At 38.1% G+C, this 144179-nt stretch overlaps 3 protein-coding genes across 5 annotated transcripts in view; all 3 read left to right on the plus strand.

Moving 5' to 3' along the window:
- htr1d (5-hydroxytryptamine (serotonin) receptor 1D, G protein-coupled) overlaps positions 1–1792 on the plus strand; it is a 3541-nt gene extending 1749 nt beyond the window's left edge. The window contains exon 1 of the mRNA XM_038270788.1: positions 1–1792. This exon is cut by the window's left edge and continues 1749 nt beyond it. The gene's annotated coding sequence lies outside the window, so the exon portion shown is untranslated.
- A 66331-nt stretch (positions 1793–68123) lies between these two features.
- Positions 68124–74611, plus strand: LOC119773683 (serine/threonine-protein phosphatase 2A 56 kDa regulatory subunit delta isoform-like). The gene is made up of 4 exons (XM_038270792.1): positions 68124–68399; positions 68494–68559; positions 72749–72899; positions 74577–74611. Exons 1-4 carry the CDS (start codon positions 68373–68375, stop codon positions 74609–74611), a joined length of 279 nt encoding a protein of 92 aa, XP_038126720.1. The 5' UTR covers positions 68124–68372.
- Positions 74612–84013: 9402 nt separating this feature from the next.
- On the plus strand, positions 84014–120350 carry LOC119773682 (serine/threonine-protein phosphatase 2A 56 kDa regulatory subunit gamma isoform). 3 transcript variants are annotated; one of them, XM_038270789.1, is made up of 14 exons: positions 84014–84220; positions 105523–105722; positions 108398–108508; positions 108688–108780; positions 108867–108997; positions 109106–109165; positions 110941–111049; positions 111202–111255; positions 111371–111541; positions 112397–112524; positions 114003–114104; positions 114201–114273; positions 116959–117075; positions 119856–120350. In XM_038270789.1, the coding sequence occupies exons 1-14, from the start codon at positions 84127–84129 to the stop codon at positions 119988–119990; spliced, it is 1578 nt and encodes a 525-aa protein (XP_038126717.1). In that variant the 5' UTR covers positions 84014–84126; the 3' UTR covers positions 119991–120350. The 3 variants fall into 3 exon arrangements, with proteins under 3 accessions (XP_038126717.1, XP_038126719.1, XP_038126718.1); XM_038270791.1 differs by lacking the exons at positions 116959–117075; positions 119856–120350 and adding an exon at positions 114643–114860 and having other exon boundaries at positions 84015–84220; XM_038270790.1 differs by lacking the exon at positions 116959–117075 and having other exon boundaries at positions 84016–84220.
- The last annotated feature ends 23829 nt before the right edge of the window (positions 120351–144179 follow it).

A 144179-nucleotide genomic window follows, 5' to 3' on the forward strand; every position in this document is an offset into this window, starting at 1 on the left:
TATCTAAATAGACTTGAAACTGAATTTATTTCAGTGATTTAACTTACAAACTGAACTCATGTTTTAAATAGACGTATTGCATAAAGAGTTTCCAGCCATTATTTTTCTTTGTTTTGATGATTCTGGCTTAAAGCTCATGAAAAACCCAAATTCAATTTGTTACATTACATATTGAAATACATTATATATTAGGTTTCTACCAAAGATGTGAGCTTTCTTACAGTATGTCCATGCACCATGCAGTTTATGCACTCATATTTGGTTGGGGCTCCTTTTGCATTAAATACTGATGATCAGCCTGTGAATCTGTTTAAGTTTTCCAAAGGGTTTTCTTGCTTTATGGCCCTCTGCACCTCTGATATATCCCATTTTCCCATAAAAAGACTGTACTTTTGCTTGGACCAGTCAGCTGGATAATTAAGGACAAAGGTCATTAAAGCATCTTCTGGTATCTTAGACAACGTGAATAGTTTCCAAGTCCTCAGTAAACATTTTTATTAGTGTACCTATAAAGCTTACCAGCAGAGGGGAGAATAAGGAGGTCCTAAATATCCAGTTAGACATCGATACTGACTTTAATTCTTAATTTAAATTTTTAAACTCTCAAATATTACTTTTATTAGCCATAAAGATTCTTGATTCTTGAAAATGTAGATTCACCTTTTTGAAAAAAGATTTTGTATGGAGTTATTTTGTGTTTTTATGAAGTTCTATAAAAAAGCTATCTGAAATGGGAAATCATTTTGAAAGTAAAATAAATATATTGGAAAGAAAAACTTTTTTTATTATTTTTTTTAATTTGATAAAAAAAAAAAATTGACACCATAATTCAGGCCTCATAATCACCAAGTCCCAGCTTATTCTTTTTTTGAACCTAAGGTGTTGGTGATGTGTTGCTCGTCAGCAGTTGACAAGCAATACAAGGAAACAAAAATAATAAACATGGTTTCACCCTGTGACACATAAATCCTCTCCAGAGTGTCCCCGCAGTCAAGAACATGGCTGTTAGGTTAACTGGTATCTCTGTCCCAGTGACCGCCAGACATAGGTGGGATCGGCAGGTGAAGACGATAGATGACTATACAAATGAAAACCCCAGAGGATTCAAAACAATCAGAAACATTAAGGTCATTAGAAAGATGTTTTACTGTTAACAACATAGTAGATAAATCATTGATAATTTGATTTAACCCCTAAAGATACTATACATATACATTCACTCAGCACCTCCCATTGCTTTCACAGACTTGCCTGAACAATCAGAACAGGGATTAAAATTTCAATTGCTGCAGAGAAACTGAGAAGCCAATAATATGGCAAGAATATGTCATTTAAAGAATATTCCTTGCAACATTCTGTGGTCACAAAGAGCCATTAAGCTACAAGACAGATGCTTTTTGCACCATTTTTCCTCTTTCTCATACAAATTACTTTTACAGTTTTGTTTAATAGTTTACCTTATATTTTTGATACAATAAAACTTTACCTGGTCTGATTTATTTTAAGGACATTGAGTACAGGTAGGTCATGATGTTAGGAGCTGCTTTATATTTTGTTTGACAGGTGGCACAGCTCTGTGACAATGACTGCTGTTCTTCTTAAATATTAATTTTTTTTACTTTTAGTTTTTACATTTCAGAATTTGACCCACCCAAATTTGGAACATTATTTCAACCTTAAAAAACTCACAAAAGAAGGAAGGCAATTAATAGAGTTTTATTGAAACAGCTTGTGCTTCTCTTCCACTATGGTTGGGAATTCATAAGAATTTCACAATTCTGACTCCTTTATCGATTCTATGCAACAATTAGATTCCTTATAAATTCTCATATTGATCCTGTGAAACAATGAACATAGGTAAGTGCACGGTGACCTTTCTCTACCTTCGCCTGGGACATTATATTTCTGCCTGCCTCAGTGAAAACAGAAGGCAAGGCTACCCATCTCCTCACAGACATCTAAATCTAATGGAGAAGGCAACCGTTTAATGAAAAAGCATTACTGTACAATTTCAGGAAATAAACTAATCTCTCCCTGATTTAAATAAACGAGCGTCACCTTTCTCTCGCTCCCTGAACTATCCAAATTAGGTTTAATTTAATTAAATTAGAGGTAGGAAACTTGTTTTATTTTCATATGGCATCTGATTTACTAGGAACCACATTAAGCACAGCCAGTGATATATATACAGGTGCTGGTCATAAAATTAGAATATCATGAAAAAGTAGATTGATTTCAGTAATTCCATTTAAAAAGTGAAACTTGTATATTATATTCATACATTACATACAAACTCATATATTTCAGATGTTTATTTTGTTTAATTTTGATGATTACAAATGACAACAAATGAAAATCTCAAATTCATCATATCAGAAAATTTGAATATTGTGAAAAGGTTCAAAATTGATGGCCCCTGGTGCCACACTCTAATCAGCTAATTAACTCAAACCACCTGCAAAAGCCTTTAAATGGTCTTTCAGTCTAGTTCTATAGGCTACACAATCATGGGGAAGACTGCTGACTTGACAGTTGTCCAAAAGACGACCATCGACACCTTGCACAAGGAGGGCAAGACACAAAAGGTCATCGCTAAAGAGGCTGGCTGTTCACAGAGCTCAGTGTCCAAGCACATTAATAGAGAGGCGAAGGGAAGGAAAAGATGTGGTCGAAAAAAGTGTACAAGCAAGAGAGATAACCGCACCCTGGAGAGGATTGTGAAACAAAACCCATTCAAAAATGTGGGGGAGATTCACAAAGAGTGGACTGCAGCTGGAGTGAGTGCTTCAAGAACCACCACACACAGACGTATGAAAGACATGGGTTTCTGCTGTCGCATTCCTTGTGTCAAGCCACTCTTGAACCACAGACAGCGTCAGAAGCGTCTTGCCTGGGCTAAAGAGAAACAGGACTGGACTGCTGGTGAGTGGTCCAAAGTCATGTTCTCTGATGAAAGTAAATTTTGCATTTCCTTTGGAAATCAAGGTCCCAGAGTCTGGAGGAAAAGAAGAGAGGCACTTCATCCACGTTGCTTGAAGTCCAGTGTAAAGTTTCCACAGTCAGTGATGGTTTGGGGTGCCATGTCATCTGCTGGTGTTGGTCCATTGTGTTTTCTGAGGTCCAGGGTCAACGCAGCCACATACCAGGAAGTTTTAGAGCACTTCATGCTTCCTGCAGCTGACCAACTTTTTGGAGATGCAGATTTCATTTTCCAACAGGACTTGGCACCTGCACACAGTGCCAAAGCTACCAGTACCTGGTTGAAGGACCATGGTATCCCTGTTCTTAATTGGCCAGCAAACTCTCCTGACCTTAACCCCATAGAAAATCTATGGGGTATTGTGAAGAAGAAGATGCAATACACCAGACCCAACAATTCAGAAGAGCTAAAAGCCACTATTAGAGCAACCTGGGCTATCATAACACCTGAGCAGTGCCACAGACTGATCGACTCCATGCCACGCCGCATTGCTGCAGTAATACAGGCCAAAGGAGGCCCAACTAAATACTGAGTGCTGTACATGCTCATACTTTTCATGTTCATACTTTTCAGTTGGCCAACATTTCTATAAATCCTTTGTTTTTATTGGTCTTCAGTAATATTCTAATTTTCTGATATGATGAATTTGAGATTTTCATTTGTTGTCATTTGTAATCATCAAAATTAAACAAAATAAACATCTGAAATATATGAGTTTGTATGTAATGTATGAATATAATATACAAGTTTCACTTTTTAAATGGAATTACTGAAATCAATCTACTTTTTCATGATATTCTAATTTTATGACCAGCACCTGTATATATATATATATATATATATATATATATATATATATATATATATATATATATATATATATATACATATTTACATTTATTTTTCATGTAAGACATGATTTAATTATTAAATTTGCCCTTAAAATACAGAATGCAAAATCACTCTTTTAAAAAGTACATTACTTAGAAATGAATATGGTTAGTTCACTTTAAATGTATAAATAGATATAGAGTGAAGAAGTTATATGTGTTTTTAGGCGCTCTCCAGTCACTGAATTTGGGTTGTTTATTAGATTTAAGTCTTAATCATTAAAATTACAGTGAATATTTGCTTAAAATATATCACTCTGTATGTAATAATTCTGTTATGTAAATTTGAGTTTCTTTTTATTCAATTAGTTAAATAATTTTTGTTGATATATTGACTTACTGACATGTACCTGTGAACATTTTAAAATCTTCATCTTCCAAAGATCCTCTGATGATAATAAGCCTTTTTTTTAGCATCTATGTTTGGATACATGCAGTGAATCTATCCTGAAGACTGAAGCATGCATCTTTAAAACGGAAAGAGAAATCTGTTTGTCTTAATTCTTCCTACAGAACTATGAAAAAATTTTATGAAAAATGTGTTTTATCTGACAGTATGGTTTTTCTGGTTGTTCCTGGATAACAGGAACCATTGCAAACACAAGACTGTGTGTGACTGCGATTAAAAAAAAGAACCTGAAGCAACTGGACTGAATCCTGCAGAGATGTAAAGCCATGAAATGTTTGTTTTCTTCCTGTCTCTTCTGTTTTACAGGATGCTTTCGCTCCAATGTTTTCTGTGCCAGAAGAAAATAATAGGCAAGACCACAAACGCTTAATTTCATAAAAATAAATGTGTTTGACTGAGGTGTATGTTCGTGTTGTAGCAACAGATACTTCACTCTAAAACTCTTCTGCACCAAGCTGGTGAAGGAGCAGAAAGGGACAAATGGTACTTAATATTACATTAACAGCAACTATTGATTTTGATGTTCTTTTATGTGCTTGTTAATTCATGCATTCATGTGGGAAAATGTTATTGGCAGATGAAATGGAGTTTGCTGGAAATTTTCGATTTTGAATAACATTTCTGGAGGCCCTGAAAATAATGGGAGCTGTGATGGACCATTGATGCATGTCTATTTCAGCAAAATGGTCATTTGGGTCAAGTGGTAACCAGCTGTTTTTAAATTGAGTAAATGAAAAAAAAGATATCTGTTAAAAGAAGAAATAACAATGTAAATGAATAAAAGAGGAAATTAATTAAATGTTCTGACATATTCTTAAAACCTATAAGTAACTGAATGACTTCTAATCTTTCACAGTTTCACTGTCATTTATGTGGTTATGGAGGGAAATGTGTTCAATAATTTTTGCAAGCAAAGGACACATTTAAATGGTAATAAAAAAATGCAATTCAAAAATAAACTTTGAAAAAATAATCAAAAAAGACATAAAGAGTAGCTTTTCTCTGATTTTATTTTTTCACCTTTTTTTATGTTTCTGTTTTTCCAATTGAGTTTTCCGATTTGGATTTTTTTTTCCCGGTTGCATTTTACAGATCACCTTCCATTTACTTCAAGCCGAAAAACAAACGCTCGCTCCAGACCAGTTAAAAATGTTGTGGCTAACATCCATGCAGACCAATAGAAATGCATCTTTGCTCCCCTCTCCAGAGGAAAGCCCACCCCCAGAAGATATGTGACCTGTACAGTAAAATGCTACTTAAAAATAATGCAATTTATAAAACTCAATTTGAAAGAAATTATTATCAAGAGTGAAAAAAGTAAAATGTTAAAATGAAATCTGAGGAATCAGTAAATTTACTATCAAAACTTTTTTTAAAGTTTTGTATTTGCATTACATTTTTTATTTTATTTCTATTTACAAAAAAATTTCTCTGCTTGTGACAATAAATGAATGAAATTCACTTCATATGGTTATCAAAATGTAAGCTTAAAGGGACAGTGTGTAAGGTTCACCTCCACCAAGTGGTGCAGTGAATAACTCACAAACGGCAGACCGATGCCTCCATTCTTCTCTGTTAGCCTTTTAAAATCAGTTAAAATTAACGATGAAACACAGAATATTTATCTGAAATCAGGACTGAAAGAAGCCTGGTCGTTTACTTCTGGGAGAAATAACAGCAGCTGATAACTGTTGCATTGGAGCTCATCCACTTTAGGCTAACAAAATAACAAGAGTTTGGCTTCTCTGACAGAAAATAGTTACACAACATGGTGTCTTTATTGGTTGTACCATCTTCTATATGTTTATAGACGAATACTTTAAGCTATGAGCAGGATTTCATTCTTGATGTGATGTTATTTTCATGTTGTTTTTAAGAGATCTGACCCACATGCAGAAAACGACTTAGAGAAACCAGAGTAAACGTTTAACAGGCTGTATTGAGGAGTTCAAATGGGTTGGGTTCTGGGGAACTCAGAGAGCTGGTGAACTGGAACTGGAAGTGAGAAGGGAAGTTCACAGAGGTTAGTTCAGGGTCCGTGGGAACTTTGAACGGCTTCTTGCAAAAACAGAGACTAATGGGACTCACGATTACAGAGAAAGGTTTCTTCCCAGAATCCAGTTGGTGTGGGTTTTTCCAGAGATAGAGGGGCTCGTTGGAGGTTGGACAGGTTTTGGTTTGGTTGGTTCCTGAGGAGCAATGAAGAGCATTGCCACTTAGATTTCCTGGAGAATTTGAACAGGACATGTGGAAATGAATCCCCTGCTCAGTGTGAAGCTCAAACAATCCTTCCAGGGGGAGAAGGCCAAACATCCAGTATGCAGGATGACTTCCTGCTGAAAGGCAAAAGACAAAAATCACTTTAGACTCAGAGAAACAAAGACTCTTGCAAAAACAGAGACTAATGGGACTCACGATTACAGAGAAAGGTTTCTTCCCAGAATCCAGTCGGTGTGGGTTTTTCCAGAGATAGAGGGGCTCGTTGGAGGTTGGACAGGTTTTGGTTTGGTTGGTTCCTGAGGAGCAATGAAGAGCATTGCCACTTAGATTTCCTGGAGAATTTGAACAGGACATGTGGAAATGAATCCCCTGCTCAGTGTGAAGCTCAAACAATCCTTCCAGGGGGAGAAGGCCAAACATCCAGTATGCAGGATGACTTCCTGCTGAAAGGCAAAAGACAAAAATCACTTTAGACTCAGAGAAACAAAGACTCAGTTAGACTCAGCTAAACTCAGCTTGGCTAGAGGACCCAAAACTGGCAAACAGTCTGGCGCCAAAGTAGTGGCAGTCCACCGCTTAAGAAGTCGTCAGTAATGAGCCAACCAGCCGCAGGTGTGTGGGGGGACCAACGAGAACAGGGCGCCACCTGGTGGTGGAGGGGGAAAACACAAAAACACAACCCACACAGACTGGATTCCTAACAGTTATTACACTTTTGCAGAATATATATTTATTTCTTACATATTGTCCCTTTAATATATAACTATAACATCATGTCTTGGCGGGGCTAAAACTGTTAACAGTGAAATATAATGTGCAGTGCCTTAAAATAATATTGTGTGTTTTATATTATATAATCCTAAAGTTTAATGGATACGAATATCATTTTTACATAAGCGTAAGGTGGACTGAAATTTATGTGACTTTTGGGACTTATAACAATTTAACCATTTGAGTCAAGTCATTATGCTCAGATTAAACAGGGTAGGTTAATTTTGCTTTACTTTTGTCTGGTAGCAAAAGAGTCCTGGTTCAAATTTTGGCTTTAGTCTTTATAATTCCCACTGAAAGGTAGGGAATGTTCTTGCATTTGTTGTATTAGTTTTATTTAAATTCTACGGAGCCCCTCTGATGACATGGTCAAAAAAAATGTTTAATTGTGGCCACGAAGTAGTATTTCGTGCGCACGAAATACTATTTCGTGGCCACGCAATAAGTTTAACGTGCGCACGAAATACTTATTAATAACATCAATAAATCCGCCCCTGTTTTCAGGCTTATCTTGGCTTATCTTGACTTATCTTGGACAGGCTGCTATGTAAACGGGCCTTTAGTCCTTCGTTTAGCTATGCTGCGGTTGTTTACACAACGCCTTTTCCACCTAAAATATCGTCTTAGCAACAAATGTCACGTGACTGGCGGAGACCGACTGGGTAAGCAAATCGAGCGCGCCTTAGACCTTAGAGAAGGCGCGCTCGATTTGCTTACCCAGTTGTCCAGGAATGATATTATTATTAATAAGTATTTCGTGCGCGCGTTAAACTTATTGCGTGGCCACGAAATAGTATTTCGTGCGCACGATAAACTTATTGCATGGCCACGAAGTAGTATTTCGTGCGGACGTTATACTTATTGCGTGGCCACGAAATACTACTTCGTGCGCACGAAATACTACTTCGTGGCCACAATTACAAATTTTTTTTGACCATGTCATCAGAGGGGCTCCGTAAAATTCTATTCCAAAGTACCTTCTTGTTGTTTTTTTTTATTTGTTTGCCTGCTGATTCTTACGTTGTTTCTCAAATCACTAGAAATTCCTCATCAAGGGGTTATCAGCAGGTTGATACCAAATAAAACAAAAATAATAAAACTACATGGTTTCACCCTTTGACACATAAATCCTCTCCAGAGTGTCCCCGCAGTCAAAAACATGACTGTTAGGTTAACTGCTATCTCTTTCCCAGTGACCGCCAGACATAGGTGGGATCGGCAGGTAAAGACGACAGATGGTTACTATACACATAAAAACCCCAGAAGATTCAAAACTATCAGAAACGTTAAGGTCATTAGAAAGATGTTTTACCATTAACAACATAGTAGATAAATCATTGATAATTTGATTTAACCCCTAAAGATACTATACATACATTCACTCAGCACCTCCCATTGCTTTCACAGACTTGCCTGAACAATCAGAACAGGGATCAAAATTTCAATTGCTGCAGAGAAACTGAGAAGCCAAAAATATGGCAAGAATATGACATTTAAAGAATATTCCTTGCAACATTCTGTGGTCACAAAGAGCCATAAAGCTACGAGACAGTTGCTTTTTGCACCATTTTGTCCGCATTCTCATACAAATTACTTTTACAGTTTTGTTTAACAGATTACCTTATATTTTCTATACAATAAAACTTTACCTGGTTTGATTTATTTTAAGGACATTGAGTACAGGTAGGTCATGATGCTAGGAGCTGCTTTATATTTTGTTTGACAGGTGGCACAGCTCTGTGACAATGACTGCAGCTGTTCTAAGTAAAAGTACTTCTTAAATATTCATTTCTTTTACTTTTTGCTTTTACATTTCAGAATTTGACACACCCAAATTTGGAACATTATTTCAACCTTAAAAAACTCACAAAAGAAGGAAGGCAATTAATAGAGTTTTATTGAAACAGTATTGTAAGTATTTGGTGCTCAGGTGACAGCGGGGTGCATTACCTCTGAAATTCACTTTGATTATGTATATGAGCTGCTGAATGAGAATATGGACGAGACCCCAGATCTGAAACTGTGGGTGGAACAGAGATGGAATGAAGATGGTTTCCAGCTGGAACAAGGCGCAAGTTTGTGTGAACCTCCATGATGAGCAAGCATAGAGGAACAGTGGATGGAGAGAAAAAACTCCAGTTGTGAAGAAATGTCTGCCAAAACCAACATGGTGGCTTTCTCCTGAACCAACTGGGGATGCCTTGTGAAAGCAGTACGAGTTCAGGGAATTACTTTAATAGGGGCAACTAGCAGCATGGAGAAGGAGTCATTTGGAGTTTGTTAGGATGGTGGAAAAGGAGACGGAGGAGGGATGAAGAATCAAAGTCTGACATGCGATTAAACTTAGATGCGGATAGCGGCTAAGCTGTGGATATTTGGATGCTGACTGGATCATGAGGAGGTGCAGTTGAATCCAGTTTATTCAGTTGAACTACTTCCTAGGCTTCATTTTATTTTGTGAGACACTGGAACAGAAGTGAAAAATAAGGTCCTGCACAAATCCAAACACATACTATCCGTGATCCTGAGCAGATCCACTGTACAAACCCTGATGTCTGCTCTGAAATTTAGGATGAATTTAAAAAGATTTGTTAAGCTCCTATATCTGCCAGATCAAAGGAAGAAACATGGATAGGAAAAGCTAACAATAGCTATTTAAATATTAACAACTAACAGATGTTAGTCCAATAATTTTTTTTTCGTCAGTGTGAAAGCCCACTCACAAGCGTTTCCTCACAAACTCTGCTCTGCGCTTTGGTTCTGTCATTTTACAGGTATTAATGAATGCAGGGGATTTTAATGGGCCACTGTATAAGGTTCAAAATTATAAATTGGTGAAATAATATTTAAACCCCACCCCCACTATTCCCTGATTACCATGCTATTAAAGAAACCAGTGGCTCATAGTAAAATAAGAAAATAACTGGATAAAGACTGAAGATGAGAAATGAGTCATAACTTGTGACAATGAGCTCTGTTGATCACCGTAATAATTATGCATAAAGACCTGGAGTGTATGAACTAAAAGGGGCTTCTGTGGATAATATTATTCCTAACAAAATTATTATTAATCTTGAACAGAGCCAGCAATCAGCCAGAGTCAGAAGAAAAGTAAAACTTTGATAACTGAATTTCTCTGACCTTCATCACATAGCTTTTTCACGTTATTTCATATCCATTAGTTCTGTTGTTTGTTCAAAAGCATTTTAATTTCAATCCTAAAATACAACCATAGAAAACATGAACACCAAAACCAGTCCTGTCATCCTAGATCAGCTTAGATGGAAGAACTCCTCCAGGTAACATTAAGCTGTCTTGAGCAGAAAAACTGAAAGGTCATGATGCACTTAACTTCAGAAAATGTGACCTGTCACTTCCTGAAAATTGAAAACAGTGAGGCTCAAAGTAGAGCAACAGGAAATCTCCCTTAAACATATACATAAACACAGTGAGTGACATCTATGCAAACAGACACAGTTACAAAGTAAAAGTAGTGCAGAAAGGGAAACTTAAGGGTAACTTTACCTATTCCAACACAAAAAAACAAAAACAACCCAATAGTCTGTCACTGACTTGTGCTATAGTGAATTTATTTGGGAATTATTTTCTTTGTAAGGAAAAAGAAGTCAGATCACCATAATCAGAGACCAAGTGCCAAAATTAAACATTGTTTTTATAAACCTAAAAGGTTTATCATGATAAATATTAATTCCATTTAATCTTAACCAACTTCTTGGATTGTCACTTCTATTTTTTTCACTGCTGATTCCTTAGGAGTAACAATAAATAAACTCAAATATATTATTAAATTAAGGTGGTGTGTGCAGTTTAGGAATAAAAATCCATATTTTTTAAGCAACTGGATAGCTAAAGAACACTTTTTTTTTCAAAAATGGGTTGTTTTTTAAGTGCACTATTTGTACCCTAGGGCTGCCATAAACTCTTCGACAAAGTTGTAAATATTTGTTTTTGCTGAATTATCTTTTCTATCATTACTATAACAAAGCATCAAGGAATGTTAAGAGAATATTTTAAATCCGTGTTGCCTGCCCCTAATCTGCAAATGTGTAGAGATACACTCATTTGTCAAGTCCTACTGTTTTCTTTAACATATATTTTTATCTGGAGAGACTCACACAGAGAAACGCTGCAATTAAAAATGTTTCATTCATTTTAATTTATTTATACAGGAAACACAGTCAGATTGGTCAAAACTTTTCTATCTCAGAAATACCAGCTGATTGCATAGATCTGTTGACTCTCACACTGATCATGCATGTAGCAACAGTGGAGAGGAAAACTCCCCTTTTATCAGGAAGAGACCTCAAGCAGAACCAGGCTCAGTGTGAGAAACCATCTGCAAGCAGACTGGGGTTCAAGGAGACTGAAGCAGGTATGCAGATATTGCCATAAATTAAATAAATTATTTGGAGCTCAAGCCCCGGAAGACTTTGATGTTGTGAAACAACATCCGCTTAAATGAGTAACCTAGGGAAGGATTGTAGTCGTCTTTCTCAGGGAACAATGGTGGTGAAATAAGCCAGAGGAACTGAGAATAGTCTGAGAGTGAGGGAGGCGATGGAGTGGAGGTTGGTCAATGTTCGCTCACATGTAGGAGTGAGAAGCTTGGTCAGGAGCTAAATGAAGGGGATATTAAAGGATGATTGGCTTTGGAGGAGGTGTGGTCCCAAGATGATTGGCGGAAGCTTAACAAGGGACATTGCAGGTGGTTCAGGTGAAGCTGATGAAAGTTTTCCAGATTGAATTTTCGCTTAACCATTATGTATGGAGTGAGTTTTGTTCCATTATTGTTGGAAGCCAAAAACCTGCTTCTAAATTAAAGTTAAAAAAAAAATTGGAATCCAGAAATAAAACTTAAAAAAACTTATTGATCAAAAAAGGTTCTAAGCATAATTTTGCTATTTTCTGATTTTACTATTGATTTAATCATTAAAAATTGTGTTTTGTCAAATATATTTTTCAGATTTTATATTTGTTGATATTTTTATTTTTACATATCTCTTTTTCAAACTGAGTTTTAGAAACTGCAATGAAATAACATTTAAACAATCACATTCTATTCATTAGAAGCCCAATGTCACACCATCGCTCTTGACGCACACGTTGATCAATAACAATGTTGTTGCCAGCAGAAATTCGTCTTTGCTCCTCACTGCATAGTAAAGCCTGCCCACAAAGGAGAAGATAATCTGATTGTTAAAATGCAATTTGAAAAGAATGCAATTTTTTTTTTTTTTTTTTGCATTTCCAAAATGTGTTATGTGTAATAGTCAATTTTCAATCTCTTAATCTGTGTCCACGAGTGGTAAACTATCAAGGCCTGTAAAAGTTGTCACAGAATTTCCTAAATTAAAGATACAACTTAAAATGTTCACATTTCAAAGAGCTTTAAAAAGATTTTAAAGTAATCAGAAGCATACTTCTGTGTGGATAATGAATGGCATGAATCACAACTGCTTGTATTTCAGGTAAATAGTCCTCACCTTTTTTAAGTCACTGAGTGTTATTTAAAGCTTGTTCCTTCAGTTTTCTCTTTGTCTGGTCGTTGTTTCCTTATCAGTCTTCTGCTGACATTCTGTAATTCTGTTGTTCCTGGTTTTCATCGTTAAATTCTTTCTCACCATCACGTTCCTCCAAATGTTCTGTTATTGCTTTTGTCTTTTACTTGTGCAAATCATTACAGGCTGATTATGTTTCAAAATTCTCTACTTGTGTGCTTTTACAGTCATTTCATATTAGTAAATAAATAAATAAATAAAATATTTCTTGTGTTAGGTAAGCAGAGTTTTATCATCCTGGAAGTATTTGGCATTCTTGTCTGAATACCTTCAGCTATAAAACAAATATGAGCCAAATTTTTGGATTATTTATTGCTGAATTTGTAAGCAATGCAGGTTAGAAACTGGAAGGATTAATATGTTTTGTTCCTGTGGGTTTGCTGCTTTGGGAAAACCATTTTAGGACTCTTAGCTGTTTAACTGAGGCCCTGAAAACATTTAGGAGTTTCATCCAAGGACAGCAATAACAAGGATGTCTGGAACGAACAAATATACAAAAAGCATCAAGTGAGCTCAAGTCTTAAGGCAGACAGTTCCAGAGTCTGGGAGCCACGAGCAGGCTGCACTATCTCCTTTTGCTTTCATCATAGGTGAAGGGGAAACTTGGACAACCCATGTCACACTGGTGCAGGAGCGCTCTGGTTTAACCTGGTTGCATTGTAAAAGTTCGAGATTTGAAGTCTAACGACAGAATTTTTTAAAAGCTTTAAACTGTTATGGGAAGGATTTGACAAGAGGTGCGTTTTGTTTTGCCCAAATTACACTGCAATAAAGAAAGCCTAAATAATAATTTACAGTTCAGTATGTGAGCCAATGAAGCTCAATTTTCAATAACTTCAGAATCACAAAACTAAAGCAAGAGATCCTCATCCTATGTAACTTTACAAGAGAAAAAACAAATTGTATCTTCACTTAATTTAAGAATTTAGCCAATTACAGTTTAGCAAAGTCTAAGCACTTTAGCCTTTAATTTGTGTGAAACGAGGTGTACAGGTGAATATCACCTGCATAGTAGTGATAAAAATATGTTTTAAAAGGTTGACAGAGTGTGAGCAGGTGAGAGTTAATACAAGAAAAATCTGGGAAGCTCCAAAACAGAACTGTGCTCTGCATTAAAATGGGTTGGGTAAGGGGAAGATCTGTTGTTGGAATAAGATACAGGAAAAAATATCTGTTAGGTATGAAAAGAATCACTTCAATGTAGGTTTTAATATACCAGCACCTCACTCTATATCACAAAAGTAAGGTCCACCATTAACAGTGCATTACACTTTCCCCATACTCTGCATTCTTTTATCTCTACACCAGTGCCCCTAGAAAAAGTCCTGTTGTTATGGCAAATGCCAAACCCAGACTACATCATTGGGTTGCCAGACTGAGTCACTCCAGAGAAAATGTCTCTGCTGCTCATGATGGTATTTCCCATATGGAATCATTGCATAGGAGGCATCCTGTCATATAAGAATTAAATACTAAGCTACTGATGCTGACCTATTCTCATCCAGAGGTTTTTGTAAATGATTAGTATGACTAGGTACAGGATTTTCTTTTCTTTTGCAACCTTTTTCATGGCATGGAAGAAATTGGAAAATTTACATTTATAAGCATGAATTGGAATGGTTTTCTATTTCATTATCTTTTCAAACAACACTTAATGCTCATCAAACACATAACAGCATTAGGTCAGATGAGTACAATACAAGGTAGAATTGGAATAACCATAATTAAATACTGAAATCCATTCTAGTATATGATGGGCATCCCCCCCCCTCTCTTTTGGTATAAACAATTTACAATTCATTGTCTAAAAAGCCATGCAGCTTATTAATAACCAACATCTACATTTTTAGAATGCTTCTATGATCTTATTTGAAAACTTTAATTTGGCTAAATTATGAATTTTCTTTTTTAAACTTTGTTTCCTCGAGTACAAAATTATCAGAAACTGTTTCTGCCAAGTTGAAGAGTATCAAAGGGAAAAAAAGACTCTCCTTTTGAGCGGAGAAAATGGGTTTTATACTAAGAGAAAATGTGTTTATGTCTAAAAGCTGATCAAATTATGTTTGATAGGTCTTTTATATTTCAAATGGCACATGCTATAGAGATAGTTTAATAAAATCATTTTGCACAGAGTGTGAAGTTGAAAATATCAGAGAATTTGTTTTCTACTCCTTTAATCATTCTGCAATGATGAAACCTGTGAGAATAATTTACTGTGAACTTTTGAACAACTTCTTTGCTGACTCATCCAAAGCAAACTTCAAGAACTGAATTTTATTTTTAAGTATTTTTGTTTTAAATGTTTCTGCTCTTAATGTTTTTCTTAAGGATTCCCTTTTCTTTTACCTCAGTTCTGGATTCAAGAATACACTCTTATTATAAGCACCGAAGAAGGTTTTTCAGAGTTAAGAAAATGTGGCATAAACTGAAATAAAAGCCTCAAAGCATTGGAACAAGTTTATCTTTTACTTTTTTGCAAAATATAATTTTCCCCTTGTGCACTTTGATTTAAGTCTTGTTGAGGAAAAAACTTTAATTTGCAAAATTCTTTTATCTTTAAAGACAGGACAAGGTACAGGTTACATTCTTAAGACAACTGTCTGACTGCTTTACATCTATACTTCTTTTTATACCAAATCTATAGTCCTATTTGAATGTTTATGTATCAAAAGTAACACATATAAAGCATTAAAAATAATAATGGTGACTACTCAATAACACAGTTTTTGTTTTTTTAAAGAGGAATGTCTATAATTCTAAGACCCTTTCATTAGTGTGCTCAGGGATCTCTGGACGGCATAGAGCTCGCTCGGGGTCTCAGAGAGGCACAGAGCTCGCTCAGGGGTCTCGGGGCGGCACAGAGCTCGCTCAGGGAGAGGGGGTGGTGGCGTCAGGCTGACCCGCCGGAGGGGGAGTGGATCTCTTCCCCCTGCGGTGCCTGAGCCTGAGGGAAACAAATGTCAGGGGAGGACCGACAGTTGGAGATGGTGGAGGAACCGGATCGGAGGCGATTGACAGCAGAGTAGGAAGGAGATGAAGTGATGGTTTGGGAGGTGCAGGTCTGTTGAAGAGTTGGGTGCTGGCTGCTAGGTGGTTCCACTCCAACTCTTCAAACAGTTCGGATAAGACTGGGGGAGAAATTAGTATGGAATTAGTGATTAGAATTTGCTTTAGTTGGCCAGCTGCACCCACCCTCTCCCCAGGCGGGCTGAGACTGTCAATGGAGTCCAGAGTTTTTTTTTCAGCTTGAGGAAGAAATCCCTCAGAGTGTCCAGACTGGGCTCTGCTGGGTCCATCTTGGTTGGTTCCTATTGTCAGGGTTTTGATTGAGCCCCATATGCAGAGGCAGAGAGGCTGAGGTGATTTCTTGGAGTTTTAATGGAGAGGAATAGTAAACAAAGGCAGGAATCCAAAAATCCAACTAATAATGAAAAGCAAACCAGAACCAAGGAGACATCTGGGGAAACCAAACACGAGGGGCGAGGGAGAGACGAGGTAGGTAGACAGCTGCATGAGAAGACAGTAAAGACAAGGAACCAACAAAGAGTGACAGCAGAGGGAGAGTATATGTAGCTGACTGAGACAAAGGCAGGGCTAACGAGCTGACAAGGAGCAGGTGTGAGAGGAGACAATGAGGGAGCCAAGGGGAAAGGAACACACACAAGAGAGCAACAAAGGAAAGCAACAGAAAAACCTGAGAACATAAATCTAGAAACTACAACAAAATAGAAATTTAACCTATAAAACTAGAAAACAAGGAGCCAAGTAAAGCACAACAGAACCAAGACCATGACACACTGAGATTATATTCCAAATTTGCTTTAACACAAATCCAAAAACGACTTTATTCTGATAATATTACAACTTTATTCTGGTAATGCTACAAATGTATTGTCAAAATAAAAAATAAAAAATCTCTAGCCTGGGCCTAATACTCCGTCGTATGTTCGAAACATCCTCATTACATAAAAATGTTTAACAATCATTCACCATCTACATTTTTGCAGAATGTAGGGTCTAAATATGGAACTTAACTTTTATGTCTATAGTATCCAGAAATTTATGTTTTTGTTCCCAGCATTTTATTGTCATTACACTGTCACAAGTACAGAGCAACGAAATTAACTCTCTGCGTTTAACCCATTCCCTTGGTGCAGCGCCCGGGGAGCAGTGGGGGGGCTAAGGGTCTGGCTCAGGGACCCAGAGTGGCAGTCCATGGGAGTTGGGCTTGAAATCAGAACCTCATAATTCCCAGAGCAATGCCCTAACTACAAGATCGCCGCTCCCCAAAGCAGGCATTAGCATGAAGGGTCTTGCCTAAGGAACCACACTAGTGGGTCATTGCCCCCAGGTGGGATATAAACCCAGTCTTTCTGTTTGCAGGACGGGTGACTTACCACTTGAGCTAGCAAGCCACAAGAAATGTAAAATATCATTGATTAAAATTTATGGAGTTGCAAAAAAAAAAAAATTTAATATTTGCTGGTTCTGCAGAGGAGCAACTGTTGTCTATTGTCTATTGTCATAGAGGGAAAGTAATTGTCCAAAATAGAAAGACATCAACTTATAGTACAGATGGTGACAAAGTGACTGGAAGATAAAGCTGTGGGAATCTGAGATTTGCTGTGTGAGAATCCCAGCAAAATAAACTACAGATTATCTGTCCATGTGTTTTGAAACAGTTTAAATCTTAGTTTTTTGGAGACAAAAGTCAAAACTGAGGGTTTCTTGTGTAGAAAGTAAGCAGCCAGACTAGTACGGCGACCTTATTTGTTTTTATATTTGTTTTTTTTCCAAACCTTAGATGTTACAGCATCACACATTTTCCTATTCTGCTTTATTCCACAGCTTAAATATCAATGATTAGCAAAATAATCCCTACCTCATGTCATCTAACTGATACAAAAAGCTTTCCAACCTAACAGTTTTATTTTAGTTAAACTCTACAAAATATCTATTAAATATCTATTATCTATTACTTCTAAGGGGCTAAAGAAATTTTTATATCATTTATCATGGTGTTCTTTAAGTCTCATAAGTCTTTACTTTTATTGTTTGTGTTTATTTGCTGTAGTTAGGCTATACATGACGTAGCAACTCATTGAATTATGGAACCATTATTCTCATATACTTTTATATGCACTGACAAAGAATATGTATTTACTCAAATGTTTTGATTTTATTGAAAAGCATAATATTCAGGATGTGTTGTTAATCTACAAAGATCCTTTTACAAGTTTAAACAAAACCGATTATTTTAAAAACATATTTTCCTAAAACACTCTCTGTTTACCTTTTTCCTTTGCCTTTCCAAAACCTTTGCCCAGTTTAGCCTTGTGCTGTGTACTTTACAGAGTCCCAGTACTTTACTGAGTGATTGTAATAAGTGTTTGAAACAGGGTAAGAATAGAAAGATTCCTAAACTAAGAAAGGAAATTTGGCCAAGCAACAGGAAGTCTGAAGATGGGAAGAAAAACTGTTGTAGATAATTATAAACTAACTTATTTAAAAGATAAGAGGGTTGAAAACTGACAGATTTTCTTTTGTCACTGAATAATTTACACCTGTAAAATTCCATTAGACTTTAACTGTGTAATATAAAATTTTGTATGATCAGTATAGAGTCTGAAAGCAATGCAACGTGTTTTAATTTTAAGAGGGATAGGTCAGGATGCAAAAGTTGATGAAAGGTTCCAGCAGCATCCTGTTCTCTGAGGCTTCAGCAGTAAGCAACATGAGCAAAGGTAACAGCTTATGATCAGAATGCTAAACATACTATCAGTAACAGATAAATACCCTACACCTTATCTTGTAGTGCAACATTTCAATTCAATTCAATTCAGTTTATTTATATAGCGCCAAATTCACAACACATGTCATCTCAAGGCACTTTACAGTTCAACCAGATCATACAGTCAAATTGATACAAAGTTTTCTATCTAAGGAAAACCAGTTGATTGCATTGACTCATTGACTCAAATACAATCCCTCACACTAAGCATGCTTGTAGCGACAGTGGGGAGGAAAAACTCCCTTTTAACAGGAAGAAACCTCCAGCAGAACCAGGCTCAATGTGAGCGGCCATCTGCTGAGGCCGACTGGGGTTCAAGGAGACAGAAGCAGAGATACAAAAAGCAGCTGTAAAAGGCGGCCCCGTCCAGGAAACACACAGCCAGGCAGACGAGCTCCAAGGCAGCTCCCATGCCAGAGGACGAAGAGAGCACATCCACTCAGTCACGGTCAGAGAAACAGGACCACACTGGAAAACAGGCCGATCTCCAACATCTATTAACAAGGGTGTTGATAGAAGCAGCACAGCTGATGTTTTTTTTCCAGGATGACGTCACAGCCAAACAGGAACAGACGAGGCAAAGCTACTCTGAGGAAAAGCAGAGAGAGCAGAAGGTTAGAGATTGAACTAACAGATTCTGCAGAATAGGAGAACAGAGAGAGAATGAAGCAGAATGATGAAATGGGGGTCCCTATGTCCTCCAAAAGTCTAAGCCTATAGCAGCATAACTATAGAGATAGCTCAGGATAACCTGAGCCACCCTAACTATAAGCTTTATCAAAAATGAAAGTTTTAAGCCTAGCCTTAAAAGTAGACAGGGTGTCTGCCTCACGGACTAAAACTGGTAGTTGGTTCCACAGGAGAGGAGCCTGATAACTAAAAGATCTGCCTCCCATTCTACTTTTAGAAATTCTAGGAACCACTAGTAAACCTGCAGATTGAGAGCGAAGTGCTCTGTTAGGAACATAAGGAACAATCAGATCTCTGATATAAGATGGAGCTTGGCCATTTAAGGCTTTATATGTGAGAAGGAGGATTTTAAATTCTATTCTTGATTTAACAGGAAGCCAATGAAGAGAAGCCAGGATAGGAGAGATATGATCTCTCTTTTTTATTTTCATTAGAACTCTGGCTGCAGCATTTTGGATCAGCTGAAGGCTTTTAACTACAGTTTGTGGACTTCCTGATAGTAAAGAATTACAATAGTCCAGCCTTGAAGTAACAAATGCATGGACTAGTTTCTCAGCATCATCCCTGGACAGGATATTTCTAATTTTTGCAATGTTCCTCAGATGAAAGAAGGAAATTCTAGAAACCTCTTTGATATGGGATTTAAATGACAGGTCCTGATCAAAAATAACACCAAGATTTTTTACTTTATTATCTGAAATCAGTTTAATCCCATCCAAATGAAGTGACTGGCTAATCAGTTTCTTTTTCAGAGACTCTGGTCCAAAGACTATAACTTCTGTTTTGTCTGCATTCAGAAGCAGAAAGTTGAGAGTCATCCAGGATTTATGTCTTCAAGACATGTCTGTAATCTATGTAATGGGTTAGCTTCATCTGGATTTATAGACAGATATAGCTGGGTATCATCAGCATAACAGTGGAAATTAATCCCATGCTGTCTAATAATTCTACCAATTGGGAGCATGTATAAAGTAAAGAGAATTGGTCCTAGCACTGATCCCTGTGGTACTCCACAGGTAACCTTTGAGCGTGTTGAAGATCTATCATTAACATGAACAAACTGAATTCGATCAGATAGATAAGATTTAAACCAGTCTAGTGCTGTTCCTTTAATTCCAACAAAATATTCAAGTCTTTCTAAAAGAATATTATGGTCAACTGTATCAAATGCAGCACTAAGATCCAACAGGACGAGCACAGATACAAGTCCATTATCTGAGGCCATGAGAATATCATTAGTGACTTTCACCAGAGCTGTTTCAGTGCTATGATGAGCTCTAAAGCCAGACTGAAACTCTTCAAAAAGTTCATTATGGTGGAAGTGATCGCAAACTTGTTTGGCAACTACTTTCTCAAGAATTTTGGATAAGAAAGGAAGATTGGATATAGGTCTATAATTGACCAAGTCATCTGGGTCAAGAGACGGTTTCTTAAGCAGAGGTTTAATTACAGCAATCTTAAAAGCTTTAGGTACATATCCCTGTAACAGAGATAGATTAATCACATCTAAAATGGAGGAGGAGATCAAAGGGAATACCTCCTTAAATAACCTGGTTGGAACTGGATCTAACATACAAGTTGAAGGCTTAGATGAAGACAATAATTTTGCTAATTCAGAGAGTTCAACTGGATCAAAGCAGTCTAAACCCGGTTCAGATTCCATGACTACCTCAGGTACAATCGCGGATAGAGGAGTGCTTATGATCTTATTTTTAATAAGATCAATCTTATTTATAAAGAATCCCATAAAATCATTGCTGCTAAGAGCAGGTGGAATGGACGGTTCAACAGAGCTATGGCTCTGGGTGAGTTTGGCAACTGTATTAAAAAGAAATCTAGGATTATTCTTATTCTCCTCTATTAATGAGGAGAAGTATGCTGCTCTTGCTTTACAAAGGGTCCTCTTATACAGCAGTAAACCATTTTTCCAGACTAGGAAGGACTCTCGCAGGCCTGTGGAGCGATATATTCTCTCCAGTTTCCTAGCATTTTGCTTCAAAGTACGCAGCTCTGCATTAAACCAAGGAGCAAGCTTTCTATTTTTAACGGTTTTCATTTTCAAAGGAGCTGCGTTGTCTAAGGCAATACGCAGAGAACTAGCAACCCCATCAACAAAATCATCAACCTGTGAAGGGGAATAAGCTAAGCTTTTGCACTCTGCAGCACTGCTCAGTGACACAGAGCAGAGAGAAAGTGAAGCAGATTCTTTAAAATTTATAACTGCACTATCTGATAAAGATCTACTAAAATTGAACCTTCTTTTGGGGGAGGAGAACTCTGTTAAAGTAATCCTGAAGGTTATTAGAAAGTGGTCAGAGAGGACAGGGTTGTGAGGAAATACTGTTATTTCTTCACATTCTATGCCGTATGTCAGCACAAACATGACACTTTTACATTAAAGACATGCAGATTCTCCATATATTCAGAGGCAGAAACATAGAAAAACACAAAAATTGCTGCCATAACAACCTGGCAACATTGTTAATCATGGTCAGGAGCTTCTGGCAGAGAAATGTGAGTTTTGGTGGGAGAGAGAGCACACACATTCGCAGCGCTCCGCTCAGTGATCCATCTAGTTTAAAACAGATGAACCTTAGATGAACCTAATAGGAATGAGGCATGGTGAACATCTTTATCCACTGAAGTTATTGTTTAAACTGACTGAAGACAAATGTTCTCAAATTCGAGGGAAGTGGTTGATTGAGGATAGCTAGCATGGGGAAATATACTGTAGCTACCCACCCACACACTCACAATCATTAATGATTAAGCATCCAGTCATAGATTCATTCATCCATTCTCTTCCACTCACCTGGGATCCAGTTGAAGAAGAGGGAAGCCTGAACTGCTTTCAGTGGCAGAGCCAGTTTGTCTTTACAGAGGTGGTCAAGCAGGAATCTTTACTAAAAGATAACGGATAAGCTCCTAAACCAGTTGCTTGCTTATAAATACACACATATTTAACATCTAATAATTATCTGGATCATCTAATTATTGGTCTTCTCTTCTGGTGTTAAGAATAGAATTCAACTTTGTCATTACACTATCACAAGTACGGAGAAACGAGATGTAGTGAGAAATTAACTCTGCATTTCACCCATCCCTTTAAGTAGCAGTGGGTTGCCATTATGCCCTAGCTTCGGTTTCATTTGTAATTTTAGCTTTCAAATTTTTTAAAGGACAGTGAGTCGCAAATGATCAAATGGTCTATAGGTTTCTTATAAGGAAAAGAAGGCTTTAAAAGAAAGAAATTAGACCAGTGTCTATTATAAAAACCTTTTAATGTGATAGCACAAGAACAGGCAGGATGGTTTAACACAGGCGCAGTTATTCAAAAAAATTTCATGAATTTCTTTTTTATATATTTTTCCAGATTTAACATCTACTATACCTTTATCAGTTATGGTTCTGCATAATATTGATATATACATACATTAAATGGGCTAAGTTATTATCTCTAGTTACATAGGAAATTTAAAGATGAGTTTTAAAGTCAAAAATATAACTTAAAAAAATATTGATGTGATTAACTACTTGATTTTTGTTATTAGTTAAGGGATGCTATGCTACGGTTAAAAAATGTCATATTTCTTAAAACATTCTACCTGAACCTTTTTGTTGTTTTTTTGTTCTGTTTTCTTTCCCTCTCATTTCAAGCAGGTGAGAAACACCAGATACGGCACTGGGACCTGATCAACAGCCAATACCGCACCATCACAAACCGGTAGCTGCTGGTAGTAGTGTTCTTTGACAACCATGGATGCCTCCAGAAAAGCACATTCAAATGAAAATTAACACTTATTTACTGAACAGTATGTAATAATTTCATATTTAAACTACTTTCAGAAGTTTTAATTCTAAATATGACCATACTTTTCCTTTAAGCTCCACTATAAGGACCTATTGATTTGGTGCATACTTACATAAAAAAGTTCCGACGTAGAGACGACCATGGCAACCAGTGGGTCCCTAAGGCTAACCACCGCCAGGGCTAACCCTGGCCCATCTGCAAACTCCCTCTCGGCATAGCCTTGTGCAAAATGCAGCTAGCTCTGAAAGCTATTTTTTGTTTAATTTGGGAATGTGTTCATTTGATTTGTGTTTCTCCGACTGTGTTAATTATTCCCCCACTAAATGAAATAATTTATTTTTATTTTAGAGACCATTAATAACAGGTGAAATACAGCTCCAGATCAGCCGAGCATGTGGTGATGTTACGAGTACATTTCTGTTCCAATTGACAGAGATTGTCAATTTTAAGGTTGCCGTAATTAAACCTTTGATTAGGAAACTGTCTCTTGACCCAGATGACTACAAGCACACATTCTCCCAGAGACCATTCTTTCCTAAAGTACCTGGCAAGAATACAAGTCCATATTTGCGTTCTTGTGAATGAGAAACTTCGCTTTACAGTTTCTAGGGCCTCGATTGGCTATGTATTACCAGTAATCATATACCCTGATGGGATAATAAGTCAGCCAGAGGAGGAAATTGTAATAAGCTTGGACTCAATATTCAAAAACAGACAGATCTGGATAGTTCAAAACTAGCCTTTATTGAACACTCAGTATGGCTGCTCGTCAGCTGGGGCGGTTAAACCAGATCCTATGTGGGAACAGAAACTCAGGTCAGTGACTAATAAGGGCTGATAACAAGAGAAAATAGTCACTGACCTGCTTCTGAGCGAAGCTGAAGCCAGCCTAGGCTGAGGGGCAACAGAGTCCTGAAGGGAATGTCCAAAGCCGAAGTCGTAGCAGAACCAAGTTCACAGACCAGAAGATCAGAGAGCCGATGAGGTACAGAAGGGGAATCCAAGCCGATGTCAGAAAAAAAGTTTGGTGAGCCAGCTGAATCCAGGAATCAGTCCAGTACAGAGCAGATTAAAGAGTAGACAAGGGCAAAGCAAAACTCGGGATCCAAAGGACAGAAACAGGTCACAATCAGGTAAGCAGAAAAACAAACAGAAGGCTAGAGTTGCTCACACAAAACAGCTTGAATATTCTGGCACTGGTAGCTGGAAAACACACCGCATATATAGGAGCTTAAAACAGGTGGATCAGATAAGCAGTAATGAGAAACCGGGCACAGGTAAACAGGTGAGTGGAATGAGCAATCAGGCCAGCCACCAGTGCCAGGATCATGACATAAATCCAGGGCACTGATGTTAAAACACAAGCTATTCACCATGCATGGTGGATTCCACCCCAAATCCAGTATAGACAGATTATACACTACGCATAAGGACAGAGAAAGAGGGATTGTCCCTTTATACATGTGCGTTCACCGGTTTAGGCTATATAAGTCAAAGCTGGATTGTGGTTTGTGGTTCTGCTCATTTTGGTCACCATTGTTGAGGATAAGTTAAACTGGATAAGTTGCAAGTAATCCCAGTAAGTTGAGCTTGCTTTGTTGTACAGGCCTCTGGACTAGAGGAGATATGCAGTCACTGCACTAAGTTCTATCTCACATCTTTCTATCTCCTGGTGGGAAATGCCTGGAAACCTCAAAAGCGCAGGTACCAAGGAATCCTGCGGATCAGTTTGAATATATGATAGAGCTCCTCATCCTTTCTGTAATTTGGCTTTCACCTAAAGAACCTTTATATTTAGTGTTAAGAATGACATTCATCGGTAGCACTTACTGATGACTACTGTGATGACTACCATTTTTATGACTACAAAGAAGTACAAGCAAAAAGAGATCCTGCTCATCTTCCACACTCCATCATTCAGTCGGTCCTCTCTTGTGGTTTCAACTGACTGTGGTTTAAACAGTCAGGAAGGTCTGCAGAGAGAATCACTGGAGCTGACCTTCCCTCTATCAAGCCAAGGAAAAGGATGCTAAAACCTCTGCCAACCCAACACATCCTGGAACAAATTGTTATGACTTTTACCTTTAGGTTGAAGCGAAAAAACAAAAAAAAAAGCCACCAGAGAGACGGCTGTTTCCCCCAGGCTGCCACTCTGATAAACACCTTACAGCCTGAGGAGCAGCTATTCTTGTGTGGTGACAAAATAAGCATATTAGCATAACCACAAGTCCTCTTATTCTTTTTTTTTTTTTTTTTAGGTTAAAAATTGATGTACATTTAAATACATGTACATATATTCAATTTCATTCCATATTTAATATCCTTTGAAGTTTTTATGCATTTTAAATGTATGTACTGGAAACCAAAGTTAAACTCCCTGTTTATGCGCATGATCTTATTACAAAATGTTTTAATTCTTATTTTTGATAAGGTTTAATTTTAATCATTGTACTGGCTCCAAACATCTCTATAGTTTATGTATTTTTTTAAATTATTTTTAATTATTTGTCTCTAGTAGTAGCTGTATGTTGAAAATCTGGAATTTAAACCTTCATTAATCTTCTCTGTAATAATATCTGTTCAGATTATTGCCAACGGGGGTAACTGAGATGATTAAGACTATTATTCATTTTAGGTTCTGATTTCCAGGTGGCCCCCATTGTGATATCAATAAAAGTTATATGATTCATTAAATATTTTTATTAAACTTAACTTGACCAGTTTCTTTAGTGCTCAACATTTCTCACACCGCAGTGGCACCCTGAACTTACAAGCATCATAGATATTGAAATCACACTTAACTCCTACATCTTTTTTTGAGAAAAAAAATTATATTGAAACGTCTTTTCTCTGAGTCTCTGCACTCATTGCTTCATGTCAGGACTAAAAAGGTCTAAAATGTGGAGAAAAAAGCATTTTAGGGCATAAAGAAGCAGAAATATGGCCATCTGAAAGTCCATAGTTACCAACCTGTAGGTTATTCTACCAATAGCCTAAAACCACTCTTTCTCTGGCGCTGGCAGCTTCATCGTCTATCATTTCAGTAACTTATGGCTGTGTTATATGTGCCAGACATGCAAAGAGACATTGCTTTTAGCTCTGTAGCTCTGTACACACCATTGGGAGGATGGTGTAGAAACCTTTTACTGAAGTATGAAAGGGATTCAAGTGTTATCTAAGAGAAAAATAAAAGTCCTGGATTTTATTATTATGACTTCTCACCATCAGTTTTCACACCAACCTGACTGAAAGTAGAACATTTCTCTTTACATGGTTTAATCAGGGTTATTAGAAGTGAAACAAAAAACAGCTACATTTCAAGTTTGGTATGCACTGCAAATGTGTTTGTCCCCCTAAATATTTATAAACTTTAAAGGTTTGTTTGATAACCCAATAGTACCCCTTTCCCACTGACCGAAACCCGTTTAACCCGGGCTTTTTGTAACAACCGGCTTTTAGTTGCATTGGGAACAGCCCACTGACGCATGTCAAATGACTCGTTAGTCATTTGGCAAGAGACCCGTGTTAATATCACCTGGGCAATGATCGGCATGCTATGGGAATACAAGAGCCGGGTTGACCCGCTAAATTACGTGATACCATTGAGCGCAACATACCTACCTCAACTCATTGCACCAGTCGTTTCTGACATAACAAGCCGAAAACAACTCTGGTTACATTCAATAAACATGGAGCAGCTTTGGTGAGAGGGAATCAGACAGATAAAAGAGTGAAACAATAAAGCACACTAATTACGCCCTGGCTTCCTTTCCATATTGCTCTCCACTGTTTACTTTCTTGATTTCTGTCGCACTGGGGACATCATCAATGGTAACCTAGCAGGGCATGCGCGTGATGATTAAATTCAAAGCAGCAAAACATGCGGAAATTATCCAGGGTTTCCACGGATCACTGACAATAATTACAATTCATTAATATTTTTTAAAATCAAGGCCTCAATTGGCACTAAAATTAATTAAATATGTTTATCGTTGCATTTTTAATTCTTTGATAAAAAAATTTTTATAAAAACAATTCCGTCAGATATATATTAGGGTGACCATATTTTCATTTGGGAAAACCAGGACACCTTGGGGGGGGGGGATGGTGGTGGTGATATTGAAAGAACAAATGTCTCATCATCGGGATTTGCTACGTGATCACTACGTGATCAGAGGAAATGTTACTTGGCGCAGAACAGTTGTGAAAATTGGAAGTTCAGTTTAATATAATACAACTCTGTGAATAGTTCCGTCTGAAATTAATGAAAATAGTTCTTTTAATGGTTATAGAGTCAGATATGTGGCGGTAATGTTTGGTTTATTTAAAGGTTTTAATCTGTTACTGTGTAAATGAATTTGGCTATAATTTAAGGACAGATTCTAATATATCTGCAGGGTGGGAACTATAAATCTGATAGGATTTTAATTTTTTTATTGTTGTTTTGCACAATATGCTTAACTAAGTATTTTTTGTTGCTGAATATTAGAGATTTTTGTTGGATTAATTGTACAAGTTATTCTACTTTTAATCATATTACTTTAATCATATTATTATGCTTACACACTGAGATCATATTATTATGCTCACACATTTTGTTATCCTTATTTCACTTATATCATAAAGAGTGTTGAAGTATTTTACTTGTTTGTTCTGTACTAATGTTTTAAGTCTGTGCAGAAGCTGTGCAGAAGGAGTGCTGATTGTGAGAACTGGCTGCTCAAGGTCAGCAGCCAGTTCAAGGAGAAGAACACGGGGAACTGCACGTACTAACACTGGAGAAAGGAGTGAAAGCTCTTATCTCATGATACTGTATGATGTGATGCAGACTTCTGGTACCGACTGGGTTTCACTCCCTCCCTTCTGGTTCCGACTGGCTTTACTCTTCCCCCTCCCCTTAGCAGTCGGAACCACATTGTAGCCAGGGCGTTTCCTTAATAAAAGCTTGGTAGAGCGGAGACTTTTTCAGAGTGGTTTGGAGAATTGTAACTGAACAGTCTCTGATCACTCTCCTTGCAAGTGAATCATACTAAAATTCTCTGTGTCATTCTTTGTACAGGTTACTGCATAAAATGTTTGGTGTTTAAACCTAACATTAATTGGTCCTTCGAGCCGGATTGCAAGATACCCGACGACCCCCAGCAGGTATGTGAGACCCAGATAAAGCCTGCGGCCGCAGCAAAGAGACCCTTTACGGGACTGGTCTCTCCCTTACAAGCTGGGGTCCGACGGTTGAAGCATTTCGAGGACGCAGAGAATTGTGAGTAGTTTTTCTTTTAATAAGGAGTGAGTGAATTATTGGAAGAAAAATATATAAAAATATAAAAAATTTATAAAAATATAATAATATAAAAAAAAAAAAAAAGATAGAAGTGAAGGGCGTGGGGTCACGAGATTCCTCTTTTGAAGCCCTCTCAGCATGGGGTCACGAGATTCCCCTTTTGTACTAAAACCCTGACAATTCTAGACTCTATCAGGTAAAACAGAAATTTTAAAACAGTTAAAGTCCGCGGGAGGGCAGGCTCCCCTAGTTTGTAAGGGCAGGTTCCCCGAGTTGTAAACTAGTTAAATTCTGCATAGGATGGCGGCGTCCTCTGTGTTTAAAATAAAGTAAAAGTTAACTGCGCATTGTGTGTGTGTGTGTGAGTGTGTGTGTGTGAAAGGAAATATAGATATCACTAGATATCTGTATTTCATACCAAAAAGACAAGGGTTAAATGGTGAGCTTTTGTGGATGTTTGTAGACAAGAAAACTCCACCTGTAAAGGTTGAAGTGAGTTTTTACCAAAAAGTAGTTGATCACCATCTTGTCTGAAGCCCCAGTGTTTAGAACACGACAGGTGTTGAAAACCCACTGGGCCCAAATTTAGTTCAAAATGGGAAAAGGGCAAAGTAAAGAAAAACAGAAGTTATTAGAGAAACTCCAGTGCAAAGATTGGAAAGCAGTCGAAAATGATGACCCATTGGCGTTAGAGCCATTGTGTCACTGGATAAAAAACTACGGTTTTAATGGCAAATTGAGCACCACAAACATAAAAGATTTGCAACAAAAAATAAAAACAAAGAGCAAAAATAAAGACACTTTGATGGCAAAAGAAGGTTACATACAAACCATGGTCTGGATGAAATTGGCAGGACAGAGAGAAGAAGGAGAGCGCAGAGCTAAGACAGAGAGGGGGGAGAGACAAAGAAAAGAGAAAGAAGAGGAAGAAAGGGAAAGTGAAGAAAGAAAAAAGGAAAGATCAGTTATGTTTCATAGAAAGGAGGATGATGAGTATGCAGGGCCCTATTCTAACCTGATACATCAAATACATAATCTCCCACCAATGGGAGGTGCTGCCGCTGCAGCCGATCCCTCAGCTCTCTCACCCACGGGGGATCCTCCACGATATACTCCCCCACAACATGTAGAAGCACCATTGAAAATAGCCCCTCCACAAGCTGATACCTCCCAGGGATATATTACTAGGTCCAAAGGTTCTGTAGGGGATTGGTCAAAAACTTTAGCGACAACATTTAATGACATTCTGTCTCCACGGGCACCCCGAGTGATGCCTGTGAACCTGGAAGGTGAAGGAGCAGTCCTCACGCTTCCTTTAATACAATTACCAAACCCCTTAGCAGGCCAGGTTGAGGGGAATGCCCAACAACCAGCCACAGTAATGGTATACAGAACCTGGACACAGGAAGATGTTAGAAAAGCAGTAGAAGGAATTCCCTCTCCAAAGAAGGATGTGGAAGAATGTATAATTCACCACATAGAGATGAGTGGTGCAACACTCCAAAAGTATATAAATCACGCCCTGCATGCAGAGAAAGTCATAAAAAGTAAAAAGAATAAAAATAAAGAATCCACTGTGTTTTATCAGGAGGAAGAGGACACTGTGTTTTATCAGCAGTCCAGAGGTAGGGGCCGAGGCCGTGTAAGGGGAAGAGATTTTGGATCACGCTCAACTGATAATTCCAGAGCGTGTTGGTCATGTGGAAAAAAAGGCCACATAGCTAGACACTGTCAAAGTAAACCACAAAAGCAGGAAGCTCAGCATGACTAGATGAGCAACCATTTTCTATTAGAGAGATAGAGGGTGAAAATATGGATGTCTTAAACCTAGAAGATTTTTTTTTTTAAGAAATGTTATAGACCAGAAATAGTTCTGATGGTCCAGGGCACTCCTGTTAAATTTTGTGTGATACAGGAGCCTGCAGAACCACAATAAAAGAACCCATACCCTTGCACATACCCATCGTAAAGATGATTTACCTGTAGGTCCATATTCAGCATTATTACAGCAAGCACAAGCAGCTTTACAGCAAGACCCAAATGAACTTGGTGCTGCTGCTGCTTCTGCTTCAGCCCCAGTCTTGCCAGCTCCTAAAGTTGAGAATCTACCGGCTTATTCTCCTACGCCCAGCACCTCCACAAGGGTTACCCGTTCTGGGGGACCTGTGGGGGCTTGGTCAAAAGATATGGGGGGAGGCTTAATCTCCCCACAGCCAGCCCCTGAACCCAAACCTGAAATTGAGTGTTTCCTTTAATTGAGCTGCCAAATCCTTTGGCGGGTCAGGGGCCAGCTGAAAATCCATTTTTTCCTGTCATGATGGTCTATAGGCAGGGGCGGATTTAGGAAATTTGGGGCCCTGGGCATGGATGGGCAGGGCCCCCCCCCCCTGACAAGAAAACCTATAAAACAGTCCCATTCTACAGATAGAGAAATGTTAATAGAATAGACATCCATTATTTGTTCTAGGTTCTGTCCCTCTGTTCTTGTTCCTTTTTCCTCTCTATTTATCAGCCTTCTGATGGCATTTTAGCCAAAGCATTTTTATCAAAAACATAATTAATATGCACAAATAAGGATTAGTTGTATTAACTATACATGTGAATAGCACCCCAACAGTTTTCCTGTGTGACAGTGGTGCATGCAGAACAACTGTTAAACAACAAATTCCAGGTGCTGGCCAAGGACCTGAGACTGTCATAGTCCGATTAGCTCAAGGTCATTTAAAGGCTGTGCAGGAGATCCAGCTTGTGTGGTTGAGAGACCCTGAAGGACTCTCCTGCCGGCTGTCTGTACTGACTTTACCTGAATGTCCAGTTAACCTCTTAGGCAGGGATGCTCTATGCTTTGTTTAGATAGAGGCTGGGCATCCCACATTACCATTATACTCTGGACTTTCCCAACAAACCTCCTTTAAACATCGGAGAAGCGCTGCTTCAGGAGGGAAGACAGTCTGTTCAAATTGTACAGCAGTCCATGGACCCGAATGACCTACATATTACCATGTGGCACAAAGACTCTCCAGGTCCTGATAAAGACTATAAAAAACTTAATTGGATAAATAATAAATAAATAAATAAAAAAGGGGCGCTGCAATGAAGGATGGCACCCGAGGGCGTAGGTTTGATTTGAACTTTGGTAGGGACACTATTGGTCTGGTGTCATTGGTACTATGCATTATGCATGCCTTTCTTTTTTTATGCTTGATATGAGCATCAGTACTGATGAGAGGAATTCATTGTTTAAAGAGAAAAGGAGCATTTTGTTACATTAATAAACATTTTTAAGCACTACACTAACTAGATGCTGTTTATCAATGTTGGAGTATCACCGGCTCTGATGAATGTGGAATTAGGACTGTTTTCCACTTTGTAAATGATTTTATTTGAACAACTGAGACAGACGGTAAATACAGTACTTTCTTCTGAATATATAGAATCGTGCAGAGTTAAACCCCACTCTTATATTTTTACCTACTATGCTTCATTAAAAATAATAACTTCACTATGAAAGTTGAACATCTGGGCTGTAGTTACTCTGTGTTGCCCATCTCATGTATTTTATCTGTGGCTGAAAACATGAATCATATTCATTGTTTATTTGCATATTCGTAAAAAATTTAGTGATTCATCATTAAATGGAGTATAGAGACTCTAACACATAATATACATGTCAAATCTGGCTTTCCCCGACAGAGTAACCCACTTGGATCAGTAATCATACCAAAACTGTAAAATAAATTTATAAACATTTTGCAAATACGATTATAAAATGTTTTTGTCTGTCAATACTTTCCGTCCGGAGCTCTTCAGGAGGAGATGTTTTGGTTTCACCTGGTTTAATGTCATTAGTAATCTTCTTTACAGAACTTTTGGCTAACCAATTAATCGAAAGAATTAACGATAGACTGATCGATTTACGAAATAATTGTTAGTTGCTGTCCTAATTTCATCGTAACATTGTATTAAACATAACATTTCTTATTAAAAACATGTGAAGTGGGGATGACATTCAACGAAACAAACATGTTAATCAGCCAAACTATCTTAAAATCCATGATGGCACCTATATGTGACCAGAACATAAACCAATCCTTCCAAATAAAAAACAAAAAAAAAATTTCTTTGAATGAGCTGTTATATTGAGTCATGATTTTACTCATGTCTCAAACGGGGGGATTGTAGGATTGATTGAGCATTGAGCATCATTATACAGCATATGGATTTATATTTTATGCAAAAAACTTTTGTAAAGCATGTCTAATATGTGCTAAACATAATCTTCAAGGAAATTTAAGACCTAAAAAAGGTGCTTTCCCTAAACCTATTTATCCTTTCAATTCTGTTTGGTTATAATAGATTTGTTTTCTAAATGGATTGCAAGAAAGTGATAGTTAGATCAGATGAGTAATAAGTAAAATCACTTTCTTAATTATTCTCTGGAACCTGACCGTACTGCTTAGCACTCTAGTAATTCTACTGTGGTACCTGTTATAGAATACACATTTGGTCTCCTTCACCGACCTCCAGAGGAAGTCCATCGTACAAAGGGGGTTGTATTTTTTAGCATACAACCATCTCAAACTGGTGAAGGTTCAACAACTCTGCCGAGAGGTCATAGGAAGTAGACCATTGTGTAAAAAGATTATCCATAGAACACTTTTGAAGTTTGAACCTAGATGATTTTGCGATTATTCATATTAGTTTTGTTTTTAGCTCTCGCTCAGAGCAAGGATTCTTGTTGCCCTCAAGATCCAGCTATTTGTAAAAGGGACGTCTATCTCTGCTATAACTCTACTAGAGTAATCAGTTTGGTGACTATTCCTTTTTCAAACATTCTCGCAAAGATTTAAACATGACCCCGGAAATTGGCACGGTTATGATTTCTACCTATTTCCTCGCGTAGTTCAAAGAACTCATAATGGTTGGGGAGACGTATTTAGAACCACTGGACAGTGGAAAAAGGGATCATATGGATGGACACCTTTAGCTAAGAAATGGATGAGTAGAATATCAGGGTTCACTGTTAACCATGCTTCCAAAGTTTTCACTATGACAATAAACTCCACAGCAGAACCCCTTGAGAAGGAAGGCTGTTCTTCCTCATTTATATGTGCACGGTCTAGTGGAACCGATCCATGTTGGACTTTGTATTTGTGCCCCGTAATATTACACAAAAAGGAGATGAGATACAAGGGATTCTTACTTCTGCCCAAGGTGAACAGATAAAAATTCAAAATATTAATGGTCCGCTTAAAACAGATGAATTTTTTCAAGTCATCACTGGAATCTCTGGGCAAACGAACAACTGGCTTTTAATGGCAGAACAAGCAGCTAAAACAGTGTCTAATGATTGTCTTGTGTGTATGGGAGCCAGACCGCTGTTACGTGTGGTTCCTGCTACCATAACTCCTCAATGTCTTCTAAATATAATGAATTATACAGTCCCATCTGATAATTGCACCTATTGGGATAACATCTATCCCCTGACCACAGCTGAGAAAAAGAAACCAATCTTTTTGAAAAAAGTAGCTGTGGCAACTTTCACCTGTGTAAACAGGACCGGAGTGGGCCCGAAACTAGGCACACTAAATGAAACACAATGTGCAAGTATTTTACTGGTATCCACCTTTTTTAAACCTCAATCCCGCAGCGACATCTGGTGGTGGTGTGGAGATAACAAATTGTTTGACAAACTTCCATGTAACACCACTGGATTATGTGCTGCTATCACTTTGATTTTACCTGTTTCTGTTACATCACTCACAACGGATGAATTGTTGACAACTGCAAACAGCATTTTACCTCACACAGAGCATACTAGAAGGAGGAGGGCATCTGAAAATGCATGGAGTGGAGATGACCCTACTTATATTGATAGCATTGGTGTACCCAGAGGTGTTCCTGATGAGTATAAACTAGCCAATCAAGTTTCTGCAGGATTTGAATCTTTCTTATGCTGGTGGTGTACTCTAAATAAAAATGTAGACCGAATCAACTACATCCATTATAACGTCCAGAGGCTGGGAAATAAAACAGAACAAGGCTTCTCCGCCGTCCATGAACAATTGTCAGCTACCTCTCTGATGGCTTTCCAGAACCGTATTGCTGTTGACATGTTGTTAGCTGAAAAAGGTGGTGTGTGCTCTATTTTTGGAGATCAGTGTTGCACCTTTATTCCCAACAACACCGCTGCAGATGGCAGCCTCACAAAGGCCCTTGAAGGCCTTCGCTCTCTTAACAGCAAAATGAAAGACCATTCTGGAGTTGACACACAAATGTGGGATGGATTTGGAGACATTTTTGGTAAATACAAACAATTGGTGCTTTCCATTTTAATGTCTATAGCTGTATTTGCCGCCATCTTGACCTTATGTGGATGTTGTTGCATTCCATGTATTAGAGCGCTGTTAAATAGACTAATTACCACAGCAATACAACCCATGAAAGCAGAAATGTATGCCCTCATGCCCACTGAAAAATACCCATCTGATGATGAAGACAGCGCAGAGGATGAAATCTCTTTGCATTTTCCTGACTAATTCTAATGACATTAACAGTAACCCACCAGCTTAAAGTACCTCTGAGTGTACCCTTTACAGCTAAAACGTGATTTCATAGTTGAAAATCTGAAAAGAAGTGACTACTGAATGATAAAATAAATAGCTTAAAGTGAATAAACAGGGGGGAAATGTTGGATTAATTGTACAAGTTATTCTACTTTTAATCATATTACTTTAATCATATTATTATGCTTACACACTGAGATCATATTATTATGCTCACACTTTTTGTTATCCTTATTTCACTTATATCATAAAGAGTGTTGAAGTATTTTACTTGTTTGTTCTGTACTAATGTTTTAAGTCTGTGCAGAAGCTGTGCAGAAGGAGTGCTGATTGTGAGAACTGGCTGCTCAAGGTCAGCAGCCAGTTCAAGGAGAAGAACACGGGGAACTGCACGTACTAACACTGGAGAAAGGAGTGAAAGCTCTTATCTCATGATACTGTATGATGTGATGCAGACTTCTGGTACCGACTGGGTTTCACTCCCTCCCTTCTGGTTCCGACTGGCTTTACTCTTCCCCCTCCCCTTAGCAGTCGGAACCACATTGTAGCCAGGGCGTTTCCTTAATAAAAGCTTGGTAGAGCGGAGACTTTTTCAGAGTGGTTTGGAGAATTGTAACTGAACAGTCTCTGATCACTCTCCTTGCAAGTGAATCATACTAAAATTCTCTGTGTCATTCTTTGTACAGGTTACTGCATAAAATGTTTGGTGTTTAAACCTAACAATTTTGCAGATATATTTTATAGATACATTGTTTAGATTTACTTATATATTTCTACCCCTTTTATAGAATAGAATAGAAAATCCCTTTATTGTCCCACAATGGGCAAATTTACAGCAGCAGAAAGATTATTGAAAATGGTCACAAATGAGGACCTTAGAGAAATGTATAAGAATAACATAATAGGGAAGAGTTAAAATATAAAAAATAAAATTCTGTAAAGTGTTTTAACAATATAAAACTGGAGAATAAATAACCAATATGCAGCTATGGACATTTTTACAGTAATGGATGTTTGAAATAGCAGCAGCATCAGAGATGTGCAGAATGACAGCAGCAGGTTATTTAACTGACTAAGGTTTCTATCATTACATTTGATTTGATTTGTTCCTGCTCCCGGTGGTTGGAACCTTTATTCCACTCTGGATTCTTGTGAGTGTAGTCTTTGTTCACTTTAACTTTTTTTAAAATAAATAAATAAACACACAGTTTTGAAAACCTCGGTATTCATTCTTTTCCTGCTTTGTGTGTCAACTTTCACGGTTGCTAAGCAACAGAGCATACGGCGGTAAAACCCGCCAAAGGGTAGACCTGTTAGGATTTACAGACAGAACTCTTCCGGTCTCCTTATTTTCAAGGACTTCGAAGGATCCAGTCTAGGTAGACCGCGTCCTTGGAGGACGCATCCTAGGTTTTCGAACAGAGCCTCTGATTAAGAACAGGGCTGCCTGCACTGACGCGGCTCAGGGATTACGTCACACGGAGCGTCGTGCGCAGTGAAATCAGGACATTTCCTCACTTTCTAAAAAAACCCGGGACGCCCGGGACAGGACGTGAAATACGGATATGTCCCGGGAAATACGGACGTTTGGTCACCCTAATATATATTATACCGCAATGAATTTGCGTGGAAGTGATCATAAAGCCGTATGTTCGAACAGGAAGCTCGAGGTGGAGAAAAAGCTAGAGAATATATATATATATATATATATATATATATATATATATATATATATATATATATATATATATATATATATATATATATATATATATATATATATATATATATATATATATATATATATATACACAGTGTTGGGAAAGTTCTCTTTCTACGTGGACTAGTTCAAAGTTCAGTTCACACATTTTAAAATGAACTAGTTCAATTCATAGTTCACAATTCCAAAAAATGAACTAGTTCATAGTTCTTTTTTTTCATTTTTTTTTTCATATATTGCTCAATTACACCATAGCCTACTGTAGAACCACAGACAGCAATTATTTTATCAGTTGTAACACTGAAACTGTGCGTCAGATTTCATCTTCATATCCAGTTTTGAATCCTTATCCAACCAGGGTTTACATTAGCATTGAGGGGACAGCATTTCCCCATTGTTGCTTTAATGCTTTGTTGCTGTCCATTCACTTCACACTATTAGCAGCTGCAGCTTTCACCCCTACAGTATATTCTCAAAAACAAAAAATGTGCTGCTTGAATGGTCTTTTTTATGAGTAATTATTAAAAGAAACATAGGAAAGTAGTCTTTAAGGTGCAAATGTTTTTTTTTATTATTTTAATAATTTTTTCCATTTGAAATTCCATTTCAATACATACTAAAAAGGAATCCTGGAATCCTGGAAAATTATACCAAGCAGGTTTAACAAACAAGTTACATGGATAGTAAAACCCTCAAGAACAGGGGTCTTCTTTTCCAGACCAAGGACCCCCAAACTGATGGTGAGATGGAGCGGGGACCCCCTATTTATATATATTGTATGAAATTGTGTCCTATAGTCACTCTATTACAGATGGAGTAATGTAAAGAAATTAATTTCTCCCTGGGATTATTAAAGTTTTTCTGATTCTGATTCCTGGTTGATGGGACAGGTGTTGTGAAGGAAACGGTGCCCAGCTTGAAAGAGCTCCTGTGTGTCGCTGAATGTGAGCATTGATGACTGAAAGACATCTTCTGCCTCCATTTATCTGTTTACTACAGTGTGTTGATTTCATGTTAATGAGTATTTAAAGACATTTCAATTAGTGGGGGAAAAAAATGCAGGGGGGGAATATAAAAATATCAACTAACCATGCAGACTCTCATGCAGTACCTCCGTAGACCCCCTAGGGGTCGCGGATCCCCTGTTGAAGACCTCCGCTCAAGAAGATTTTACTAACACAAACTGAGGGACCAGGCTGAGGTAGGAATTTAAGGTTACTGAAGTGCGGATTTTTTTACTGAAAGCCGGCGGGCAAACTTGTTGCCATCATCCTCACCGACCACCTGGTCATAAACCTGTTTTAAGTCGCCTCCATGCTGCTGTGGCTTCCACGCTGCATTTTGTTTTGATGACGCACGCGGCTGTATGCTACGACGCTGGTAGCTGCTGTTGCCAGATTGGGTGTTTTTCCCGCTACATATTAAGGCCTGTTTACGGTGTGATTTAGCCGGGGTTTCGCCTGGAGGGCTTTATAGAAATCTGGCAACCTATTGAACGGAGTTGAACTGAGAGAGCGTGCCGTTCACAGACGCCAGAATGAACGAGTTCACAATAATGTCGTCAGGCAATAATGCAGTACGTTCAGTTCACGTTCGCCCAAAATATGAACGAGTTCATGAACTTTCGTTCAATGAACGCGTTCAGGCACAACACTGTATATATATATATGAGTGTGCATGTGCGTGTTTACATACATACAAGAGTCATGGAACTGTGCTAACAGCTCCTTCATATTTCATGTACAATAATAACTTGTGTACATGGTACTTGTTGATGGCATTAAAATAATTTCTAATAGCATTAAAATAGCATTAAATTACATTAAATTAGAGTTACTCATTCCTGTATAAACCCTGTAAACGCTTAACTTAATATGGCATATTAAAAAATCCCACCATCATCCAGCATATGTTCAGTTTTTGCCCAAATATATTTTTTTTGTTGTATATTTTTGTAACGGGGATAACTATGATAATTCAAAACTGTTTTTTTTTTGCATGAACTTTGTTTGTTCTCTACTCCAAAACCCAGCATCTCTTCATCCATTCCTGCAATAAGAAGTTTCTTTTGAATGGATTTGATTAAACTTTAAGTCCCTCGATATAAAATAAATATCTAAACAGTGTTTTTTTGGAATATATAAGAATTATGCTATAATTTCTAGTTACCGATCTGTTGTTACTATGTTTTAATTTGACGAACCGTAATTTCTCGATGTTCTTTTTCCTGGTTGGTGCGATTGCGATGCGGATCTTGACCTGGCCGGACTGGAGCGGAGCAAAAAATAGCTCGGCTCCGTATTTTGTCGGTAACGGATGGAGAAATCGTGGCTCCATGAGAGGTGGAGCTAGGTCTAGATCTGTTTCCAGTGTTGTTGCTGACTTGGGCTTTGGCAAAGTCTCTGGTTCTATTGGTGGTCCCTTCTCTGGTGTTGGTGCTGGATCTCATGGAGGCTCCTCAGCTGCACAAGATGAGACCATTTCTGCAATGATTGCTAACTTGCTCAGAATGGGTCCCTCCAATAATGGCTTCCAGCAATCCTTCATAACCTCTGCTTTCAATATTCCTGTGTCTGTGATTTCCCCCCCGCCCTGTGTACCCTTATTCCTACATCATCCAAACCAGCAATGGCTACAAGCGAGCACGAAACAACCAAGTCAACACAAAATATGTCCAGGATACGTTTGACACTGTTCAACCTGGAACACCACAGAACCCTGGGGCTAAAGGGGATCAGAAATTTTAATGGGGTAAGGACTGAATAGTCTGAACTGCTTACATCTTTACTGTGATACTGACACTTCTGTCCTCTGCAGGTGAAACTGACAGGAGGCTCTGCTCAAGTTTAATGTCAGAATTCATTTAAAGTTTGCACAGTCAAACCCTCTTTTGCTGTTCCTTGTCTCTGTTTAAGATGGTTGGATTAACCCGCTGAGTAGAGGGCAGTTATCCTGAATTTGATATTTAAGAATTGAGTTCTGTTCAATAAATTATTTGAAGTCTACCTCACTGTAAGCTTTTTTTTTCTCTCTCTCAGGTTTCTTAAAGGTGGCATAACAAAGAACATGAAGACAAATTTGGGGTTTAAGTGCAGGATTGGGTTGAGCAAAGGTGCTAAAAATGCGGCAAAACTACAATCGAAGGAGTTCATATCTCTATAAAAGTTAAAATCAGTGTGCGAAATGCCTGTCAATATTTGGGGTGGGGGTCCCCATCTCCCGGTTGTTGCTTAATACCAATCTAAATTTTCTCAATATGCAGTAGGCCTATAAAATTTCAAAGACAGCTTTAATGTCAATTCTTCAGATTTACCAGACATACAAGGACTCGAGAGGACGTTTGTTTCACATTTACAAACAGTGCACAGCACAACAGATAAGATCAGTTCCTAATACAAAAATTTAAACATTCAATTTCACAAAATATAAAATGTACAATATAAAATATGCAATACCTATGCTAGTGCAAAAAGGCAGATGGTAATGGCAGCAGAAAAATTACCAATTATAAGATATAGCATTTGTAACAGTGCAAACTAACAGTAAATTAAATATAGTATTAATAGTAGTGCAGGAGACAGTTTGTCCGGAGTGATTTTTTTTTTTGAGAGGTGCTCAGCTTCCTGACAGCTTGGTGGATGAAGCTTCTGTGAATCAGTTAGAGCGGGCAAGAGCCTGAATAGACAGTCTATGAAAACGCGTACAAAGACTGTCTCTGTCTCTTTCATGCATGCACATGTCCTGCTTTAATCCAGTTTCTGACAAATGGAACTGGGTCGAATTTGTCCAGAGGAGGTCCGTTGAGGTCCACAAACAGGAGTGAAGACCTGCCTTCACGCAATCTGTTCCGTGTTGCCCGTGTTAGTAACTGTGGCTAATTTGCATACGCGCACATTATTGGCTGGCTCCACTTCGCAAAAAACAACATATTTGTGAATAAAGGTTTTGAATTTTAATACTGGACATGTTGAGCTTTAAAAAATTTTAGTGACCATTAGCGACAAAACAATTTATGTCCTGCCCTCACTCTTAGCTTAGCAGGTGGATAACCATCATTTCCAATAACCACACCGTAAGCCTTTTCTTTGGATTTATTGGCTGGTATGGATGGATGAATGAATGGTAAAACTGCAACAAAGAAATATTATGCATAAGTCTTTGTGTAAACAGGCACAATTCCAAATAAACAGGCACAATTCTCCTAAATAATAAACTCAACACATTCCCTGAATATGTACAGAAACACAATGACACAAACAACATGTTAACATTAGCCGCTAGCTAGCGGCATCGTTAACGGCTAGTTAGCGCGTATGCTAACGGCTAGTTAGCACATATGCTAGCGGCTAGTTAGCTTGTATGCTCTTTTTAAACTTGTGTTCTCGGTGACCTTTCTTGCAATAAACCTCCAAACACAACATGAAACATAGTACTATCTGTACATAAATGAAATACACCCTTCACATCAAATTACATGCTGTACTGGCCAAAAACGCAGCAGAGAGAGAACAGATTTAGTTATGCAATGTTTACTCGTTAAACAGGAAGACACCAACTGCTAAACTTCCGGTGCTTTCAAAATAAGACTATATCAAATATTATACATAAGAAAGCTTATAGTATATAACTTAGAAAAAATACGCAAATATGAGCAATGGCTTCTTAAGGAGCCAGAACATTTTATTTAAAATTTTTTTTTTTGACACAATTTAAGACCCCCTTTAAATTTTGCTTTTGAGGCTTTCAGGGGGTCTCATGGGTTAATCGGGGGGGGCTCGACCCCCCCCGGACCCCCCCACCCCCCGTTTTTCGCACTCTGGTTAAAATGCCAGACTAGGGAAGTGTTGAACACAACCAGCCAGGGGCCCACTGTAACATTGAAGAGCTGCGGGAGTAGATAAGAAATTTATAATTGTTTAATTGTAGAACAAATTTTTCTGGTTCAAAATGTACCTTTTTTTTCTGTCAACTGAAAGTTAAACTTGGAAACTTTATTTTTTGCAACACTTGACTTGCTACTGGATCTTAAGCCTTTAAGAAGTCTGGAAGTGGCTGGAGAAATTTAATTCTGAATGATATGTTTTTCTGGCAGTAAATGCTTAAACTGATTTTATTTTTCTCTCTTAAAGAAATTCTAATTGACATTATGGCAGCCTCACCCATAATTTGAACAAAGGGAAGCCCATTTTAGAAGGGATCCGGGAGGAAGAGGTTTTTGGAGCAAAAATTATTTACATGATTTCTGACCGATTTTCTTACCGTTGGTTTTCTTTGAGGAATGTCATGGCAAGCAAGAGTGTCTCCCCTGACGCCACATCCTTGCAACAAGGTTTAAGAAGCTGACTCAAAACAATCTGTCCTGCAGCTTTGGGGCCTCTAAAGACATGCCAGTTTTCAGCTGAGACTACACTGTAGCCACCAAATCCCCTCTGGAGAAGTGTTTGCTGGCCGAATCAGCTTCCATCCTGCCTATGAACTTTTTTTTTTTCCTGCGATTTTTAAACCAAGTTGAATGCAGTTTTTTATGAACATGATGAGATTAACTCTCTTGTCTGATTGTCCCATGGAACAGCCTGGCTATTGGGCAAGGTGCTGCTAGAAGCCACCGACATGTGCCCCACCAGTCCTGCTGCTGAACTGTGAAACCTCCAGTCCATGACCTAATGGTTTGGCTGGTTAGCTAGGAGCTGTTGCCACCGTCTAAGCTGCTGTGACAAAGCTATCCGCCACCTTAAGACCATCCCCTTTTCCAAGGATAGTGTGAGTGATAAAAGGAAGCCCTGCAAAGTTTCATTCTGCTGTTTGCATCAAGAGAACTCGAATCTCTTCGAGAACTACCTGCTGGTTGAGCGGGTTGTGAGTCCACGGACTCGAATCAAATGACCTGAGTTGTACTCCAAAACGGAACCAAACTCCCGTCCCCTCCATTGTAAACATTTCCTCTCTTTCATCTGATGCTTGATACTGTACTTGAGAGAAAGACAGAACAGTTATTTTGTGTTATTTGTGTTTTATCTAAAACTACTTTCCTATTTCCAAAAAAAGAAAAACAATCCCATGGACTTTGTTTTCAAGTTTGAAGACATTTCACTTCTCACCCAAGAAGCTTTTTGAATTCAAAATGTCAGAATAGCGTTGATACAGTAGCCTAACAAAGCTTTGCTTTTGTTTTGAAAACATTTAATTTGAAATGGACGAATGGGTCCACCCCTTTGGAATGGGGGTAATTTGGCTTCTTTTGTAAGCCTTCAATTCCCCATACCCGTCTAAGTGTTTGAAAGGGGGGGTCGTTAAAGGGAATTGTTGGCCTGGCTGAATAGGCAAGGTCCTCTGCTCTCCTGTACAGAAGCTGGGGCTGTGATGATAGAAGGGATTAACTCAATTGCTGCATTGTAAGTTTTTGAAAGCTGAAATTTAAGTCCACCCCTTCTGTTTGAGGTTGGTTTTTCTTTCTTAACATAGATGGCTTCCTTCACACACCTCTCAAACCACCTCTTTTCTTTTCCCAAAATCTGAACATTCTGGTCCTCAAAAGAATGTCCTTTGCCCATATGTTGTAGGTGTACTGCAGAGTCTTGTCCCGAGGACATCAACTCCTCATGGTTTCTAAGAGCTCTGAACTGAATGCTAATGCTCACTGAGCCTGACTGAAAGATACATGTTGTGTCTTACTGACTGCTTATTTCCTCTTTTTCCTTTGAGGAGTTTGTATTGGACTGTTGGACTGGCTATCATCGTTAGCTCCAAGCTACCTCATTGCCTCCTATATGGCAACAGCCATGTTGCAAGTCCTCCAATCCTACCTTGTTCTAGTTGGCCTGCCTCTGAACTGGATATCCTGTTCAGCTGAACTAACCCATTCTTTCCAGTGTCATTATTTCAAAGTATTCCTGAGCTGAGTATTTGCCCATGTTTCACTATAAAACTGTCTGCAAAGTTCACTGTTTTGATTGCATTTGATACTGATGAGAGTGTATACTGATTACTAACGGTAATGTGTTAATGGTTAATAATGTATTTCCTGAGAAAGAAAATACATTAAAATCTTTTCTGTTTTATCAATCGGCTGAGCCCAATCTTTGCCCGAAATGGGATCCTGCTCTATTTCTTGGAGCTAACTTTTCAGCTTTGGATTTAAACATAAATCTAGTCTTTCTGAGTTTTTTTTTTTTCTTTCATGTTAATCCTGTGGTATATAGTGTTTAATTTAATGGGAAAAAAAAACAAATAAAATGCAGATAAACATGGTTTAATCATATTTTGCCGGACTACTCTGAGCATGTCTGATGACGTCAGACAAGCAGTTTAATAGAGAAATTCTAACCCTGGCGGACGGGAGCAGGGAGCTAGCCGGGGACGGAGCGAAGGAGCCCGACCCTGTGATGGTATGTTTCTACCCGCCTGCCTTACTGTGCAATCCCCCGCCTGCAAGGGTGTGACTTTTTGATGAAAGTTGGTGGGGACACTCGGATGGTGGCCTACAGTCACACTTTCTTTTGGCCAATTTTCCAAAAATGAGCTCAAATATATATTTATTGAATGCTTTCCTATTTTTGAGAATACAAGACCACAACACATTTATACACTCAGATGTTAGAGAGATGCCTTTTAGTGCATTACAAATATAGGGCCCAAAAACATTAATGCATGAAAAAAAATAATTAATAAGAGCCGATTCCAATGCCAAAATTGATATATCACGCATCCATCCAGAAAAAAATTGGAAATGCCACATTTTCAATATAGCATAGCATATTTTTTTCTTGTAAACTTTGTGGTAAACTTGGAGATATATTTTATTGCATGTTTCATATCCCAGTGAATCTGTTTCACCTTTAAATCTGCAGTTCTCCCTATTTCTCTGTGCTTTGTATAAAAAGATTTATGAACCTCTTTACTAATATGATGATGCCAGAAACAAAATTTCAAGATATGTAAAAGCTCTGCAGTCTGATTCTGTCTGTACAATAAGAAAACATGTTAACCCGTAACTGTGAGTCATCGTCCTCCGAGAAGCCAAGCTTTATTTAACAAGTAAATAAGAACAAAAAATGTTTTCTCAAGCTTCTTGCGTTATAACAGCTTGTTTAAAACTTACAATCTGTTGCTTTTTAGTTGATAAAGCTCAGTATGTCTAACAAACAGATTTTTCGGTGGCATCTCTAATTATTTTAACCAACACGTCTACTAAATTTTACTTAAACATCGAAGTAACTGCTGGTTAATATTCACTAAGTGCTGCTGTGTCTCTCCTCCAACGACGTAGCTACAAAGTGACAGATCCAATAATGTTAGACCGAGAGGTAGGACACGGGAGCAGCGGGAGAGAGAAGAAAAAAACACGGAGTCCATCCACCGAGGTTCCCAGACCAGCCCCGGAGCTGACAGCTTGGTTTGAGTGTCCGGTGTGTTTTGAATACGTGCTGCACTGTGGTTGACTAAATCCCCGGATGATTTTGAAATTCCCCCCGACATATTTTTAAGTATGAAAAGTAGGATAGGTCCGGTAAAAAGAGGACGTCTGGTCACCCTATAGTTGACCCAGATGTATTCTGCATGCTCCCATTCTCCATATTTTCCTGTGTTTTTGTCTAGAATGTACCTAGCGAGAACACAAGTCCATAGGCTACTCGCATTCTTGTGAATTGAGAAGAGGCCATGGTCTCTTGAAGAAAAATGCAGACCTGGAATTGACTTGATTACTTACACCTGGTCGACGTAGCCACACCTGTGGAGCCTTGCTGGCCATTGAACAGATGAAGATAGGATTTTCTCCTTATGTTTAGGCCACATTTACACATAGTTATTAGAGAAACAAATATTTCCCCCCCCTCTGTTTTCAATAATAACATCGTGCACACAACATTTTTTTCAAAAAACTTGTCATTTACATCAACCCACATAAATCCTGATCAGTAGCCAAAGAAACTGTGAACATCAGGCGCTCGCATGACGTTAAGGATTTTCTGGCGCATAATCTGATGTTTAAGAAGCTAAAACACTGTTTATCTCTGTTGACACTGCAGTACATCACCAGTGTTATAAGAAATCACCACTTTGGCAGGAGGTTTTAGAAATACTCTTTTTCTTTAATAAAATAGGATTTTGGTATAAACGAGAGGCCAAACCACAGGGAAATATCTGTGTTTTCCCTTCGTGTAGACGGGGTCTTAGTCAAGACTGGCTTTAATTCTGAATATATCTTATCTTTTAAAAGAAGATCTTATTGCTTTCTCAATATAGACAGTCCTATAGAGCGCATTAATATTAACGGCAGCCTTGATCATGGTGTTGCAGTGAAGACAAAACGCATTTTGAAAATGTCAGGTATGTCAAAATAGCTGACTATTTCACAGTCAAGTGATAGACGGCATGTAACGATTTGACTCTATTAACTTTGACTCAGTAGATATTTAATTAGCAACTACTTGTTTCAGTTGTTTTTTTTCTATGGTAAGGGATTCTTAATTCCAGTTTAAATGAAATTAATGGTTTCAAACCAGAAATATAAATTTAGTTATTCCAACTGAAAATTTGTAAGTATCTAAATAATATTGACATTTCAAGCAATAACTCCCAGAGAAAACCTTGCAGCGGCGGATTAAATCAATTACCAGAGAAATATCCAAATTTCAGTCAATATGTGCCACACCTTCATCTTCCAGCTGCTTTCGGTCATCTTCGTTGACTTCTTACAAGGTAGTAAGGCCTGGTTCTGCTGGAGGTTTCTTCCTGTTAAAAGGGAGTTTTTCCTCTCCACTGTCGCTACAAGCATGCTTAGTGTGAGGGATTGTATTTGAGTCAATGAGTCAATGCAATCAACTGGTTTTCCTTAGATAGAAAACTTTGTATCAATTTGACTGTATGATCTGGTTGAACTGTAAAGTGCCTTGAGATGACATGTGTTGTGAATTTGGCGCTATATAAATAAACTGAATTGAATTGAGTAAGGTCCAGTTGCAGATCACGTGACTCTTCTGAAAAAGTGTTTCCATTGCCGTTTTGCAAAATATTCTAATTTCAATGTGACCAAAATACACTCCATCAAAGTGTGAACCACCTAGCCACCTTGTAAAGAAAAATACACATTTTTTTGGGAAATTGCAGCAGTTCTATTAATTTTTTCTGTACTATGATTTAATGGTTAATGCTAGTGTGTGTTCTCTTGATCTTCTGCAGTTCCTCCAGATTTACTGTGGGCCTCTTGGCTGGGTCTTTGATAAATACTCCCCTTATCTGGTTTGACAGTTTCTATGGATACATCTTGTCCTGGTTAGGTTGCAGTTTCCGTCTTTAGTATTTAGCTTGATATATTATTTGTAACATAATCCTGCAATTCTCCCAAAATTTTGTTGTCATGTTACTGTTTTTTTAAGCCATAATCTTAATTAAGCTCTGAGGACTTATACTGAGCTTACATCCAAGTACAATTTAAAAAAATAATTGACTGAACAAAAAATAATTTTTGATAATCACAATGAAGGTGTCTCAATACTAATGCACATCAAATCATTCCAATTTTTTTGTTGTTATTGCCTGTATTTTCACAACTCTACAGTGTCAATCTATTACGAAAGGTCCCTTTAAAATTGAACCAAAATTTGTTGATTTTCAGTGACAAACAATTGGTTTATGTGGTGTAAATACTTTTCAAATACTGACACTTTACAGGACTAAAATGTAAACTGTTTGCAATTTGCAACTTTGGTTTCAATATTTTATATGCTCTAATGACAACAGCATAATAAGACCAATTAGTGCAGAGCAAGTAAAGCTTGTTTATTAATGGGTAATCATGCAGCTTAATACATGACAATAATAACCTTACAGGTCTAACTCTGCCAATAGAGTAAAAAAACAAAATATAAAAGGAATCTATGATTAAAGGTTTTTCATTTGAATTAAGAAAAGATTCATTAGCAATCCCCAACACATCCAGAAATTAACACAAATCAATTACTTATTCAAAAAGCTGTTTTATTTTGTTTCCAGTAGATGATTTAGAGATGCATGATATTTTCCCCTGCTAATACTTTGTATGGCTCATCCATAAAATGCCAAGTATGAAGCAATATCACTTCTATCACATCAGGGTCCTAATGTCAGATTTAAATTTCTATTCCTGCTGCAAGATTTAAACTCATATCTTGCAATGGAGCCTCTCCAGACATGAAGATACATTTCTTTCTCTCCGCTGGTCAACTACATTTATAGGTCAAGTTGGATGCTATCAGATCAGAAGCACAAGCAGACTTTTATCATTGAGGAAAACCTGGCCTTTATGTGAGCCACTGTGTCTGTCCGCCTGTATTTCCAGATTAGCTCATGCGGCAGGCCAGTTTTTTGACCTGAGTAGCTCCCCAGAAGAGTGGAACGAAGCATTGGCTGAAAATAAAATCCAGTGGATGGTCTGAGGAAGAGATAGGATGGAGAAATGGGAATGAACAAAGAGAAGGAGAGGCTTTTAGAAGGTCAGGAGTGTGAGAACGACCAATGAATGACTAAAAGGCAGAACCTGGATGCCATGCCGTTCAGTTAGACTTTATCTTAGGAAAAGAATAAACTTCAGAGAACTTTTTTTTTTTTTAAACCAAACTTCCTCCTGTATTTAAACTCTGCATTTGTGGATTTAAGGAAAGAATTTGCTCTGTTCAATTGCTCACTCTTGATTGATCTACGTTATGTTTAATTTCTTCAATCCTCTGCCTTTTGCTGTTCACTTACCTTTTAGGTAAGAGACCAGGAAACAATGTTAAATGAACCAAGACAAACTGGTAATGCTGCCAATGAATTCATATGGAAGCAATCAACGTACCACGTGCAACTTAAATTCTCATTCATACTCTTGCAAGAAAAAGGGGATATGAAAAGGAGGCTGAATAAGCTCTATTAAAAAATTATTATAAGTATATCTACAGACAATTTCGTATGTGTTGTATATGTAAATGTATACCTGGCTATGGATTTATAACTCCTTCAAAGGAGCATAGTGTTAGTTCCAGAGTCTTTTCAGCAGTTGTCCCTCTCTGGCACTGTTCACTCATTGTGCATGTGCATGGAAGAAGAGAAAAAGCATTGTGATCTGCCAATGCAACTGCACAGGTCTTTTGTTTAGAGGCATAATGTCTTTCGAGGTAAGGAAGCTATGGATATTAAAGTTATTTGAACAAAGAATCTTACATTTTTAGCAAGAAGAGAGGAAACTGCAGGTCCCTTTTATCCAAAAGACAGACCTGAGCTCCCTCCATTCAATAAAAGCTGCCCCAATATTACCTCTCATTATATTCTGTTGGTGATCAGAAATTTGGTACTTTTCGTCACACTAGACAAATGTTTTAGTGTGGATCCTGTGATTTGTATGGAATTGAACTTTTGGCTGGTCTTTTGTGATCCATCTTTAGAAAGAGTCGCCTGTGTTCTTTAACTGTGTCAACAAGAATGCACAGTGCTTCACACCATTGTGCACGCCCAAAGAATTCAGCCTAGATCACATTTTCACTCTCTGTGACTAATGGAGACTATAAAGGCAACTCTGAAAAATAAAGGAAAAACATATTTTGAATGAATATCTATGGCAAAGAACAAAAATAACATTTAAAAAAAAAAATTCAGAATATCTATTTATTTTAGACTTAGTCAAACTTTATTATTATTTTGTACACACAGTGTATACAAAATGAAATTTTGTTCATTACAACTCTCCAGACTTTTCAATTTCTTAAAGTGCAGCAGTGATAAAATGTAAACATGGTGCAGTCTAATGTCAGTGGGGAAGAAACTGTTCTCGAAATATGCTCACTGGAAAAAATCTAAATCTAGATAAGTCATTTTTTTCTTAAAATAACTGCATTTGCTCTTGCATTAAGGTAGTAAAAGAGACATCTTGCCAATGGAACAAGGCAATTTACACTTAGAATAAGAAAACAGAATAGCATTGTTTAATTTCAAGTGCATATTATCTAATTATCTTATTTATCAGAGTAAAAATACTCATTCCATTGGCAAACTATCTCATTTACCTACTCAAATTAAGGGGAAATACACTTAATTTAAGACATTTTAACTTATTTCTAGATCGTATTTCCAGTGCTGGACCTGCACTGGATGCTCTGAAGTCTCTTCCCAGAGGGCAGCAGGGAGAACAGTCCATGGTGGGGGTGTGAGGGGTCACTGATAATGTTATGGGCTCGGGACACGCAGCGCTTGGTTGAAATGTCTTTTATGGAGGGAAGAGGAGCCCCCATGATCTTCTCTGCAGTTCACACTACTCTCCTCGCCTTCTTCCAGTCTGCGGCGTTGCAGCCTCCATTTCTCTATTTTTTCATTCTTTTCAGTAAAAAATAGGAAGTAAATACACACTTTAGGTCATTAAGTTATTTGTTTAGTATATCTTTCTCATCATTAATTCAAATAGTAGATGCTAGTCAATATAGATGTTTGCATCAAAAAGGGATTACTACCTTATTGAGAAGTGGGTGTCATGGTTTTGTATTGCTCAATAACTTTTAAATAACCTCTGACCTAACCCTAACAGCACACCAACACTCCAAAGAACAAAGTAAGGAAGGCTACCAGTGTGACTGTCGGTGCCTGGCCTTGATACAGTCAAATGGATACTGCTCTCTGGGGTCAGTCCTAGATTAATCTGCCTCTGGATGGTGCAGTGGGCTTGATTGCCTTTGTCCTCCACCCCCTTCTCCCTGTAAAATAAGCCAGTGCTATGCAGACAGTCAGGGGAAATGCTTGGAGAGAGGTTAGTCTTCCTTCGACAGAGCAGAACAAAAGGGGAGTTCAGTGATATGTCATAAACTAAAACTAAAACAACTTGCAAATTAGTTAAATAAAGGTGCATATAGACAAAATTCTTAATGTATTCGAGAATAAATAGATTCCTCCACACCACTCTCTCTCAGCCAATATAATCAGACTATCCTCTCTTGTCTGTGTTCTCAGCATTAACTCTATGGATGTTTTTTTCTCAGCTGTCCCTCAGTAATCTCTTGCTTTGCCTCTGTTCTGTTTCTATCTTCTCATTTGAAGGACAAAATAAAATGTTATATAGCCTGCTTTGATTTACAGTTGATAAACTGACCAGTTTTACAGAATATTAAGTCTTTTGCTTTTTTTCATCCAGCTGTTCAGGAATGTATTGCTTTATTCTCTTTAAGTACTGCTGATGCACTCTAAGCACTTTATTTGCACTGACCTCATTTATTGAGGGGCTTCTTCACATTGAAGCGTGGAATGTTCCATCTAATTAATTATTTTATCAAAGTAATAACAGGATAAATAAAGATTTATGAGATATGTCTTCTTATAAATTCTGGTTTTCTAAATGATTAAAAAGAAATGATAAATCTACTTAATAGATTAGATGCTGACTGAAACAAATGGAGATTAGTGCATGTAAACTTGTCTTTGAATCTTATCATAACAGAACGAGAGAGAAAATATTTTATTTTCTACATATATGCCAAAGTAAATAAATTTCTTTCATGATTAACTAGCTTACATGTAACCGATTAGCCTTTACTTACTTCCTGATTTCTGATTTATGGGCAAGCATGTGCAACATGAAACTTCTGATATTTTTTATAAAAAAGAAAATGATGTATTAACCTACTTTAAGTGTTTGTTGCTCACACATGATTGGATGACTGAGTACATCAGAGGAAACTAAGCATATCTTTCTGTTTCGTTTTGCTTTCAGGTGCAGAAAACTGGACTCCAATATAGTTTTAGATGCTTGTAAACAATTTGGAAACACACAGCTGGAGAAATAGCAGCAAAATGGGAAGCTGGGGAATATGTATACAGTCACAGAAGCTCACAAGCAGCAGCCATCTTGATTTATCTTAATTTTCACATTATATTTTCTGAGGAAATGTAGCAAAGGTATAGGAGCACATAGGATAATCAATCATAAAAATGAATCAAAAACATGTTACCATTCCAACAAAATCTTCCACTAAAGGGATGCTGTGGACATCAGAAACAAATCAGCTGGTGCTGGAGCATCTGTAGGAGGCCAGCTCTGCACCTGTATGGTTTACAGCTTTTGACCAAGATCAACAACACTCATGTAGTTAAGTTTAGTGCCTGGAGAAAAAAAAAAAAAAAGTGTAACAAACATGTACCACACAGACTGGCCCGCACTTTTCCATCTCTTAGAGTAGGACAAAGCATGTAATGCTTTTTAGTCAAGGACATTAGAAAAGAGCAAGTAAATGAATAAATAAACTATATATTAGATTTGTTTGCTAGTCGGGGTTCTGCATCCTGGGATTCATGCATGTTGTTCAGTTTACTTCCTGCTGTCAGGTTGAACAGCTCAGTATAATTTTTTTATTTACTTTATTATTATGAACCTGTGTTCAAACTTTGTCACGTTGCACCAAGAGACAACTGAATTGCAGCAGTATTCCAAACAATGACACTGTTTATATTTTTATTCAGTATGATTTGTAATCTAGGGTGACCATATTTCATTTGGGAAAACCAGGACACCTTGGACCGGGGTGGGGGAGGGTTGGGGGTGGGGGGGGGGGGGTGTGGGGGGGTTGATTGATTGATAGAACAAATGTCTCATCATCAGGATTTGCTCCGTGATCAGAGGACATGTTACTTGGCGCAGAACAGTGGTGAAAATTGGAAGTTCAGTTCAATATAATACAACTCTGTGAATAGTTCCATCTGAAATGAATGAAAATAGTTTATTTAATGGTTATTGAGTCAGATATGTGGCGGTAATGTTTGGTTTATCTGAAGGTTTTTATATGTTACTGTGTAAATGGGTTTGGCTGTAATTTAAAGACAGATTCTAGTAGATCTGCAGTGTGGAGACTGTAAATCTGATAGGAGTTTAATTTTTTTATTGTTGTTTTGCCCAATATGCTTAACTGAGTATTTTTTGTTGATGAATATTAGAGATTTTGCAGATATATTTTGTAGATACATTGTTTAGATTTACTTATATCTCTCTACCCCTTTTATAGAATAGAATAGAAAATCCCTTTATTGTCCCACAATGGGCAGATTTACAGCAGCAAAAAGATTATTGAAATGGTCACACAAATGAGGACCTTAGAAAAATGTATAAGAATAACATAATAGGGAAGAGTTAAAATATAAAAAATAAAATTCTGTAAAGTGTTTTAACAATATAAAACTGGAGAATTAATAACCAATATGCAGCTATGGACATTTTTACAGTAATGGATATTTGAAAATAGCGGCAACATGAGAGATGTGCAGAATGACAACAGCAGGTTATTTAACTGACTAAGGTTTATATCACTACATTTGATTTTATTTGTTCCTGCTCCCGGTGGTTGGAACCTTTATTCCACTCTGGATTCTTGTGAGTGTAGTCTTTGTTCACTTTAACTTTTTTTTAGATAAATAAATAAACAAACAGTTTTGAAAACCTCGGTATTCATTCTTTTCCTGCTTTGTGTGTCAACTTTCACGGTTGCTAAGCAACAGAGCATACGGAGGTAAAACCCGCCGAAGGGAAGACCTGTTCGAATTTACAGCCAAAACTCTTCCGGCCTCCTTATTTTCAAGGAGTTCGAAGGATCCAGTCTAGGTAGACCGCGTCCTTGGAGGATGCGTCCTAGGTTTTCGAACAGAGCAAGAGCCTCTGATTAAGAACAGGGCTGCCCGCACTGACGCAGCTCAGGGATTACGTCACACGGAGCATCGTGCGCAGTGAAATCAGGACATTTCCTCACTTTCTAAAAAAAACCCGGGACGCCCGGGACAGGACGTGAAATACGGATATGTCCCGGGAAATACGGACGTTTGGTCACCCTATGTAATCTTCATATCAGAAACTCCAAACAAAATGATCAAATAAGTTTCTTTGAAGATGAAAATGTGTCTGCCTTCCTCTAGATTATTTTCTTCCCTCCAGGTCTGGATATCCATTTCCTCTTCCAGGATAACAGAATCTGTCACACAAATTGTGCAAAGGTTACAGCAGGCAGCCATCACTTCAGGGAACCAAATGTCTCATAAAAGATGGACCACTAGTGGATATTTAATATTCAAGAATGATGCTAAATAATAGTACAATATTTTAATTTAGCATATAAAAAAACATGAAAAATGTTGGGGCTTTTTGTCACAGCATGACTCAAGTCTTTCACTACTCTGATTTCTGTTGCATGAATGGTCATCAGGTCCTCCCTCTACAGTACTGTTGACATTCATGCAAATGGTGCCTTGCGGCATCTCAAATATGACTGAAGTAACTCTGCAGAGACTCCAGGAGCCAAACCAACAGGCTGTGACCATTGGCTTCGTCTCATGACTCCATGCACTGCCTTTCTGACAGAAAGCTGCTCAGAGAAGCATATTGATGTTTCCTTCTGGATATTTTCAGCGGTGTTAGAAAGTCTGTTCTCAGAGCAAACATGAGATCCATCTGTAGCTTTTGAAAACATTGTAAGATTAGGCAAGTATTTGGTGTTTGATATAGAGATATCCTTTGTTTGAATATCATGCATTTTACTTTTCATGCAAATATTCGTAGTTGCATTATTTGCAGATTCCTTATTGACTTTCATTGTTGCTTTTGCCAGTCCCCACATACCAGTATTTGGGTTGGTGATCAGCCTCTTCCCATTCATTATCATTTGTTAATTATCAGAATTTGAACCTGTGAATAATGGAACAACTAAACAGCATTAATGTGCTATTAACATGTATTTGTGAATTTTATGAATTCACTGCAAAAATTTAAATTTTTAAAGTTTTTTGAAATAAGGGTATTTTCACCTGATTTAAGCAGATATTGCAGACAACTTTTCCAATAGATTAAGATACCTTCCAGTTTAAATAAGAATTTATTTTTTATTTCAAGTGCATAATATCATTCTATCCCTTTTTGAAGGCAAAAATACCAATTTTGCCTATCATCTCTATTACCTGCTCAAATTTTGTACATATTTTTAGATCAGATTTTGCAGTGTTTAAACACAAAGGTAACATCCTGACAAAGATTTGGACGGTAAAACATTTGGCACACTTTCAGCCACATTGGCTGTTCAGGTTGGTTTTGTGCAAATCCTTTCTTTCCCTGTCTTACATTCTGATTCCAGCTCTCAGCTACATGGCATGCACTGTTATACCTCCAGGCTGACTTTGTTTCTTGTCAATGCATGCTTCCTTTGTTTCACATTAAGGCCCAATCTCTGTCATGTTCCGCATGATCTAGCATTTTGAACTTCCTACTGTTTCTTGCTTTGGTAATGACTTCTGCACAGAAGCTTTTTTTTTATCTCTTATGTCCCTTTTGTATTGAATGTTCGAGCTCTGCACATAGCCTGTTGTGATTCCAATGACTCACTGACGGCTTAAAGCACCCACCTCCAGTCCAGATGTAACTGTGGCTATCAAGCCATGAATTAGACGCGGATAAAAGGCTCCTGATCAGTTAACCTGAGGGTCCTGGTGGTGACAGACAATCAACAATCTATGCATCATCGACATACTGTGCTTTGAATGTCCAAATCAGAATTTTAACGGCATCCTGTATCGACCAGGGAACGAGTGCAGAGCAATTACAAAAGGTCTAGCATGCTGAGAGAATCTAGAGGAATAAAACAAGAAGCTGTACTGTGGATGAGCTGCAGACAATCCATTAAAGCAAGTAGAGTGGCGAGATACACATTTACTGCTTGACTTTGGATATATTAACATTATTTCATCATTATAAAAATAAACATTGAATATCAAATTTGTATAATTGATTTAAGATGTACATGTCAGTACGGCATCTGGTGGACTGGTGCAGAGGGAAACAACCTGATCCTAAACGTCAAAAAGACCAAAGAGATTATCTTCGACTTCATGAAATCCAGATCCACCCACACACCCCTCCTCAACAACGACTCAGCTGTCGAGGTCGTCAGCAGCACCAAGTTCCTGGGGGTGCACATCACTGACAACCTCAGCTGGTCACCCCTAATCTCCTTAATGGTGAAGAAGGGCCAGGAGCGTCTGCACTTCCTGCGTCGGATGAAGAGTGCATCCCTCCCGCCCCCCATCCTTCAGACCTTCTACAGAGGGACCATCGAGAGCCTGTTGACCAGCTACATCTCCATCTGGTCTGGGAGCTGCAGGGCCTCTGACTGGAAGTCTCTACAGAGGGTGGTGGGGACAAGGGAGAAGATCACGGGGGCACCGCTCCCCTGCATCAAGAACATTGCGCACAGACACTGCCTATCCCGGGCTCACCAGATCCTCTCCGACCCCACCCACCCCAACCATGGACTGTTTTCCCCCCTGGCATCCGGCAGAAGGTTCCGCAGCATCTCTTGCAGAACGACCAGACTCCTGAATAATTTCTTCCCCCTGGCCATCAGACTGCTTAACGCCACATAACACTCCTCCCCCCATGGACGTGGACAATGCATGCACATTAGTTTAGTTTTGTCTTCAATATAATGTTTCATTTTCAATAACACTTCAGTGCAATATTCAATAACTCAGTGCAATTGTTGGGAGCTGGAGAAATCCCATCTTTCTCCAGCAGAGTCCGCCGTGGATCCTCTGAGGGAGCCTCCTGCACAGCTGCAGCTCGTCAAGATCATCAGAGGATCCACTACATAAGCTGTCTTCAGACCTTGCCTCAACGCCGCAGTGTTGTTCCAGTTGGTCAGCGCTAAAGCCTAGATCCTCAGTGTATCTCCATGACTTTGAATCCAGTCTGGATTCTAACTACTGTCTCTGTTTTCCAGGAAACCCGTGCCTCCTCTGTGAGAACTCTGGAAGAGCTAACCTGCCGAGCCGACCCTCTGAGCCAAACCCTGAAGATTCACAGAGAACCCCCAAGCAGCTCAGGACTAGAGCTGGGAAATCTAAGCCAAGGTCTGTTCAAGCTAAGACGTGAGACGCTGAAGCAGCAAACGGACTCTGCTGACAAACCCTTCTCCAGAACCAACAGTAACTCTCCCAAGGTTAACCTCAAGAACCCTCAAGGTACAATCAGTGAACCTGTGGAAATCAAACCCTGTCAGCAGTCACTAACTGTGCTGTCTCTCACGCAGACTCCGGTGAACCAGTTTCCAGGCCCAAACCAGAATCAGTACATTCTGTGTGTTTTGTGCTTTAATAAATTGTTCAACTTTTCATCCTTGTGTCCGTCAGTGGTGTTCTGCATAACTGGGTCTCCTTCAGTGAACCCATCATGACAGCAATATGTATTTATTGATGTTACTTCTTCAATAACTCAGTGCAATATATATGTATATGTATACTCTTACCTGTATATAGCTAGCTCTTACTCATAGAAAACATATTTATTGTGCAGGAATAAGGTCTTGGCTCTGTTACACTGGTAGCCAAGAAATCGACATTTCATTGTCAAGATTCACCTTGTGTTTTTTGTGCAAGGACAATAAAGGAAGTCTTTTTTTTTTCTCATGTAAATTTTATTGAGTTTTTTGTTTTGTAAAACATACAACAGATATTTTATGCCACACCGACCTTTACAAATTTACTTTACCGTTAGCCAGTTGAAAAAGGCAGACCATGTACTATCATACTGATACATTTTACCTAGAAGACTGTATGTCACTTTCTCATAAGAAGCCAGTTTAACTATAGTCGTCAGCCATTCATAATAAGGAGGAGGGTTCTTTTTCATCCAGTATCTTAACAGGATCCTTTTTGCTGTGGTCAGAGCCAGAACCAGCCACCTCTTGTCAAAAAGTGAGAAATATGAGTCCGGGAGTTCTGCTGTGGAGCCTAAAACTGCGAGCTTGGCAGTGATATTAAACCTTCTTTCCAGTACTTCAAAAATTACTTACATAATATTTTTCCACCAATCTTGAAGAGCAGGGCAGGTCCAAAGAATATGTAGAATAGATGCTCCCTCCTTGTTGCACCTCCAGCAGGTGTCTTTGGGAATCAGGTTCCATTTATGAAGTTGCTGAGGGGTTCTGTGCCATCTGTGAATTATTTTTAATTGAATAAACTTGTTACTCATTTCTTTATACATTGTGTTTACATTTTGTAAACATGAGGGCCAATCATCCTCAGAGATGTCTAAGGCCATGTCTTCAGTCCAGTGTTTTTTAACCTTTGATAATGGATCGCCCATTTGAACAAGTAACATCTTGTATATATTAGAGGTAATACCTTTGCCATTGGCCAGCTTGGAAAGCAAGATTTCTACAGGGCTGCCCGAAGGGCATCTCAGAGGGGTTCCCAGCCATTTAGACAGTGAACTACGTAGTTGGACATATCTCCAAAATTGATTGCGAGGCAAATTATATCTATCAACAACCTCATCGAAGCTCAGATAGTTATTGGTTTTGGCATCAAACAAATGGAATACACAGGAGATTCCAACCTCAAACCACTGTGGCCAGTTGACTGATTTTCCCCCAATAAGAATTTTGTTATTATTCCATAAAGGAGCTAATGATGACTTAATGAAATCCCAGCGACCTGCTCTGTGTAATTTATTCCAAATTAATTTGTCCGCCGTAATAATAGGGTGATCTCTATAAATATTTGTTTTAACACCTAATAAAGTAGCCCATGGAGATTCACCTCCGTTCGCATCAGACTCCAGCTGAGACCAGGAAGGTTTATCAGAGGAATTGAAAGTGGGTAACCAAACTCTAAGTTGTTTTGCCTGCAAAGCCCAATAATACCATTTAAAATTAGGTAAGGAAAAACCACCCCTGTCAGGGCTTGCTTGTAACTTTTTAAGACTCAGACGGTGATGGGATTTACCCCATAGAAAATCCAATATTAAGGTATTTAGCTCTTTGAAAAAAGAGTCTTGAATATGTAGGGGAATATTGCGGAGGAGATAGAAAACAACTGGGGCTGTCATCATCCTAATAGAGTTAATCTTTCCCCACAGGGACAAGTGAATTTTAGACCATCTACCAAAGTCAGTTCTTATTTTTCCAATCAAGGGGCCGGTATTCATTTTAACCATATTGTTATAATCAGAGGTGATCTGTATGCCCAAATATTTAATACTTTTGGGAGACCAACAGAATCTCCAGTTTTTATATAGAGAGGAGGGGCAGTGTCCAGACATGGGCATAGCTTCAGACTTTTCCCAATTTACTTTGTATCCAGACAATAATGTGAAATCTTCAATACAATCTAATAAAATGGGAACAGATTCTTCAGGTTTAGTTAGAAGGACCAACATATCATCTGCGTACAGAAGAAGCTTGTGATGAATGTTGCCTACGTTAATACCATGTATGGCTGTATGATAGCGAATTTTTTGAGCCAGAGGTTCAATTGCAATCACAAGTAAGCCGGGGCTAAGCGGGCAGCCTTGTCTCGTTGACCTTTGTAACGGAAATAGACTAGATATGAGACCGTTAGTTAATACACAAGCAGAGGGCTTATCATATAAGGTTTTTATCCATTTGATGAAATTGCTCCCAAAGCCAAATTTTCCCAGAATCTTAAAAAGGAACTCCCATTCTACACAGTCAAATGCTTTAGCTGCATCCAATGATAAGGCGATAGTTGGTTGTGTTGAGTCATATACATGATATTGTAAATTCACTAGTCTCCTAATATTATCTGAGCCACATCTGTTGGGGATGAATCCGGACTGATCTATATGTATTATGCTACCAATAACCTTTTTTAATCGAGTAGCAAGTACTTTTGCTAGGATCTTTTGGTCACAGTTAAGTAAAGAAATTGGTCGATATCCGTTAGGATCTAGAGCATCTTTACCTTTCTTGTGAATTAATGTTATAAGTGCAGAATGCATTGATTGTGGTAGGGAGCCATTCTGAAAGGCTTCATTATAGATATCTAATAACAAAGGGCTTAGAATATCTTCAAATGATTGGTAGAAGTCCAAGGGAATACCATCTAAACCTGGTGCCTTGTTCAGTGGCATGCTTTTAATGGCTCGAGAGATCTCCTGAATGTTTAAAGGAGCCTCTAAATATTCCCTATCCTGTTCTGTGAGCTGAGGGAGGTTAAGATCTGCAAGAAATGTTTCGAATTTTTGGTCATCTAATTTACCTTGGGAACAGTATAAGTTATTATAAAAAGTGCTGAACCTATCATTTATCTGTTGGGATGACATTGTGACAGTGCCATCTGATTGTCTAACTCCTGGGATGTGGTTCATACTGTTGAGCTGTTTAAGACGGTAAGCCAGAAGGCGGCCTGGCTTTTCTCCCATTTCCCAGTATGCCTGTTTAGTTCGAAATAAGGCGTACTCAGCAATTTTGGTATATAAAGTGTTTAAGTTATATTTCACATTCACAATTTTATTCAAAGTGGTCCTTCTCTTAGTTTGGGAGTGTAATGTCTCAAGAGCTTTAAGCTCTGCTTCCAGAGAAGTTACTTTTTCATTAGAGGCTTTTTTTTTGAAAGCTGCATAAGATATTATTCTCCCTCTTAAATAGGCTTTCAGTGCATCCCACCAGGTACTTAGAGATGTGTCGCCCATTTTATTTGATTCCTTAAAAAATTGAATTTCCTCTCTAATCAGTTTAGTGAATGATTCGTCCCTAAGTAATGATACATTCAGCCGCCACCTGCGGCTTTTCTGAGTTTGTGAGAATTTTTTAACGCAGAGAAAAACCGGTGCATGGTCTGAGATTACAATGTTTCCTATGCTTGAGTCAACTGAGTTGTTTACTATTGTTTCTGATATTAAAAAATAATCTATCCTTGTATAAACATTATGCACGGGTGAAAAAAAGGAATAATCTCTGCTATCAGGGTGCATCAGTCTCCAGATATCCCGAAGGCCATTATCTGCACATAACTGCCTGATGGCCAATGCTGACCGGCTTTCTGTATTAGTGCGTGGTTGCGACCGGTCTAAATCTCTGTCCCAGATTTCGTTAAAGTCTCCAGCCATGATTATTTGAGCACCATCTGAATCTAGAAGAATTTGTGATAGAGTATGAAAGAATTCTGGTCTGTCTGAATTAGGCGCATATATATTGCAAAGAATTACTGGCGTATCCAATAATTGTCCTTTGACAACAACATATCTACCATCTTGGTCCCGTAATACGTCAGTTTCAGTAAAATTAACGGCCTTGTGAATAATGATAGACACCCCTCTACTATTACTTGTTCCAGTGCTTGAAAAAACTTTTCCTATCCAAGAACCTTTAAGTTTAATTGACTCCGAATTGGTTAAATGAGTCTCCTGAACATAAGCTATATCAACTTTAGAGGACTTTAAATATGTCAAAATCTTTTTTCTCTTAACAACATTATTCAAACCCTTTACATTCCAGCTGGCCAACTTCAAGTCAGTTATACTTCCCATCAAGTTAAATAAAATGTATCATGTATATTACATCTGCATACAAGGATAAAGATTAAGGCTGGTCGGTTGTGGCACAAGATAAACAATACAGTAGAATATAAAAAGATAACACACAAAAACAGAACTTGAACGCACCCCTTAAAACAAAAGTGGGGTGAAAAATAAAAAAAGCAAGGCATAGCCATGCTGAAAAAGTGGAAAACCTTGAGCGATCACGAGCTCTCAGCTTCGCGGTCCTTCGCCAACAAATATTGTCTCCTAGTAAATTTTTATAGTAACTTAAATGAATAGAAAGAGCAGTACTTTTAATATCACTGCAGAGTAAGAGACCATTTACTTTTTTGTTTCTCTCCTTTTTCCCTCCACCCTGTATCTCGATAATAAACAAAATAATAAACTCCGTTTTAAACATAAGTAAAAGCCGTTTTCCAGTCACGAAAATAAATAAAATAATTGTTTTACTTTCTCCCAAAGTCACGTCAAAATACGAATTATAAGATCCAGCAGGTGCAACCGGTGTGATGGGTTCCAAAACTCACACAGGAGGAGGTTTCTGTTCACTAATTAGTTGTCTTTTGGGAATTTCTTTGCAATAAATTCCGCTGCTTCCTCTGGTGAGGCGAATCTGTGGCGAAATCCGTTGTGTTTTATTTCGAGAATTGCAGGGAAACGAAGAGCATATTCCACCTGTCTCTCTCTCAGTACGGCTTTGACTTGGTTAAAAGACATGCGGCGCTCCGTTGTTTCTCTCGAGTAGTCGGGGAAAAACATAATTTTAACTCCCTGCCAAGTGATCTGACCTTTCTCTCTGGCGACTCGGAGTATTTCTTCCTTGTCTCGATAGCGGAGCATGTTGACCATCACGGGCCGTGGGCGCTCCCTCTCTCCCTGGGTGCGCCTCGGCGCTCCGACTCGATGTGCGCGCTGTATCTCCAGCTCCCCAAACGTGTGGCCCAGCATCAGTGGGAGCTCGTGCTGTAGGAACTTTATCATATCCTTCCCTTCTTTGGCTTCTGGCAAGCCCATGATTTTAATATTACAGCGTCTCCCTCTGTTGTCTAAATCATCCAAGTGGGCTCTCACTTTTTTTAACTCCTCACGAAAAGTCACCAGCTCAGTCTCCGACGTACCTCTGCTTTCTTCCAGCACCACCACTCTTTCCTCCACGTCGTCCACGCGTGTTGTCAATGTTCCAAGTTTCGCCTCGATCACCCCAATTGACGATTTAATATCTTTCGTGTCTTTCGTGTCTAATGCAGTGACTATGTTAATAGTCGAATCACGTATTGCCTGTATCTGAAGAGCCAGAAACTCTAGCGTTATTGTCCCTTCACCCCCGGCCGTACCTGGCGTAGCATTGGGTGCAGCATTAGTATCGGGCTGCTGCAGCTCAGTCGGGGCTTTGCTAACATATGCATCCATCTTTCTGTTAGTTTTAGCCTGTTGCTCGGCCGGGGGGTCGGGTCGTTGTGTCCTTGCAGTGCCGCGTCCAGGCATTGGTATTTCCGATTCAGTTCGACTTTATGTTAGTCTCACAAAAATGCCGTTCTTTCAACCAAAATAGGCGGAATAAAGTATCTATTTTCAATATATTTGGCTTGGGATCACGGAGCAACTTTTCAAGCAGCCATCTTCGCCAAGAGCCCACGTGATCCTTAATAAAGGAAGTCTAAGTCTAAGTCTTCTCATTACCGTTCATCTGATCCACCTGTTCCAGCCTCTATTTTATCTGCTTTCGTCCAGTCATCAGTGCCAGATTATTTGAGCCCTTGGTGAGAGTTTTTGTGTCTACCTAGTTGTTTCTGATTGCCTGATTCAGACCCGTTCGGCCTCTAGACCTCTGAACCAGCCTGTTCTTATTCTGGTCTGTTTTCCTGATCTGTCCTCCGACTCCTGCTGGATTCTGCCTATTTACCGAACCTAGAAATGATTCCTGACATGTCCTGGTTTCCACTTCGGTATCTTTCAGATCTCTGATCTCCTGGCCCTAACTCCTGAGCATGCCCTTGACATTCCTGTATCAATCACTGCTTGGTAAGCAATACAATTATAAATATTGATGATTATTTATCTACTGATTATGTCACAGTTTTACTTTGTATCCTTTGGTTTTGCATAATAAAGATATAAAATATGACTGCTAACCTTTAAAGTTCAGCCAATATCTAAAAATTAACCTGAAGTAGTGTTTCTGAACTCTAGTAAGTCCTTTTCTCAGAGCTGTAACTCCAGAGAAGTAGGACTTAAAGGGCACCATTATGTGATATTTGATTAGAGAGAAGAGCTATGAATCGTCTGATAGCTGTAGCAATACAAGAGTTAACTTTTCTAAATGTAGTTTTTTTATGAGAAACACAAAGAATCCTTTTTTGAAGGCTAAAGGGATTTCGATGTACTTGTATGTGAACTTTTGATGTTTAAAGATAAAAGGGGTCTGAGAGTAAAACATTTTAGTAAAAGACAGAAATGAAAAGCAAAGGGTAGAGCTCAGGGAGGAGTGCTCTGAGCAGCACCCCCAACACTCAGGGGAGTGGAAAAATAAAAACTTTGAAGTCTGCACAGCACCAGGTGTGGGCTAAGATCTCATGAGGGTAGAACCCACAGTGCTGTCTGGAAAAGGCTGTAAGATTGCCTTTGAGCTAGATGTTACCTGAGCGGGGGGGGGGGGGGGGGGGGGGGGGTGGAGGGGGGGGGGGGGGGGGGGGGGGGGGGGGGGGGGGGACCATGTTTTCCTCAAGCTGTCAAACAAGCCATTTGCTGGGATAAGGTGAGGGCAGCCATGTCAGTGCACGGAGGGAGAGCGCTTAATGATGTCAAACATAAACCTGTCAGTGTGCAGTGTTGCACAGTGAGCAAACATTGCCTTATTATACAAAAAAAGAAAGAAAACACAGATAACACACGCAGAAACATTATTTTCTTATTTTTTCTCTAAGAAGATCGTCAGCTTTAACCTTATGAAGAATATGTGATGGATAACTTTTAGTATGATATATAACAGGCATGTATAGGTCAGCTAGTGTGTGGTAACTGGTAACACAACATGTGTGTTTAGCTGTAATCACTTAAAGTAAATGAAGGTATTGGTTCACTGATTTGTCCTTCATTTTTTTAACAAGCTGTTCATTTTTACTTCTAGTTTTCTCCGTCTCTGTCTCTCCTGGAAAGACAAACAAGCTCTTGTTGCGCTGCCTAGCTCATTAGCCCTGTATTGGCTACACAGCTTTGTTTTGTCAACTCTCTTCACTCACCATGTAACATGACGTCTGTGTGAAATGGTTTAGCAGCTGCAGCAAAATTTGTTTTGATTTTTTTTATATGTAGAATAAAAGGATAGGATGGTGCTCAATTTTGGTCAGAAATGTACGTGCCCATATCATGGAAAATAATTTGGGGCTTTTAGTGAAAATACTGTAGAGCAAAAAAAAAGTGTTATTTTTAAAGACAAGAACTTTACTTCTCAAGCCAACAGCCCCCCCATCCCCGCCAACATCCTTAATTTTTCATGATCGTAACATTGATAGCTGATCTAATTGCTCACTTCACTCACCTGCTGAACACTCCCCGCTCACTAATTATCATTCATCTTATTCACCTGCTCCTTCTGCTTTATATAAGGTTCAGCCCATCTATCGGGCCATATCATTGAGGATGTTTGTTTATTACGTTTGTTTGAGTTCTAATTTTAGTTGGAGATCATGGCTGATTTCCACAGTTCGTGTTCGCAGAGGCCAGTGGTTAGAGAAGGTGTTTTGTCATGTCTTGGTGTTTCCTGATCATGTGCTGGCTCTTCTCCGCTGAGTGCGCCCTGTTCCTGTTTTGGGCTCGGCGGGGGCAGCTAGTTTAAAGCTCCATAGTTCTGGCTCCTCTCCACTGAGTATGTCCTGTTTCGGTTCGGTGGAGGGAGCCAGTTGAAAGTTCCATAGTTTTCCTGGTGTCGTGTCATAGTTCTGCTCTCAACTGCTGAACCTGCCTGATTCCATTTGAGTGTGGACTCATGAAATCCTGAACCTGCCTCAACGCTCTGTGGATTCCTGTAGCACTGGATCTCTCTGTTCCTGTTTGGATCGGAAACCCTGGTCGGGTTGCGGACTCCTGGATCTCAGGAACTGTCCTGTTCTAAGCTGATGCCTGACCTGGCTCAGACTCCTGCCCTGTTCACTGGGGTTGCTGCATTGTGGGATCTTCTGGGCGGCTCTGCGCTGCATCTTGTTGGTAGTCCATTGGCTGGAAACTCACCTGAGAGGATGGACTGAACTGTTAAACCAGGTAAGTGACTCACACGGATTAATCATCTTCCCTCAGATTATCGTGGTCACTTACCTGTGTTTCTCCCTCACCCAGAGTGCCAGTGTTGGGTGGCAGATCCACAGCAGCCCCCTTATGACGTTTTTTTCTGTTTTTGTTTTTCCTTCTGTTTTTGTTAATAAACTTATTGAATCTTCCCACTCTGTCTCGCCTTGAATACTGGGTCCTACATTCTGATTTATTGACATCAATGTTAGGTCCAACTACAGATTTTGGGTGAGATTCAAATCTGGACTTTGGCTCAAAAACATTACTACTTGCAGATTACTTTCATTCAGGACTAAAAATGAATTTATTTCTTTATGTCAATAAAACTCTCTAATGTCTGCTTTTCTCTGTGTGAGTCTCTGTAGCTTGAATTAAACTTGTGAGCCTAATGTTCTTAATGCCAGATGTTTCTTTATAACCAAAGAAAATATTTTAAACAATACCCAACAGAGTTAAACTATATTGATTTGTGTTGGAAATAAGTCAGCTGTTTGTTAGCCCCAGATTGAGGAAAATAAAATTGGGAAGGTTCTCTTCTCTTCCTCACCAAGTAGTAAAGATAAAATAGTGAGAATACTCTGTAAATATGGGTATGTAAACTGAGCATGAAAAAAATGATAATCTGCTAAGAGATCATTTTCATTTTAAAATCTGCTAGGGTAAGCAGGAGAAAATAACCAACCATATATGCATATATGTGCGAAAAAGCAGAGCTGAAATACAAGGGAACAGTTTTCCTCTCTGGCTGCTGCAGCCTGTGCTGTTGCAGGGACGGGAAATGAAGGGAGCCATATCTCACAGTAATCACATGGAGTTGATGATGAAGGTCTGATTGTGAAGCAATGGGTACACAATGAAACAGAACACTCCCACAAGCTGATAAATACACACCAACATCAACACATCAGCAACCAAAGCACAAAAACAGACCTACTCTGTTTTAAAGCCCACTCAGGTAGTCAACAATCGTGTCAGTTTTACCATTCTTCCTTTATCAGTCATGATGAAACGTGCCCGACTGCTGTAGGTGTGAAGAACATGTGATCAGCTCAGATGAGCTCGGCTCTCTTCCTGCAGGTAACAGAAGTTAATCTGTTTTCAGGAGGAAGAAATTCAGTGACAGGAACACTCACTCCCTTTGCTTTTGGCTTTATTTCTATACCTTCTTCTCTCATAATCAGCAAACAGGTAAACACTTATTTTTAAAGTTGTTTTAATTAGTGCTCCATTTAGTTTTTAGAATTATACCAGAATGTTCTGACTTTAAAAGGACTTCAGCTATTTAAGCATCAAGTAGAAAATGATCCCACACTGCCACCATATGGCTTCAGTGAGTTACTAAAGCACCTTGTTTTAAAAGCAACATATTTTAACCATTCATTAAAAGTCCTTGAAGACTTTTTTCATTGTGTGTTTAAATCTTAATGAGTAAAGAATGTGGTATTCTGGTATACATGAATTGTTTTATAAACCTGTATAGCATAAACAGCAGCAAAGATATACAGCATTAATATCAACCTAATGAAATGTAGTCAGCATAAAACTCATTATCTGAGGGAAACTTTAAGTGCTCCAAACTTTAACTTGATGTTTGATAAAACACAGTAGTCTGACAAAAGCAGATGATATGGACATCAACTCATTTGTATTCTGTACATCTCCACCCCTCTTACCTGGGCCTTGATTTTAGATTGAAATGGAAGATTAAGTTTTATTTTAAGAGAGGAGATTGAAGCACTGAGGAACAGCATCATCCTTTATCTCATTTGCAGAAGGAATGTGACAGTTGTGTGGACCATATTTTTTTTGGTGCCCCTCGATGTGATGGTTCATAGTTTTGCCCCACTTTTTCTTCCACTTAACTTTCCACATCTGCACTGCTGTTACTAATGCAGTATAAAAGCTCTTCAGTTAGCAATCCTCCGTATTTGCATAGAGCTAAGCCTATATCTATACTTCTGTCAGCTTTAGGTTTAAGCAATCTTCTGATTTTACTGCCATGTATATTCTTGGAAGAAATAATGATAACGTTTTAGAGGGGGCTAAAAAGGAATCTGTGGAAGGAGCTACAGATTAGAGTGATGGCAAAGTGGACCTCCATCCTCAAACAACTTGATTTAATGTAAAATAATCGAATTGCCATTGGAAACATTTGAAAAAGTTTATTGGAAATTGCAAGATGGGTTTGATTGCTTTCACACCCTTAACAGCCGTTCAATTGGTTGTTAAGAAGGTAATAAATTATTTTTAAACTTGCATGTGCTAATGACATACAAACATATAAAAATTACTTTTTTTTTTTTTTTAGAAAAGTCATTGCTTCCAGGTAATTTTACACATTTTTTAGGAGTGTCAAATAAGGTGAGGTCAGCCTTTTTCCAGTAAATTAATATTATTCAAAAATTACTTAACTGACTGTCTGGAAAATATAAAAGGAAGAAAAAGGGGGGGTGATTTTTTGTTTTAAAGAAACCAGTAAATGAGCATCCTTCATGCCTGCAAGAGCTACTCCGATCATTAGGGAGAGAGAAGTATTTGCACCCCCAACTTCAGCAACATGTTCATTATTTCTTTTCATATGAAAAAAAGCCAAGAACCTTCATCAGCTTTAATGAGCTTATTTACACCCATACTGCTTAATATTTTGAACAAGGTGTCTAACAATCAGAGTGCATTGAGTTTCCTGAACATAAACAGTCTGGATGATATTTTGTTGTAATTACTGCCCCCTTGTGGCATTTTGTCCTTACTACATTTATGCAGATTTCTATGACTCAGGCTGGAAGGCACCACAAAGTGTAGCTGCTGCAGCAGTAAGTTGGCTGTCAGCAGCTGCCACTGATCGCTCCTCTCTGCACTCATGAAGTGTTTTCCACCAGGGAAGCGTAACTGGTATTGGGAAGCCAGCAGGGAAACACTGGGATGAAACCTTTATGGACACAGACTGTAGTGGTGTAGGTATGGATGGATAGTGGGGGAAAGCCTCAGCACAGTGGTAACAGCCGTTCTACCAAGTATCTGAAAGGGTGTGACCACTCCTCCACCTGAATCTGGGGACCCTAAGACCCTCAAGATGCCCCACAAGAGTAGGAAAGAAAAGGTAATGTGCTTTTTGGTGTGAAAGTCAGGACGTCTGCTTTGCATTTTGTCATACCTTGTTACTAATTCAGTTTTCTTGAACACCAACTCTGAAGGAGTCCTCGAAATCTGGAAGATCAAAACAATCTGGAAGCAAAAACGGGCCTGCAGGAAACCAAGATGTGAGTTTAAACCTTTGAAGGTGTAGCTACTTTATTTATCTGGGTTTTCTGATCTATGTGCTTTTGATAGAAACTATATAAATGTAAAAAATAAATTTTTGACCAACACAGTTATATTAAATCTAAACAATCATTGCTTATATCTTTCAATTTAAAGAATTCAATTTAGCAGAATATGACCTAAATTCTGCCTATTTCAAAGAAATTGATCAAAATTAGACTGTTTGTTGACTTTTTGTTTCACTGTAAACAAGGCTAAGTATGGCTCATATGATGTGTGACATGATCTTGTGACTTTATTTTCATTAATAGCACTTCTTCATTCTGTGAGAATAAAACCAGGCATTGTAGCAGTTATTCCTACCCAGTGTTATTTCTGCACTGCCTGTTGATTGTATACAAAAGCTTGAGATAGCCCTCAAGCCTGTGGAATGACTTTGATTATATCTGACTTCTTTCAGCCCCTTATTAAAACACTTAAATATTTCAAGTGTTTATTTTTGTTCACCTTAAACTATGGATTAGAGCTAATTCAGCCACACTTAAAGAGTGGTTCAGGAGAGTCACAGACTCCCCTCACATGGAGGCTGATGGCAGAGTGCTGTATTCAAGCATATTCAGGGAACGTTTAGTGGACGGAAACTCTGAGGAATTAACAGGGATAAATAAGAGATTAACGAGTTGTGGACTGCAATTAATGTCAGTGGGATAGGAACTACCACACACAGACGTTTTCGGCCATCACATTCCTTATGATAAGCCAGTTCTTGACCACACAACCTTCAGGACTATTCCTCCCTGAGAACAAGGAGAAAATCTTACTTTCTTCTTTTTAGATTAACATAAGTTCTGCATTCCATTCAAAACTCAAGGTCCCAGATTGAGGAGGAAGAGTGGAGAGTCTCAGAATCTGTGCTGCTTTAGGTTCAGGTAGTGATTGTTTGAGGAACCATGTCCAATGTTCCCTGTTCCATGTGTCTGAGCACACACACAAACCCCCTGAGTAAACTGAGATCCCTGTGGGCAACATCAGATAAACACTGAGGCCACACACCAATAATAAAGTTATTACACTGATCATATCAAGTTACGTATATTGTTTATTAAAGGAATAAGAGATTACAGCAGCAATTTTCATAAGTTTACTTTTAATGTAAGTAATTTGGCCAACTTAAGATTAAAAGAACAAATAAGAACTTCATGAGATGTGCAGTAAGCTATATGTAAGAGTCCAACTTTGGCCAGGGTGAGGGTCCTGCTCTGGAAGAAATGAGATGTTACATCTGTTAAAAAACATAACTTTTTGTTCACATTAAAACTTTCGCATTATGCACAGTGAAATGTGTGCTGAACCTTGTGATACAGTATAAATTCCTGTAACTCTTTGTCTCTAATTATTTAACTACACACCTTTTGAGCTTTTCTAATAATATAAATTACTTATAAAGTATCGTAATTTCATGATTAATATCCATAAATAAAAAACTTAATAAACGTCACTAGAAATGAATAAATCTGACTTAATTGTTCTATTTTTCATGTCTGTCTTTCTCACTTGTCGATTGGCTGACCATATATGCCACTATGGGGTGTGCTTTGGTGGGGGTTAGAGCACATGACTCATGTGTATGGAGGCCTTAGTCCTCGAAATGGGCGACCCGGATTCGAATACAGCCTCTGATCTTTTACTGCATGTCTCTCCCCCTCTCTCATACCCCCTTTACTATCAGCCTACTGTCCAAAAAATTAGCCACTAGTTCCGTAAAAAAAAAATATGCCACTCCAAGAATATTTCTGGATGCTGTTTTGATATGATCCATAAAATTAAATCCTCTTTCACAATGAGGGTCCTTGAAATGTCACACAAATATCCACAAACCGTGAGATCTCCTGTAGCTTCTCACATCTAAGTGCTGCAGCCACCAAATCTGAAAATGTGCAGATTGACCCATTTACTGTTTTTCATCTATCCATCCATTTTACTTGACGCCTATCCCAAGTGGGGTCGCGAGGAGTGTTGGTGCCTATATCCAGCTTTCTACGTGTGAGAGGTGGGGTCCACCCTGGACAGGTCATCAGTCCATCGCAGGGCAACACAGAGACAAACAGGACAAACAACCATTCACACACACACTCAAACCTAAATGAATGTAGAGAAGCCAATTAACCTAACGGTCATGTTTTTGGACTGTGGGAGGAAGCTGGAGTACCCGGAGAGAACCCATGCATGCTCAGGGAGAACATGCAAACTCCATGCAGAAAGAGACCGGGCTGGGAATCAAACCCTTTTTGCTGCAAGGCAGAAGTGCTACCCACTTAATTTAGCCTCATCATAACATTCAATTAACAACAACATCAACAAAAAGTCACACAGCACATCCTGCAACACTCTGAACAGGTTAATCTTATACTGTATACTGTTTACATGCTGGTTTGCAGGGCTGCTACAAACCGGTCAGTTTCTTTGTTCTGGACTGGTGAATAATTTGGGCCACTACATATTCTTCTTCCTCCTGTATGTATTTATTCATCACAAACCTTTATTGTATTTATGTTTATTATAAAACTGATTAGGTAGTGATATTCTAAACTGGGTTTGAAGAGTAGATCATGAACTACAGCCAGCATCTACTAGGCTAAAAAAGTTGTTTCTCATTCGTTCATTGTTGGTTTCAAGTTGAAAAACTGATCTAATTAATTTATTATTATTACTATTATTTAGTTTGCTGGATTTAATTTATGCGCTGCATAGTTGCGTAACTGTACACTGGTAATGCACGAGCAGTGCATGATTTCACTAGGGGCAGCTTAGGGGAAACACTGGGCATGTCCTCTGCTGGTGTTGGTCGACTGTGTTTTAATTAAATCAAAAATAATTGCGGTTCCCTAGCCAGTAGTACCAATACCTAGAATTATTCTGCAAATTGGATAGACCTCAACCATAAAGAAAATCTATGAAGTATTTTCAAAAGGGGCATAAAGACTCCAGAAACAACAATGCAGACAGCTAAAAGCCAGTTTTAAAACTACCTGGGCTTCCTGAGCACCTCAGTGAAACCATTGGCTGATCTCAGTTTTTCAGTGGTGCAGTAATTCATGTCAGAGGAGCTAGGGATGTGTTGATTGGATATTTATGTCAGAAATCGGTCAGATATCAGCTAAAATATAAATATCGTAATAGATCAGCCGTCTTTTTTTTTTTTATCTCCAGGAATACAAAGCTCAAACACTTTGCTTTAATATGCTTTTGTTTAAAGTTTATGCATCTATTTGGTGAATGAGAAATTGGTCGGTTGTTCTCATATCTGATGTTGTAAAGTATTGTTCTCTGTTAAAGAAATGTCACTTGATTAAGCCTTCTCTAACATTCCACACTATGAAATAAGTGATAAAAATATTTATGATTAATGCTGATATGGTATCCCATAAAAATCTGTATTGGTCGATACTCACAACTGCGATATCGTCATGGTATCGGAAATTAAAAAGGCGAATCAGGACATTCCTGAAAAGAGTCCTGAGCAAGAATCAATACTGATGCTGGACATGGAAGGTAGAAACTATTCAGTTGGTCCACAACATTTTTAAAATCCTTTTTACCTTTTGATTTTATCATTTTCTGAGAAAAAAAAAGATTTTAATTGCCTACCTTTGAGCTATTAAAGTTTAGATCATCTAAAATAGATGCTTAAAATCTGTCACTATTTATGGAATGAATTGATAAAACTCCTACGTTTGGCTTTTGGAATCAAAACAATAAGATTAAATAATTTATTTAATGGTGTTTACCAATGAGCTGCATGACTGCATCACTTCCTAATATGTCTTATAAATATATATCAGGTATTATTAGGGTAGTAGGAGCAGATGAGCATGGATTGTTTTATTTCCAGCTTTATCCAATCAATCTGAGATTATTTATTCTGTCTGCTGCGTTCCATCAAAAGTGATAATGTGGATGGATGCAGAAAACAACACCGCCTGCTGCGATCATGTTTCCTGACTAAGAGTCACCTGATCTAATTCGGAAAGGAAAGGAACCTGAACTCTTTACGATGGTGCCTTCAGCTGCCTTCTCTCTCTTCACTTGAATAGTCACCTCTGTCCCACTTCCTGTAGCACAGGCACTGTCCCACCCGACCTCACTCCAGTAACAGCCGCCCATCTTCTGCGGTTTCTGTTTCCACAGGGTTCAGGTAAGAAAGTGCCCCCTGCAGCTCAGCTGTTGAGGGTGAAGCAACCAGCGTCCCACTCAGCTGTGAAGAGAGAGAAGAGGTTCAGCACCTCCTCCTTCCCTCTCAGTGCTAACAGAGAGCTGCAGAAGCTTCCAGCTCTCGCAGGTATGTTCAGCCTAACAAAAAGATGTTTAGGTGTTTTATCTCGAGTGTTACATTTTTGATTCCTCAGTTTTAAGATTGAATTTAAGCTTTGAGGGCCCAATACGGTTAACGGGCTAAAGATAAAAGTTCAGAGTCATATTAAGAATTCATAGCATTGGTGGATCTTGGTTCCCATCTTTTAAAACTCCTGATCCTTGCTTGCTACATTATTAACAACTCTGCTGGCTGCTCAGCTGCCTGCTCTCTAATGCAGATGAAGTGCAATCCACTGCACCTCCTTTCTTACCTGGAAGCAACAGATAATAATGCAAACCTGCACCCACTCAGTTCCTTCAACAAAGGCTGAATCACTCATTCAACAAGAGATGGTGGAGAAATCTTGGCAATGAAATATGAACTAAACAAGCTCTTAGTAAAAGCAGGTGCAAAGATAAGGTCACTATTTAGAAGAATATCGATCGGGTCGACTAAATCATATATTTATTAATATTTTCCCCAAATTTTATGAGATTTATGAACATTTATTACATAAAAATTCCCATTTATTTTTTTTTTATAATTTTTATGCAAACCTATTAAATAAGCCTTAAATAATTTATATTAATTTGTAAAATAAAGCTTATTTTTGAAAATATAATCACCACTTTTATGTATTTTGTGTTAATAACGTACCCTTAATGAAAATTAATACCATTAATGGTATTTATTTCAAATACATAAAGTTTGTTGATTGAATTACATGAGAGTAACCAGATTATTATGCAATTCAAACAATACACTTAAAGTATTTCAAATTATATAACAATTACATAAATCAATTATATAAATCATCAAATTTAGGCGAAACATTTTAGTGCATTAAAACAGGTGAGATTATTTTGGTGTCAGTTTTATTTTTTTTTAGATGACCACACAGGATTGTTACATTTCACTCTGATGACTCTAAGAGGAGACGGTGAGGCTGAGGTTTGAAGATTTGCATCAATCTTTCATGACTTCTTTGTTTACATGCAGCATTACAAACAGGATCGGGCCTAAATGACTTCCTGTAAGTGATACACGGCAATGCTCTATTCGGATACCTGGGCTGGCTGTATCCCCCGTCCAGACAGCCTAAAGGAAGCATTGTGGTCTGTTTTCAGTCCACAGCCGGGCTGAGTAACTAATATCAAGGATTCTTGGGGTATTCCACATGTTTGCAGTGCATTTTCTCTTCTATCCAGTGGAAAATATATTTCTGGAGATGACTCACAGCACAGCAGTGAGTTAGGACCCTTCAGAATGGAAAGCTTCAATAAGCCAGCATTTATTGAACCATCTACAGCATCCAAAATGTGCTTTACAGCACATGTAAGACACACTAACACAGTGATTAAAATGAAAGCATTTAAAACAAAACAATTAAAAAGTTGGATTAAAGTAGTAGCCATTCAAAATTTCCCCACTTTTCTTGATAGGGCCTTAGTCCCCTACAATAGTTTTTTAAACATCAATCTTTGTTCTAAAATATTCTTTCTGTCAGGATTTGTGGACATTAAGATCTAAAGAGAAGCTCCTTCCCCTGGTCAGACCCTGTGAAAGGGTGGAGTCGGAATAAAAAAAAATATGCCCACCCAGGAGAAGGAGGTGGTCACTCTAGTGGCTGGAAATTGGAGGGGATTTTTCTGGGTGTTGCAGGGAAGTGGGCTGCCATTCGGCTGGCGTTTGACTAGGAAGGGCTATTTTTGAATGGCTGTATGTGATTACTGTATGTGAGAAACAGATTAATAAGTGTTGAAGTTCAAACTTAGAAGTAACAACGATAAACCCTGTACGTCACTGCCTGTACCGTTAACATATTATTTGTACTGAAACATATATTATTAGGCCCATCATCTCCTCTCTTAGTTACCAAGTGTGTTTTTGTTCACAGCAGGTCTTAAATGGTGCCAAAGTTTTTGTAAATATATATTATTGGGTTGAGCAACAGAGATGTATATGTAGATTAAGCCCCCCCCAAAAAATAGCAGAATCTTCTGCCAATGTTAAACAGCATGGGGCAGATTGGGTTGGTGTCAGCCTCAGTGGAAAAAACAAACCTGGTTTCTTGAACCAAATAAATAATACTCTATACCAAAAAAATCCTTTCAAACTAAAGTGTGGCTGAGCAGCATTGGTATTTTCTCAAGTTTCCCTTTATTAACAAAAAGTTAAATAAAATCTCCAGTTGGATCAATCTTTGCATGTTTTTCTCTCAGTAATTCCTGAACTTTTGCCTTTTGTGTACCATATGAACCCTAACATTGATATGATAGCACTGTGTGATTCCCTCATATGAACATTGAGCTATTAAACCAAAATGAGAAATGAAACATCATAAAACCTGCATGGCCAGAGCTGCTCACAGTGACTTTACAGCTGTAATAATAAGAATAAATATGCTGTACTAAAATGCAACCAGGACTTGTTCTCCAATCATTGTGTTTGTTCCTCCTAAGTCACTTCTGTCCAAGGGTAGAAAGGTTCATTAATGCTTTGTTTGCATAAAATTGAACAGCCAAATAAATCCTGTCTTTAATTCAGACCAAAAATGAGCACCTAAGAACTGTGAATTGTCCCTAATCTAAATATAACCTTAGAAGCAATGGAAAATATTGCCATGATCGCAGGAATAATTGATATTTGTTCTGCAGCAGCTGGATCCACAGGTCAAGATTAATCTGATTTATTGTGCTGCCATAAACTGCACAACAATGCATGTTTAGATATGTTTCAGCATGAAAAAGACAGGTGTGTAGTTTTTAAAATATTATTACACATATAATAGAAGTAATTTGGCTCAATTACTAACTATTTACATAAAATATTACTTTTTCTGCAACTGAATATCTAAGAAATTCTGAAAAAAACTGTTTTTATTAAGATGACACCTCTCAGTAGAACAAAAATCAGCTGCTTCTTCTTGATATTTTTTTCTGGTTTTTAAAGCCCTTTTTGCTGGAGCTTAATGACCTGAATGCTGTCAGCAGAACAACCATGCAATTTTGATGAAGAGGATTAAACAGGAAGCTCTGCCAGGTTTCCTGAAACATTCAGTAGTGGGGTTTGGTTTCCAAGAGACTCCTGCAGAAATTGTCTTCCCTCTGCTGCTACCTGCTGGCTAAATCTAGAAAGTGTGCTACTCTTCTTTAGTACTTTGTCCAACGAGTTAGCTTTTCATTTTACCGATTATTTTATGTTAATAGTGTAACGTTTTGAGCTTTTTATAAGTAGATTTTACTAGTTTCCTTTATCTTTGAGAGGGGTTTTATAGTTGAGATATAGTTAAGAGGCTGATAGTGACTTGCCTCTGAAAACAAGGCAAGTAGTAGTGTCACATAAAAGCAATGGTTTGCAAGTATTTCCATGGGATTTTAGGTGATAGACTATATGAGATGTGAAATGAAAAAGAAGACATTGCTTTGAGCTTTTTTTATAAATGAAAATATAAAAAAGTGAAAATGGTTTTGGCCCTCCTTCGTTATTCTGCTATCCTTCAGTAAAACCTGGTACAGTACAAGCTTTGGACGTATTTAGACTCAGTAAATAATCTGAAAATATAATAGCAAACTGTAAACCTCCTAAGACCTAGTCCATCCACCTAATATGACAAGCTGGACAAGCAGAGCGTTAATCAGAGACGCAGCTCAGGGTCCCATTGTTACTCTACAGAGATTCACAGCATATCAGGTGAAAGGAAAGGCTCTGGTCTGATTAAAACAACAGTGTGCTTTTTTACCTTTATGCAAAATGCATAAGAAAAATAGCGCTGTACATCACCTTGACCTTACATAACATGTGCACAACAAGCCACCCTTTCCTTTACTTCTAGGTGCTGGTTATTTACAAATGCCATCAAATGAAATGTGTAGTTGCAATGTGGATAAAATGTGAAAATATATAAAATAATTATTAATACTTTTTGTACATATTTTCCTATTCATCCCAGTCTTTTGAGGTTCAGAAAGCTTTTAATTATGAAGCAGAATAAGCTGATTGATTTATTGAATACTAAAAAAAACAATAATTCTAAAATAAGATGTCTGGGGTTAAAATGTCTTTGCTTTGCAGCGTTTCACTTAGCCTACACAGCTAGATGTATGTGCTTTCTGTTGTCATGGCTGTGGAATGTGATGGCATCTCTCACAGAGGCTTTGGCCCCTCAGTGAGAGAATGCCAAGATTGTGAACTGTGGTGCACTTCTGTCCACATTAAGATCCTGGTCCATTATAACTGGTGATCTCTTAGTCTACTGATGATCTTTTTAACCGTAGAATCAAAACATAAGTGAAAAAAGGGGCAATCGGTACGTAAAGTGCATTAAAAACACTATCTGTTGCTTGTAAATTCCTTCTGTTTTAACTTTTGTGACACATTTAATGTTTCAGTTCAACATTTTTCTTAACTCTGTAGAATTAATAACACGATTAAATACAAAATACATTGAAGATGATTTTCTTTTTTGTCATAACAACCAAAACCCAATGTGAAAATGTAACTTCAGCCATTATTTATTCATGGGTTGTGATTAACAATATTTTTGGTTAGGTTTACTTATAGCTCCAGTTGTATTAGCTGTAAAATAAAACGCAAATTTTAAAAAGAACCTGTCAGACAATATAAACAACCCAAAGCAATTTAAAAAAAGACACCATGGTATTTTAAAGTGATTCAAAAACAAGTGTCTAGAAAGGGTCACAATACAATTTCTCATGCTTTTAGACTCCAGTTCTCCAAAGGAAAACAAATTAAACATAATTGACTCTTCATATGGGCGGCCAGCCAACAAAAATCAATCCAGGACCACAACAAAATCTCAAAACTGGAACATCTAAAATATGTTTGGCTTGACTTGCCTCATTAAAAGTCAGAGTTCATGACCCAACAACAAGAAAGAGACCAGAAAAACAATTGCCTTCATTGAAGAAACGACTGCTGACCACAAAGAACACAAAGACCCTTTCTTATTATTTATACAATTTTTAAGGAACCCATTGCTTCAGGGAAATTATTCTGTGGCTATTTTATAGGGTTTGATTAGATTTCAGAAAAAGAGCATTATAGTGTCACTGATATATGGTGATGGTGGTCAGGGGATCAATATCTGAACGGCTTCTTTACTAGAACAATAAATTCTGCTCTCCAGCGTGAAGGACAATGTTCTAAGAATACTTTTAAAATGTGGTATTTTTGGGTCATTTAGCAGGACAATGATCCCAAAGCAAAGCTGCATCTCTACCTTATGAATGGCTCAAAAATTTTTATGTACGGCCTGGAGTGGCCAAGTTAAAGTGCATATTTAAATCCAGTTGAGATGTTATGGAATGAAAAAACAGATGATTGGTGGCAAGAAACCTTCCAGTGTGGCTGCGTAATGGTTCTTCAAAGAGGAGTTTCCACTGATATGAACACAGGGCAGCTCATTGGTGCAGTGGGTAGCACTTCTGCCATGCAGCAAGACAGTTGTGGGTTTGATTCCTGTTTCAGGATCTTTCTGCGTGGACTTGGCATGTTCTCCCTGTGCATGTGTGGGTTATCTCTGGGTACTCTGGCTTCCTCCCACAGTCCAAAAACATGACTTTTAGGTTAACTGGCTTCTCTAAATTTACCTTAGGTGTGCGTGAATGGTTGTTTGTCTCTGTCTTGCCCTGTAATGGACTGGCGACTTGTCAAGGGTGTACCCTGCCTCTCGCCCATTGACAGCTGGAGACAGGCACCAGCTTGGAATAAGCGTGACGGAAAATGGATGGATGATGTACAACACTCATAGTTATCAAAAAGGCTTGATGGCAGTTATTGGTACTCCTTTTTAAGTCAAGGAATTTACTTTTTAACAGAAAAGAAATTGCTTGGTTTAATAGCTTTTTAAATGAAATTATCATTAGAGAGCGGCTTTTTAAAATATTCGACTGATATTTGATATATATGTATCTATATATCTATATATAGATATATATATATATATGTATATATACACTATATTGCCAAAAGTATTTGCTCACCTGCCTTGACTCACATATGAGCTTAAGTGACATCCCGTTCCTAATCCATAGGGTTCAATATGACGTCGGTCCACCCTTTGCAGCTAGAACAGCTTCAACTCTTCTGGGAAGGCTGTCCACAAGGTTTAGGAGTGTGTTTATGGGAATTTTTGACCATTCTTCCAGAAGCGCATTTGTGAGGTCGCACACTGATGTTGGACGAGAAGGCCTGGCTCTCAGTCTCCGCTCTAATTCATCCCAAAGGTGTTCTATCGGGTTGAGGTCAGGACTCTGTGCAGGCCAGTCAAGTTCATCCACACCAGACTCTGTCATCCATGTCTTTATGGACCTTGCTTTGTGCACTGGTGCACAGTCATGTTGGAAGAGGAAGGGGCCAGCTCCAAACTGTTCCCACAAAGTTGGGAGCATGGAATTGTCCAAAATGTCTTGGTATGCTGAAGCATTCAGAGTTCCTTTCCTTGGAACTAAGGGGCCAAGCCCAGCTCCTGAAAAACAACCCCACACCATAATCCCCCCTTCACCAAACTTTACACTTGGCACAATGCAGTCAGACAAGTACCGTTCTCCTGGCAACCGCCAAACCCAGACCCGTCCATCAGATTGCCAGATGGAGAAGCGCGATTCGTCACTCCAGAGAACGCGTCTCCACTGCTCTAGAGTCCAGTGGCGGCGTGCTTTACACCACCGCATCCGACGCTTTGCATTGCACTTGGTGATGTATGGCTTGGATGCAGCTGCTCGACCATGGAAACCCATTCCATGAAGCTCTCTGCGCACTGTTCTTGAGCTAATCTGAAGGCCACATGAAGTTTGGAGGTCTGTAGTGATTGACTCTGCAGAAAGTTGGCGACCTCTTCGCACTATGCGCTTCAGCATCCGCTGACCCCGCTCCGTCAGTTTACGTGGCCTACCACTTCGTGGCTGAGTTGCTGTCGTTCCCAAACACTTCCATTTTCTTATAATACAGCTGACAGTTGACTGTGGAATATTTAGGAGCGAGGAAATTTCACGACTGGATTTGTTGCACAGGTGGCATCCTATCACAGTTCCACGCTGGAATTCACTGAGCTCCTGAGAGCGACCCATTCTTTCACAAATGTTTGTAAAAACAGTCTGCATGCCTAGGTGCTTGAATTTATACACCTGTGGCCATGGAAGTGATTGGAACACCTGATTCCAATAATTTGGATGGGTGAGCAAATACTTTTGGCAATATAGTGTATCTATCTATATATATATATACATATATATATATGTATATATATATATATATATATATATATATATATATATATATATATATATATATATATATATATATATATATATATATATATATATATATATATAATGACTAAGACTGACTGAAGAATTTAAATATTTAGGCATTGATAAAAAAAAAAAGCTGTGATGGAACAAAAGCAGCATTTTATTCTGGTTAGAAGGTAACAAAGCTAATAAAAGAGGCCACCTCATCACATTTTGGCTACGTAATAGTTTCAGTACATTTTTAAACACACTGTCGTCTCTTGGTTCTTATATGTGAAAATGGTTCCAGGCTTAAAGGCCTGGTTAGTCTTGTGGTGTCAGTGTGGTTTTGTGCTGTATCGGTATGTCCTCTGATGAATCACATGATGAAACACAAAGCTACTTTATTACGTTTAAGAACAGCAGATAAATCATCCAGTGTCTTCACGTATTATATGGAAACTGTCTTGAGGTGATTAAAACACTCTGTCAGTCACAATTATGGAGACTAATAAGCATGACATGGTCATAGTTGGACTGGCTCATGCATGTAATGACAATGCTTGATTGCTCGGTTTCCCTGATTAGATAAAGGTTATAACACTACTTTGAGCCACTGCAGCATTATCCTCCGCTGAGTCGTTGTGTATTAAATTTTCCTCCACCCTCTTTCATTTCCTGTTCATGTGCTAATTTTGTTCAACACGTAAACATCGCTTGCAATAACAAAACCCTTCAAATTCCATCCACAGTTGGTGAGTCACAAAGCCCTCACGAAATATAGACTACATTATTTCCACCACTGAAGGAGGCTGATTGTGGCTTTATTTAGTTTTAAATCAGACTGTATATTTGATGTGTTTTTAAGCTGTCTAGACTGGAATTTAAAGTATGAAATAGGCATTGATGTCTTATAACTTTGTGGTTTGGGGCGTCATTATCAGGCAATAAACATCTATCCATTTTCTCCTGCTTAGTCCTTTTCAGAGTTGCGATGGGGCCGGTGCCTGTCTCCAACAGTCTACGGGCGAGAGGCAGGGTACACTCTGGACAGGTCACCAGTCTGTCGCAGGGCAACACAGAGACAAACAAAAGTGCACGCAAACACTCACACATAACAAACAGAAGCCGGAGTACCCATAGAGAAACCACACAAGCACAGGGAGAACATGCAAACTCAATGCAGAAAGACCCAGGACTGGGAATCGAACCCGGGATCACAGTCATTGTTTTGATGATCAAATTTAAAAAAATTTATATTGTTGTTTTTCTTTAAGCAACAGATGGTCAAAATTATGCGTATAGGTTTAAAACAACTAACCTGTAGACGATGCAGACGGTTGTAGCCATCAGCAAACATCTATGATACTTCTGGATGGATCGGTTGTTTTCTTAGGAAGGATAGATGATACTTTATTAGTCTGTTCTGATCAGGAAAGTTCTCTAAGCATGATGTTAGTCTGTCCTATACATCCCAAAAACAATTTGGGTTGGTTTTGGAAATTGTCCTGTTGTAACACCGTTCTATGTGTAAATGTAACCATTAACCTGTCATGATTTTACTAAGGTTCAGACCCAAACGCAGAAGACCAAACAGGGAGACCAGGGGAAAGGTTTAACAGGTTTTATTGAACAGACAATTCAGAGAGAAGTGTTGCTCTGAAAACTGCTCAACCGGAGCTGAAAAGTGAGGGGAAGACACAGCGGTTAGTTCAGGATCAGTGGGAAATTTGACTTGTGAACTTGGAGAAGAGGATTTGGTTGCTGACTCACGTTTCCAGAGAAGTTGTTGAATCCTTGACTCCAGTATGTATGCTGTAGTTCCAGTGTTTGTCTGATTCGGTGGAGGGCGGAACAGGGTTTACCCAGAATGCGGTTGTTAGTAGGTGAATGGAGAAACTGACTGCCACTCAGATTTCCTGCGGTACTTGAATGGGTCGTAGTGGAGATTAATCCCTTTCTCAATGCGAAGCTCAAATGATCTCTTGGGGAAAGTGGATCAAAACCTCCTGTTTGAACCCCAGCTTGGTTTGTAGCTCAGTTGATCCTTCATGGGAGAGAAAATCTGAAAAATCCAGTTTGCAGGATGACTTTCCAAAACTGGCAAACACTCTGGCGTCGAGGTAGTGGCAGTCAGCAGCTTAAGACACTTCGTTTAATGAGGAAACCATCAGCAGGTGTGTGAGGAGGCAGACCAGAACCAGGCACCTCCTGTTGGAGGAAGGGAGACAAACACACAAACACAATCGCACAGACAGGAGTCCTGACACAACCATTGGTTTGAGATTGAAGGATATAGAGACCAGTGAGAGCAAAACAGACTGTCAATATTATGCTACCACCAACATGTTTGATAATTATACAGAATTAGTGCGTTGTTTGATTAGTGGGATGGCCTCAGCCTGATTGCTTCAAGCATTGTTCTCATTATTCTGGCCAAAAAGCTCAGTCTTTGTCTCATCCGGCCATAAAATCTCTTCCAAAAGGCCCTGGGCTTGTCTGTGTGTACAGCTGGGTTTTAGTTGCCTTTAAGTTTTAGTGGCTGAGCTTCTTTCTTGGTCTTCCTGCAGTGTTGGATTTATATCAGCCCTGAGCTTTGGAGGACCCTGGGTTCTCCTGAACTTCTGAACCCAGCTTCTTTTATTTTGATAATGATTTGGGTCAGGTTTCAACAGGATAATCTTCTGAAAATCTAATCAAAACTGTTTTTGGATGAAGCAGATAAGGCTTTTGAAATTACCTGCCCATACCACTGACCTTATCCAAACTGAAAGGAAGTGATCTGTGCCAGAAAACCAACCAATTGAGATAAAAACTGTTTTTGTCACCTACATATAGCTCATGGCCCAAGTGCTACTTACTAAGGGGTATTGAACTCAATCTCATGGTGGCATATATGCAACTGTAATTATAAATTTCCCTTTTTACTGGAAATCCCCTTTTAAATATAAAGTTGTGCGCCCAATTCTTAATATACACTCATTAAAGGTGATTATGATTGTATAAATATTCCAACATTAGAGATGGTTCAGATAAATCATTTATACTATACAATACTAAACCCTATTATGGAAGCAATATGTAATTTAATATATGGATAATAACCAGTTATAACAATAGTTACCTTGTCCTTACATAGAATACATTTCCTGTTGTAAGGTTTGGTTTTATAATTAGCGTGTTGAGATAATTAGATTTGGAAAGTAATTTTTCTGCATGAATTTGTTAGTTGGTAGTTTTTTTGTTTGTTTGTTTTGTTTAGTCTTTAAATTCCAGGATTTTTTTTAGATTTTTTTTTTTTTAAACACCTGTGTACCCTTAAATCATTGAATGTTTACTTAGGTTACATTTCATGGAGTATTGAACCATAAATATTCTTTCTTTATGGGCCATAAAGCAACGTTTTTTTATAATGGTGTCGGTTCCTCCATCTGCTCAGTTTGTTCAATCTATTCTTCATAAAATCTAAGAAATTTCTCAGCTTCTTTTTATAAAAAAAATAAAAAATGACTGAACACGGCAGCAAAAAAAAAAAACTTTGAAAATCCAGCCTTTTTAAGCAAGCGTTCTCGCTCAGTTCCATCCAACTACTTATCCTGAATCAGATTATGCTGAAACCCTGTTAATGGCAAAGCTGTAGAAACGATTTAAGCGAATCTGATCTAAGATCAGCGGCAGAGAGGAGTAATCGGAGAGGAGAAATTGGAGCAAAGAGAACCATGACCCCGCCCCCTGTCCGCTCCCTCGTCCAATCACTGCTCTTCACCCACAGCAGTCTGCCCCTCTATTGCTCCACAGCGGTACGAGCTCAGCCAATCAGCTCGTGCCTCCGCTGCTTACATCACTAACCAGCCAGTTCCCTCCAGCAGCAGCAGAGCTTCATTTTCTGATCTGCTTTTGTGCTAAAATGGAGGTTGGCCTCTCGCCCTGAGTGGATCGCCTTCCTGGTTGGGCTTTTGATGTTGACATGCAATAAATCTTCAGACAGGATGGTTGTGGATGCTCCCAATTCCAACGGGCCTTTCCAGCCGGTGGCTCTTATGCACTTCAGAGGTATGTGAAGAGAAATGAATCCTCCTGTATTGTCCCAGGGAATCGGGAGCTGTTTTGCTGTGTTCCTGCCCCACTGGAAACCGCCTGATTAGCCAGCAGCACTCGGCTACTTTAGAAGGGGAACACGGTGTCTTTGTTTCGGAGAAAGTCTTTTATATCGGATAAGAAATTGTGAAAAGGTGGTCGGACATTAGCGTAAAGCTTTAAGAGGCGGAGAGCTGTATAGAAATCTGCTTTACTAGCTAGCTGCTCTCTGCCCATCCCCTCCCCCCCACCGAGTCAGTGATGTCAAAGGAAGTGAGGTCATAACGAAGGGAAGGGCCTCTTTTTAGTTTTTAATATTGTTGTTTGTTTGCTTTCTGTGGGTTTTTATTATATTTGCCTTGTCATTTATTGTAGCCGAGGAGAAATGATTATAAAGATTGTGAGCTAAGGTTTTAGCTTCCTCACTTCACTGCTTCAGTGAGCCAAGCATTCATCTCACACTCCAGTTAATCTGGGCACACATTGGTCATAATGTGTAGGCTGAGGACAGCAGCCTCTCTGCAAAGCAGCACTGCACCTCTCCTCGGCTTCATAACTCCTTCTTAATTGTGTGTTTTGGTAAACCAAAAAACAACATATTTTTAGCTATAGTAACGGTACTCTGGTTCTAGGATTGTCTAACAGTCTTAGTGTGTAAATGCTAGAGTCTGGTTGTTTTTGAAATGTGTGCACAGTTTCTTCAGTCACATCTGAAAGGCCTGGTTATTTCCACCCAGTGTTGGATGGATCCCTATAGGCAATCATTGATTTCTCTCCATTGAACCAAAGAGGCGAGTGGCTTGAATGATGACTCTGTTGGGGAACAATCAGGCTCTCCCTGCGTCACTCTGTTAGTGTGGCTTCAGTTTAACCAAATGTTTTGTGTCTAATCCCCAAACTTGTATTCTTTCGATTCAGGTTGACTATTTTGACTTGAGGTGCACTGATCAGTTATTTATTAATTTTTTTGGATGATCAACAGATGATTACGATTATGACTTTTTTTTTTTTTTAATCATTTACTTTAACCTCAGTTGCATTATTTAATGCTGAGCTTTTGTTTCAGTGTCATAAGGAGACAGGATTTAAGGAAATATTCTAATTACAGCTAATTGACATTACACAATTTGACCAGCAGATAAGCCAGGTTATCATATTTTCTTTTTAAACTGGTCAAAAAATATCATTATATATGTGCTGCAGCTTAAGTGACTCCCTGTGACACATTTGTTTCTTTGTATTTGTGACAGTGTAATGATAATCAAGTTGAGTTGTATTCTATTCTGTGCCACATGTGCATCATTGGTACAGAATCCTTGGAAGGATGACTGAAACCGCACAAAAATGACCCAACCAAACCGTTTCATAATCTTGTGCTATGTTGTCTAGACGACTCACTCGTGATTTAAGATGTCCGGTTTACCTTCAGATAAATAGGTTGCCACCTCAACAGCCCCTCTAATAGTTTTCAAACTTTTCAGATAAATTCATTTTCTACTGGGACATAAAGCTGAAATATCACATAATGTTGTTGTTTTTGTCTCAAACTGTTTTTTTTTTTTATATACTCATGATGTGATGGAAAAATGGATTATACATAAAGGCCAGTTATGTTCACACTGCAGGCCTTGATGCTCAATTCCGATTTTTTGTGAAATACGTTTTTTTTGTGTGCTGCCGTTCATATTTCCATATATATGTGACTTGTATGTGATCTCCTGTGTGAACTGCAGTCATACAACGCAGGTGTCCAGCATGCGCAGTAGAGGACGCAGTGACATCACAGGCCAGCGTGCTCTGTGTTTACGGAAGTAAACATGGATGGTGGTGCCGGAGCTCATCCAGCGATCTTTCCCAACCATAAAAACACAATCTTTTCAAGATGGTTAAACATAAATGCTACTCTCCGCACCACTGTCTGCAATAGTTGTTGTTGCCGCTTCTTCAAAGCAAGACCCAGAACAGTGACCTTTGTCGGGTATTAATGGCGTTCAAGTCGGATGAATGGGACCTGGCCGTTCAGACACAGGTCATATTTGAAAAGCTCAGGTTCGTATCGGATTCAGGAACACATAGCCAAGTGGCCTGGGTCGGATTGGAAAAAATCGGATCTGTGTTGTTCAGACTGATATGACAAATCAGATCCAGGTCGCATATGGGCACAAAAATTTGGGTCATTTCAGGCTGCAGTGTGAACAAAGCCAAAGAGTCAGCTGCATTGTCGTTGTGCACATAGTGTTGTATGAAATGCATCAGAAATACATATTTGTTCATTTTTCTCTATATATGTAAAATTATAAAAGGTTATTCTCCTCAAATAGCATTTGGTATGATTATTAATTGTTGAATCAAATAATCGAAAAAAGAGCCATTATTTTGCATAAAAATTGTTATTTTCTTAAACTTTATTATTTTGGTCTTAAAGCAAGTTCTATATTAAGCGAACTGAGGCATATTTATAACAATGTGTTGCAGTCTTACAGCGGTGCAGGTCATATGTCAGAGAAAAACAGAAAAGCAGTCAAGTCTGATCGGTGTAACTCTACCCCTATAGAGTCATATTACCATTGGATCGATATGTAACCCAAGTTGAGCCATCTGCTACATCATCTTTTTCTCAATAAGGAGAATACCTAAAAGGGGTTGTTACAATTATTTTCCTAAAGAGTTCTGACTTAAATAAAATGTTTGAAGGGCGTGAAGCCAGCTGATAACTTGAAGTAGTAAAGGAAACTGTCCTGATGACGGTCACAGTTTCTTTCTCCATATCTAGACTTCCTGGATGAGATCCAAACCCCTAGAATGGATGTCAGTAGAACACTCGTTGTTTGGACTGAGGGTAGTTCATTGAATTGGCTTCATTATTCACTTTTTGAGAGGAAAAATATAAAATATAACTACAATCATGTTTTAAGCTTTGCTTAAAAAGTGAAAAGTTCAATCTCTCAGTCTTGTGCTTTGATTATAACCATCAGTGATCAGTAAATCTTTTGAAAATACAAAGGTTTTCAGTCCTGAGCCGACAGTTTCTGAACGGCTCAGTTGTTTAGGGCGTAAAAAAAAAAAAGGAAATTGGAGTTTGCCATAAAACTGCATCCTTTTACTAAGTTCTTTCAGCTGTTGTGAGAGAAAACGCTTAAAGAATTGGTTTAATATATAATTTTGTTACTCACTACCTTTTTTTTTTTATAAGATTAATTTTCGTTATTTCCTCTCTCAGTATAGCCAGAGGTGTAGCTGTGGGTGGTAATGATGCAAAAAAAATTCAGGCATTTCTGGTCAGTAATGAAAAATCTGAAAAAAGGACCAAAGTTAATTTATAAATGTCTGTAAATGAGAAAGTAAAACAAAAGCTAAAATTGGGGAATAAGAAATACTTCCAGACTGTGGTTATTTTCCTTAAGGGTTACAGTTTGAAGTCACTGGGAGTTATAGAAATATTTTGAAAAGACATCCATTGCTTTTTACTTGCCAACATCCAGAGTTTTTGTCCAACTCTTTCATCATCTTGGAGTGTTCAATCACTGGCAGAACTTAAATGTAATTATAAACTAGCAGAAACTTGAAAGGGGTCTTTTTATTTTATTCAGTTAGGCCCCTAAACCAGGGCTGCACTATATTAGTCAAACCTGTGATCTGCAATAACAGTGTTCCGTTACAGTGTTGAAATGAACCTTTTTGTCTTGCAACCTGAATACTTACTGCATCTGGAAAGTATTCACACAGCTTAACTTTTTCCACATTACTGCCTTATTCCAGATTGTATTGATTGCATCTTTTTCCTGTGCGATGCTGTGAATACTTTATCGGATACACTGTCAACATGCAGCATTGATGTCTTTCTTCTCTGGGTTCAAGGAGAAGAATAGCCTTACATCACAGGACATGCTTGGTACATCTGTGAAATGGTGACACGGGATAAGTAATTCCATGACAGGGTGCGGTATCTCCGGTTTGTTTTATCAGACTTACAAACCCCTTTCTTCTCACTGTATTGATGACCATCCTGACCTTAGCCAAAAAAACACACAGCTGTGTTATTCATTTGTAACACTTTGATGTTTTACTACTTGCATGACTTTGACACACAGACAACTGTAGAGCTGAACTTTTTTTATGTGACACTGATCTGCACCAAGCCGGTAGGCCCGAAGGTGCACGGTGTCACAGCCGCACACTGACAGGTGTGCTTTGGGTGGCTGTGGGGTGAACAAACAGCTCTATATGCTTAACTAGCTCCCATTGACAGAAACTATGGAAATTGTAGGAATTTTCCATAAAAAATGTTGGAAAATGGTACGCTCCACTATGAAGGTGAAAACTTTGATGGACAGTACATGGTTGGTCTGTGCAGCTCACGGTATGCATTACATAAGTATTAGGGATGGGGCGATTTATGAAAACTGTCCGAACCGTTCGGTTCGACTGTCTCGGTTCAATTCGCGTGTGTTTCATTCGGTTCATGCGCTGCTCCTTTTTCTCATAGGCAAAGCGTTTACACTCCAGAGCAGAAGGTGGCGGTACTGTGACCAAAGCCAACCACCAGGGGTAAACAAGAAGAAGAAGAAGCGAAGCAGCTTAGCCGGGTGTAGTAGGGGAAAAAATCAGTTGTTGTGGAGAATTGTGTCGGAATGGCGAGTGGGAAAGAACAGGAGTTGGAAGACGGGCCAGCAGCACTTTATAGGTCTGCTGTATGGGACCACTTTGCATTTAGAGTGACCTACGATGACGGCGGAAAGAAAGTTGTGGATAAAAGTGCAACAGTGTGCAAGCATTGTGCAACACGTTTTCTTTATGCTAACAGCAACATGACCAACATGTCATGCTAACCCCGAAATCCCTCATACTCCGTCAGCAACCCCCGCTCTGCCCCGCTGAGCACCGGCTGCTCAAAGCAAAGCCTACAGCCCCCACTGTGGCTCCCGTCCGCTCCCCTCTGAGTCCCTTGGAGATCGTAGAGAGCATGCGTGAGATGATTAAATTCAAAGCAGCAAAACATACGGAAATGATCCAGGGTTTCCGTGGATCATTTAAAATAATTACAATCTATTATTTTTTGGGGGATTTTTTCATTAATTTCATACATTTTTATGGGATTTCGGTGTAACAATCAACATATACCGAACCGAAAACCGTGACCACGAAACCGTGAATCGAACCGAACCTTGGATTTTATGAACCGTTCCACCCCTAATAAGTATGCAGTAGTTGCTCTAATGTTTGCAGCTTTTGTCTTAATGACTAGCTTTACAGAGTTCTATATATAGTGATCTCTGTGGTTGCTCTTTGGTGATGTTGTAGAAATTTGTAGTTCCCTCCAGGTCTGTAGGTTTAGCTCTTTTACAGTGAACCCTAACCCCGAAATCCCACATACTCCGTCAGCGCTCCGCTCTGCCCCGCAGTGCTCCAGACCGCCTGCACAAAGCAAAGCCTACAGCCTCTGCCATGGCTCCCGTCCGCTCCACTCTGAGTTCCTTGGAGATCGTAGAGGGCATGCGCCCGATGAACCAGGGTTTCCACAGATCATTAAAAATAATTACAATTTATCTTTTTTTTTTTAAATCAAGGCCTAATTGGCACTCAAATTAATTAAATAAGTTTATTGTGGCATTTATAATTCTTTAATAACAAATGTTTATAACAACAATTTCGTCAGATATATTAGATCGGGATTAATTTGCGTGGAACTGATCATAAAGCTGTATGTTCGGAAAGGAAGCTCGAGGCGGAGAAAAAGCTAGAGAATATATATATACACGTATATATATGTGTGTGTGTGTGTGTTTACATACATACAAGATGGAACTGTTCTAACAGCTCCTTCATATTTCATGTACAATAATAACTTGTGTACATGGTACTTGTTGATGGCATTAAAATAATTTCTAATAGCATAAAAATAGCATTTAATTAGAGTCACTCATTCCTGTATGAACACTGTGAACGCTTAATTTAATATGGCATATTAAAAATGTGTGTGTATATATATATATATATATATATATATATACATATGTATATATATATATATTTTTTTTTTTTATGTTGTAGATTTTTGTAACGGGGATAACTAGGATCATTCAAAACTCCTTTTTTTGTATGAACTTTGTTCTCTACTCCCAAACTCAGCATCTCTTCTTCCATTCCTGTAATAAGAAGTTACAGGTATAAAATAAATATTTTGATGGAGATGAGAAATCTGCTCTTTCATTGGTGAATAACCAATAGTTTGCATCCAATCATTTAAATAAACGGTGTTAGTTTTTGAATATATAAGAATTATGCTATAATTTCTAGTAACCGATCTGTTGCTACTATATTTTAATTTGACGAACCGGAATTGCTGAATATTCTTTTTCCTGTTTGGCGCGATTGCAATAGCTGATCTTGACCTAGCCGGACCGGAGCGGAGCAAAAAATAGCTCGGCTCCGTATTTTGTCTGTGAAGGACGGAGAAGACGTACGTGGACGGAGACGTGCGGAGGAGTAGCGGTGGATGTGGAACAGCTCTCATTTATTTACACGAAAGACAAGCACTCCGCACGACGTATGTCAGCGGAGCGGAGCGCTGACGGAGTATGTGGAATCTGGGGGTAATTTATGGGAGCTATGCAGTTTTTTGAATAGCACCATTTAAAACATTTTTTTTTTTTTTTTTAACCCAGGTAATAATTCATGTCTCATTAGAATTTCTTTTTACAAATGGGGGTTTAATAACTGCCTGCTTTTGACCTTTGCAATATGTACAGAACATAAAGTTGTCCTCAAAGTCAAGCCAAGGGAAGAGTTGAATCCAAGCTGATTTGAATCTATAAACCTTGTTAACAGCACCACTTAAAATCCTCAAAACAACAACAAGATGCTGGAGACATGTCCTGTTTGGTGTCATTTCCCATTAAACATGAGATAAAGGGCCCTTATCTTTATCTAAATAATGATTTATGCCGCTTTTACCTTTATCTTTGTAATATGGCATTTATTACAATTATTCTTCTGTAAGACTAGTCGACGATGCCATATCAATTGGGATTTTCTAAAATTTCAGTTTTCCTCTGATAAATAATTAACATATCAGAAAATTATGTTAAGCAAGATCATGTTTAAAGTTAATAGGTCTTTGCCTCATGCTGCCACGGTTGCTTGGCAACTAAATGCTGCATCATGGCGGGGGGCTGCTGCTGAAGGCTGGACTGTCCCAATTCACATGACCTCCAGCCTTCGTTGCTTTTGAGATCTTCGAAGGACCCAGCCTACGTGGCAGGGTTCTCACCAGGATGTTTTAGGATCAGCATTAGCGGGACAAGCGTGATAAAACACTCTATTTACATTTAAAACTCAAGATAAACTTTATAAAAAAAATTGCAGGTGTTCCTGAAGGTTGTTTTAACCTGAACATGGAGGAGGGAGGCACTCACTACTTGCTGAAGACACTAAACTCAGCTATCCTGCATGTGTTGTCAATGTCTTCACTAAGATAGGAAATAGTTGTTACATTTAGTCCCTATTCACTTAAAAAGAAATCTGAAAAGTCACTAGATGTATCGACAAAGTCACTTAGTTGGCAACTCTGTGCTCACCTGCCTTGGCGAGCCGATGGCAGCATCGCGCATGTTTTCACAGCACTTAAGACGCCGTTTCATTGATTAAAAATCAGAGTATCGACATGTTTCCGTTGAAATTCTAAAAGTTAAAACGTAACCATCGTTGAGGGGGAAGCTTTATTTACGAAACTGCTGTCGGAACTTAACCCCAAGATTCCACATACTCAGTCAGCGCTCCGCTCCGCTCTCCGCCCCGCCCCGCTGACGTACGTACATACTTTTACAGCACGACCGAAACTTTGTTTTTTTGCGACACAGCAAAGCTAGAAGAGAGGAAAAGGGATCACAGGTAACAGCACAGCCACATGCAGTAACATTATGCATAAAATGATGCCATTGAAATCCAAACGTTACCTTCACCATTCTGAATATGAGAACAATGCGACCCGGAGAAGGAAACTGACACCAAATATGCCCACTCCATCTGTTGAGGCCGTGTTTGAAAAGGCAAGAACGGCAAGGTAAAGGGTATAACGACAAAATATAGGCGGTGAATAAATGCTTTGATACTTTTTCAATTGATTTATTGAAATGGACTGATTCTTAGTTAGGGTTAATACACATCATAGCCAAAATGCTATGGTTCTAATATTTGACACAATTTCTTTCAATGTTTCCGTTTTCCTCCTTGGTTTCCTCATTTAAAACATTTTTTTTTGTTTCAGACAAGAATTTTTATTTCAGTGGATCTCTAGTTTTAGGATGAAATTGGCTCCAATCAAGCCGTTTGTTCTGCGTCTCACAAACGTTCTTCTTTGTGATCCAAACACCTCAAACTTGGATTCATCTGTTCACAACACTTTTTTTCCAGTCTTCCTCTGTCCAATGTCTTGTGTTCTTTTGCCCATCTTAATCTTTTTCTTTTATTGGCCAGTCTCAGATATGGCTTTTTCTTTACCACTCTGCCCTGAAGCCCAGAATCCCGCAGTCGCCTCTTCACTGTAGATGTTGACACTGGTGTTTTGCGGGTACTATTTAATGAAGATGCCAGTTGGGGACCTGTGAGGCGTCTGTTTCTCAAACTAGAGACTCTAATGTACTTATCTTCTTGCTCAGTTGTGCAACGCGGCCTCCCACTTCTTTTTCTACTCTGGTTAGAGCCTGTTTGTGCTGTCCTCTGAAGGGAGTAGTACACACCATTGTAGGAAATCTTCAATTTCTTAGCAATTTCTTGCATGGAATAGCCTTCATTTCCAAGAACAAGAATAGACTGTCGACACACGGATGAAAGTTCTCTTTTTCTGGCCATTTTTTTGCGTTTATTTGACCCCACAAATGTGATGCTCCAGAAACTCAATCTGCTCAAAGGGAGGTCAGTTTTGTAGCTTCTGTAACGAGCTAAACTGTTATCAGATGTGTGAACATGATTGCACAAGGGTTTTCTAATCATTAATTAGCCTTCTGGGCCAATGAGCAAACACATTGTACAATTAGAACACTGGAGTGATAGTTGCTGGAAATGGGCCTCTATACACCTATGTAGATATTGCACCAAAAACCAGACATTTGCAGCTAGAATAGTCATTTACCACATTGGCAATGTAAAGAGTGTATTTCTTTAAAGTTAAGACTAGTTTAAAGTTTTATCTTCATTGAAAAGTACAGTGCTTTTCCTTTAAAAATAAGGACATTTCAATGTGACCCCAAACTTTAGAATGGTAGTGTATATAGATGGATGGATGGATAGAGATATGGCATTAAAATTTGTTAATAAAAACATTAAATTAGAGTTACTCATTCCTGTAGAAACCCTGGTTGTTTTTGCTTTGTTTTTATTTTTTTAATTAATCAGCCAAATTGATTGCACCCAGGCTTTCAAATCTGCAACAGTCTTTCTGCATGGCTATAAATAGTGGGTCATCAATGTTGGCATTGATCGCGAGCATGTTGTTGAAAAAGCAGGTTGTCAAACTAGTCCCAGCTCCTGTTCTCTTGACCCACTTTAAATGTTAAAATCAGAGACTGTTTCCAGTGTGACCATCTTTGTGCTGAACAAAGATGATTCACATAAATCTTTCTCTGTCCTCCTGGAGTGTGAAGGACAGAAAAGAGTCCATGCATGACTGTTTCCCACCTGAGGCTTGTATGAATTGCATTAATAGAAGTCACATTGTGGCAAACATCAATTTTAGGATCAGAACACAGGCTCTTTATCTGTTGCGCAACAACCCACCGGGGTATTTTCAGAGAGTACAGAAAGTTTGTAACACAAGGAGACAGGCTTATGTAACAGGAGCAACTTAAGTCCTGACACTGCCAGAGGAGCGAGGCATGACGCCACGTTCCTGTCCTTATGTCTCTCTGCAGCCAGGACACATTATAGGCATCTCTGACTCTAAAAGCATGTCAGCTGACGTTACCATGTCATTCTTAAGAATCCTTTGTAGATAGCAGTTTGCTGCATTTTACTGGATAATGACAATGCTGGAAATTAATAAAATATTGTGTCTTTTCATACACATGACAGTTCACAAGCCTTTAGCTTTCGATGGCTTTCTTTCACTGTCATCAGGATATATTGGCTAACCTGAGACTGACTCTGCAGAAGCATATATTTCTTGTCTGAGCCAAACCCCATTATGTCTGAATGAGCGGCTTCTCTCCCTTCCTAGAATCGGCCAGGTTGTAGGAATGCTGTGCATCAAGTCTGTGTCTGCTTTCTTCTTTGGGTTTTGACACCAGCTGTACATCCATATAATGAGGAAAAACAATATTGCATCTGGCCACCTGTTATTTCCTTCTCATTTAACCGTTTTTATGCAGAGCTCCCGAAAGCAGCTTTTAAGCTGTTAATGTCGTCTCAAATTGATTGGATGGCTCGATTTGGAGATGTAATTTAAGTGCTTAATATTGTCCTTTTCTTCTGGTTTTCTGTTAAAGAAATACTGAATTTCAGATTTTACTTGAAGACTGAATAATAAAGGAATTTCATATCGATAAAGGGGGCTTTAAAAGCACGATATCTGAAATAGTGGCTAGAAAGGTATCTAGTGGATCCACACCTTTGTTTCCCTCTGCCTGTGAAATGAAACAAATAAAAAGACAAAAAATAGTAATCTTAGAAATATTTTTTTTAAATCACAGTTCTTGTATCAAGAGGGTCTTAAATAACATGAACATTTTACAATATGTTGAGTTAAAAAAGCAGTACATGATTATATTTCAACAATTAGTTTCAGCTGTATTAAATTGTGATTAAATCAACAGAAAAACATGTTTTCCTACATATTATTAAACTTATAAGATATAACAAAGCTGGGACCTATTAGGTCTTTTGTACAAACGCAAACGTCTCAAAGCTTCATATTATAGGGACATAAAGTGTATAAATAAACTGCCTCTACCACACCACTACGGTTGTGCAGCTCAGTTTTTTACTTTGCACCAAACCTTAGTGTTCTTTGGAAGCAAGATTAAAATGATATATTGTTTAGTAAAGCCTTAATCCTGGCAAGATTATAATTTTTTTTTAAGATAAACATTAATCAAATATTCAGTGACCTTATGTCAATATTTGTCATGCAAAGTGTGAAAAGATTCAAGTAGTTTGTAGAAATCTTGGTGCATAAAGATAAACCCTGAAACCTTTGTTGCATAGCGTGACCTTCTAACCCCTGAATGGGGCTATATGAGGAGCTATTAAAGCCAAATAGGCCAGTGAGTATTTATAAAAAGCGCTGTTACCTAAAGCTCTACTGTGTTTGTGCAGAAGCAACTCAAAGCTTTCTGGCTAGAGGCTCAGTTTAGAGAGGGAAGAGGCAGACAGGTTTTATTTTGTCTCATGAGTCCAACTTTGTTTTGTTTTTTCCCCTCACTTTGATGTTTATCCATTTCTAGTTGAAAACAGAGCTGCCTTTATTGCCTTATACTGGTATTGAGCCTGTTCATGACTGAGGCTTCAAAATAGACATTTTTAAATGAACGATGATCAAATGACTCCAATCCAACATCTAACATAAGAAATGGATTAATTCATCTAAGCTATGAAATGGTGAATGTTTGCTTCACTTTATTCAGCCCTTCGATTATCTAAAATTTTCTGTCATCATTTATTGTCTGAGTAAATATCGACATCCTGTGGAAAATAGTCTCCTTTTTAAACAGCTACTAACATATGTTAACTTCCTCTGGTTTCGTTTTCATGTTTGCGATTACTAAAGCTGGACAGCTTCGACTTCTCACCTCTATCAGTTTCTACACAGAAGAGTGTTAGGACTTCAAGAGATGCGATTTTGTTCATCTTTTGAGGTAATCGCCAGATGATTCTTTGGTCTGTAATGCAAACTACGGCCTGTTTTCCCTCAGTTCTGTCGTCGGCTGTATCTTTGTATGCTAAGAAGATGTGTGGCATATCACAAGGAGAAAGGATTTTTGCTCATTGAATGACTATAAATAAAAGAAAATAAAGTTTATTTTCCATTTAAAAATAAAAGTGAATGAACAGGAAGTGGTACAATGTTTTTTGCAGAGTGCACCAGTCCCTCATGCTACTCGGCAGGTTTCCATAAAACAGACAGACCTGAATTGAATCTGTAAACAGAGACGTGGCTTTTCATTCCCATGATGCTGTTTTTCTCACATGAGCTGCCTGCACAGGCCCAGTGGTCTGGGTAAGAGATGCAGTTGAATCTGTATCTTCTTTTAAGTGGTGATGTTCACAGCCTAGAATTACCTAATCATTAATTTTCAAATATACTCTCCATTGCTCCAGTTAGACATTTAAAACTAAATCGGTCTATTCTGTTATGCAGCTTCTCATTGATCTCTGCTGTTAGTCATGGTGACAAATGAGGCACTGAAATGAAATGAACAAGATATTTATCTGAATTAAACTGTGCTCAACATCCACTTAATGCTGAAAGACATCCTCTCAGCAGCCTTACTTTGGGGATGGAAAATTTCGTCACTCGGTCAGTGAACCACAGACCAGAGAAAACATCGGAGACCTTTAACAGTTTATTGGGAACGTCGTTTTTTTTTTTTTTTTACATTTGGCCCTTGATTTTACGTTATTACATCATGTTCTACTCACCCATATAAGTTGAGTGTCATTTGGAGCCGTTCTAAAGATATTCCGTTTTGTTATATCCAAGTAACGTCTTCCTATGAGCAGTCGACTTGAAGGCACAAACTAAACTGTTCATAATTTATTCTTTATGGTACGCCAGCATTCATAACATGGGCGAATCACTCTCCCAGACATCCGCAGTTATATTTTTTATATTTATGTTTTAAAAACAAAGCGGCACGTCTATGACGTCATCCGCGCATGTGCACTGGATCGCAACAGGCAGCCTGGGCAACAGGCGGCTACGCTCTACCACTTCTATTCGTTCGGCTAGCTAATCTGAATCGTCAAATTCTATTATGAGAGCGAGATCATCTTTGGTAGTAGCATTAGACGTCTTCCAAGCATGTGAGTAAAACTAGCAGCAGTTCAGCGACAGGAACAATGAACGGTAGCTGGCGCGCGGATGACGTCATACACATCTTTTTTTAAAAGATGTATAACCGCGGACAGTGATTCGCCTATGTTATGAATGCTGCCATACCATAAAGAATAAATTATGAACAGTTTAGTTTGTGCCTTCAAGTCGACTGCCCATAGGAAGAGGTTACTTGGATTTAACTTAACGGAATATCTTGGATTTAACTTAACGGAATATCTTCAGAAAATCACTGAATGCTCATGTTGTGTTTATATTGTGAACCTAAGTAAGTTACCAGAACTCACAAACTTAGAGGCAGTCAGTTACATAAGAAAAAAAAGAAAAAAGAAAAAAAAAGAAGAGGATAAACTAGGGCTGGACGATATAGAAAAAAAGCTTATCGATTAAAAAGAAATGCATATTGATCGATATCGATAATTATTGAAAAGATTTGAAACCATATTTTATGTGCAGCTCTGCCTGGACTTTTTATGATATTGCCAAATGCTTAATTTTAATAAAGAACACAAACACAGACTTCCAATTAAATATTTATTTAACCAACTTTTTTAACCATAACAGAATTGTTTTAAAGAAAAATAACTTATGAGACCTGAGTTATGTTATTAAATACTGACAAAGAATAAACTAAAGTGACCAGAAAAGTGACCAAAATAAATCTAACAAATACATAAATAGAATACCCTATTTGGGTGGGAATAGTACACCACCAGTTTGTGGTAATTAAAAGATTGTAGGAGTAGGCTACCATGTAAACTCCACTAAACAAGAACAAAAACCCAAACAAAAATCAACTCACCCTTTAGCCTAGCATTTCTATAGGGTATTTTTTCTCACCCCTATTCTTCTAGGTGCTACTGGCACCTCGGTATGGTTTAGCTTAGTTTCCTGCTTTAACCTGAGTTATTACTTTGAAGTTCGGAGGAGAGCCGCGCCGGGGCCTACACAGCTCATACTCCTGCGGGTGTGAGCGGCTGAGATGATAAAACAAGTTGGTTGTGTTATCAGACTTCGTTTTCACTGGTTCCCTACACATTTTACAGATGACTGTGGTTTGTTTTTTGTCTGACTTGCCATGACCGAAATGCTGCCAAACTGGCGAACTACAAAAACCCAACTTTGGAAAAATTTCCTCCACCTCTCCTTGCTGCGACATCTTCATGTGCTCTGTGTTGTGGTTTGAGAGGGCAGCGCTTTGTGACGGCGTGCCTGGGTCCGCGATTGCGATTGGTTGGGAGGAAGTAGTGACTAGCATAAACCTACATGATAGGCTACAATGAGAAGGAAGGAAAACTGCATTTCTTTATCGAACTTTTATTGACCCTCTTTTTTTTTTTCTATTGCGCCTTTTTCTATTGCGCCACACGTCTATCGATCGATATATATCATTATTGAATTATCGCCCAGCCCTAGGATAAACTGGATTAAAATAACAAGTTATTAGAATTTACTTTTTTGGTAAGTTGTACTTCTCCTTTTAAATTTGAGTTTAATCAAAATAGTTCGTTAACTTGGCCCTAGCGATTCACCGTGCTCATGCACTGTTCTATTTCACTGAAACTGTTTTAAAGACAAAGAAGATACTCTAAATGTTATATTTCCTTTTTGATTTTTAATTCAGGGGGGGATCAGTGTCTATATTTAACTATAAGCAAGAATACATGCAAGCCTCACTTTTCTCTTTACAAGCAGAGAAGCTAACATTAGCTTAGCTGAAAACAGGTTCTAAATATAACATTAATAATTTCAGAGCATATAGCTTCTGCTATGGGAACACGTTAATGACTTACTAACTTACAAAAAGTTATTTAATGTTAACTTAACCAATTACGAACTCTTTAAGAGAAGAGCAGTTAGCCTAAAAAATGCTTTGCTAACTTTACCAGATCCAACTAGTAACGTTAGCTACTATTCTACTTTCGTACCATTACTGCTCTCTCATCTGCAGTGAATCATGTGATCGGGTACTGACTTCATACTGCCCTCACTGAAAAAAAAATAGAGGTTGACAGAACTTACATTTTCTAGGCAACGTGATGCATTTGGTTTTTTGAGTTTTCCTTACTTAAATTCACTGTGGTTGAGTTTACAAAGATTTTTGAGTTCTGCCAACTTAGGTTTTTGGAGTGTTACATAGAAATTTTGAGTTCTACCAACTTAGGTTTTTGAGTTTCACCTTTAAGTTCTGAGTTCTATCAACTTTGTTTTATGAGTTTGACATATAGATTTTGAGTTCTACAAACTCAGATTTTGTAGTGTTATCTGCAAGTTGAGTTCTATCAACTCAGTTTTTTTAGTCCTACCAATCGTCTTCACTACCAATCATTCAACACACAAAAAATTATGTTAATACAACATTTTTATTGCTTCAAGCCAAACATTGCATAGATACAGTATAAAACCATGTTCAACAACATAATCTTAACTGCACAGATCAAAGTAACATGACACTGGACCAGAATGTTCTAGATTCGTAAGAGTGATGATGAGGGAAAAAACAGTAAGACACCATTTTAGTAAGAGGAAAACACACAGGTAATTTTTTGTGAAGTGTATTAACATATATGAAAAAATAACAGTTTTACAAATTTGGACGGCCTTCAGTTTGTTTTTTTCAATTGTAGTCTCTTTAAATTGGGTGCACCCTTTTAAAAAAAATAAAATGAAATAAAATGTCTTGTTTCCCAACGGAAAAAGAAAAAGGTTTTCCCTTTTTATCTCTGAGTTTTTCTTTTTAGTCCTACCACTCCGACAGGACGATGAATGCAAAAAAAGAAAGTCCTCTTCAGTCCAAATCCTTCTCTTCAATCCAAATCCAGATGTTCACACGGTTGGCTCGCCATCTCCATTTAAGGAGAGAATCCAGAATCCAGGGTATCCAAAAAACCCAGCCTGCATAGCACAACAGGGCTTAGTTAAATCCATTCACTTCTTGTTCTTAACTGTACAGTTTATATCTCTCCAAGTATGATAAATTTCAGTGTGTAATGTAACTTTTCTAACTCATTACGAATTAACTGCTGCATTACAGGGTTAACATATAAAATGTTAATGTCACTGTTTTTCTTGTAAAGCAAATAAAATCATGAAAGCAAAAAATCCACATGTAAATAATGTAAATAACAGTAAATACCCACATCGGATTAAGAAAGTAAAATAATGTAGTCTTGTAATATTCTGTGCCTGAGTGCAACAACACTGCACTACATAAAACAATTTAGAAATTTAATAAGTTATTACACTCAACTTAATGTCTCTTTTCATTTGTACAATGAAAATAACAGGCACACTCTTTTCTCTATGCATAAACACTCACCCGCACATGCGCGGCATAAACACGCACGCGCACACGCGCATTATACACGTGCACGTGCGCTGCTTTTCCTTTCATCAGAACGTGAAAAACATGTGAACTCATGCTTCAACTCGGTGGCAATACACCACAAGGGAATGCTAACTCACGGAGCTAACCGCTAACTGTCTGTACTTTGCAGCACTCACCGGGAAAACTGGTAAGGTCCCAGGGTCGTTCCTCCGTGGTTCTCCAGATGCATAAAATCACAATGTCCGCCAATCTTCTCAAACACGAGGGAAAAGGGCTGTGCCCTTGAAGAAAGGGATAGGAAACCCCGTACCGTAGTGGGCGTGTCCATGAACATAAGCAGTGCGCATGCCCATGAGTTTACAGTTGAGGGAACTCAAAAAATCTTGTATAGGCGATTTAAAACTCCTTGTTAAACCAACTTCTGAGAATTTGAGTTGGGCAAACGTGTATTTATTTGTTAGATGTCAAATTTATATTTCTGAGTCGGATTACAATACAATTGTGTGTTAGAACAACAATTGCCATTTACTTTTTTAACAGTGCTCTGGAGCTCTCTTTAAAGGTATTGTGGAGGTTGATCTTTTTCCAGGTGGATCATCTAAATCAGTGGTCCTCCTAATTGTCAATCATTCTGGTCATACACTCACCGGCCACTTTATTAGGTACCCCATGCTAGTAACGGGTTGGACCCCCTTTTGCCTTCAGAACTGCCTCAATTCTTTGTGACATAGATTTAACAAGGTGCTGGAAGCATTCCTCAGGGAGTTTGGTCCATATTGACATGATGGCATCACACAGTTGCCGCAGATTTGTCCGCTGCACATCCATGATGCGAATCTCCCGTTCCACCACATCCCAAAGATGCTCTATTGGATTGAGATCTGGTGACTGTGAAGGCCATTTGAGTACAGTGAACTCATTGTCATCTTCAAGAAACCAGTCTGAGATGATTCTAGCTTTATGACATGGCGCATTATCCTGCTGAAAGTAGCCAACAGAAGTTGGGTACATTGTGGTCATAAAGGGATGGACATGGTCAGCAACAATACTCAGGTAGGCTGTGGCGTTGCAACGATGCTCAATTGGTACCAAGGGGCCCAAAGAGTGCCAAAAAAATATTCCCCACACCATGACACCACCACCACCAGCCTGAACCGTTGATACAAGGCAGAATGGATCCATGCTTTCATGTTGTAGACGCCAAATTCTGACCCTACCATCCGAATGTCGCAGCAGAAATCAAGACTCATCAGACCAGGCAACGTTTTTCCAATCTTCTAATGTCCAATTTCGATGAGCTTGTGCAAATTGTAGCCTCAGTTTCCTGTTCTTAGCTGAAAGGAGTGGCACCCGGTGTGGTCTTCTGCTGCTGTAGCCCATCTGCCTCAAAGTTCAACGTACTGTACGTTCAGAGATGCTCTTCTGCCCACCTTGGTTGTAACGGGTGGTTATTTGAGTCACTGTTGCACTTCTATCAGCTCGAACCAGTCTGGCCATTCTCCTCTGACCTCTGGCATCAACAAGGCATTTCCGCCCACAGAACTGCCGCTCACTGGATGTTTTTTCTTTTTCGGACCATTCTCTGTAAACCCTAGAGATGGTTGTGCGTGAAAATCCCAGTAGATCAGCAGTTTCTGAAATACTCAGACCAGCCCTTCTGGCACCAACAATCATGCCACGTTCAACGTCACTCAAATCACCTTTCTTCCCCATACTGATGCTCGGTTTGAACTGCAGGAGATTGTCTTGACCATGTCTACATGCCTAAATGCACTGAGTTGCCGCCATGTGATTGGCTGCTTAGAAATTAAGTGTTAACGAGCAGTTGGACAGGTGTACCTAATAAAGTGGCCGGTGAGTGTATGTTTACATAAGGCCATCCTATGTCCTTGCCCATAATGAGCTGTCTTTTTGTGCGCATGCACAATTTCAGCCGTGTATGTGTGAGCTATGGCTTCAGATGGTCATTAAAGCTCACCTTTCTCACCACAGTTCTTTGAAAATGGTAGAGGGTCATAAGAGAAAAAGTGTCTACGAAGTGTATGAGGAAGAAGAGAAAGGCCTCTGTAGAGGGAAACAAGACCAGTGTTTTTGAGAAGCACAGCTCAGGCTTCCCACTGATGCCTCGGTTGCAAAGTTTCTACTTGACAGGTAATGTTTGGCATGCTATTTGGAGATATCCATTTCCCCAAGAGAAATGGGCTCGTGCATGCTCTCACATGCGTATAATAGGCATTCCCTCTTAGGAGCAGGTACAGGGTTGTGCATATCCCTTTTGTGGAGAGGGCGCGTCTTTTAAAGCGAAAATCCTCCACTATGCCTTTAAGTGATCTACATGCGTTTTAAACTACAAATAACACACAAACATGTTTATTTATTTACATGAGGTTTTGACACATGAAACTTTCTGTCAACTTGTTTTTCACAATCAAATGTTTCTACTAATCGTTACTGCCCAAAAATATGTTAATCTCTTGAATGTCTTGTTTTTAACCTTATCTTTATGTATGCAAGCAGGCAGTGATTAACACCCAGTGCTTTTATGTCAATCTAATGTGCATAGCAGCTGTGAGCAATAGGGAAGCATAGATGTGTTACAAGATTTGGGTAATTTTGTTGAAACTATGCAAACTATCACTTTCCAAGCAATAGTATGTTGTACTGTCTGACTCGAGACCTGTGTCACAGGCATCTGCTTCTGTTACTACTATTGAATTTACCTAATGTATTGTACATACAGTATGTGACCGAGGGCTTTATGCATATTTTTCAAGTCGTAGGGAAGTCATATTTAAATGTCAAATCATTGTGGCTTAAACATGTATATAAATGTACTCTTTATCAGATATTGTCCCAAAAGTTAGAAAATTTCTATTTAGAAAAAGATCCTGTCTTAAAATCTTTTTTTTTTCATTATCTTATGCAGGTCAGTTAGTTATACGTCAACCTGAACACCTAAATTCGGTCAATCATATATCAATAGTCATTTGTCAATCAAATTGGTTATAGCACCTTAATTCATATGTGGCAGCTAATATACACAACGGTTGAAATAAGAATAATTTCCTTTACCATTGAGTTTCATCCCAGTGTTCACAGGGATGGACGTCTGTGTCTTCGGCAGGCGTAGAGCTGACAGAACTGGCAGTGTTGCAAGGCAAGGGCCCAAACATGTATGACTGTAAGCCTTCTACACCAAACCAAGCTTCTGCCGCCCTGCCGTCATCTTCCACAACATCTTTGTCCCCACTTTCCTTCTCTAAATAAAAAAAAATGTATGACGGAAGAGCGTCATTCACGCCCTCCGACACAAAACTCTCCTCCTCTTGCATGTTTCTGCTGTCATTAGCGTTCCTTGATAATGTTGTTTCTAAGTCAATAATTTAGTGTTGGTTTGTCCCAATGTAATTTCCCATTGGGAACCTACTAGCACTAAGTTGCTAACTGGTTAGCAAGATGCTTCCGACAAAAATCCAACTTGCTTGCGTACCTTCCTCCACAACAATCCTGACCCCTCGATAAACGACCAATCACTTTCACTTTATGCACTCGTGTAAAATCGTGCACCACTCGGGAGAATTCGGAAATGCAACGGCTGGAAAGGCCATTTCCCTACGACTTTAAGCTCCAAATTATGTCGCAGAAGTTCTTAAAACGATCAGCTAATCCCAAAAAATATTTTTCATGGAAACATGTTGACTTTTCTTAATGTTGTGACGCTGCAGGGATTTCAAATAAAAGGTGTAAAAAATATGTAAATTGTCCATCGGTGTGATGTGCAAAGTAGAACTGAAGCTGTACTGAGAAGGTCTGTTGGGAAACACCAGTGAAAAACTAGCTCCTGCAGAGCAGCAGAGATCCACCTCTGTAAGGAGAAGGAATATTAGCAAGGAGAAAGCTATTGATCAAAGCTGGGATATGCAATAATTTTTTCTTAATCAAAAAATTATTTATGGTGAGAAAAAAAATCTAAATTATGTCTTCAACTCAAAATAAAAACCTAAATGAATATAGACTCTAAACAGTTATTTTATGCTATTGAGTTATTAGATTACCGGTAATTAAATTAGATATTAATTAAATATGCACAGCTTTATGTAAAGACTTATTTTATTGATAAAATAAACGTGGAATTTGATTTCGTCCACTTCACAGTTCTGCACAATATTGTGTTTTTGTTTTTTTTACATAAACTCCCATTAAGCTGTATGGATGTTATTGTTTAATGGGACAAAATTTAAAAGAAAAAGCCTTTATTAATCCTTACATTACTTTTCATTTGGTGATGGAGTGACAGAAATAATGATCTATTGAACTGAATTTTAATCGTGATTTTGAAGAAAAGTCTGTTTTAGCCTGCCTGATGTTTTAGCTATCAGGTTTATCAGAGGCCAACCTGTTATCAGAGATGGCTGCAGGCTGGGGTGAAGAGAAACATCAAAGTTGTCACATAGCTAGGTAATTATTGTGTACGGTGGGTAATTACTGAACCACAATGGCAGCCAGGTAGGAATTTAGCACGTCTTGAGTAGATGTTTCCTCCTGCTGTTATGTGTCTAGAGTTCTGCAGGCGGGGATTGTTCAGAGACGTATGAGTGTTAAAAAGGAAATAAAGGCCATGAAATTTAGAAAAAATGACATATTTTTTTCTCCCTCAGTCACATTTATTTTTTTCCTTCTCTGTCCAGACCTTCAGTTTATGCTTTTGTCCTTTCAGTTTCATTTTTAGATCTCATAATTTTTCATTTGCCCCATCTTTCCCCGTTTTTTCCCTCAGAAGTGAAGTTTTTGCTGTTTCTAACTGTTCGGTTGACACTTTGTTTCCCCTTCTAATTTTCAGAGGGATGTCTTCATCTTTACCTCTGATCTCTGCCCTCACCATTTCTTGTTGTGTTCATCTAGATGTGGCCCCTGCAGAGCAGGAGAAGCTCTTCATTCAGAAGCTGCGGCAGTGCTGCGTCCTCTTTGACTTCCTCTCGGACCCATTGAGTGACCTGAAATGGAAGGAGGTGAAGCGGGCGGCTCTGAGCGAGATGGTCGAGTACATCACCCACAACAGGAACGTCATAACGGAGCCCATCTACCCGGAGGTGGTGCACATGGTGAGTAGGGGTAGCTATTAAGGCTAGATGAGGGGATCTGATTGTAAAGACACTGTGGCTGCAGGGCAGTGAAGTTGAATAAAAAGGGTTCAGCTGATGGTTCTTAGTAATGAATCCTTTGTAGGTCAGCTTTTAAGATTTCTGCTTCTTGTACAAGAGATTCAACAATCAGTGGCTGATTTCTTTGACCTGTCGATATCGAATTCAGCTGAACCCAAGACATCCCAGAACACCCTTTGGTATATTCAGTTTAAAACCTCACTCATTTTGATGGGAGTAGTGAAGGTGCTGTGGCTGTAAAGCTTGCACAAACTGTACGTTTTTTAAACAAATGGCAAATCTTTACATGGATTAGCAGTCTGTATGTGCAGTTAGAATGACTAGCATTACTAAAACTGAAGCCTTAATGTATATTCCTAAAAGGATCATTGTCCCACCCTGACTTTGACTAGGCCAACAAAAAAAAAAAAAACCTTTGTTTTCTTTTGTTGAGCCATTGAGACAAATTAAAGCTACAGTGTGTAATAATTACAGGGATATACAGTCAGAAATGTAATATATTATACATAACTATGTTATTTTATCATCATCTACGAGCTCAGCCTCTTAACCTTAATATTTGCGTTGCCTTAGAATTCGTTATTTATAATTACATAGAAGCGGGTCTCGCAGCCATGGAGGCAGACATCTTTGCGCTATGGCAGCGCAGAGCCAACAAACTAGTGATTGCGAGATCGCCCATTACGCTCGAAAGTAACTACGGCAAGTTGAGAGAGATGAACTTAGACGGTACTGAACACACAGACTAATGAAATACTATCTGTACAATTATCTATGTAAACAAACCTCATCAATTGAGAAGGTAGGTGATGCGGACGTCGTGGAAGACATTTTTTCCCGTAATGCTCGCCGTACTGTTGGGGGGGAGAAGCGGTGGGGGGGGGGGAGATGTTCATGTTGCTGCGGTCTGCAGTCTGGACGTTAGATGTTGCTGAAAATTACACACTGTAGCTTTAAGTATGGCAGGTCGCCCACGTCCTCAAGCAAAAGCACAGTGTTTGCTGTTTTAGCCCTAGCTTTAAGTTTGGCCAATTGGAGCAGTTGCTATCCTTTCAATTCTCTTGGAGCTGTTCAAGTTATTACATTTAGATGCCCAGTCCTTCAAGCGGAAGAAGAGGAGGGGAATACCCTCAAAGATGAAGCCGCAGGAAATAAAAATGAATAAATCAAATCAGCTGTTTTTCTTTGACTATTGGAATGACTATATGGCAGTGGTTCCCAAAGTGTGGGGCGTGCCCCCTAGGGGGGGCGCAATGCCATTGCAGGGGGGGCGTGGACGTGGTTTGTGGAAATTTTATTGTAATCCAAAGGGGGGCCCAGAAGAAAATCTTTGGGAACCACTGCTATATGGAATATCTCCATATAAAACCACTTTAATGGAGAGCAGAGTCCTTCTTTGTTTGTTATTCTTTGTACATTACGTTTAAACAGGCACTCATGCTAGAAATAAAATCACCTCAATTTAGATCTGACAGACTTATTGATTATTGTTTGCATAGCTTTATTCGTTGGTTTATTTTATTTGAGATGTTTCATGTGATGAAACCTGCTAACTCAATGACAGAGAACAAAATCTGATATTTCCTCTGTCCACACAAATAAAACGTCGCTACTTTCACATCTAGCTGCGTGGAAACAAAGTGCAAAAGATGACGGTGCTTTTTCCTTGAGCTCTGAAACTTAACCTAGCACTGCAGTCAGAATCAGGTAAATAGACACAATACAATCGCCCTGTATGGCATAAGAACCTGCAGCATCAGAAAGTGGATGTGTATAAATGTACTTTGATATAAAATAGATAAATAATAAAGTTCAATGTTAAAAGGTAACTCTAAAAAACAATTCATACAGTTATATTAGAGTTCATTGTTTTGATATTTATATAATAGTTCAAAGTAATTATGATAATTTATAGTAATGTTTACGCAAAGTTAAAGGTTCAAGCTATTTAAGTTTAATAAGACACACAGTTTCATCCTGACAGGACTCTGTTTACCAGCTTATTTATAACCTATGACCTTTTATTATCCTTCCTCTTAAAAGTCTGGTTGTTTCTGTGGGAAATGTGTTTAATTTGAAACATTTCACATAAAAAGGGGAAACTGATCAAAGGGAGAAATGGCTTCATCGAACTGTAGATCTTCAGGTTTCAGATTTTAGAGTTGAATTCGTTTTTTTCTTTCAAACGGAACCAGTCTGGTTATTAATGTAGTGCTGCAGTGATCTTCAGTCTATAATGGGTGCACCACAGCCTACCTTCTAGCTCCTCTTTAAAAACAAAACAAAAAATACAAGGCTCTTAGTGTTTTAGCAGCCCACTGCTGTTGTCCTGTGATCAGAGCAGCAGAAACGGCAGCTCACAGGGGAGTCAGTTGATGTGAAGAGAGACCAGAAAAACAAGCTTCTTAAATGATAGCGGGGGCAAAGCCTCCCAGGGTGATTGGAGGAGCTGGGTCAACGTTTCCCTAAAAATGAAAATGAAAATTCTGTTTTGTTTTTCCTTTTTATTTGTATCTCTTTACATCAGAAAAACTGGGTCTAAAGTCCCACTTCCAGCTGTACAGTGATCACCTGGCATTCATTTATGGCATTATTTTTTCCTTGTTTCCCTTCAGTTTGCTGTGAACATGTTCAGGACGTTGCCTCCATCTTCCAACCCAACCGGAGCGGAATTTGATCCCGAGGAGGACGAGCCCACGCTCGAAGCTGCATGGCCCCATCTGCAGGTCCATATTCTTTGTTTTTGTTTACCAGCTCAGAAGTTTGAGTTTAAAATAAAACAGTTTTTAATAACCCAAATCAGCTTCATTGTACCTCTGCCTTCTGTTTGTTAAAAACCTTATGCTCAACTACCTTTGTTTTCCAGCTTCTAATCCTTTGTTTCTATCCTGTTCTTTTTTTGCAGCTCGTCTATGAATTTTTTCTTAGGTTTTTAGAATCTCCAGACTTCCAACCTAACATAGCGAAGAAATACATCGACCAGAAATTTGTTATGCAGGTAAACCCCAACATTTTTCTGTCAGAAGTCACAGGATATGCTATAGATTGAATAAAATAAAATTTTAACCTTCCTTTGCTTTGCAGCTCTTAGAACTATTTGACAGCGAGGATCCCAGAGAGAGAGACTTCCTGAAAACCACCCTCCACCGGATCTATGGAAAATTTCTGGGCTTGCGGGCGTACATCAGAAAACAGATCAATAACATTTTCTATAGGTCAGTGTCGGTCTCCCGCAGCTCCACAGATGAACTCTCTTCTATAATGTTAACCTGAATCATTTGTTTGGGTCGACATGGCTAACATGAACTCATTATATTTTTCAGGTTTATCTATGAAACTGAGCACCATAATGGTATAGCTGAACTACTGGAAATACTTGGAAGGTAAGGTTGAGTGGTGGTAGATCTAGGTGAATGATGTAAACAAGTATCGCAGTAATTTAACACCAAAAATGAAATCTTTAGATTCGTTATAGGTCACAGTATTTTTTAGTCATAGGGTTTTCTTTTGAATTTTTGCTTTAAAACACAAAAAAATACAGTTGAAATAAGAGATGTTTCTCTTTCTGTTTTAAAGATGGTTGACAATGAAGGCAGAAAAGGGAAAATGTTTTACATTAGCTGCAAACTGATTGGTTTATAGTTTAACACAGACATTTACAGAGTTCATTCAAGCTTCACTTTCCTCGATATAAACGGTGAATCTAATGTTAGCTCATGTGAAGTTAAAAATTTTAAGTGAGAAAACAAGCTTTGACATTCGGGGGCCCCCATGGTATCGAATCTACTCGCATAAAACGTTCAAAAAATGGAGAGGCGTTTACTGCTTTTATGAGAATTTATAATGCATGTGCACTTTTGCAGCTGTGATAACAGAATAAATATGAAAAACAGAAGTGCTGCATGAAAGACTCCCATTTTTTGTGCAGTTTCGGGTCTTTGCTCTTCCCTGCAGGAGTTATTCTGACCAATGGGAGCAATCATTGTCTCGTGTGTGCTTTGTTATGAGTTATAGTCTACTTGCAAATAAGAACAAACAAGCAATTCAATTCAGTTTATTTATATAGCAACAATTACAATACGTCATCTCAAGGCACTTTACAGAGACAATTCAACCAGACCATACAGTCAAATTGATTAAAAGTTTTCTATCAAAGGAAACCAGTTGATTGCATGGACTCATTGACTCGAAGGCCATCCCTCACACTAAGCACGCTTGTAGCGACAGTTGAGAGAAAAGCACCCTTTTAACAGGAAGAAACCTCAAGCAGAACCAGACTCGGTGTGAGCGGCCATCTGCCAAGGCCGACTGAGGTTCAAGGAGACAGAAGCAGACATAGAAAAAGAAGCACAAATACAAAGGACATCTGTAAAACCAGCTCCAGAGGCGGCCCCATCCAGGAAACACACAGCCATGTCAGAGGATAAAAGGAGCACATACAGTTAGTTACAGTCAGAAAAACAGGACCACACTGAAAAACAGGACGAGCTCCAACATCTATTAACAAAGGTGTTGATGGCAGCAGCACAGCTCATATTTCAATCCAGGATGGAATCAAAGCCAAACAGGAACAGATCAGATGAAGCTACTATGAGGAAAAGCAGAGAGCATAAAGTTATAGACAGACCAAAGTACTTTCCTGGTGTGACTGCCCCTTTAATCTAAAAAGAGGACTTCCTTCTTCTCCTTAGTCAAAGTAACCTGGCTCTGTCTCTACTGTTTAGGAGTGGCTCACCTAAAAGATTTTCAGAGTTGTAACTCGTATCCTGAATGCGTTATTGTGTGATCTCTCAAAGCACTAATGGTAGCTGAATCCTTGCTTTGTGCACCAGAAACCAATGACCGTGTGCTGATCTCTTTAGTAGGAAAATCTCTCCTTGATTTTGGAAACCAAATAATTTTTCGATTGTAAAACCTTTTGTTTTGATCATTGAATATAATAATGGTGGTTTAATGTGTTTCCACTGCTGTAAACCTCAATCATTAAATTCAACACAAATATCTAAGTTGATCTCTTCTAATAAATATGTACAATGCCTGAATTACAATTCTGTTCTATACACATAGTGTTGCAATAGGTAATGTTTAATATAATTGTTCTTAACTTTTCTCAATATTGATCTTGTGTTTATTTCTTTCTGTCGTTGTTTTTTTACAGTATAATTAACGGATTTGCCTTACCCCTGAAAGAAGAGCACAAGATTTTCCTGTTGAAGGTTTTATTGCCTCTGCACAAAGTCAAATCACTCAGTGTCTACCATCCACAGGTTTGTTCTCAGCCTACAAACAAATAAATAAAAGCTAACTGTATTATTTTTAGGAAGCAAAGAGGTGTGGCATGCAAATCGTTTTTCTGTCTCAACTTGTTATAAAAAGGCAAACATTCAAACACTTTATTGGTTGTTTTGTCGCTTTGCAGCTGGCCTACTGTGTGGTGCAGTTTTTGGAAAAGGACAGCACACTAACTGAGCCGGTATGTTTATAGAATAAGTACTTTTAAATTGATTTTAGTAGTAAACTCTTTTGGTTCAGTGGGGTTTTCTCTGTTCCTTCACTTACTGGCTACCATCCATCTTTCCTCCCCACAGGTAGTAATGGCTCTACTAAAGTACTGGCCAAAGACTCACAGCCCAAAGGAGGTGATGTTTCTCAATGAGCTAGAGGAGATCCTGGATGTCATCGAACCCTCAGAGTTTGTTAAGGTTCAGGAGCCTCTTTTTCGACAGCTGGCAAAGTGCGTCTCCAGCCCACACTTCCAGGTACTGACAAGATTATCAGTCACTTTATAGGCTTAGAGTTATGAGCATTTTATAATGATTATAGATGAAAAACTATAGTGTTGTTAATCTTGGAAAAAAAAAAAATCTTTAACAGCTTTACTTTTGTCTTTGTTATTAAAGTCAGTATATTTTAGAAGAGGATTAACTTCCATTTTTGTGTGAAATGTAGTGATACAAATGCATCATTACATTAACTGGTTGGTTAAGTAGTCATAATTATGAACTAGACTTTCACAGCAGGACGTGTGTTCAAAGTTTGACACACTATCATGCAATCTGTTCTCAAAAATGACTTAAGAGTTTTACTTTAAATTACAATCGCAAAAAATATAATTATCCTGATTAAACTTGATGTTGATGTTCTTAAAATGTGCTAATGAAGTATACTGCTATTGATGGTCTTTAAATTTTTGTAGCCATTTGTCACAAATATATCAAAGGTACTTTTATATGCAGATTATTATATATATTATTATTATTATTTATTTTTTCAAGTTTAAGTTTTTCACTAGGAGAAATATTTACAATTTCAAGCTTTTTATTTCTTATTAATACCCATTTTAGTGACAAAGAAAAATAAGCAAAAAAATAAATAATTTATCTTGGTCTTTCTATCATTTCCCTAAATCCATCTTATTTCTTTTGTTGGTAGGGATTCGGTGTGATAGGAAAGCCTTTTTTTCCTTCCCAGTAACTGTGTCTTAGTGTCTCTGATTAAAATGAGTGATTGCATTCAAACATAAAAGTCACCGCATAGGGTGAGGTTCATCTAATTGAGCCAACACATTCCCAGCATACGTCTAACAGAGATGGGATTTTTTGATTTTCCCCCAGGTGGCAGAACGGGCCTTGTACTACTGGAACAACGAGTACATCATGAGTCTGATCAGTGACAACGCAGCAAAGATCCTGCCCATTATGTTTCCTGCTCTATACCGCAACTCAAAGACGCACTGGAACAAGTAAGCTGTGCAGGATTGCCACCTGCTGTTGTTTTTGTGAATGTTTCTGTTTAGCTTGGACTGCTTCTCACATGCTGTCTGACTCAGCTTAGGGCTTTCAGGGGTTTCTGCATCATTTTAGAATCACCAATTGGTTTAATGCAAATGTTTCTTAGGAATCAAATCTCTTCTGCAGTCTCAACGTATAGTTACCTTCATTTGCTGTTATATTGTTTCCTTGGCGATTTAAAGTAGCCAAAACAGTCTTGTAGGAAAGTGCTGCCTTGTTGTTGACAAGAAATAAAAATTGGTGTATTTTAATATGGAAAACTGACCAAGCTAAAAGAGGTTTAACCTGTTAGCTACTGAGCACTGCTAGCCACAGACCTACCCAGCTCTCCACCCTTTATATCATGGTCTGCACTTACTTTGTTCACCATAAACAGATTTTTTTCAGTTTTGTTATCAATCAGATAAAACTTCATTGGTCATTTGAAACACCGATGCCACCGACTTGTCACACGGAAGCGACATTATGTTATTCTTCACTCGGTAACCACAATATTAAGTCATCGGGACGACTTTCAGCCAACCATATAGCCTAAAGTCACTAGCATGCAGAGGGCTTGATTGGATCTGGCACCTACACCGGCACAAAATCTAATCTCCTAAATTTATCTTTCAAAAGATGTTTGTTAAAGCTGGGCGTACACTGTGTGATTTCTTTTTTTTCGTTGTTTTTTTTCAATCGTTGCACGCAGCTGCTGCTCACACTGTACGACTAACCTCGGGGTGTAGTCGTACAGTGTGAGCTCACAGCTCAGGATTTATATTCGGCCCAATGCTCTGATGCGATCCTCCTGCACACTGTACGACTAAAAACCATGTCGGACTCAGCTCCACTATGAGTTGGAGCTTCTCTGACTCATCCATCTGGAGGGGGAATATAAAGCTAACTAGAGTGAAACGTGCTGCCTTGACAATTTTTGCAATTTTTTGTTAAAAGCCCTAAGAAGAAAAGGTGACAATGTATTTGGAAAAAAGAAATGGCTGAGTAAGCGTCACTACTACGGTCTGTCAATTTTACAAACAGAACTACATCCCTGCCATGCTGCCCTGTTTACATCTAAGAGGAAGAATAAAAAGAAGAATCCTTCTTTGCGCATGCGCCCTGAGCAATTTGCCCACGACCTCACGATCCTTGATCGGGAGGGGGTCGTGAGAGGCTGCTCGCTCCTTGTTACCCCCTGTACACTAAACCACTCATGATCAGGCTCAAAGTCTAGAAATCTAATTTTCTTTAATTGTATGTTTTTCTTTCATTGTGACACACTGACATTAACCTGATAAAATATCTTATCTAAAAAACAAAATCTTTTTTATAGTATTTAGAAAGCTTTTAATATTTTGTATTTTTCCTCAATTATGTTTTTTAATTCTTCCCAATTGGCCGTTGTTGCTCCCAGGAAGAACATCATGTATTTGTTTTATGTTCACAGGACCATCCATGGCCTCATCTACAACGCTCTGAAGCTTTTTATGGAGATGAATCAGAAGCTGTTTGATGATTGCACACAGCAGTTCAGGGCAGAGAAAAACAAGTAAGTCATTTCTTCTCCTTTTTAAGATGGCTCAAATCAGGACAAACCAGTGTGCTGGAGCTTAAAAGTGAGATAAATGTATTTTTGCACCAACAGAGAAAAGGCAAAGTCAAAAGAACGAGAAGAGGCATGGATCAAGATTGAGAACCTTGCCAAGTCAAATCCACAGGTGAGCTCTAAATGTGATGTTAATGCATATCTTTTTATCTCTATCTCTGCTGGTGTCACTCATTTATAAAACAGTGTTTAGAGTGAAGATACCAGAATGCAGAAAGGGATGTGTTTTCATTAAACTCACTTGATTTTAATCGTTACAGACAGAAATATGGGGATATTTTGTAAATCCTTAATTTATACTCCATTGGGGGTTCATATAAGTGTTGTTTAAAAGTTGGTTGATGATCAAGAGAGCCTACACATCTTCAGATATTACTGTTAAGATCTTGACTTGTTTTTTTTGTTGTTTTTTTTATTAACATAGGGGGCTAAAGTAAATATTATCTCTTTGATACCTGTCTGTTATTTGTGCTCCATGCAGAAACTGGAGACGCACCGATTTGAAGAATTTGGAGTCAGTTTTGAATCATTTTGTAAAGCTCAGACACCCAAAAACCGAGTTTAGCCTAATCTGATTATCCTTCAAGAAACGTGATTTTATGCTATTTAATTTTTTTGTACTTTGTTGGTAACTCAACTATTAGACTGGCAAAATTAGCATTGCTAGCTATAGTCCTTGTTTTTACAGGAAATGAATAATTTTTTTTTTTTTTTTTGCTTTGAGATTGTGTAAACACTTCCAGCAATCCATCATCTAGATGAGGATAAATCTGAGACTCTCTGTTTTTAAGCACCTCTCTGAAAATGGCTAACACAGGTAGCAACATTTGAGTTCCCTGACTGAGAAAATATCAGATTTTCAGCTTCTGACTCTCTTTGTATGCCGAGCTTAGTAACATTAAGTACTAAAACTTAAATAAAACTTTGAGGCTTAGAATAAATTGTTGTGGAAGATCAAATTTCTGCCTAAGAAAACTGACTCAGAAAAAATGCTAAACTATGACCTCAATTTAACTGTTTTTGTTTTTTTCTTGCAAATTGATTTAAGGTTTTCAGTGTAATTTATTTTCACCATATTTGACCACAATGAGTGGCGTGTAAATCCTTTTGTATGATGTTGCTCAGAAGTGGCTTTTGTTGGCCTTCCATCTTCTTTCCTGATGGTCGAAATCCTAAAGCTCTGTTAGACTTTTGGAAACTTTTGATGACCCGTTTCATTAAATGAATAAATGTCACCTGTTTTCCTCCTTTTTTGTCCAAATTTATTCAAACGGTGTACTCTGTTTTAAATCTTGGGCGTGAATGTTAGCCAAATGACTGCTAAGTTATGGTTAGCTTAATATTCCCCTGAATGAGAGCGACTTCATTCACATTGAGCTTAAAAACTTTTTTCAGCTCATTTCTGTGGGCAACTCTGACAGAGGGATCTTCCTGTGGGTCATTTGGATGATTATGAGCATCATGTTGTTTCTCGTTTTCATTCTTATGGTCTTTAGGCTACCTAAGGCTATAGCTAAAAGAAGCTTAGCATCACAAGAAAACGGAATAAACATCTCTAGTGTGGATATGTTCAGGGAACATTGAGTTTGGACATACTTTACAAATCTTTCCAGTTACCTGGATCCTTGCTAGCTGTTTATATCTGGTTAATTTTATTCTTTTTCTACTTGAGTTAACTCCTTCTTAGCCTAATAGTAGTGACTAGCAGAGAATTTTACTTCTGAAATTTGTTATTCATCCCAAAAATAGTGGGATTTTTAGATGTATGCATTTTAACCTTTGCATATACATAAATGTTAGACCTATCTTCTAAATTTAAGGCTGTGGTTTTGTGGTAAGAAAATAATTGAAATATATTTATTGTAGTTATACATTTTGCTGTCTCCATAATAGTTTCCAGTTCTCTTTGGTCTTGCCGCACAATTTAGGGTTTCACAACTTTTAAGATTAATCTTAAGATCTATAACAGGTGTAATACCAGTCATACCCTGCATGTGCATCAACTGAGGTAATAATAATCAATCTTCATCTAAGCATGCCCCTAACATTCATCTATTTTTTTTTCTTTTATTTTCTTATCGATCTTGAAATGCATGACAGTGTGTCCTTGTTGCGATGCATTTATGGAAAAAGATTTAGTTTTCAGTTTTATAGCAAACATCTTTCTCACTATACGACCTACCAGTCGAGGTAAAATCCAATCTCTAACTGATTGGTGAACGTCTAAGTATAAAAATGATAATTGACATGTTACTTTTAAACAGCGTTACCATAGAGATTGCATTGTTGATTTCATTTACAAGCTGTGAGATTATGTTCCAAGACCAACAATATTTCCAGCTTTATGTTGCTTTTATTTTATTTTATGGAAGCAGTTGCCTTCTTTATCTATCTGGCCTGCATCTCACAGCAACAGGTTGGGTAGGGGCAAAACTGCATTCCTGGGAGGAACTATAGTGACACCAGGACTTTCTTTTGGCATTTCCTTAAGAGGACTTTAAGACATAGAACCTGTTTGACAGAAACTCTTAGCCTTTGTAAAACAATAATTGTTTAAAGCTATACAGGGATGCTGATTACCAGCCGCAGTCTGATGACGGCAAGCTGCAGGGATGTCTCTGAAGTAAACTGGTAGCTCTATAAATTAACAGTTAAAACGTTTCCTTACCTCAGCCGTAGCAAACTTCAGGCTTTAAACCTTTTTTAATACTTCTTCTTGCATGCCACTGAATCTCTTTTCTCCCCCCCCCCCCCCCTTTTTTTTTTTCCTTTGTCCTCCCCTCTTTTTGCTTTGTAGTTCTGTTTGTATCTCGATTCCTATGACCTCAGTAGTCCTGTAGCAATGGAGACGGATGTCCCTTTGATAGAAGATGTGCAGAGGTTAAAAAAGACAGTTGAGGAGGGCGCAACTCAGGTAAACCTGACTTTCTCTCTGTCTCTACCTTTACTGTAATCAGTCTATGATGAATAGGTTTATCCTCACCAACCTGCTTGCACTGTTACTATTTTAGTTAAAACCTTTTTCATTCACGCAAAAACTCAGACATGTCTACCAAACGACTAAATCCTACAGTAAAGACACTTAAATTGTTTTAATACTGTTGTTACAGGAACGCAGAGGTGTTTGTGTGTAATATAAGATACATAAATATAGGTGATCATAAATTTATGAGCCAAATACTTACATATACTGTATCATAATGTCTTAAAGTACAATCACTTTTTTTGTTTATCCTGTTAGTATATACACTGTTTCCACATCACAATGCCTGACAAGGTTTAATTTGTTTTCACATAGTTTTTTTAGTTTGTTGGTGTGTTTTTCTTTTTTTTTTCTTTTTTTTTTTTTATTCAAAGAAGAAAATTATATACATTGACCTTTTTCTTTCTATAACTTCATGTCCAAGGACTGAAATCAGATTTAAAAAAAAGAAAGAACATTAAAAAAGGGGTAGGATAAGTTTTTTGGTTTGTATTTTTATTGCCAACATGCATTCTGTAAATCAAGTTAGACATGAAGATATAACAGATATAATATTTAGCAAAATATATAAAAAAGGTGACTCATTTTATTGTATTTTTTATACAAGGAAATGTTAAAAGCATTGCAGTAACCCATGTCTGACTCAGTTAAAACTGTTTTCCAGCGGGTTCCTGTTCTACATAAGATTCATTCACACAAAAATAATTAACATAAAAAACAGCTTCTATATAACAAACTCTTAAAATTATACATATCGCAAGAAATTTTAACTAAACAAATTAACAATTATGCAAAGAACCATTTCTACACAACTGGCAGTTTTCCTTTATTCTGTCTTTACTGTAAAACCTTCATTAAGAAAAGAATTTGGTAAAGAACAGGCACACCAAAAAAAGATTCAAAATTTCTGTCCTACCAGCCAATAAGAAGAAATTATACATATATTTGTTTTCATACCCATTCACAGTGGCTGGTCTTGACTCGATGGAATGATCATTTTCATGATTTCTTCCACAGTCATTTTGATTGACTAATATTTGCTGCTCCCAACGTTTAGGGTTTTGTTGTATTAATCACAATTTATATGTGCAACTAATGTTTATCTATATGGCCATTAAAATGTAAACAGAAAAAAAAACTGATGGTTAAAAAAAGGCAAAAATACAATGCTATCACAATATCATTGCCCAACTAGTGGATTTTTTAAAGGCTTATTAGTGTTTCTGTAGTGAACGTGGGAAATGATCCTAAGGTCCTGATCCTGGCTGGAAAGATCAAGCCACTCTGTCAGTGCTGAGGCTTTGGAAGTGTAAGAAACCTTTCACCCAACCTCCGGGGGTCTGAGAGAAATGGCAAGGTCAGAGTCTGAGATATCAGACTCTAACTTGTCCTTTTTTTTCGTCAGTGATTTCTGCTGAGATAATAGAAGAAATAATCTCTTCTAAAAGTAACTCCTATGTTGTTTCGGGAAGTCAAAGTTGAAGATATTTTTTCTTTTGTGTTCGGTTCCAGCTGAAATCTGCTCTGCTGTATCTTTGACAATCAGAATGCCAAAACGGTTTTAAAGGCTGAAGCAGTAATTTAGGTGTAAAGAATTCAAAACAATAGTCATCATCTACATTATGAATGTTATCAGGATCAAGAATCGATGTTCTCTGTTGGTGTTTAATGATAATCTTGATGATTTATGAACCTGGATCCCTTAATGTTTAAGCTGGGTATCATCAGCATATAGATACCAATTTTACAACACTACACCGTGTTCCTTGAGGAACACCAAGTATGACTGCTCTAACAGGACATAGTTAACATGGACATCAAAATGTTTTCAAAACACAATCACTAATCTTATTTAATTATCACTGCGATCAGTTATATAAAAATTATAGTATGGGTTTATAATTAAGAGTCTAATTTATAAAAATAAAAGTTTTCATTTAACAATTGCTTAATTTTTTGGGCAGTTAGGTACAATAGATTGGAATTATGGCAACCTTTCAAGTCCAAAGCTATTTTCCTCTGAGCCCAGTTAAATGACTTTTAAACAAAATGTCATTAATTTGTTCCAGGTCTACTATACTAGGTATACTATATTAGAATAATAATATTTGAACTGTATTGATCTCATATTGGATAAATTTACCTCTGCATTTAACCCATCCCGTTGGGGAGCAGTGGGCTGTCATTGTGTGGAACTCAAGGAGCAATCAGAGGTCAAGGGTCTTGCTCAGGAACCCAGAGTTGAGGCTGTGGGGATCAAACTGGATACTTGAAACCTTCTCAGGGTGCAAGCCCATTGCTCTAACCCACTAGGCCAACACTCCCCAAATCATGATGCATTCCTTTATCATTTATGGCCACTATTAAGAGAGCCATTGTAGAGGCTCCAAAGAGCCACCTGTCGCTCCAGAGCTACAGGTTGCAGATCGGAGACTTTGACTGATCACACAGTCGGAATAAATTAGCACAACAATGACGGATATCCCTAGAGTCCCTTGGATCAATATTGGAGGAGAAAAAAACAGTAAAGAGGAGAAAAAAAAAAAACACTTCTCGGAATAAAACCTTGAGGAAGTCCACAAAACAAAACTGTGCAGCTTGATTTTCAGGCTTTCAAGGTTAATTTAAAGAGAAGCACTTAAAGCATGGGGTTTTCCATGCAATACAGCAGGGACTCGGGATAACTGAATTTCCTTTTACTTTTTTCACAGTTGCAGGGTGAACAGCGCAAAGAGCGGCCCATGGTGAGACGCAAATCTGAGTTGCCTCAGGATATCTACACCACAAAAGCCTTGGAGTCTCACCGCAGAGCTGAAGAAATGTTGACCACCCACGATGGGCTCTAGATCCCTTGTACCCCATAGAGCCATGGACATCATGCTAGCCCTGGTGCCAGAATAACATTGGCAAACCATCCTTCTTTTCACCCTGAACCCCTATTTTGGCTTCATTCCTGCTGCCTGTGTGCAGAACCTCTTCAACCACCTCTCTGTTTTCCACTTTCTCAGGTTATTTTCTTTATAAGAGGATGAGTGGGGGTATGTTTGTGTCTTTTACCCTGTGACATGCTTTGTCTTTGTCTATCAGCGTTTTCCTCATCCTTTCATCACCACTTCTTCTCCTTGCATCATCTCTGGTGCATTCACTGTAAAGGTGAAGCCTGGGAGTCCAGACAGCACAACGCAGGTTTATTTCATCTGTTTCTATTAGCAAGTCCGATATCGCTTCATTCACTGTCCGAGGATTGTGTCTTCTTGTTTAGAGGGAACAGAAATAAAAATTCTGCTGTTTGGATAAAAAAAAAAAAAAGAATGTTTCTTTATTTCTGTTTGAACAAACATCTTTTAGGTGCCAATACTGCTGCGTTCTTAATGCTTAGATTTAAGTTTTTATCTGTGACTCTTCATAGAGCTGCTTGCCTTCGTTTGTTGCCACTATTTGACTTTGTTTCTTCAGCACACTTAAGACCAAACTTGGGCCTGTTCTTAGCCTTGTGTTGTTTAAGGTAAAATAAAATAAAAAAAATGGCAAGGAAAGAGAAAAACCAATGTCCCGTGGACATTTCTGATCTTTTCTTCTTATTGTTTTCGTGCCATACGCCGCTCCTTTTTTATGCTTGCTTTCCAATATCTCTCAAAGATGTTTGGTAACCAGATAAGTTCAAACAATGGTACATTATTTACTGGTGATAGAAACTGCTTCATTTACTGCCTATGCTGCTGGGCCTGGATGCAGGATATAATGGCAGCCCACCGAAGGCAAAATGGAAGGCTCAGTGGTGAGGCGTAGACTTTCTGTGCAAACAGTACAATTTAGTGAAGATTTTTTTTTTTATGACTTTGAGGAAAACGCCTCTTTTGTTACGTCAAAAAGCTCTGCTGCACATTATCTTTAGCCACTGGGGCTAAATTAAGGATTTAATTAATCTGTTGTATGCTTTAAGGTAGGGATATTTATTAAAAAGTAGTTTCTAACTAGATAGTTCTACCATTTTCTATTTTATTTTTTATTTGTTACAAGCGATGAAAATGGTTCCTTGAAATGTAGATGTTTATCTTTAATTTCTACATTTTCTTGAGTTAAATAAGTGTAGCCCCTCTTGGAGTCGAAGATTTAAAGACGCAAGAACCTTTCCAGTAAGTACCATTGTTTAAACTAAGAACATCTGCTGGATTTATTTCTTTTCTCTTCATTTATATGTGTTGTATTTCATTGTATTGTCTGTCTTTTTTTCCATCCCTGGCCATTTAAAAAAAAAAAAAAACCCAGTGCTGAAATGGACTGGTGTGAAAATGACCTCAAAAATGCCAGATGTGAAAAAGAAACTGACATTGTGACTTAGTTGAACTGTATTAATACTGTATTTGCTTGAATGCAAAAAGCTGTAAATTTAGACTTACCATGTCAAACATGTACCTTTTAACCTGGAGGAATGCCATTCAATTCTCAGTCATTTGGGTTTATGAAACAGTCCTGCCTGCTGGGAGAAATGTATTTAATTTTATGAGCCCAAATTGTTGGAAGTTTTTCTTTTAGTGCTGAAAACAAGTCATTTATAAGAAGAAGAGATGATTTAGAAATTATTTGGCTTGTTCTCTTTCCAGAGGATCTTTTAATTTTAACACATAATTTCCAAAACTTGTTAACTTAAGTGTCCTTTTGTATGTGACCTGTACTATATGATTCATTTATTGTATATATGATTTACCTTGTTTCATTTAGTGTTATATATCTAGATTATTTTGTACAAATTGTCCCTCTGTACAGAATAAAAACATCAATAGCAAGTGAAAGGAATCATTCTGCCACTTTTTGTCCATGTTTTAGTTGTATTTGTACATAAAAAGTATTTGTTGTTTTTACTGAATTTTTTTTCTTCTTTTTAAGTGTTTGACAGTAATGCACACAATGTTCCTTAACGTCTGTCAATAGAAATGTAAACATCTGTAGAATAAAGAGATATTTGGGGGTAAATATTTCTATTTGTGCATGCAGTGTTGCTCATGGTCCTAAGTGGGATATGAAAATCCTCACTGCAGCTTTAAAGATCTAATGTTTTATGTTTGTATTCAGGAATAACCAGGCTCAAATTTCACTGAGCAATTTTGATCAGACTTTGAAATTCAAGATTTTCCTGTATTTTTTTACTCAAATTTAGAGGTCCATCGTCCTTTAAATCGACTTTCAGGACATGGAGCTCAGAGAACACAATTGTTTTGCATGTCTTGGTTACAGGAAGAGGGTCTGAACAAGGCCTGTGTTCTTCCTACATAGTTGAAAGTTCCCCGTGTGCAAGCTTGGGTTCTCTCCAGGTACTTCAGCTTCCTCCCACAGACAAAAAAACAAAACATGGTTTGTTAATTAGTGTCTTGGATATGAGTTGGATCATTTGGAGTGACGTCATCACAAAGGTTAATGCGTTCAATTTCTTAGTTTGCGGACCATCCTATTCTCTATGGCTGCTGCGACAACTCTAGCATGACAAAATCTGTTCTGCAGCATATTCTGCACTTATACGCTGCAATGAAACTTACCATTTTTTAAACAAGTAGTAACTGAACCAGTGACTTAAGCCCTGAGGGTCTAAGGAGCAAATTACGGTTGAAATGACATATTAAAGCAATTGCAGCTCCCAAACTATACATTGGAAATACAATTGTAAGTGTATAACAGAAAAGCATTGAGGGATATTTTTCTGGAGGAAGAACTATTTTTAATGTCACCATTTCTAATTTGTAGGTCATTGATTCTATTTAAACATAAATAACTACTACAGTCAAAGCAGAAAAGGTATAATAATCATGTATTTAGTATCCATTTTAAGGTACAATCCAGTGGTTCTGACTTTTCAACTGATAATTCTGAATTTGTGTGGCTTTTCAATATAAATGAGCAACTTCCAATTTTGAAATTTTGACTTCTGAGAACCAATGAAAAGCACAGGCTGTGTGGCCCTGGGATGGCCCGGTGACCTGTCCAGGATGTATCCTGCCTCTTCACTGCAGCTGGTATCCAGTGTTGGAACGGAGTGGCTAATATCTTACCTTTGGACTGTTTGATATAAAGAGGGAAGGTGTGAACCGATTTCCTTAACTTACCTCCAATTAAAGCTGCATTTAAACTAGACCAGTGTTTGCAAACTCAAATCTTCAAAGCTGCTTTTCTGCGTCTTTTAGATGTGTCACTTGCCTTATGCACATGAATCAAATGACCCCACTAGAGTGCATTTGAACTCTACAGAGCTCCTCTAATGAGCTCATTTTATATTGGATGTGTTAAAGCAGAGACATCTAGATGTTGCAGGTTATCAGCCTTTGAAGATTTTAGACCACTGAATTAGACATTGATCTGAAAAGCAAGTCTAAAGGGCTGATCAAAGATGGTCCGTGTCAACCTTCTGAAAGGTTTGTCATTTTCTGCAATACAGTAGCAAAAATATTAAAATGAATTAAGGTGAACTGTAAATAATTCTGGTTATGATTGATGTCAAAACCAGTTTGAGTTCATTTATTCCTGGGCAAGATTTAAACTTTTGACCAACCTGATTCATTAGTTAGACACTCTTCTGGCATTCATTGAATCCCTTCTACACAGAAGTTAAACTTTTCTTAATCAACGAATGCTTAATTTAAGTTCAGTGTGTTAAGCTAATCCTTTGTTCTGATGTTGCACGGGAATGAAAGTGATTCCAAAAAAGTTGAACAACAATCCACTGGACTTTTTTGTTTGAAGTTTGAAGACGTTTCGCTTCCCATCCAGGAAGCTTTTTCAATTCAAAATGTCAGAAATAGCGTTGACTTCAAGGCTTTATAGAGTGGACCAAAACAAAGCCTTGTTTTACCTTAGAAACATGCAGAATTCTAAGCCAATAAAAAGGCTTTTTATTGGTCCACTCTATTTCTATGTCTGACATTTTGAATTGAAAAAATTCCTTGATGGGAAGCGAAAGGTCTTCAAACTTGGAAACAAAGTCCAGTGGATTATTTTTAAAGTTTTTTGGAATGACTATGACCTGGATGACTGAGAATTTTCACCAGCAATGAAAGTGATATCAGCAACACCTTGAGTTCTTAAAAAGTGCATGAAGACTGTACAAAAAAAAGCTTTTTACTTTGGTTTGCTAGTGATCTGCTTACTCTTCTCTGCATGTAACACACAAGGTTAATTGACACCAGAAAACCTAAAAGGTTTAAAACTGCAAAAAAATAAAAAATAAAGGATTTCTGTTAGTTGAGGCTTTTTTTATTTTAGATTTTTTATTTCCTCTAGATGGCAGCAGTGTCATTCAGGAAGGCAGGCCACAGTTATCATCCACCCTTTAAGCTACAGAACAAATTTGGGGGTCAGAGTAGGCTTATATATGGGCTTATCTTAAGGAAAAGGTTGATTGCATCAATCTAAGTAAACTTTTGAGTGTCATTAGGGAGTCAAGGGTATAGGTTTTCACCTCCATCTCTCCCATATTTGTTCAAAAATACAACAAACTGTAACCATACTCTACTGGTTCCTGAAGAGCATTCCCTCATTCCTAAAATGCTTTCACCATTTCACAATATCTGTTTGATACGGTATCTAAATTGCTGAAATCCAGTGCTCTGCTTATTCCAATAACATTTTTACAATATACAGATATTTTATGCCATTATGACTCAACATGCTGTAAAAAATTAATTCAGTTGACGAATGATTGCTCTCTGTTTGAGAGAAAGGTGACTGTTGAGATCCTTAATAATAAGTTTAATTCTTAAACTAGAGCCCTGTTCACTGATCAGGTTCTATCTAAAGCAGAATTTCACTCCATGTCTGTCAGCAAAATAAGAGCAGAGATTTGTTTTTTTACTGCAGCACATCATGTGGTGATTCCTATCTTTCGAGGAGTTCAATGAGGTAGCGACGTTATGAGCGATAAGGGGAAAAAAAGGTAGAAATAAAATGCCTTGTGTCCAAGGCTCAGTCTGTACATGTGTGAACTGTTTTTGTGAAACGGAGAAAAAAAAAACTCCCAAATGGAGATCAGAAATCTCTCTGCTCTCTTTTTACTCTTCTTGGAAAGAGTATAATGTTGTTGCCAAGATGTCCTCACCTGCCCTACCTCACTCACATATGGTCCATAACCAAGACTAGCAGTCTGCTGGAAAGGAAATCGGCATCCATCTGGAACCTTGCTGACTGCCAAGCGCAGCCCCAGCCAGAGAAAATCTTACATAAACACATTCTAGGCGTTTCACAGACATTAGGAGAAATCAATAATTGTACTAAAACTCTTTAACGTTCATTTGAATTTTGTTCAGAAGACCAGAAAGAAAAGAGGTAAGCTCCCTCCCACTGGTAAACCTTCATAACTTTTCCTTTTTATATTTCCTCAAATATAACCTGCTTCCATTGTCTGACCAATCACCTCCAGCTGCCAAATAAAAAACAGTACTATCATCAGTACTATGATCAATCCGTATTCATAACAGTCTCACCTTGTATTTTTCAAACACCTTAAAACCTCTTTTCTATTCCTTATTCCCACGTTGAAGCTTTGTGACTAACATGGAATCAGTCACCTCCATAAATGTCTCCCATAGGTCCTTCACTTCTGAGAAACACTGAACTGTCAGAACAAATGCCAGTGGATACAAAGCAGAACCCAGCAGGACTTAATCTGGGTTCTCCGTCAGATCCCCCGTCTCTCTTAACACATTCTTTAAACAAACAATTAAGACCTTTAAAGAAACAGATGAATTCAAAGCAAAGCCATGTTGGAATATTCCACAGATTCCTGACCCACAACCAAGACCTTCACCTCCAAAGAATCATCTCTTGTTTGTAAAAATTCATTCTGTACTCATCTTAAGCTCCCCTCTGACTGTTTCTCCATTTGTTTAGTGTTAAGCCATAACTATGATCACACCCTTTGGAGTTAGCAGACCCTCTTCTTTACCACCAGCCTTAAAAAACAAGGCATGTGCAGAGTCAGAATTGGACTAATTAAATTTCTTATTTTTAGGTCAGCTTTGCTGCAATATGTTCTGTTTCATTGCTGGAGTATAAAGCTTATCTAGAAAAAAACTGATTCATACTAACAGCTAATATAGAATAATACAAAAAGAAAAAATCCAAACTCATGCTTTAAATTTATTTAAACAGTAAGGACTGTATATAACTGATATATATCTGATTTTGCTGAATATTTTATGAAGCAAGTAGAATTCTTTCATTTTTATCATTGTTAATGTTCAACAAACCAACATTTTGGGCTGAATCTTATGGCTGATATTGCTTTCTCTTCGTCTATCTACCAAATAAAAAATAACACAATAATAATGAATATAAAACAAGTCTCAAAATCATAAAAAAATCAAGTAATTTAAAGCAGCATTTACAATAGATGGCCAATGGAATAAATGGAAATGCATGTGCTTCAGGTGATTTCAAGGCACTGCTGCTGAATGCAAATGAATCTGTTGACAAATGCAGGTATTGGAAGATACATGTACAAGGGGGGGAAAAAAGCTTGGGAGATGTATCTGTTTAGCTCCAGTTGTATGGGTTTAATAGCTCTACTTTTATAGGATTTACTCCTTCTTTGTCCTCCAAACACAGTGATTGGAGTTTGATCTTCTTCCATAGTGTAGTGTAGTGTCTAACTAATGGTCCTCTTTGAGACTGTGGTCTCAGCCCTCTTCAGATCATTGGTAGTTCTGAGCTGATCAATAATCTTTCTCTTGATCACTGATTTCCCTTAAGGTGAGATCTTTCATCAAACCCATGTACATAATTTTTTTTTTTTTTTTTTTTCCCCTGCACTTTGTCAAACGTCCATTTTGGTCTCCTGCACTATTTACTGTCCAAAAACAACATAACAGTACAGTACACATACATTTCTCAAGCACTTGGACCAAGCTGAAAACCGCAGCTTAGACCGCCCAGAAGCCCCTGATTGGCCCTTTGTCTTTTCTTGTGTGATTGGCTGTCACCACTGTCACTCCTGAGAAGCTCACAAACATCTGATGCACCACTAAATCGGGTCTGTGAGACACACACTTCTGAAATCAAAATGTTGACAATGATGAAACCCCCCACATGTTGGGAAATTGACCATCTTCTTAGACTTCTTCCAGTTTCCTATGGTTGCCGCAGCAAATGTTGGCCAATCAACAAGCTCTTGCTTATTTTCCTTAAGTTAATCTCTACTTTTTTTATCCCTGATCTCCTTAAACAGCTCTCTGGTTTTGGCAAGTGTTGCAATTATGCCATTTTTTAGCCCCAACACCGATACCCGATACCTGGCTGTGCCGTATTGGCCGATACCGATACCATCTGTTTAAAATTGATGTGTGTGGATACATGAAAAACTGCGTGGATGTAAAATAATTGTCATCATGTCTTTGTCAAGCTGCTGCCTACCTTTGTGAAGCAGGAAAAAGACAAATACAAAGTGAATCCAGTAGAACTTTTTATTGCCTACCAGGAATGGGTGACAATAGTTGAAGAAACCTTTGGCTTTCAAAATGGTATCAGTGCCCTATTTGTCGGTATTCGTCCATACCGATACCACCATTTTAGTGCTGGATCGGAGACCTGCCGGATACAGGTATTGGTGCAACACTAGTTTTGGCTATTGTGGAGGTTTGAGTTTGTTTGAGTGAACAAGATTTTCTCAAAGAAGAACTAACAGGTCTGTTAGAGCTGAAATTCTTACTGGTTGGTAGGTGATCAAATATTTAGCTCATGCAATAAATCCCAAATTAATCATGTTTTTCCAGATTTTTATTTTAGATTCTGTCTCTCACAGTTGAAGCATATCTATGGTCAAAATAAATACTTCTACATGCTTTGCAAGTGGGAAAACCTTCAAAATTGGCAGTGTATCGAATACTTGTTCTTCTCACTGTAAATGTAAAAGACAATAGGATTTCTTCACTGCTATGTTGAGCCAAATATTTTTCCTACACATTTTAGCTCCGAAGAGGCCACTGTGAAATGCACTTAGACACAGTATGTGGGGACTGCCAACATAACTTTCAGTCTCAATCCAACAGGGGGAGATAAAACTCCGCTGGGCCAGAACCATGGCTGGGATGAGAGTTGGAAGGAAGGGCAGCTGAGGTGAGTGTCTGTGTAGTAGCCACAGCCTAAAGCGTCACTCGGTCCCAGCAGGGTAATCTAATCAGCTGTTTCAGACACCAACTTGGCCCCCGTGCCTCTCTCACACTTCATGGGAACAATGAGAAGCTCATCCCTCACTATCTAGAATTGAGCACAAAGAAGTAAGAAAAACAAACCAAAAGAAACCACAACAAATGATGTTAAAACTGCTTCATTTATTTTCTTGATTGGAATAATTAGGTATGAAGTGCAGTCAAGAGCGGCCAAAATCGTATCCAAGATTTTTTAAAATTGGATTAACACAACCCTCCTAGCTTAATCATTCTAAAAAACAGTGGATCTCTGTACAGAAAGAAAAAAAATAAATCAGAAGGTTACAGATTTTTTTTAAAAGTGTCCCCTGTGTTCAGTGGTTTAGCGTATTTTCTTTAAGGCAGAATGAAAGTATATATGATGAATAAATATCAACAATGTAAAGCCCAGCGGCTTTCAATCCTAATTGTATGTAAAACCAAGGTTGAATATATAAATTGTCCATTGTAATGTTTAGTTCAGCGTTAACTAAACTTTCTCTCAGCTTACGCTTAGCTTTACTTTTACTTGATTTATAGCTTGAAGTAATGAACTGTTTAGAGGAACATGCAGGTGGACCTCTTGAAGTTCTCATTTTGACACAACTTAACCTTGACAATATTTAGATTGCTTTCTGTGGTGTTTGTCCTGTAACAAGCTCCATATGTAATCAGAGTTTAAATGGGCTGTGTGATTCATCATTGCCTACAGTCAAATGGGGGGCTGCAATCTGTCCTACAAAGACTTTCCTTTGATTATTTTAACGCCTAAGCATAACTGTAAGATCTGAAAAAGTGTTCCCCATAGTGGAATAAAAATATATTTTTCATTGATTTAAAATTAGACAGAATATACGCATTAAATAAACTATAATAATGAATTGGAGGAGTATTGGGATTTTTTTAGCTCCTCATAGAGTAAAATTGCATCAGCATGATTTTGTATCTTATAGTTTCAACCAATTAGATTTCTTCAAGCACAAATGAAGAGTTAACAGACCTTAAACTACATATGCTATTATCTTTTTGATTGTATTTACTATCGTGTCAAGTTCCCAAATATGGTATTTTTGTGTCACAGCCACACAATTTTAAAAAGATTGAAACTTACAGTAAAAAATGAGATTCTAAAACAACTAGAAAGTGAAAATACAGAGATTAAATATTTCACTGTTTTTACCTACCTGTTTTTATTGTGCTCTACCCTGGGCTGCAATGCCTTGCAACAGCATTATGCCCTCTACAGTTTTTCAAATTTCCTTAAATTACACCTACAGCATGCTTTCTAATGGATATTTTTCTACTTTATTTTCAAAATAGTTTGAACTTAGATTGGATAAAGAAGCGTCAGCACACATCAACTTACAAGGGTCCTCCAAAAAATTTTAGGTCTATGCAGTCCAGGCAAGAAATGTACAGAACAGACTATAAATCCTTCTGTTAGTCTATAAATCACTAAATGGATCAACTCCTCATTACATTAAAGATCTGTTCAGTGGATCAATCACCCAGACCACTCATGTCTTCTAATTCAAAAATGCTGCTTCTCCAAAAATGGAGAAGCAATGCTATGAACCTATGCCCCACTTATCAGGAACAAACTCACAGAAGACTATAAAAGTGCTGAAATTATGAAGTGCTGAATTATTTTAAGTCAAAGTTAAAAATCCATTTGTTTAAAGCTGCCTTTGACTGTTGAAGGTAAACTGTTAACTGAGGTTGTAGTCCAACAGTTTTTTTTTAATACCTGCTTTTATCAGGTGTCTTTTGTCAATGCTTACTTTTATTTTCATTCTATTTTATTGTATCTATTCATATAAAGCACTTTGAATTGTCTTTGTAATGAATTGTGCTAAAACAAAACTTGCCTTGCTTTGCCTTGCCTTGCCTTAAACCCCTGGACCTCAGAGTGTGAATATGTTGGGATTTTTGGTATCTGTTCTCCACTTGACTATTTATTTTTCAAATTCTTTTTTTGCTTCCCTTTCTACATTTGAACAGAAACATCTATGTTTCCAACTCCTTACTTTTTCAAAACTGGTTCATTCTGTCCAGCATGGTGGACCCTATGTTGGATATTTGGCAGCTGCAAAAAATATGTGCAGTGTTAGTTTTATTTTCTATTGCCTTTTGCATGAAGGTCTGAAAGTGCAGCGCTTTCCTTGCCGTTCAGATTAATCTACTGCCAGAGCAGGCTTACAGTCCTGCCGTTCTCTTATCATTTAAAGATGGCGGATTAAGCAGAGATCTGAAATGTTCAATGCTCGTTTGCTGTGGTCTCTACATAGACTGTGGTTAACTGTAAACTTTTATTCACCTTCTACCAGTCCAGATTTGTCCAGTGGATCTGATAATTGTCCTGTCAATCAATAAACCATGAATGAACTGTGCTGCTCCCCACAGATAGCATGGGGCCCTGAGCTGCTTCTCTAAATCGTCCTCTCCTTGTCCTATTCAGTCAGTTCATGGTTTAACTTTGTAGTGGCAGGGCTGCAGTTTGCTAGGGCTAAAAGATTTTGCCAAAAAAAACTGATTTTCAAACCAATATTGAGATGTTATTTTTTTTTATTTTTTTATTTTTTTATAACTAACATGTAGTTGTTTTGACTCTAGGGTTTCATTGTTTTCACAACCTTTAAGGCTTTCTTGTCTAGAGTCTGTGGAATACTGCCTACCTTATTGAATGCATGGATCTGTGTACTAACCACAACTCTTTCTCTCCTTTTCCTTTATAGGATTTGGTCCGTGACGTAGCTGTTGCGGGTTCGAGTCCCGGCCTGTTGAGCTTTTCCGCATGTCTTCCCCCTTTCTCCAATCTCACTTCCACTCAACCCTACTTTCGAAAATCATAAACTAAAGGCTGCTAAAGCCTAAAACAATTACCTTAAAAACATCAGTGTGGAAAGAAACACACTTTGCCACCTAAAGGGCTGGAGTGAGAATGTTTTGTGTCTTACTCTTGATAAATGTAATATAACAAAGTGTAAGTACCTTTGCGACTTTAAAACTGTGTTTTGTTAAATTGTGATTATATTGCTATGCTACATCTATTATTGCCCAAAAAATTAAAATTTTTTATTTATTTCCCTGACCTGCCTGTTGTGTTCCTTGTTCTTCATGATGCTGTCTATTCCGGAAAGTTCTCTAAAACAAAACCTCAGTGACACAACCGTTATAGTTATACTTAAACTGAAGTTATTAATTAAGTGATTTTTATTAATTAAAATTTTTAGAAGCCATATATGATTTTCCTTCAACCTCATAAGCCTGGACTACCCTGTGTTGTTCCAAATCGCAGTAAATTACATTCAAAGTTTTGGTTATTGTATGACAAAATGTAAATGTAATCTAGATGTGTGATATCTTTTGTAAGTCATTGTGTGGAGTGACGCCATTGTTGTAATATAATACCAGAGTTTCTGCATGTTTTGTATTTAGACAAAAGAAAAACAGTTTTCTTTGATATGTGGCCGGTCTCCTCCCATATGGTTCCCAGTACACGCTTGAGTTGTTGCACGTGTTTTGCCCGAAACCTTTCATGTATCTTGCATGTCTCCTTTATTGCTGTCCAGTGTGAGACAAAACAGGATGTTAAAGGAGCAGCTGATAATCTGTAATCATATGGAGGCTTGTAAACTTCAGACGCAGAGAGACATCTAAAAGCATCCAACCTTAATGCCTACCGTGCTATGGATAATGCCTAGATATAGGCTTGTGCTTTCTTTTTCATGTTAATAAGAAGGCAGGATGCTCATACTGACACCTAAGTAATGACAACTTTCGGAAAATTATATACAGGTGCTGGTCATAAAATTAGAATATCATGAAAAAGTAGATTGATTTCAGTAATTCCATTTAAAAAGTGAAACTTGTATATTATATTCATACATTACATACAAACTCATATATTTCAGATGTTTATTTTGTTTAATTTTGATGATTACAAATGACAACAAATGAAAATCTCAAATTCATCATATCAGAAAATTAGAATATTACTGAAGACCAATAAAAACAAAGGATTTATAGAAATGTTGGCCAACTGAAAAGTATGAACATGAAAAGTATGAGCATGTACAGCACTCAGTATTTAGTTGGGCCTCCTTTGGCCTGTATTAATTCAATTTTCAATTCAGTTTCAATTCAGTTTATTTATATAGCGCCAAATTCACAACACATGTCATCTCAAGGCACTTTACAGTTCAACCAGATCATACAGTCAAATTGATACAAAGTTTTCTATCTAAGGAAAACCAGTTGATTGCATTGACTCATTGACTCAAATACAATCCCCCACACTAAGCATGCTTGTAGCGACAGTGGAGAGGAAAAACTCCCTTTTAACAGGAAGAAACCTCCAGCAGAACCAGGCTCAGTGTGAGCGGCCATCTGCCGAGGCCGACTGGGGTTCAAGGAGACAGAAGCAGAGATACAAAAAGCAGCTGTAAAAGGCGGCCCCATCCAGGAAACACACAGCCAGGCAGACGAGCTCCAAGGCAGCTCCCATGCCAGAGGACGAAGAGAGCACATCCACTCAGTCACGGTCAGAGAAACAGGACCACACTGGAAAACAGGCCGATCTCCAACATCTATTAACAAGGGTGTTGATAGAAGCAGCACAGCTGATGTTTTTTTTCCAGGATGACGTCACAGCCAAACAGGAACAGACGAGGCAAAGCTACTCTGAGGAAAAGCAGAGAGAGCAGAAGGTTAGAGATTGAACTAACAGATTCTGCAGAATAGGAGAACAGAGAGAGAATGAAGCAGAATGATGAAATGGGGGTCCCTATGTCCTCCAAAAGTCTAAGCCTATAGCAGCATAACTATAGAGATAGCTCAGGATAACCTGAGCCACCCTAACTATAAGCTTTATCAAAAATGAAAGTTTTAAGCCTAGCCTTAAAAGTAGACAGGGTGTCTGCCTCACGGACTAAAACTGGTAGTTGGTTCCACAGGAGAGGAGCCTGATAACTAAAAGATCTGCCTCCCATTCTACTTTTAGAAATTCTAGGAACCACTAGTAAACCTGCAGATTGAGAGCGAAGTGCTCTGTTAGGAACATAAGGAACAATCAGATCTCTGATATAAGATGGAGCTTGGCCATTTAAGGCTTTATATGTGAGAAGGAGGATTTTAAATTCTATTCTTGATTTAACAGGAAGCCAATGAAGAGAAGCCAGGATAGGAGAGATATGATCTCTCTTTTTCATTTTCATTAGAACTCTGGCTGCAGCATTTTGGATCAGCTGAAGGCTTTTAACTACAGTTTGTGGACTTCCTGATAGTAAAGAATTACAGTAATTATTACTGCAGTAATTATTATTACTGCAGCAATGCGGCGTGGCATGGAGTCGATCAGTCTGTGGCACTGCTCAGGTGTTATGATAGCCCAGGTTGCTCTAATAGTGGCTTTTAGCTCTTCTGAATTGTTGGGTCTGGTGTATTGCATCTTCTTCTTCACAATACCCCATAGATTTTCTATGGGGTTAAGGTCAGGAGAGTTTGCTGGCCAATTAAGAACAGGGATACCATGGTCCTTCAACCAGGTACTGGTAGCTTTGGCACTGTGTGCAGGTGCCAAGTCCTGTTGGAAAATGAAATCTGCATCTCCAAAAAGTTGGTCAGCTGCAGGAAGCATGAAGTGCTCTAAAACTTCCTGGTATGTGGCTGCGTTGACCCTGGACCTCAGAAAACACAATGGACCAACACCAGCAGATGACATGGCACCCCAAACCATCACTGACTGTGGAAACTTTACACTGGACTTCAAGCAACGTGGATGAAGTGCCTCTCTTCTTTTCCTCCAGACTCTGGGACCTTGATTTCCAAAGGAAATGCAAAATTTACTTTCATCAGAGAACATGACTTTGGACCACTCACCAGCAGTCCAGTCCTGTTTCTCTTTAGACGCTTCTGACGCTGTCTGTGGTTCAAGAGTGGCTTGACACAAGGAATGCGACAGCAGAAACCCATGTCTTTCATACGTCTGTGTGTGGTGGTTCTTGAAGCACTCACTCCAGCTGCAGTCCACTCTTTGTGAATCTCCCCCACATTTTTGAATGGGTTTTGTTTCACAATCCTCTCCAGGGTGCGGTTATCTCTCTTGCTTGTACACTTTTTTCGACCACATCTTTTCCTTCCCTTCGCCTCTCTATTAATGTGCTTGGACACTGAGCTCTGTGAACAGCCAGCCTCTTTAGCGATGACCTTTTGTGTCTTGCCCTCCTTGTGCAAGGTGTCGATGGTCGTCTTTTGGACAACTGTCAAGTCAGCAGTCTTCCCCATGATTGTGTAGCCTATAGAACTAGACTGAAAGACCATTTAAAGGCTTTTGCAGGTGGTTTGAGTTAATTAGCTGATTAGAGTGTGGCACCAGGGGCCATCAATTTTGAACCTTTTCACAATATTCAAATTTTCTGATATGATGAATTTGAGATTTTCATTTGTTGTCATTTGTAATCATCAAAATTAAACAAAATAAACATCTGAAATATATGAGTTTGTATGTAATGTATGAATATAATATACAAGTTTCACTTTTTAAATGGAATTACTGAAATCAATCTACTTTTTCATGATATTCTAATTTTATGACCAGCACCTGTACATCGACATCCTACATGGCTTAACATACTGATAATTTAAGTCAAGATGTTAAAGCTGAATCGAACGCTTGAGTCGTTCAGACATTTAGATGTTATCTTGCGGTTTCTGCTGAATTATACGGATGTGGGTTTATTTATGTCTTTTATTAGCTGTAAAGGAGTACTATTTTCTTTTATGAGCCAAATATCCTGAAGATTTTAGTTGGATTTAAAGCACCTAATGACGGAAAGGATGAAAGTTAATGTTCTCCTTGGCAGTCCGTCTTTATCTTGTGCATAGTTATTAAATGTTTATATTTCCCTTTGAAGATTTGAAGGCGAGAAACAAAATATTTTCAGACAACAAAAATATACAGCTGCAATTGCTGACAATTGGCAATAATCACCCACATCCACAGTTAAAAGAGAATGTATATTACCCCTTGTTTATGTTCTAAAATCATGCCGTAACACAGAGTGTGACCTACAGACAGCTATTATGATCTCTTAACTATGACTGGCAGTTTACACTCTAAGCTTGTTTAGATGAAGACTGCATGTAAGAGACAAACAAGCCTCCTGGGTGGCATAAAGAATCACAAGGCTCACAACATTCCCATCACAGCACAACATTTATTCATTCATGTTTGTAACTCCATGTCAAACAAAAGAGAACGACTGGCAGTAAACCCCTAATAAAATGTTGCATGGTTTTAGACGCAGAATGAAAAGGGACAATGTGTGCAGCTAACTGCAAAGCTTAAATGTTTTTAGATGCTGTTTTGTAAATAAAATCTAACTGATATAAATTTACTATGCACCACTGCTTGTATGCCTGTGCGGCTGTATGATTTACTTTTAATAATTATAATGTTTTTTTTTAAATGCACCTACATCTGCTGAGATGTGTTGTTTGTTAAGTGACAATTAAAGAACATTTTTATTTTATTATGCTATACAACAATCAAAGAGATGAAACTATAAAAGTAATGGGAGGAAGAAGTGCAGCTTTAACATGTTGGTTTTGTTTGATGGTCTCTTCATAAACTGTGTGGGAAAAGAACAACAGAATATACAGAGAAACAATATGGTTGGACTGAAACTTTTCTAATTTACTATGAATAAACTAAATAAACCGATATAAATGCATTTTTTTTTATTTTAATTATCTTTCACTTTTCAGGAAGTTCAATTTTAGCACTCACTTAATAACATTTCACAAGCTGACAGTTTAATTAATTAAATTGTAAAATCAGACAACGATATATTGACCAAAACAAAGTTATGGTGTTTATCAATAGAAAATAAGCTAAGCCAACCAGATAATAGGTAAGAAACGCCCTGTTAACCAATCAGTGACCCTGAAACGTCCCTTACCTAAAAGACTGGCAGCATGCCAACCCCTTTACTTTTGACTTGTTGTGATTGGGAAACATGTAATTGGGACATGCCTTACAGCATGTTTTTTGAGGATGGAGCACAGTGTATCCTATTTTTTTTTAAAGTGGTGTTGAATTTTTGGACCAATACAGTATTTAAAATTTAGCACAGCTTTTCAATCGTTACATCAATCAAGTGGAAACCTGCATGTAGTGATGGACTCAGAACTTGAACCCTTAGAGGTGCATAAAGACAGTAAAAATGTCAGCATGTACTGTGTTTCAAGCAATGGGGTAAGTTAGTACTCTGGATAATTTCCAGGGTAAATCCCTGCATATTCTTGATTTTATTTTAATTCAGCTAAATAATGTTATCAAAGACAAATTAATCTGGCATGTTACTTGAAGAAAAAAACTCTTGTTAGTAGCAGAAGTTATCCCAAGGATTTCTAGAAGTTTTTCACACGTTTAAGCTGATATCAGACACAAATGATGTAACATGATGGCATGTACTCTACAGCAGTACATACGTGTTGTACTGTGTTTATTCCTCAATCTGCATCATACAGCTCAATTGCCCGTCAGGTTGTTTGTTAGAGAGAAGAGTTTACCAACTGCAGTTTGGGACACGGCTGTTGGAATCCAGAATGGGGTTGAAGCTCTTATTGAGTTTTTTTCTTTTTTCTTATATTTAATCCCTGCATATAGATAAAAAGTGACTTCATATTAAGTAAAAATCTAAATGACTGTTATTGATAAAGTGATGGAATAATTAACAGTTGATTTTTGTATGGTGTAGCCAGGCTTACACTGTTCGATTTTTTGCCATTTTCATGACGACTTTCCAGCCATACGAGATTTTTTTGATCGGCCCGATTTTCAGCCTGATCATGCATCGTGAGTCGTGTAGTGTACAGGGGGTAATGAGGGAGATCAGCATCTCACGACCACCTTCCGATCAGGAATCATAAGGTCAGGAGAAAATCAAACATGGTTGACTTTCAGTCGACCGTCGTGGGCAAATCACTCAGTGGGCATGTGCAAACTAGGACTCTTCTTCCTCTCAGACGAAAACACAAATGCATGGTGGGGGTGTGAGTGGAATTTGCATTTGCTCAGCCATGTCTTTGTCCAAATATGTAGTTGCCTTTTCTTTTTAGGGCTTTCAGCACAAAATTGCACAAATTGCCAAGGCTGCACGTTTCACTCTAGTGAGCTTCATATTCCTCTTCTACTCGTTTGGTTTCCAGATAGACGAGTCCGAGTAGCCATCTCACTGCGAGGCTGAGTCCGACGTGGTTTTTAGACGTGCAGTGTGAGCAGGTAGATCGCATCAGAGCCCTTTCGTCGTACAGTTTAAGGTGTAGTTGCGTGCAACGATATAAAAAAATCGCACAGTGTATGCTCGGCTTTAGGAAGAGAAATGTAAGACAGAAGCCTTAAATAATAATTTGGAGGGGTTGTTAGCCAAGAAATATATGTGTATTTGTAGAGACTTTAATAATGATAATTTTTTTATCCAAATAATTGTAAAAATACAGATGAATGTATTGATACTATGTATAGTTCTTTTTATTTTCCTTAATTACAAGACTAGTTAGAGTTACCACTGTGCAACCCTATGATTATATGTTTACTGAAAATACTTAAAAACAAACAAACAAGTGTGTTACTAATCAGTGTTATCATTGATCATCTCCCAGTTTTTGCAGTTTAGAGGAGTATCCATAAAAAAATTAGAACAGAGAACATATTTCACACATATCTTCATAAAATAGATATTGTAGCAAATTTGGAATATAATATATAAAGAAACAGGAGTGAATAAAAGCATTCAAAATATTCTTTCAGACATTTAAAAAGACTATTTGATAAAAACTGCTGAATAGTAAAGAAAAAATAATCAAAAAACAACATTACACAGACCGTGGATGATAAAGGGATTACAAATCAAAAAAGAACGTGCTGTATTATGAAGTCATCAAAAGACAAAAACAAAACAGAAATGAATATAAAAAATATAAATAAGGAAAACAAGATTCATCATGAGGGTACCTCTGTTGTGATATTTTACCAGTACATTATGCATATGTTATTAACTAGAACTGGAAGTTGTAGTTAATAGTTAATTCAAAATCGAGGGTAAAACCGTCTCTGTTTATTCAAATGTTACCAAGGGGAGGGTGATTTTGACCTAAGTGATAAATCTTTACTGCTAAATAAACACAAACTACTACAGGCTAAAATATTGATGTTTCTGTAATTAAGGATTACTGTAAATCTAAAATCTATTCAAACACTACACACTACTAGAAAATAATCACGAGATAGATCAAACGAATAATTTGGAAAGAGGGATAAATGGGGTCTAAAAATTCATTTAAATGATTTCTTAGAGAGTGTCCAAGTTGAGCTAGATGTATAAATTTTCATAAAATTTTGTTGTGTCCATTTAAAAAAGCAGCAGTTATGTTAATAGCAATAAATGCAGTTAAATAGTGTTTTTCATTCAGCTTACAGTGGTTAATGGTGATAATTCACAAATGCATAAAAAAATACAGCATTGCAGCACGATGGTTAGCTGAGATAACACTTAAGACATAGCTAGAGGTGGAACTTTGCTGAGACAAAGAGTCATAAAACCACAGAATGGCTGCCCCTACCTTATGGTCAAAGGAGGTGGAGTTAAGGGTTTTGCAGGGCACACTGGGTCGTAAAAGGGCTGCTCCTGCCATGTGACCAAAAGGGGAATGGTGGGCTATGAATGTGGGCACACACAATGGGTCATAATACTTATAAAAAGGCCTCTCACAATGCTATCAGTTCACTTCTAACACACTAACTTCAGGAAAATAGGTAACAGGAAGACAAACTGAAGAAAATAACCCAATCACAGCCAGTCAAATCATCAAACACACACTTTCATTCATACTACTTTTTTAGATTTACCATCAGCTTTAAAATGAAGAGTTTCAGTAGTATGCAAAACCTAACTAACTACCCTCGCCCAAGCTAAGCACCCATCAGATGGGAACAAAATAAAGACGATTTTTACTGTGTGTCGACTCTGGGTGGAAGGAGTGGACGGCAGCGTCTGATTTCGATCTGATCCAGTCTACAACGAGCCCATTTCGAAAGCTGGATTGACTTTCGGGGAGATTTAAGTCAGTCTGATGCAAACAACAAGGACATTTGATAAGCTTTGATCAAATGATAACCTATGGCTTTCTCAGAGGGCGTCCCCACTAATTGTATGATCGTTAAACGATGCACTGCAATACTGGCTCCTCAGAGCAGGAGTGGTACTGATACTGATAGTTTGGGTGATCAATGGCGAAAACTCTGTTTTCTTATCAGAACCCACTTCCAAAATACCTCACATGAAGGTAGCATCTCTTCTTTCAGGCTTGCAGCCACTGGGGGAAGAGGAAGTCCAGCTTCAGCGCGTCACTTTTTAAGCCATATGACGGACGGCTGACTTGCCCCAATCACAGTTTTCCAGCAGCTGGTTCGTCTCACAGGCATAACGTCTGGGGGTTTTGGTCTGCTTACATCATCGATAATTTGAGCTTGTTGCATCTTTCTAGAAGGAGCATACAGCATTGTGTCTGCCTTAAAGATACCTGCATTGTTAATTTGGCCACCAGGGGGGCCAGACAGTAATCATGTGCTTCAGCACCTATCTTTTCAACATGTTGTGTTTCCAAACAAAATAAAAGTAGTTTAAATAGTTCCCTTTTACAGAATCAGTTGGATAAGCTCAATCTTAATATTGTTACTTATAGTGCTGATATTGATATTTCCCACTTTTAAAAAAATATTTTAAAAAAGCAATTTATTTAAACAATTTGAACAAATGCGTTAAGAAAACAAAGGGCTGCTAACATTCCATTCAGTAATAGATTCTAAGGAATAACAGATTAAAAGCTTTAGCAATGAATCGACTTTGGTAGAAGAAATAACAGAATCAATTGATACTAAATTTGCATTTGGGAGTGTTTTCTGGAGCTAAAAAAGCTTTTGATCCCATTTTTAAAAGTGTTTGCACATGGAACTGGTTTAAAGAGTTGTAAACTAGATGGACAACATTTTTTTACAAACTGTTGTCCATTAGTTATAACTCTTTAACCAGTCCAGTGCAACACATTTAAAATGGGATCAAAAGCTTTTTTAGCTCCAGAAACACTCCAAATGCAAACTTAGTATCAATTGATTCTGTTATTTCTTCTACCAAGTCGATCATTGCTAAAGCTTTTAATCTGTTATTCCTTAATCTATACTGACTGAATGTTAGCAGCCCTTGTTTCTTAACGCATTTGTCAAATTGTTTAATAAATTGCTTTTTAAAATATTTTTTAAAAGTGGGAAATATCAATATCAGCCTATAGTACCCATATTAAGATTGAGCTTATCACCTGATCTGTAAAAGGGAACTATTTAAACTACTTTTATTTTGTTTGGAAACACAACATGTTGAAAAGATAGGTGCTGAAGCACATGATTACTGTCTGGCCCCCCTGGTGGCCAAATTAACAATGCAGGTATCTTTAAGGCAGACACAATGCTGTATGCTCCTTCTAGAAAGATGCAACAAGCTCAAATTATCGATGATGTAAGCAGACCAAAACCCCCAGACGTTATGCCTGTGAGACGAACCAGCTGCTGGAAAACTGTGATTGGGGCAAGTCAGCCGTCCGTCATATGGCTTAAAAAGTGACGCGCTGAAGCTGGACTTCCTCTTCCCCCAGTGGCTGCAAGCCTGAAAGAAGAGATGCTACCTTCATGTGAGGTATTTTGGAAGTGGGTTCTGATAAGAAAACAGAGTTTTCGCCATTGATCACCCAAACTATCAGTATCAGTACCACTCCTGCTCTGAGGAGCCAGTATTGCAGTGCATCGTTTAACGATCATACAATTAGTGGGGACGCCCTCTGAGAAAGCCATAGGTTATCATTTGATCAAAGCTTATCAAATGTCCTTGTTGTTTGCATCAGACTGACTTAAATCTCCCCGAAAGTCAATCCAGCTTTCGAAATGGGCTCGTTGTAGACTGGATCAGATCGAAATCAGACGCTGCCGTCCACTCCTTCCACCCAGAGTCGACACACAGTAAAAATCGTCTTTATTTTGTTCCCATCTGATGGGTGCTTAGCTTGGGCGAGGGTAGTTAGTTAGGTTTTGCATACTACTGAAACTCTTCATTTTAAAGCTGATGGTAAATCTAAAAAAGTAGTATGAATGAAAGTGTGTGTTTGATGATTTGACTGGCTGTGATTGGGTTATTTTCTTCAGTTTGTCTTCCTGTTACCTATTTTCCTGAAGTTAGTGTGTTAGAAGTGAACTGATAGCATTGTGAGAGGCCTTTTTATAAGTATTATGACCCATTGTGTGTGCCCACATTCATAGCCCACCATTCCCCTTTTGGTCACATGGCAGGAGCAGCCCTTTTACGACCCAGTGTGCCCTGCAAAACCCTTAACTCCACCTCCTTTGACCATAAGGTAGGGGCAGCCATTCTGTGGTTTTATGACTCTTTGTCTCAGCAAAGTTCCACCTCTAGCTATGTCTTAAGTGTTATCTCAGCTAACCATCGTGCTGCAATGCTGTATTTTTTTATGCATTTGTGAATTATCACCATTAACCACTGTAAGCTGAATGAAAAACACTATTTAACTGCATTTATTGCTATTAACATAACTGCTGCTTTTTTAAATGGACACAACAAAATTTTATGAAAATTTATACATCTAGCTCAACTTGGACACTCTCTAAGAAATCATTTAAATGAATTTTTAGACCCCATTTATCCCTCTTTCCAAATTATTCGTTTGATCTATCTCGTGATTATTTTCTAGTAGTGTGTAGTGTTTGAATAGATTTTAGATTTACAGTAATCCTTAATTACAGAAACATCAATATTTTAGCCTGTAGTAGTTTGTGTTTATTTAGCAGTAAAGATTTATCACTTAGGTCAAAATCACCCTCCCCTTGGTAACATTTGAATAAACAGAGACGGTTTTACCCTCGATTTTGAATTAACTATTAACTACAACTTCCAGTTCTAGTTAATAACATATGCATAATGTACTGGTAAAATATCACAACAGAGGTACCCTCATGATGAATCTTGTTTTCCTTATTTATATTTTTTATATTCATTTCTGTTTTGTTTTTGTCTTTTGATGACTTCATAATACAGCACGTTCTTTTTTTGATTTGTAATCCCTTTATCATCCACGGTCTGTGTAATGTTGTTTTTTTGATTATTTTTTCTTTACTATTCAGCAGTTTTTATCAAATAGTCTTTTTAAATGTCTGAAAGAATATTTTGAATGCTTTTATTCACTCCTGTTTCTTTATATATTATATTCCAAATTTGCTACAATATCTATTTTATGAAGATATGTGTGAAATATGTTCTCTGTTCTAATTTTTTTATGGATACTCCTCTAAACTGCAAAAACTGGGAGATGATCAATGATAACACTGATTAGTAACACACTTGTTTGTTTGTTTTTAAGTATTTTCAGTAAACATATAATCATAGGGTTGCACAGTGGTAACTCTAACTAGTCTTGTAATTAAGGAAAATAAAAAGAACTATACATAGTATCAATACATTCATCTGTATTTTTACAATTATTTGGATAAAAAAATTATCATTATTAAAGTCTCTACAAATACACATATATTTCTTGGCTAACAACCCCTCCAAATTATTATTTAAGGCTTCTGTCTTACATTTCTCTTCCTAAAGCCGAGCATACACTGTGCGATTTTTTTATATCGTTGCACGCAACTACACCTTAAACTGTACGACGAAAGGGCTCTGATGCGATCTACCTGCTCACACTGCACGTCTAAAAACCACGTCGGACTCAGCCTCGCAGTGAGATGGCTACTCGGACTCGTCTATCTGGAAACCAAACGAGTAGAAGAGGAATATGAAGCTCACTAGAGTGAAACGTGCAGCCTTGGCAATTTGTGCAATTTTGTGCTGAAAGCCCTAAAAAGAAAAGGCAACTACATATTTGGACAAAGACATGGCTGAGCAAATGCAAATTCCACTCACACCCCCACCATGCATTTGTGTTTTCGTCTGAGAGGAAGAAGAGTCCTAGTTTGCACATGCCCACTGAGTGATTTGCCCACGACGGTCGACTGAAAGTCAACCATGTTTGATTTTCTCTTGACCTTATGATTCCTGATCGGAAGGTGGTCGTGAGATGCTGATCTCCCTCATTACCCCCTGTTACACTACACGACTCACGATGCATGATCAGGCTGAAAATCGGGCCGATCAAAAAAATCTCGTATGGCTGGAAAGTCGTCATGAAAATGGCAAAAAATCGAACAGTGTAAGCCTGGCTAACACCATAACAAAAATCAACTGTTAATTATTCCATCACTTTATCAATAACAGTCATTTAGATTTTTTACTTAATATGAAGTCACTTTTTATCTATATGCAGGGATTAAATATAAGAAAAAAGAAAAAAACTCAATAAGAGCTTCAACCCCATTCTGGATTCCAACAGCCGTGTCCCAAACTGCAGTTGGTAAAACTCTTCTCTCTAACAAACAACCTGACGGGCAATGAGCTGTATGATGCAGATTGAGGAATAAACACAGTACAACACGTATGTACTGCTGTAGAGTACATGCCATCATGTTACATCATTTGTGTCTGATATCAGCTTAAACGTGTGAAAAACTTCTAGAAATCCTTGGGATAACTTCTTCTGCTACTAACAAGAGTTTTTTTTTTTCTTCAAGTAACATGCCAGATTAATTGTCCTTTGATAACATTATTTAGCTGATTTAAAAAAAAATCAAGAATATGCAGGGATTTAACCCTGGAAATTATCCAGAGTACTAACTTACCCCATTGCTTGAAAAAACAG

The sequence above is a fragment of the Cyprinodon tularosa genome, unplaced genomic scaffold (assembly GCF_016077235.1).
Source record: "Cyprinodon tularosa strain WSP-4 unplaced genomic scaffold, ASM1607723v1 ctg778, whole genome shotgun sequence".
Lineage (NCBI taxonomy): Eukaryota > Metazoa > Chordata > Actinopteri > Cyprinodontiformes > Cyprinodontidae > Cyprinodon > Cyprinodon tularosa.

Bases quoted from the DNA above. Each gene is read 5' to 3' on its own strand.
- LOC119773682 (XM_038270789.1), top strand. From the start codon at position 84,127: ATGTTGACATGCAATAAATCTTCAGACAGGATGGTTGTGGATGCTCCC. The intron at 105,723-108,397 runs GTGAGTAGGGGT...GTTTCCCTTCAG, and splicing joins ACCCGGAGGTGGTGCACATG to TTTGCTGTGAACATGTTCAG. The intron at 108,781-108,866 runs GTAAACCCCAAC...TTTGCTTTGCAG, and splicing joins ACCAGAAATTTGTTATGCAG to CTCTTAGAACTATTTGACAG.
- LOC119773683 (XM_038270792.1), top strand. From the start codon at position 68,373: ATGCCCCACAAGAGTAGGAAAGAAAAG. The intron at 68,400-68,493 runs GTAATGTGCTTT...CCAACTCTGAAG, and splicing joins ACAAGAGTAGGAAAGAAAAG to GAGTCCTCGAAATCTGGAAG. The intron at 72,900-74,576 runs GTATGTTCAGCC...TGGGTGTTGCAG, and splicing joins GAAGCTTCCAGCTCTCGCAG to GGAAGTGGGCTGCCATTCGG.